The sequence below is a fragment of the Musa acuminata genome, chromosome BXJ2-6 (assembly GCF_036884655.1).
Source record: "Musa acuminata AAA Group cultivar baxijiao chromosome BXJ2-6, Cavendish_Baxijiao_AAA, whole genome shotgun sequence".
In the NCBI taxonomy this organism is placed as follows: domain Eukaryota; kingdom Viridiplantae; phylum Streptophyta; class Magnoliopsida; order Zingiberales; family Musaceae; genus Musa; species Musa acuminata.
In genome coordinates this window covers 4,563,671-4,695,607 of record NC_088343.1, presented here as the reverse complement: position 1 = coordinate 4,695,607, position 131,937 = coordinate 4,563,671, and the positions used below count along the sequence as shown (strand labels likewise).

Sequence of the window (131,937 nt, the reverse complement as noted above, 5' to 3'; positions counted from 1 at the left end):
AGCACAACCGTAAGATAAATAATATCTCAGGACGCGAATTTCACAAAAGAAAAGGTATCAATTTATGCTTTTCTGCAAGAAGAAAGCCAATTTCAAGCAGATCCACCATGGAAGTAAAGCTAAAGAAAGAAAGGAGCTCACTTGAGGACGCGGAGGTCGGAGAGGTTGCGCGGCACCCTGAGGATCTTATCGTACTCGGCCTCGGGCATGGTGAGGAAGATACAGAACAATCCAACGGCGAAGATCAAGAACACAGCGGCCGCGGCAGCCGCCTCCCACCTGGCGAGCGGGACTCTGGACTCGGCCCTGAGCGTCTTCTTGGCCGTTGGCGTGTCGTCGGCGGCGGTCTCCTCGTCGCGGACGATCGAGATCCTCAGCGGCGGCGCCATGGAGACGAGAGTTACCGGCAGCGGCGCGCGGGATCGATCCAAGAACCTGCTGCTGCTTCATGAAAGGTCGCAAGATCGCATCATGTCACTGGAGCAGGAGTAGGAGATTCCGCGACAGAATCGAGGGGGAGATGCGGATTAAATCAAACAAGAATTTGGGATTTCCCCTAGGGAAAGCCCTAGAAAATGGAACGAGAGGGGAGAGGAAGGAGGAGGAGAACGAGACACAGCGGGATATGTTTGAAGGGCGACGGTGTTCGAACTCCAACGCACATCCACAATCCATATACTCAAACCAATAAAAAGTAAACATGAGTTGAAATAATACATCAAACTAAGTTTCAAATGTATAGTATAATATCATCACACAAATCACATATTCTATAATCTACATGGCATCTAAATCATATGTATAGATTTAGACTGTTGTTATGAAACTTGAACTAAAATTCCAACCGGTTTAGTTCACTAATCAGATCGTTTGGAGTTTAAAAGATTTTTTTTTAAAAAAATAAAATCTATGACTCAAAAGATCTTGTCTATTTGAGTTTCTTTATTATGGATTAATCTATATCTCAAATCTAATATTATTTTACTTTTATTCATTTAATTCTTTATAAAATTTATATTTATGTTATTAAAAATATTATATATTAATCTTTATTTCAAATATATTTATGAAAATAAAAATACAAACTCTAAACTAGTATCGATATAGAGCTTCAAAGTCGATGTGGCGGACCACGTCGATGCGACTCGGAGTTAGATGACATGACCATCATCTAGTGCTGTACAAGGCCATGCTAGGTATGCTGCACGATACAGAGTTGCTCCTGGAAAGTTCGGGACGGTGCCATCTAGTACGAAGTTGCCTCGGAAAGGTTAGGATGACGTCGCTCGACATCGATTCATGCAGGTCAATCGATATTCATATGGAAGATATGGGATAACTGCTTAAGGGTCAATGGTCATTAACGAACCAGGTATAACCAACCCTGTGTGCAGGTATAAAAACCCACCACCTAGCCAACACTAGGAGGGGGATCAACATCAATACTAATTTAAGCTTCGGAGAGATCGGGTCGAGAAATCTCTCTCCCGATCATGACCTGTGTGCAGGAATCTGGTGAGCATGCAACAAACCTCTCATCAAGAGAAAAGATCACACTCGGGAGGTGAGTCTCCAACTTAACCCGGCTCGACATTTGCTTTCACCACAGTATATGCTAAGGAAACCTTATGCATTCGGAGTCAGACTAAACCGTGACGACCCCTCGACCCTACAGTGTTAAGGGTTCGCTAACACTCGAGTTTGTTGATATGTCACGACTAAACCAAACCTAAATATTAATTTAGGTTTTGCATCAGTCAAGTTTCATTAAAGCCTAAATCAAGTTGGCTGTGAGAGAGACTTCCACTCCCCACGTCAAGCTGCTTTTGACAAGGTCGCAAATCATTTTGTCTTGTTTCATGGCCAATACTTGTCATCGATGGCCTTCTACACTTCAACTTGCCTACTAAAATCTTCTGGACTTGCCAAATATTTCATAGCCTCCCTGTCATTGATTTTGAGGGACTGATCTTCTCTGTTCTTAAACAAGCATCGAAGACAAACTTGACGAGATCAACAAAGTACAGGAAGATTACTGCATCTATTTGATATATAACACAGCCTTTCTGATATCTGATGGAGTACTGCTCTTTATTACAGTTCTCATGCGTGTTTGGCATATGTAGCAGAACTGAGCTATGGAAATTGTTTATTACAGTTCTCACACATACTGGCAGACCTCGTGACTGCATCTGAGCTATGGAAATTGTTAATTTGGCAATCCCCACATAGTCTTTTTTTTAATTAAGTTTGATATCTCCTGTTTAAATTATAAATAAGGATTTAAGCTTTAAAGTCAGATGCACCATAAGAAAAACCTAAATGTTTGCTTTCAATTTTAAGTTCACACTTGATTAAATAGTTTGGACTTATAGTTTGAGTTTTTCTTGTTTAGTATTTTTTGGGTGTTTTATGGCCTAGGAACATTTGCTCGTCTTTCGTCCGTGGATGTAGGTCAATTGACTGAACCACGTAAATTTGGTGTTCTTGTCTCTTTTTATATTTCTGCTTTATTATCTTTATTTGGTTGTCAAAATTATCCTTTGGTAAATTTCTTGGGGCCAGCTCTAACAAACTGGTATCAGAGCCTGGTTTCGGGATCTTTTGGCAACGATGACAATAACAAAGATCGTTGTCGAGAAATTCGATAGAAATATCAACTTCGGCATGTGACAACTCAAGATGGAGGCCATTCTGGTTCAAGACTGAGTTGATTTGGCACTACAAGGAGCTTAGAACATTTCAGATAGTATGACAAAGGAAGATCTTGCGGGTATGGATAAGAAAGCCCGATCAAGCGTTATTCTAAATCTCTCTGATGAGGTTTTACGAGAGGTAGCTACGGAGACTACGGCTAAGAGCATGTGGGACAAGCATAAAGCCTTGTATACGAAGAGGACAATGGAGAATCGTCTATACTTGAAGTAGAGTTTGTATATGCTTCAGATGACTGAAGGTATATCTATACTCTCATATCTTGATAAATTTGATTCCTTAGTTATGGATTTGGAGAATATAGATATAAAAATTAATGACGAGGATAAGACCCTGTTACTTTTGTGTTTTCTTCCCCAATCCTTTAAGTATACTATGATTTATGAAAAAGAAACAATTTTGTATCAGGAAATTAAATCTGCACTAAAATCTAAGGAGCAAATAGAGAGAGATATCACTAGGGAAAGTAGAGGGAATCAAGCTGAGGGTCTAGTTGTTAGGGATAGAACGGATAAAAGGGAATTTGACAGTAGTAGATCTAAATCTAGATCTAAATCCAGACATAGAAATTTAGAGTGCAGATATTGTCATAAAATGGGGCACATTAATGTTGATTGCTTTAAATTGAAAAATAAATTAAAGCAAAAGGGAAAAATTATTGAGAAAACTACTGAGTCCGTTGAAGCTAGTGTAGCAGTTGATGAGAATGTTGGAGATATTTTCTTTGCTACTGAAGAAAAGAAAACTAATGAATGAATTTTAGATTCGGGTTATTCTTATCACATATGTCCCAATAGAGATTTGTTTTCCACATATGAATCTTGTAATGATAGAATTATTTTGATGGGCAATAATGCCACATGTGATGTTGTTGGTAGAGGCACAATCCGAATTAAAATGCATGATGGTATTGTGAGGACGCTCACTAATGTTAGACATATTCCTGATTTAAAAAAGAATCTCATCTCTTTAGGCACCCTAGTGGCTCTTGGGTGTAAATACATATACGAAGGTGGAGTTATGAAAATTTCTAGAAGTACCCTTGTTGTTATGAAAGCTTGTAGGTCTGGTAGTTTGTATATTATGCAGGGAACTATTGTCATAGGCTCGGTTGCAGTCTTGTCATCATCATTGTCTGATTCTAATATCACCAAATTATAACATATACGTTTGGGTCGCGAAAAATGATTAAGCATATTAAGCAAAAGGGGTCTTCTTTGTGGACAGAGTACTAAGCCACTAGATTTCTGTGAACACTGCATTTTTGGAAAGCAAAAAAGAGTCAGCTTCAACTCTCCAGTAGTTCATAAAACGAAAGGTACTCTTTACTAAATTCATTCAAACTTTTGGAGTTCAGCTCGTGTTGAGTCTAAGGGTGGTGTCAGGTATATGTTGACTTTCATTGACGATTATTCCAGGAAAGTTTGGATTTATTTTTTAAAGCATAAAAATAGTATTTTTCTAACCTTTAAACAATAGAAGACTTTGATTGAGAAGCAAACATGTAAACAAATTAAGCGGTTTCGAACAGATAATGACATGGAATTTTGTGAAGGTAACTTTGATGAATTTTACAAAAATGAATGAATTGTTCGACATCGCACTGTTAGGATGACGCCTCAGCAAAATGGTGTGGCCGAACGTATGAACAAAAGACCATTGGAGAGAGCAAGGTGTATGATCTCAAATGCAGGATTGACAAAGGACTTTTGGGCAAAGGCGATTAATATGGTCTGTTACATTGTCAATCGCGCTCCTTCTGCAGCACTTGACTTTAAAACTCCAAAGGAAGTTTGGTCAGGTACTCCTGCTGATTACTCTAATTTAAAATTTTTTGGGTGTCCAGCATACATGCATGTAAATAAAGGAAAATTAGAGCCTCGAGCTAAAAAGTGTATTTTCCTTGGATATGCTTTTGGGGTGAAAGGATATAGATTATGGTGTTCTCATCCTAAATCCCCAAAATTTATAATCACTAGAGATGTTACTTTTAATGAATTGTCTATATTATCTTCCAAAGAGGAATCTACTAGTTGTACAAATGATAGTGCGCAGAAGCAAGTGGAGCTTGAGATTGGTAGTTTTGATTCTTTTCAATCGAACTCTTCTACTCAAAGAATGCTAGTAGATGCTCCTGAGTCTACTGACAAAGATGATCAAGAGGAAGAGCAATATTCCATAGCCAAGGATAGATCACGGAGAGATATTCGACCACCACAAAGATATGTAAATTTGGTTGCATATGCTTTATCTGTTGTAGAAGAAACAAGTGAAGTTGATGAACTTTCTACCTACTCAGATGTAGTTTCTTGTGATAATTTCGCTAAGTGGTTGATTGCGATGAATGAAGAAATTGAATCTCTCCATCAGAATAGAACTTGAGATCTTGTGAAGCCGCCTTCGGGTAAGAAAATTGTTGGATGCAAATGTGTCTTCAAAAGGAAGGAAGGTATTCCAAGGGTTGAAGATGCAAGGTATAAAGCACGATTGGTTGCAAAAGGCTATAGTCATGTACATGGTGTTGATTTTCATGACGTATTTTCACCTGTTGTTAAGCATAGCTCTATTCGTGTTTTGCTTACTTTAGTTGTCATGTATGATTTGAAATTGGAGCAACTTGATGTCAAGATAGCTTTCTTACATGGTGAACTTGAAGAACAAATTTATATAGAGCAACCTCATAGATTTAAAGTTGACGGTAAGGAAGACCATGTTTGCTTGTTAAAGAAATCCTTGTATGGATTGAAGCAGTCTCCAAGACAGTGGTATAAGAGGTTTGATTCTTTTATGTTGAGTCATAGTTACACGAGGAGCATGCATGATAGTTATGTCTACTTCCGGAATTTAACTGATGACTCTTTTGTGTATTTATTGCTTTATGTTGATGATATGCTTATTGCAGCTAAGAATTTGTTAGAAATTCACATTTTGAAAATGCAGCTAAGTAGTGAATTTGAAATGAAAGCTTTGGGAGCAACTAAGAAAATTCATGGCATGTAGATCAAAAGAGATCGAGGAGTTGAAAATTATTTCTGACTCAGAAAAATTATCTCAAGAAAGTCTTGGAAAGGTTTGACATGAAAAATGCTAAGCTAGTAAGTACTCCTCTTGCTAGCCATTTTCGGCTATCTGCTGCTCAGTCACCACAGTCAGTTGAAGAGGAAGAATATATGGTGCAAGTTCCATATTCCAGAGCCATCATCAGTATTATGTATGCAATGGTTTGTACTCGTTCAGATATTTCACAAGCAATCAGTGTGGTTAGTAGATATATGTCTCGCTCAGGTAAAACACATTGGCAGGCTGTGAAATGGATTTTCAGATGCTTGCAAGGGACTTCAGATATTTGTTTGGAGTTTGAAAAAAATCGTGACACTTTGGTTGATTTCGTTGACTCTGATTATGCTGCAGAGATAAACGAAGATTTTTAATAGGCTATGTTTTTTACGTTGGCGGTTGTGCAGTTAGTTAGAAAGTTTCCTTACAACCTGTCATGGCTTTATCTTCTACAGAGGCAAAATATATGGTAGTGACAGAGGCGATCAAAGAAGTTTTATGGTTAAGAGGTTTGTTCGACGAATTATGTCAGCAACAAGGTATTACTATAATTTACTATAATAGTCAAAGTGCTATTCATTTGACAAAAGACTAGAAGTAACATGAGAGGACGAAACACATCGATGTGAAATTTCATTTTATTCGGGATATCATTGCTGAGGGAAAGGCCCTTATTCAGAAAATTCATACAAAGGACAATCCAGCTGATATGTTTATGAAGCATATTCTGGTTTATAAGTTCAAGCAGTGCTTGGACTTGGTCAGTGTTCATTGTTGGTGATTGCCTGTTAGTTTGGCAAGTCTCATATAGTCCCACATCAGGAAAATCAAGTTTGGTATCTTCTGTTTAAACTATAAATAAGGGCCTATGCTTTGAAGTAAAATGCATCACAAGAAAAACCTAAGTGTTTGCTTTGGATTTTAAGTTCATACTCAGTTAAATAGTTTGGGCTTATAATTTAGATTTTTCTTGTTTAGTATTTTTTTTTTTTTTATGGCTTAGGAACATTTTCGTAAGGCATTTATAATTGTTCCTCTTTTATAATAGTAATTTGTTCCTCCTTCGTCCGTCGATATAGGTCAATTAATCAAATAACGTTCTTGTTTTTTTTATATTTCTGCTTTATTATCTTTATTTGATTGTCAAAATTACCCTTTGTTAAATGATGATTACAGCTAACATATGCCCATTTTTATGTCCAAGAGACGAGGAGAAGGACTACTGACTGCCACTGGACTCGCGCTCGACGAGCGACTTGACATGGATGAACTGCTCCACCGTGCAAGGAAGCTTCAGTGGACCTGGGGCACCGGAGCGGTAGCCGTAGACCTTCTTGGCCCTGTCGAGAAGACCAGCAAAGTAAGGATGATTAATATAAGTTACAGGCATCGTGAGCTTCTGCAAACCACCATCTCCTTCTTCGTTGTGGAGGCCAACTTCCACTGTTAGGTGTCCCTTCTCCATCTTCCTCCCCCTGTCCCAGACATGGAAACAGTACACATTAGATCGATCTTAGTCAAGGGATAGGAGAGGAAAAGAGATAGTTACGGAGCCGGAGTAGAACCAAGGAAAGGTCCAGGCTTGTTCTTGGGTTACCAAGAAGGTCAATTGAAGGGCTTGTAATAGGGAGAATGATCTGATGGTGGTTTCCATGTGGGTTGAATTTGATTTAATGTAGAATCGTAGGTGCAGAGTTACAAATCCTGAAGACACCCTCACTAAATCATTCTCAGTGCATGCAGCAGAAGATTGGCCGAAGTGAGCAGTGTTTGCCATTCAATGTCGGGTGTTGAATGAAAGGGATGCAAACCTGCAACAATGTAAACGGGAAACGCGCGCCTCTCAACGTGAGGTCACAAACCTTCTCCATGCACCCAAAGTAACGCAAACCTTCTCCATGGTTTAGTAGATCTTTCTTTCTCTGTTCAAACAAACAAAGCCTTAGTTTTAGACAGACTTGCAGACAGATGAACTAACTGCTTTTTCTCCCATATATCTATCTATCTATCTATCACTTAGACCTAGAGATAACAGATGAGTCTCACTACCAAGATATTGTTGATGAGGGATACTGTGCGGGTATTGATGGTTGCTTGGTACTATAGCTTCTCAGACCACCCTACATATCATAACACAAACTTAGTTGCTTTTTTATTTTGTTTTCTTTTGATCCCACAGAAACTGATCAAAAGGTTTACATCTTTATGGTTCTTATTATGTCAATGTCATATGATAGCCAATGCATTGGTATCATATGAATAAAATATATGGAGAAGGTTTGCGTTACTTTGGGTGCATGGAGAAGGTTTGTGACCTCACGTTGAGAGGCGCGCGTTTCCCGTTTACATTGTTGCAGGTTTGGTGATAGCTTAACTACCCATGCAAAGATCTATCACCAACTCTCCCGTCTGAACATTGCTGCTTGTAGGATTCCAAGAGCCAATGATGTCGTTGACTCCATACCTGTCTGTCACACGACACTGACACCATGTATTTTATTCACGTAGGCCATTGTAGCAGATGTATAGATAGATAGATAGATAGATAGATCACAATCAGATTTTTATGTAGCTTAGGGAAATGATAATATCGGGCTTAAAAGAAGGCCCATTGGGCAATCAAGTAAGAAGGCCCATTAGCCATAATTCCAACAGTACGTTGAATGATTTGCCGAGGACATGCGAAATGAATTGATTCCAACTCAAACCCCTATCATTCATTCAAAGTAGTATCATCCAAATATATATAACTAATAATAATTATTATTAGATGCTGGATGATGATGATTGACTACGACCCAATTGTATATTAATATATTAATTGACTTTCTAGAGCGAGAATGGTTAGATCGGTCTGATTTCTTAGTCAGACAAATTAGATTTAGTCTAACCGATCTATTCAACAGTTCTAATTGTCAATCTTAGTTGGCATGAGATGGCAAAACTTATTAACATGCTAAACATGTGTGTGCGATATTAAAAATGGTTTCTTTTCTTTGATTTCAAAGGAAACAAAGCCATAAGTTGGGCACTAAAGAAAGAAGCACTACTGCTTGATATAATAAAAATAAAGAGGTTAGGTAGCTTGCAGATCTTGCAAATGCTCCTCTCTAGACATGACATCAACTTCATAATCAAGCATAGCAGATAGGAATTCCCAGAGAGTTGGGCATATCAGTTGGGAAACCTGAGACAAGGGAAAGGGTTCTTTATTCCTAATTGTGTGTGGTTCTTATGCCATAGATTATCCTCCTTCCCCAAACAATCTAATAACATTAATTTAGGAAAACTTTCTTGATGTGTCATCTGAGATTGCAGTGTTTTCTTTTCTTTTCCTATTATGTCTTGGGAATTGTGTCTTGAACTATTATTAAGAGGTCTGCTTCTTTGTTTCCTTCTCAATCCTGTGATCAGAAAAGTCAATAGAATTTAGAGCAAGTGTTGAAACCCCAATGTTTATGTCATAATTAATAGGTCAACCATTTGATAACTTGGCTCTAATAGGCAGAGTCTCAACCACTAAGTTACTAAAGGTCAGCCTGTTTCTTTCTTTGAAACTGTATAGATTTGATGAAAGCAGTATTGCTAGTATCATAATTGATTACTTCTCGTATTTAAAGCGAGTCGTGTATCTACTCCAATAATATTATTATCAACGAAGATCCGAATTACAACTACACTTCTTGAAAAATAAAAAAATGATATATTTTTGTTTGGTATTTCGGACTAAATTCTTTTGATACTCGATCATGTTGTTCATATCTACATTAAAAAAAAAAAATCAGTCATTATTTTTGTTGAGATCAATTAGATGAATATTTCCTCTATCATCTTATTTTCCTTTTTGTTTTTCTGTAACAGTGGCAGCATCAGAAGGTTCTTCAGGAAGCAACCTTCATGGCATGCACAAGACACACTGCAAACCCTAGCTAGCTTGATGACTTGTTGCCGACACCAAATGATGCAAGCAAAGGAGAAAATGACCTTTGTTTCCCTTCTTCTGTCATCTTGCATTCACTCAAATCAGTGAAGCTGCCACCACCATTCTGTGACTTTTCTTCTTCATGGTTTAGTTGATCTTTCTTTCTCTGTTCAAACAAACAAGCCTTAGTTTTAGACAGACCTGCAGACAGATGAACTAACTACTTTGTCTCCCATATATCTACCTATCTATCACTTTGACCTAGAGATAACAGATGAGTCTCACTACCAACTTATTGTTGATGAGGGAGACTGTACGGGTATTGATGGCTGCTTGGTACTATAGCTTCTCAGACCACCCTACATATCATATTTGTATTTTGTTTTCTTTTGATCCCACAGAAACTGATCAAAAGGTTTACATCTTTTTGGTTCTTATTATGTCAATGTCATATGATAGCCAATGCATTGGTATTACGAAGAGATACGAGAGAGGCAAATCAGCTATAGGCATCAAAGTCTTTCGAGATTCACGAGTTCGGTTTTGGATTCTCAATTATTTCTTTCGTTTTACTACTTTAATCATTTACATGAGAGGCACTCTGATAAATAAATAAATAATAAATATTATTATTATCAAAGCGTCTCTCATGTAAATGATTAAAGTGGAAAAACGAAAAGAATAATTGAGAATTAAAAATCGTAACTCGTGAATCTCGAGAGGCTTTGATGTGCTTCGCATGAAAGAAACTGACGTTAAAAGGTGAGAAGAGTGGTTTGGTTTGAAGGTTTGTGACCTCACGTTGAGAGGCGCGCGTTTCCCGTTTACATTATTGCAGGTTTGGTGATGGCTTAACTACCCATGCAAAGATCTATCACCAACTCTCCCGTCTGAACATTGCTGCTTGTAGGATTCCAAGAGCCAATGATGTGGTTGACTCCATACCTGTCTGTCACACGACACTGACACTATGTATTTTATTCACGTAGGCCATTGTAGCAGATGTATAGATAGATAGATAGATAGATAGATAGATCACAATCAGATTTTTATGTAGCTTAGTGTATTCTTCTACTAAATCCTATCCATTCTCATAGACTATCTATCTTTGGTGGTGTCATTGGGCTTCACAAGTGTATAAAGAGAGGCAAGCCATCTTTTGGTGACAAGGTGGAGGAAGTCTTGGGAGTCAGGTACAGTTTCTTCCAGGAGTCCAATGGGGAGATCACCATGCTGTAATGAGAACGGGCTTAAGAAGGGTCCCTGGACACCTGAGGAAGACCACATGCTGGTCCAGTACATCCAGAAGCATGGCCATGGGAGCTGGAGAGCCCTCCCTAGACTTGCTGGTTGGTACTCTCTCTCTCTCTGTCCAGTGCTGTTCTTCTCTCTCATTTCGTACTTACAGACATGTCACAGCCTTCTCTCTCATTTCTCTCAGGGCTTAATAGATGCGGGAAGAGCTGCAGGCTGAGATGGACCAACTACTTGAGGCCAGATATCAAGAGAGGCAAATTCGCTCCAGAAGAAGAGCAAGCCATCCTCAACCTGCACTCCATCCTAGGCAACAAGTGCTCGTCTACTGATCTCTCGCACTAACTCCGATGATCGATCTGAGTTTGATCTAATCGAGCGTGGTCGACCTTTTGTCCATTTAGGTGGTCTGCGATCGCGGCGCACCTCCCCGGGCGTACCGACAACGAGATCAAGAACTTTTGGAACACCCACCTCAAGAAGAAGCTGATCCAAATGGGACTCGACCCCGTGACTCACCGCCCGAGGACCGACTTCTTCGATGCCCTCCCCCAGCTCTTCGCTCTCGCCCAGCTTGGCGAGCTCGTCGACGGCCAGCCACGGGACGACCTTGCCGCACTGCTCCAAGCGGAGGCACTCGACCAGGCTGCAAAGCTCCAGTTCCTGCAGTCCCTGCTGCAGTCGGCCTGCACCATGGCAAATACCTCAAACACCACCATTTCCACCAACACCCTCCTTAGCACTCGGATGACTTCATCTTTTCCTTCCATCCTCTCTCCCACACCTCCTCAAAATATCATCGATAGCCATAACCAAATTGACCAATTGCCGTCCTCCTTCTTCGAGCCACCCACACCCAATGAGACCACCCAATACTCCCACTCAACTGGTTTCGGCGAATCTCCTCTTCCTCCTCTCACCGATATCTCGGTTGCCAACCAGGGGAACGCTTGCAGCAGCAGTAGTAGTAGTATCTCTAGCTGTGGTGGGACTGAGACTCTCTTCTTCTGGCCTGATGTGTTGCTGGACGACCAATTCATGACTGAATCTGCCGAAATCTTTTAAGCGGAGGATACCTTCGCCTATAGATTCTGCTTTCCGCAGTCATGGGAAGTGTGGTTCTCGTGTGACAAGTCCTACCATGCATGCATTGCTGGTTTCCGATCGGAATTGATACGTCATAGAGATTCATGAGCACTTGTAAATACGTACAAACAAACATGGTTTCTATCTTTGTTTCTACAGACATGAACTCCGGTTCTGAATATTTATGAACTTGTAGTGCATTTCTACCCGTATCACAAAAGGCTTGAGGAGCTAATGGGAAACCACACTGTTTATCATGACTCCATACACACAAGCATGCTTGTAGATCTAAGACCATGCTGCTTATCTCCCACAATCTTCAAGACTTAATGAAGTAGAAAGCATGACATCTCAGGCAGGCAAGACTTCAACCACTGGGCTTTCATGTCAAAGTATGAGAGAACAAGTTAGTAGTGACGATAATGAGAGGTTTAAGGACCGAAAAGATGTGTTGGATAACACAGCAAGCTTCCTATGTCACTCGTTATGTCACCAATAAGATAGTGCCTGCCATACTCGACAAAGTTGGTCACCGTAATATATGAGGCCGTAGCAGAATGGCAACATCAGAAAGAGACATTATGTGTTATGTAATCGACCATTCGATGCAATTGATGATCCGATTGGAAGGAGTCCAAGTCTAGCAATCATTGCTATCTCGTGCATGAAAGATCTCAAGAATGAGTCCTCTTCGTTTTCCTTGCCTTCTCTCTATATGTTTGAGAGCAACCATTCAACCAAAAGTAGCTCAAATGACAAGGTTTTCTCTCTCTCTCTGTGTTGTGATGGTGTGAATATGATTTACTAATCGTATAAGGTTTTTAAATGCAACTCTCGTTGTTATACTAAGGAGATCATCTCATAGGCAAGGAAACATCAATCATGGAAATCTAGTTTGCTTTTAGGGACTTCAACTTATAACAAACATGACAATAACATCTTCCAATTTGATAATTGATTGAATATTTCAACCCAAAACTTCAATATTCTTGACATATGTAAACCATGGATATCTTTAATTATGTAAGACCAAAACAACAATAACTAAAGTACTGCCACAACCAACAGCAACATCAGTAGTCAATCACCAAAGATCAAGACTTGGTCAAGTAATATGTAAACCTCCATTCCTTGTATTATTATAGACCAGTAATCTAAAGTTAACTTAGCCTTTACAAGTCTTTGCTCCAAAGTCTGCAATTTGTAGAAGGGCCAAAAAATTTCATTTGGGTGAAGCCAAATAAACCTAAATTGGTGATTAGTCAGAATGGTCACTCTTTAAGCCACATATTATAAAAATGCATCACCAAAACTAAACCTAATTTGATTCTTATATCAAACAAAAAAGCACAAACAAAGACTAACATATCAGTAAAAAAAAGGATTTACCAGAACAAGTGAGTTCTGAAGAATGCTTATGGTTGAAGTAGCAGTCAAGAATTTGATAGGGAGTAAAGAAAAAGAAAGTAGAACATGTAGTGTGTCACTTGTCAATCAACTTTATGCTCTTCGCAGTTCCTCCTGAGCCTTACCAGTTTAATTTAAGCTGGTCTCTCCATCTCTCTTCCTGATAACTTCTCTGCCACAATGAGTCTTGGCAGATGCCACACCACTGTCACTGGTGGAAAGAAATGGAATGGTGGTCTCAAGAGACCACCAGTTCTTGACAGGTGCCGCACTTGCACTTGAAGCTAATCTTCACACCAGTCACACCTGAGACACGTATTCGGGTCTTGCTCCTCTTCTTTTCCTCCGCCAGCTTCTGCTCGGTCTTCTGCTCTTCATCTCCCTCCTGCCATAGTAGACATGCAGTTGATACAACAAAAGAATACACTAGATCGAGGTAACCAAGAAAGCTGCGTCACAACCAACGATCGAGATCGAATGTCGGACAAGACGACCAAAGAAAAGAAAGTGGAGAAGGCAAGAGAAGTGCGAAAGCCCTCAAACCTCCTCCTCCTTCTTCTTGTTGTTAGAATTGAGTTCCCATGCCGGACTTCGAGGAAGGTCCGGCGCGGTCGCCTCCGGAGGCGCCAGGGGTCCGGATGCCGTCGGTGGGACGATGGAGATGGACGGAGCGAACGGACTCTGCTGCCGGGGCGACGGAGTTCCGGCGTCGCTCTCATTCGGTTCAGGCACCCGGCCGGCGCCGAAAGAGATGGTCGGCGGAGAGGGGTTCGGCGGCTTCACTGCGGCGGTATCAGAGGCCTGATCGTTGGCGGCGGTGAGGGAGCAGTGGTCAATGCAGCCGGAGTTGGTGCGGGCGAGCTTGGCGGCTGGGGCGGGGATGGAGGAGCGGTCCATGGGCCAGGTGAACAGGCGGTCCAAGGAGGGCCGCCGGCGTTTGTAGCCGCAGTGGGGGCAGGGATCGGTGTAGCCCACCATCTCGTCTTCCTCTTGGAGAGGTCGAGTTCTTGGAAGGGAAGTAGGAGTTCTTGGAGCTCTGCGTCGTGTGAGATGGAGAACGGGGAGAGTCGTAAATGTTCTCAAGAGAAGCCTTTTATGGTGTGTACGGAACGGGACCGCGGTTGGGCGACCGTTGGGTTTTTCTGTTATCACCGAGCTTGATCAGATCAGGACCGTTCATTGGGGGCGATAGTGATGGTACGTCTCGTCCGCGTCATGTCTATCGCTGACCGGCTTACCCGGCCACGTCCCTGGGGGACCCACTGCGGGCTCCGCTGCAATCATCCAGATAAGCGCCTGCGGGGCCCACGACCTTCGTTGTAATTTCTTAATACTCAATGGCGACGGCAGTATTTTGGTTTCTATCTGCCAAGAAAACTGCAGTTTCATTCATATTCTCCCACAGATGCCGAGAAGTATGACCAAGGAAAGATGACAATTGGAGGCAAAGCAGTAGTCAACGGGAATACTACAAAAAGAGAACATCGGACAAAGGTTCCATCATCTCTCGTCACTCTCAATGAACAATGTCAAAGCCAAACAGTCTAAGATACATCAAGCACACGCAGCACATAATTAGTCCACAGAAACATGTTTCGGAAGTTGATTAGGAAGACAAACTGCAATAATACACAGACAACGTGGTCAGGATAGTTAAACCAATGCAATGCTGCTCTCACCACCGGGAGGCTTACGGACTCCGCCGAAGTAGTCTCGCGATGCCGCTTTCCCATCTGCAAAGATGTCGCTGCCGCTCATCTCCTTCAGTTTTGCCACACTCAGTGGCTTCTCAGCAGACCCTGGGGGTGCGTCTTCTTTGAATATGTCGTTGCCGGTCAGCTCTTGGAACTTTTGAGTGTGGATCTTCTTTGCAGTCTTGGCGACACTATCATCACTGAACATGATATTGCTAGGACCTCCAGCCGGCTAGAACACCAAACAAAAAGTGGAAGACGATTAGCAATTAAAGGGAAGACATAAAATGATAGTTTACTACAAAGTCGACCATCAAATAACAGAAAGAACAGCAAGCATTTAGACGAAAGACGCACTTTAAGTTAAGAATACAAAAATATTAAACCAAATGCTGGACATGAACCATTTGCGAAGGAAATGCCAGGAGAAATGTATGGTTATATAAATTATATGGTCTCTTGCAATCTAACAGATATGCATTGAAAGGATGACCCGAATGATAAATAATATGAACCATTCAGTATCATATGATTTATCATTCCTTCTTTATTCCTCTCTGAGCACAATTAACTTCGATTTAACAGATAAAGATAGCTATAAAATAAAATAAAAGTAAAAGCATATACAAGTAGATTCTCCATGTAAGCAACAATTAAAACATAAAAGAGCCATCATATAGCTCAGTCCATTAACATTATGAGTTTCAACTGAACAACCTGATCTCAAAGGAACATTTTTTTTAAATCAATTTCTCATCTTCGAAAAAAGACTGAATTTACTTGACCAACAAAAAATCATACAAGCAAGAGTTTCTGATGAAAAGTGTTAGCTATGCAATCAATAAGAGGTTTATAATCCAAATATAAATGTTCAACTTAGAAGCAGCCAATGGTCAACAATGATAATAAACACTAAGAGTTTGAAAATGATTGTCTATAAAACTCAGCAGAAAAAGCTAGTAATTTGAAAATGATTGTCTATAGAACATACTGCAGAGAAGTGATATGTTAAACTACCTATAAGCAAAATTCCTAAAATGCAAAAGGCCTTTAGGTATTATAAGATTGGAGGGAGTTAATTGAGTTGCTTTCTTGTACGGGTTATCACAAGAATAATGAATGGCCTCTTGTCCATGGTGGCTGTCACTTAAGAATGCCACGATGGGTGCATGGAGTAATTATAACGTTTTCCTCTAATATGCAACAGAATAAATTGATGTGAAGCAAATGCATAATGAAAGTTAAACTAATTTATGTCTAAGAAAACATAAAATATATAACACAGTGATGTTAACAAAAAATTGTTCAGAAACCAGGAATCCATGTTTGACTGATGAACTAACTCACATTAGATACTTTCACTGATGTATGTATGCTTCGAGGCTGTGGCAAGACGAAATCCAAATTCCCCCTTAGTTCCAAATTCCTTGCAGCTAAAGGCCTGGCCGGAACTTCAGGAGGAGGACCAAAGATGTCATGCCCACTAAGCTCTTTGCTCTTTGCTTCAGAGAGCTGCTTCTTGACTTTGGCATCAAGCTCACTCTCAGTGGTACCACTTAGCTCTCGCTGCTTTGCTACCTCAGCAATCGAAGTAGGCTTCTTTGGAGAAACTGCTTCGTCAGCACTAAATGATATTTGGCTAATTGCACTAACAGCTTGCTGATGGCAAAACATATAAATTAATTAATTTAGTTCCAGTATAATAATATCAACAACATATTCTAGATATTTGAGGATCATATACAAAGTCAACTCATCATAGGAGCATGCTTAGATTGACCAAAACCATTATTAAACAATGCCTAAAAAAAAGACAAAAATTAGGTACAACGGCATAAATATAGAACCAATAATTTGTTTGAACCATTCAAAATAGTTGATAACTTCTAGCCTAGAAAGTTGTCAAAGGAAAACAAACTGTATAGTTTCTAGGTTATAAATTTTGCTCTCATTAAATAAACTGTATTGTCATTCCATCAAATTTAAAAAAAGGATAAAAGCATCAATAAGTCACTATCAATGGCAAATTGAAAATAAAAAATTAGATCCAAACAAAGTCAGAGAAGTTACCTGGCAAATTCTAACACTTGTCTTAGTATTATGATTTGAGACAGCATTACCAGATTCCATTATCGCATTCTCATTATCTGCTGCAAAGATACCACTGCCAGTCATTTCTCGCAGTTTTGAGCTTGAACAGGGTTTCCTAGAAAATACGAGGGTTTTTAGCTCACATACTCACATAAGGTAAATCATGAAAATGAAAACCTAATCATCTTCAGGTATAAATTTACAACAATATCCGAAGTTTAATTAAATATTTTATTGCTGGTGTTATCAGGAAATGTAACACTCGTCCTACTTGCTAAAGCATAGCAATAACATACTTGCAGGGTAAGATACATTAATGTCTACACTTCCATTTTTTAAGAAAAGAACTGAACAAGACAAGAAAAAAGAAAGACAAAGGGATACATCTCAATACTAGAATGCAGGTCAGAAGACAAAAACAGGACAGTCGAAACCAGTTTCTATGTGAGCCTGCAGTATTAATCCCTTGGTTCACTGTGTTAACAACACCTTGATTTAGCCCCCGCATCGGAAATGGACTAAGATTTAGACTTACCAGGGTCTGATGGATGTATTATTATTGACTTCAGCCTAAGCATTTTGAGTCAACGATTTGAGCTCAACAAAGTCAAACATCCCATCAAGGCAGATTGTGATAGTGTTAAGGCTGTTAGCTGTAAGATTAACTGGTACAAGTGCTGTTAGCCACTTAGCTTGACTTCTGCTATGTGGATAGTGGGGTTCCAATGTTTAGTTGAGTTATGGCACACTTTGCATTTCTTACTTAAGGTGCTTACTACATTAGATTAGATAGTGTGCTCTTACAAATAAAATAACCATGTTAGTGGGCAAACAACAACTATAGTAGAGACTAGAAAAGAATTTCTTAGTTGTCAAGTGCTTTTGTTGTTTTGAGCTTGTTCCTACGAGGAATCAATTCTGAAATACCTCTGATGTGTTGTATTTAAAACCATTTATCTGCTGAGAATTTCTTTTTAAAATGTCAATTGGTAGCAATTCTTTTCAAAAAGACAGTCTACGGTCTTGTACTTGTCTTGATGTGTGATATTACAGACATATAGCATCTCATTTCCAAACAGAAAGATAGTAATCAACGAGACAATACTAGGATTTTCAATAGATAAAATATAAGTATGGCCTAAATAAAAATTGTTGCATAAACTCTCAAAGAAATATACCACTTCACAATAGCTATCATTCATACACTAAAAAAAAATTAAACTAACATCTAATATAGATCCATCAGAAGAGTTCAAAAAGAAATAAATCATAGGGAAAAAAAGGGAGAGGGGAAGGGGGAGAAACAAAAGAGAATCCGTGGATCAAAAACCAAGCAGATCATTAGCACGAAATATGGTAGTGTCAAATAAGAGATCGTTTCTTAAATATAGTAAATAGGCGTCGAGAAAAATCGAATCTTTCGAACAGATCAGGGAACCCGACAAACTAAAAGCAGATCTCTTCGACCGGTTAACCACATCCAAGAAAGCAATAGCAAAAGAGGGAAGTGGGCATTTCTTTCGTAAATAAGAGGCCGCCTCATCGAAAGCAAACTAGGATCAGCCAAAACCCTAGCCACCGGACCGGATCTCTCACCTCTTGTTCAAGCTTTCCGCTTCCTCCGCCGACATCTGCGCCCCGAACATCACCGGGCTAATCCCTCCCGCCGGCTGTGAGAAGACACGAGGATAAACCCCAAGCCGCCGGGTAAGAAGAAAAAGCAGAACAATAAAGCAGGCATTTTTGGGCCGGGGAGGGGCGTGCATTCACCTTGAGAGTCCGGCGGGAGGCCGACACAGCCTGATCGACAGCTGCCGGTGGCGGCGTTTCAGACCATGTGAGCAGATCAGCTGTGGAGGTGTGCGACTTCCTCACCGGCGGACTCCGATCCATTTCTCCTCCCGCTATTTTGAGAGGGAATGGGCTGTGGAGTCAAGACGAAGTAGTGATAGAAAGAAGAAACGAAGAGCAGAGAGAAAGCAACTCTCAATTCTTTCTTCCTTTATCGACAAGGATCGAATCACCGCGCCGTTTCATACCGCACCACTGCTCATGAATTAAAGACCTTAACATTGCGATTAATTAAGAAAAGCTTAGGGCGGTCGGGACACCGGAACCGGTGACTGGATCCCAAAGGACAACTCAGTGGACTTTACGCACGCGACGGCACGTGCGAAGTTGAATGGTGGATGTTATCATCCCAACGTCCTTTCTCACTTTGTGTTTCAAATATTGTGACTAGATTTGCAGTTTTGCCACCCCTGCCATTGATTGGTATCAGCATTCAACAGTGTCATTTAATAATCATTTATATCAGATGACAACAATTTATACTGTTATGAAACATAAATAAATATATTATGAAATTTAAGGGCTATGATTAAGAAGTACTTCACAAAGTGTACTTTTTGATTTTATGGAGCACATAAGGGAGAGAAAAAAAAAAGACAAATAGAGATAATGGAAAAGTCATTGGCAGTCTTCACTTCCAAGCTGCTACTGCTGATGACAGCAGGGTTGAAGCTGTGTGTGTGGAAGACACCTGACAGAGAGAATCCCTTTGAGATCAAGCAACTTAGAATTCAATAGAGTAGGTTCTGTACTGGCATAATCCTTGTGCAGGGAGATGGCTCAGGTTTTCTGGGTGTTGTTGGGATCAAAGCTAGCATGTGGTTCGTGTGATGTCTTCTTCTCCCCTCTGCCCTACAAAATGATACCAGGTCATAACCTAGACTTTACTGACAAGTTATTGTCTCAGGACCTCATTTAGCTTCTAAGTTAAGCAGCAACTTGAGACTGAATTCCACCAACTACAACAAGTCACATTATCCTTGCATGAAACAGTACCTTTGACCAAAAAATTGGAGCTTTCAGTGCAATTGAGGCAGCAGTAGCAAGTGATTTAAAGAAAGTTTATAGCTTTTGTACAGAGACATAAGATTGTATGATATGAAACAAAAAGTAAAAAATGGTTTGAACCTAACATCACATTCATTGACACTCTTTTGCAGACACTCTTTTTTTGAGACTTTATATTGACAGCACTGACCAATATCCATTTTTCAAATAAAAGTTGCAATAGAATAAAGAATAGAACACAAACAGATTGGAGCTATTGGAAAGAGCACACACTTTGAAGTTTGAAGTCCAAAAACAATATTTTACTTGTATCAGCTGAGTCCAGAGATTGTAAACTGAAATAACTGCTGCATTATTAATAAGATAAAAAAAGTCCTGCAACTGCAACAATGTCAAGGATCAGGAAAGGCCAACTAGAAGACACAAAAGGTTAAAGATCAGATATGTGGAGTCAAGAAGCACAAATAAAGACATCAAAAGTTCACACAGATCGAAGATTCCCATAGAGAAGAAGACGAGATTTAAGGACACAACAAAGGAAAATTTGACCTCACATGTATGACTAAAAGAACTTCTTGTGTAATCCAAACGAGTAGGGAAAAGATAAGATTGTTCATGTTTAGAGATTAAGGAGTTGGGTTGGATAAATTCATGTTGGTCTATGTTACATCAACCTAAGCTGTTGGATTATAACAGTGTCTGACCTACACCTGTATCCCTGTATTCATCAATGGGGAAGCTAATCATCAACCAGCAGCGTAGCACATGAAGCCAATCTGGAGTTAAGGAATCTGTAGAACAAGTTCTGCAAATGGAGGGCTGCACGCACCAAAGACAAAATTGTCATACAAGTAAGGAATTTTGTAGATAAGTAAATATGAAATGACTGAATACAATTAGTAACTCTCAACATATCATCATTTATGTGAATTTAGTTCGGGCATCCTCCCCATGCAATTACTATCGATGCTTGAGAATTAGGCCATTTGTCTCATAAAAATAATAGAATCGGCAAAAGAATTCTCTTCTTCATGAAGTCCTAATCAAGAACACGTGAATCGTGTTTTATTGAACTTTAAATTAGTAAGCAGAAAAATCCAAAGGAAAAAAATGATAATTTGGTTGTCAGGATTGATATGCAGTTTACGTTAGATTGTCATATTAACAATTTTGTTCATAATCTTCATGATTATGCTACTTCATTTAAATTCTAATAAATATATTTAAAAAAGCAGTATAAGACTAGATTGCCTAACATGCATATTGGTAGCTGGTCCATTCCAAAAGATGGCCATTTCCCATGATGAGAACAAGAAAGGGTGCACTATTTCAGTAGAGAGGTTATGATACAAGATCAATAACAAGAATGCTCACAGAGGATAGCAGGAGCCAGAAGTTACCCACGACAGATCTAAAGCTCGAAAAAGGATTTCTGAGAGGTCCCATATCTTTCGACCTAACTCTCCTCCAGGTGAAGTTGGAACAGAAGACATTACAAATCCAGTGAGAGGGCCTACAATGGCAATGATTCCATGGTCCCTGTGCAAGAATAAAAATGCGATTTTTCATGACAACGTTGCCAACTTGACCAGATCTTTCACTTGTGCTGGCATGCACTTCATTCAGATGGAACCATCATTGATTTAATCTATAACAACATTATTGGAGTATGTTTTATCTCCTAAGGTTTGCAGCTCAGTGCATCAGAAAACCCAGTGGAAAGTGATCAAAAGTATCATTATATGACCAAAGACTAAGAGCTACATAGTTCATGATATGATTCCATTGACCTTGTATTCATTATTTAATGACTGGTTCCACATAATTTGATGGTGCTACAAATACAACATATCTTTTATTGATCGCGGACAACTGAGTTTGTCATTCCATAAAATGAATCCTTTGCATATTTTTAACAAATAGGATTAGCTTTCTTCGGGAAAAACGTTATAACTCTCTTCCCATCCAACCGGTTGATTCATATAATTCCATCTATTAAATAGTTGACTGGATTTTTTGGTGGACATAATAATGATATGAAGGGAACTTTTAGTTATGTTAGATATTGGTTTAGGTAAATTTTCTTCGAGTTTAAAAATGCAGTAATAACAGTGATACAATCTTTTGTAGAAGTCGAAAATGTTTCAACATCGATTGCCACTTCTCAAGCAAGTTGGCTAAGGAAATTTTTGATGGTTTCGGAGAAAGTAAGTCGAAGGAATAAAGATCTGATGACAACAATTCCTGTTTATCATAGTCGTCAAGCCAGATTGCGTTTAGACATTTTTTTCCATAAGGCAAGCAATTGAAGAAGCCGACAACCAAGAAGAATGAAATGAAATAGTCTAAGTTCTTCCTATCCTCCAATTTGGATCCAATTCTATGTTTCCAGTCCTACAAACTACATAATATTCATCGGCAACTCTAACATTATGTTCAATTGTCAACCAAAACAGCTGCGTCCAAACTCTATTTTTTGGAAAATAGCTATAAGCAAGAAATGATTGAACAAAGGACTTCTATGTGTGTCATACATTATTTGTCAGATACACTGAACCCACATAGTGGAATTATGTTAGCATATGCCAAAACAGGAATTAATGCAAACTACAAGATCCAATTTTTTGGAGCCAAAATCACCTCCGCATTTCCAGATCTTAACGAAGCAAACCCACCGACATCAAGTCATACCGACTAAAATCTGACTTACAAATCAAGGTAAATCTTCAGGCACGCACCTGGAGGAAGGTGGCCGAGGGCCAGAGGAAGGCGCCGAGAGAAGCGGGTGGGCGTGTACCCGGGGTGTAGCAGGAGTACTGGACGAAGGAGCGGAAGAGAGTGAGGGAGCTGAGACCCTTGGGCGAGGCCTGAAGCGCCGTCCCCACCTCGTCGTCGCACCCCTCGACCGCCGCTAGTTTCGCCGGGACCAGACAGACCCTGTTGCTCTGCCGCCGCCAGTCTGTTTCTAGAAGCGGAATTATTCTACCCGCCACTATCTACCCTTATGCTGAGTGGTCGAACACTGTGGATCCCAATAGTTGCTCTTACACTGTGGATCGAACACTCTGTACCCTTTTTTGTGTGTGTAAAGATGGATTTAAAAGCTTCTCTTTGTGACTCTCCTAACTCAAATTGGATTACTCTTATAATTGCTTGTTTAATTTCCTATTAAATTTTGATGAGAGACTCAAATTATTTTTTTAATTAATAAAATAATTTAAAATAATAGTGTATTAATATCCTATTAATAAAGAGATGAGGATTTAAGGTTAAAATCGATTTTTAGTTGCCCAAATTTTAATTACCTATAATTGTTATGACAGTCATTTAAAAAAAAAATATATATATATTATTACATCAAATTATATACTCAAATGTAACTCCAACATGAGACATATCACTTGTATAACATCATACTAATGCACTCGATTATCTCAACAGAAATATTATGCTAATTAGGATATAGATTTTTATATCAAAATCATAATGTTAAAATGTTAGTTAATATGTTAGTAAATCAAAATCATGATGTTTAAGTGAAATATGGTTTTTACTTTACTACATATCTTGTTTGATTGATAGCAATTGTGATAAATATGAGTTGTTGCCCCCAAAAATAAGATGGCATTGATGAGAAGAGATTGAGGATTTTGGGGTTCAGATTACATTTGATATGCTAAAACTATTTTTAGAATTAATGGATAGTAACAAATTACTTTTTCCTAAACCAATAAAAAATAATTTGAGAATTAATTGATAATTTAATAAAAGAAAATTTCTTGGTAAATTATTGATTAATTTGATTTTGGACAAATAATAGGATACTTTGTTTGGCCTATAAGCTTAGTTTTGTTCATATGATTCAGAATTCCTCTCCTTTGTCTTTCTTCTTGTATTTCTTTTATCAAAAAATGCACATTCCTTGTAAGTATTAGTAAGAATTTAGTATATCTTATGTAGGAAAATCATCCCTAATAAATGTTGATTTAGTGAGAATAAATCCTGAAAATTATGGCTTGTTATTGTTGCATGATGAAACTAAGCTTGCTACTATGTAACTCTACCTTGATTTCTTACAGTAGAGTAGTAGAGATGAATTCAAGACTTAAAAACACCCATATACTTGCATTTGTAGTTTAGCATGCAATTCCAAATCATCAAGTGTACATTGATGAATTACTAGACAACTTCATAAAATAAAAATCAAAGGAGTGAAAAAGAAAGATCACTATGTACTTTCCTAAAACCTAGTAGATTCTACTCCCTTCATGTCTAAACAAAAAAAATTCCCTGCATCCTTTATCTATGTCACATCCTATGTACAAAGGACAAAGAAGGTTGTGAGCTAGTAGATAGGAGTCTCATCAACCAAATCAAAGGGAGATGTGAACTTATTGGAGAGCTTTTATTCTTTCTCATGCTTCTTAAAGATAAAAAATGAGCTTTTCATTTAATTAATTGTCCAAATTCTTTACCTTTTGTATAAAACTTTTAGTTTTCTTTGCCATGAGAAGTCATAACTGGACTGAAGCAAGACTTGAAAATTTATTTTGGACCTTTCATCACCAGGAATTTTGCTTAGGTTTTTATACAAGTTCTTTCTAAGTCTTGGTCAAAGTTGTGGTACATTGTCAAAAAGATAAGACAAATATGAATTAGGGCTAATGATTCAATTGTACTGATGGTCATGTATATGAGTGTCATGTGTTTTGATGATTTAATATGTAAAAGCAACTGAGTCACTTTTGTATATGTAATCATGGAATAAGGTGAGAGTGACTGATAGGCTACTAGCCATCATTGTAGAATAAAAGAGTTTATGAAGGTAAATCCAGGATATCTTCCTCAAATTTCTTATTGAAATCATCTACTTTTCATATAGAGTTTCTCTGTTATGTGGTTTTGTTCTTTGCATTTTTTTTTCACATTGTTAGAACTGTTTTTCACACCCAAAAAAGCCAAAATAACAATAAAAATCTCAGATAATCCAAACCATCAATCTTGCATTGCTGTAGTTTCTTGTGACTAGGGTGCCCCTTTTATTTTGTTCTGTCAAAGCATTTTTTATTTGGGTTTTCTCCTCTTGTTTTTTTCTCTCTTTCTTTCTGTACATTCAATTTCACAATCTTATGAAATCAATGGTTGGAGGTTTTCCCCATTCATTATGCACTGTGAAGCCTACCAATCTTTCCAACATAATTATTTGTTCACATGAGGATCCCACAACCATGGTGAGCTACTAATCTCAGTTTGAACTATCTTGTAATTGGCATTATGTGATCAAGCAGCCCACTACTAAGACTCTGCTACCAATGTGTCTTAACTGGAATGACTGTGATACATGCCTTCTCCATCAGCAGTTTCAAGTTTCTTTCAATTGGCTTTTTGTCATTGAGGAGTCCACTGATAGACTCTGCTACCAGTCTGCATTTTATCAGAGATAACCAATTCACATCCTTTCTCCATCTTGTCAGGCAAATTTGACTATTATTCTGCAGGGAAATAGCCATCTAACTGCCCAGAAAAGATCATTTGACAAGCTTCATGGTGATTTTACCTTTCTGAGTTCTAGTAAGTAGGGTATAGCTTTGAGACATAATATGTATGTAGAAGAAGCTAAAACAAAAAGAAAATCTAGAAAAAAATTTGTGAATTATCCATCTCAGTTGACCAGTCAAGCAATGTCTCTAGACTTGTCTCTGGTCTGGTCAAACCAGGCATTGTTAGTCTAAGCTACAAGTCAAATGCTAGGATCTTATTCACTGGCCTGCTCTGGTCAGCTTGCAGTCTGCTTTCATTTTGGGGTTTGTCATAGAGTACATTTGCTAGTTCATAAAGTAAATATCCTCAGCAAAATTCATGATTGTTATGCCCTCCAAAATTATTACATGTCATATCAGGTGGACTGCAAATTGAAGTAAAGATAAATTTATGGTTCTATCAGTTCAGATCTATAAGCTAAACTGATGAATAAGAAGGTGAGAGAAATGGATGGCAGGAGCTGCCCATTCACATCTTTCCAGTAATTCTTGTTTGCTGTATCACACCAAATGCTGGTGCATGAGTAAATGCTTTTCTTAGAGGGTGGAGTGTGGCTTCCACTTCTTGTCAGCCTTTTCAGCAAGAACTGAAAAGCTTTGTATCTTTTAGGTTGGCTCTAACTTGTAGGACTTCTGAGGAGGGAGGGCCGGTGTTTGGCTGGGGGAGTTGGGAGAGCCCCCACACCCTGCCTTGAGCAAAGACTCAACAGTCTGCCTCACAAGACCCACAAGGGGAGGGGGGGAAGTGAGACATCATTGCGAGAGAACAGATTATTCCCTGCCATGGCCACTATGATTTCATGTGACACCCATTATTATTCCCACTTTTGTTAAATCAATCAACTTTGTGCTTGAAAGGTATGCACATCTCCCTCTCACCTCATTGCTCAATCTTCCCATAACCCCATGGCTAATCAGCTGTCCAGATCATTCTGAAAAGAAGTGCGAGAAGGATACTTGGTATCATGCCTACGGTACACATCTCCCTCGTTCTCAGAGAAGAAAACATGATCAGAGATTGACATATCTTGGAACAAGGGAAACAGTGTTGGATTTTATTCTCAAGGGGACAGTGACCCGTGTGGTCTCAATTCATCCTTCTTTTCTAACTTTTGGTCCCTTCAGAAATATGATGTAAGAAGTCGCGTTTGTGGATATATTACTGATCTGATGATCCATACGCTTCCAAGCATGATGTATCTGATACCCAAGACACAGGTATGCTGGTGATGGAATGGGAACGGGAATGGGGTTCTGACTGAGCTCAGTGAGATCTTCGACTCGCATAGGGGAAGAATGCTATGTTGGATACTAGTCTCCGGAAACGCTACCAATGAACAGCAGTAGCAGAAGTTGACTTTGGTCGCTCTCTCTCTCTCTCTCTCTCTCTCTCTCTCTCTCCAGAGAAGTTATACCATTAAGCTAATGCATGGCCTTCTCTTGATTCATTGTTTCCGATAGACAGATGGTGGTTGGGACTGCTGTTGTTTATTGGGTGGAGTGCGTTCTTGGGGAACACTTCATGTGGAGCAGTTCCAAAGGAAGTTTCCCTTCGCTCATTTCTTTAAGCCTGGAGGTATTCCTGTTCTAACACCTAGAGATTCTGCTCATGATTCCCCAAATCTCGCCACCAATCACTCCCACAACATGATCCAAACTCACATATATTATAACAGTCGTTGAAACCAAGGAACGACATGATGCAACACAAATCTTTCCTACTCGACCAAGCATGACACAGTTGCACTACTGCACCACAGTGTCTTTCTCTCTCTTCCATCTGAAAGAGCATTGTCTTTTACCCTCCACCACTGTTCTCAGACATGTCTTCCTTGGATACAAAAATGGCCATCAAGATATCTCACAAGAGAAATCCTATATTCATATACACAATCTATGAAAGATAAAACGAGTCATGGATGCAAAGTGCCTTAGCAGTTGAATAACAGATGCAGTCAAGAGCTCTAATCTGCTTCCTCTTTGCCTCCACGACAAAGTCTTCTCTATCTGCTAATCTGAAGAAAAAATCCAGGAGTCCATCGCACCTTCACTCCTCGACGCTGTGGCGCGCTCCGACCCTTGCTCCGCACTGCACTCCGATGAACCCGGCGCCAAGTAGTTCAGCTTGCAACTGCTCATTCCTTGCTGCGAGCCACTGGAGTTTCCTGCAGAGATCGGACTCGACCGAGCACGATCGCCGGCCTCTGTTGGGTACCCGTTGGTCCATCTCGATTGCTCGGCTGACGGCATAGGAATTTGAGGCTTTGTGCACTTTGCGTGGAGAAGGGATTGCAAGGTAAGCATGTGGTTTTGGGTGCTCAGAAGTGGTTGGTTTTTGCTGCCATATGCAAGAGTAGGTGAAGGCAATTGGTAGTTGTTGTTGTTATTAGATGGATTAGCACTACTACTAGTAGTAGAAATTCGAGCTGAGGCACTGAGACTGGAATCGAAGATAGTACTGTTAGTAGCAGCAAAACTTGTGCTAGCGTTAGAACCAGTGGTAGTAGAAGAAGAACAGATGGCGGGGGCAGTGGTAACAGTAGTGGTAGTTGTAGTTAAGGTAGAACCTTGGACCTTAGGCTGGAAGGGCCGGAGGAGGAAAGGCGGCGGCGGAGGGGCAGAGGTGGATCCAAAGGCAGCAGCGGAACGGAAGACGTTGAGGCGTGATCTGGCAAAGGGGGACGAAGACGTAGCGGTGGGGGCGATGTCGAACGGAGGAGATGGTATGCCGGTAAATTGTTGCACCATGGCGCGGAAGTTGGAGGTGTCGGTGGTCAGCACCGTCGTCTGCGCCCGGCGTGAGGCCCTCGACCGCTTCTTCGAGCTCCGTGGCGCGGCGGCGGACTGGTCGGGCGGTTGCACCGGCGTCGGGTAGTTGACGTCGGGCGAGGAGCAGGAGGGGGTGGTGGTGATGGAGGGAAAGACGCCGACATTATGGGAGGCGCGGAGGGCGCGAGGCGGCCAGGAGGGGGTGGTGGAGGTGATGGAGTCGAGGTAGGAGATGGGGTCGAAGAAGTGGTGGTTGTGGACCGAGGAGGAGGGCGGTAGCGGTTGCGGAGGCGGAAGCGCGGCGGCGGCGGTGGATCGGAAGAAGGCAGAAAGGGAGTCGGCACTGCTTGAGTTGAACTCATTGCCTTCGCCGCTGGAGGACTGAAGGCTCCCACTGTTAACCGAGTCCATGAGAGGTCAGGAAGAGAAGATAATATATAGCAGTAGCACTTAAGAGAGGGAGGCAAAGAGAGAGGAGGAAACCATGATTACAGAAAGAGCATAAAGCACTAGAAAGAAGAAGATATTTTGGATCTGTAGTGCTCTGGTAGGAGCCATGGATCTAAGAATGGGCTGTGGAAGAAGCTTTGAGGAGGAGGAGAAGGAGGAGAGTGGAGAGGGGAATAGTCAAAGAAATAAAGAGAGAGAATGAATGAAGTGGTGTGGCGTTGAGGAGAGATAAAGATTGAGGAAAGGTAAGGATGGCTTGCTATAGCTTCTTATTTAACCATCTCAGGAGGAAAGAGGGAGGGGAGACTTCTACTCAGCTTTACACTCAAAAAGGCCAACGCCCAAAGATTGAAACCATGGTGGTGGCAGAAATAGTCAGATGGTATACAGTCAAAGTAAGAGTGAGGATATATATATATATATATATATATATATATATATATATATATATATATATACACACACATAGAGAGAGAGAGAGAGAGAGAGAGTAGGGAGAAAAAGAAGTAACATTGAAAGGGTTGGAGGCAAGACATAAACAAATGAGGAGAGGGAGAAAGAAGACTGCAACATTGATGTGACGAGTTAGGGGAATTTGTAGAAGCTGCACTACCACTGAAGGGACTATAAAACAACTTAATTGTGCTAATTATCATCTCTCTATATGAACCTACATGCATTGGTATTACTAATACATCACACCTATGACCCCTACAGCACAACTACAAAAGAAGGACCAAATGCTTGACATGACCATTGATGGAATTGAACCTAACAAGAATAATCTTCACTTGCATCAAGTTGGGGGTATGATTCTGTCATCTATGAGCTAAATTCCATGGGAAATTGATCAGTCTGAGCTACCTGAGTGGACTCCATGAAAGGCCATTTCTCTCAGTATCAGATTCTGGATTTACACCTATACTAGCCCTACTTACTCTATGTATTATTGGATAGCATAGTTGAATTAAATACAAAAAGAAATGTGTTGGGCAAATTATGATTAATGTTCATAGTGATCAATGGTAGAGGACTTTGATAGGACTGTTTGGTGGCAACTTCACTCCCACCTCCACCCCTTTTGACCTAATCCTACCTCGACTCTGATGTGGGGATTATTCCTTGTCTATGTTGCATGTAGCACTCTCACTCCATCTTTTTCTCTTGCACATCCTTTGCAAAGACCCCATTTTTCTACTCTAATGACCAAAACTTTCCCACCATCTCTTTGGTTTGGAATTGGAAGGTCAGATTGGTTCAACTAAAGCCCAAATTTACTACAACCATTAGCAATTTTATATTCTCCCGATCTCGGACCTCTAAACATCTAAGCTTAGTATATCGACACATCGACACATCGATACGTATCGAGTTAAAGATAAATTAAAAAAATATTAATCAATAAAAATTCTATACCACATGATATAGACCTTATATATCGGACGATATAGGTCTTTATACCGAATATATCGGATAAATACATTGAACCTACTCAGACTGTATATTTGTATATGCTGCCTATTGAATGGTCAGCTTGTCTCATTGTATAATACATTGAACCTCCTCAGATTTCACTTGGAACATATTACATGTGGACTGTGGTGGTGGCCATATTGCATCCTGTGTTGGATCCATATGTCCAACAGAGACTAGTGACCAAATGTACTGCTGCCTTCCAAGTACCAGCAATCCATGGGGAGAATGGTTTGGTGGAAGGCTATGGTTGCCCCAATACCTGTTGGGCACAAACAAAGTCCACTATCTCCTCATGTTCAAAATTTGAAGATGTGAAGACAACTTGTATGACACAAAGCCTAATGTAAGACAAAATCATCTATCAAACTCCACAATTTGATCATAAAGCATGTTTTTTTTTTAATGCTTGTGTTATGGTTCTCAATCCCTTTTCTTCAGTTAATGGTTTTTTGAGTTTGTGCAGTGAGGATGTGTACCTTTCAATCTGAAAGAAGTATAATATATGCACAGAACATTTCACTGGGTGTGGTACTTTTGTATCCTGATATCAAAAACAAGTCAGGTTAGAGCACATATGTTTCTGCAGTTATGGTGTGCTTGTTGTATCAACTTGATTTCAAATCTTTGTGCATACAAGTAATGATCATAGTTTCCTTTTCCTCATTCAAAATTTCCAGAGAAAAAACCAGTGGTAAATTTAATTGCATGTATTCACATATATGCTTATCCATGATAGATCAGTTTACAGCATAATGTTTAATCTTCTTTGGGTCATATGGTACCATAAAATTTATAGTTCAGTAGATTTAAACTTCACATCTTATGGAATGAGCTAAAATTACTTTTCATGTATGACTTTTTAAAGTTTTGCTCTCATCATTTTCAGCCCTAACCTATTGCAGATTGTATCATTATTTCCAGCACAAGTTATTCTGCCTACTTATTTCTTTATTAGGTCAGTGTGAGAAGATACCTAAAGATTCATCATTCCAGGTTGATCTGTATAGCCAAAAAGTTCATGAGCTTCTTATATATCATTTACAGGATCTTTTCTAATGAAGAAGATGATCATTTTCAGCCCTACCTTAATGCAGGAGAAGACAACTAAGAGACTCTCTTTGTAGAATCTTTTCGAGTAGAGAAAACCAAAGACATAAGGTAAGAAAACAAGGCTCCTACAGGCACTTCCTAAAAGATTCAAAGCATCCGGTAACCTCTAAGGGTTTACGTCCATCGCTGCCTTCCCTCTGAGCTTGATGTCTTCAACAGTACCACTGTTTGACACTGTGCCATTACCTGTCTCGGAAAGTAAGGAGCAAATTTTGACCCACTGCCTACCTCCAACATTCAAAGATCTCGCAATCTTCTTAGAGAATTCCACAAGTCCTACACGGAACTATAAATGAAGTTACTGTCACGATATCACACATATTTATATACTGTATGTTACTGCAAGAAGGTTTCCCTTAAACTTGCTTGTTTCATTCCTCTCAACTTCACTCTCTGCATCAAAAAGAAGAATAAAAGATGGTGGATTCTGTCCTAAGTTTGATTAAGCTTAGCTTTAGTTTAAGGAAAGCTTTATAGCTATCTATATATACATATAATTATTTCATCTTTCTTAGGACAAAGTGATTATGTCATAGTGAGAATGTGACAATTTGTGCAACCAAAGAACTCTGTGTGTTCACTCAATTGCAACTCTTTCTTTTTTTGGGTCTTTTTGGTGGGATAGATGTTGGTAAAAACTGGATTTATAGTACAAAAGGTTTGATACACTTAATCTTGAAACTTTGGAGACATGCTTGGATCTGATCAATCCTTTCAGAAGTGATGGGATTGGATAGCTGAAGACCTTCCAAAGAGCACTATGTAGCAGAAAAAACAGAGCCAGAAAGATGGATCAGATCTTTTCTGTTAATATGTCTTCCAAATATGAACATAAAAGACTTTGGTGCAGCAGCTGAGGTAAAGGTCATGAGAGCAGGAACATCTGAGCTTGCACTCTTCTTCTGTTCCATTCTGTGCAGCTACATCCCATTCCAGACAAGAAGAATTCAGATAAAGTCTGCATTGCTATCCTAAAAGCATAGCTCAAACCCCACCAAAGGCAACATCTTGACCCCACCAACACTTTTATGATTCTCTCACTAGCATAAAACATATCCGACAATGAAGAGAAAACAAACACATTCTATTCATGCTACCTTCTAATAACACTGCGCATTACTAATGTGAGAGAGAGGAGACAGATAGTGTGTGAGCCACAAAAGATTCTGTACATCTAATTCAATTCCAAATCAAACCATCTCTATAGCTTGGCTTTACCAAAACAAAAGGGGGGGAAAAAGAAAAGAAAGAGAAAGAGAAAGACAAAACCACACTCAAACATATCACATATGCATATGTTCCATCTCAAGAGGCTCAGAATGAAGAAAGGAAGAATATGTCACCCTCTGCAAACATGATGTGAATCATCATCACCACCTTGCTCTTATCATCTATTGCCAGCTTCGACTCCTTACCAGAGATGCCAAAAACATAACTAGGCCAAAACAAGAATGCAGAATTCATGAGTTACATGCCATGAACAAGACAAGTAAGTTCATGCAAGCAGCTAAAGGCAATCTTTATTACTGTCCTCTCACAGGTATGAGAAGGTGGGTCTTCTTGCTAGCAAGCTGAATACCTCCTGGTCTTTGTTCTGATAGAGAGACCAAAAGAATAAACATAGAGCCAAGTGCAGGAAGTGGAAGCACATGATCCATGTTTGATGACTGCAATCTTGTTAAGTTGTAGAAGATACACAAGTTAGTGAATCAAGCAATCAAAGCAAGGCCAAGGAGAAATGTAGAAGATGTCAATGTCAACTATTTGGAAGTTCTACAGATTGTTGAAGATAGCAAATCAGGTCAAGCTGGCCAATTGCAAGGCTCAGCCCTTGAATTGTATAGTTCATGGACTGGACTTCCTTGCAGAGATCAAAATTATTTGGCATTCTTTGATCTATTACATGACTCTATTTCCAAGCCAAAATTCTAAGGGATGCAGAGACATCAAGCCCAACCCACCTAAGGTTTTTAGTTGGATGTGTTGTGCCAATCAATAAAAATTAGACCTTTAAATCTAAAGCTGAGTAACGCAAAAAGATATCCAAGAATCAGAAGTCACGATTGGCGCAAAAATTCGACATCACATCGATCAATTTCTATCAAGAAACAACATCAACTTTGACTGACATTTGTGTCATTTTCGGATCCAACATAGATTGGAGCAAGTCGAAGGAGAATTGTGTTTTCACCTAAATTTAGCTCGATAACCTTAATAGTATTGACGAACGATGATGATCACAAATTATATTAACAAGACGAGTTCTTCAGCTTTCGAACAAAAATCTCTTGAAATCCTCGTAGACTTCAGCAAATCTTATCAATCAATCAATACAAAGAAACGAACACTAAATTCGGTCACCTTTTGTGTACTTGGATGGTTAGTCTTCCAATCACAGACGTCCATTCCGCCTTACACCCAGCGTGCTGAATGGGTAGATGCGGCGGGTACGTAAGAGACTGGTGCGAATAAAAACATCGGTCGCCACCGCGCCGCCGCCACTAAGTTTGCTGGACATAGTAAAGTGACTAATTTACCCTCGTTATCAATGCAAACCCTAAGGGCGGTTTAGGTAATCGAGTCAGCTATAAGTTCCAAGTGGGTCGGGCTAGGGTTTCTGTCTCTCTTTGCAAATCGATCTCGAAGGAGCCCGGCGGCCGCCGATCTCTCCATCTCTCCTCGGCTCCCTCTTCCTTAGGGTTAGATTTCTTCTCATGCTTATTACATTCTCTTGTCAAGATCGTAAGGGGATCTCGTTAATCGCGATTTCCGAACGTTCCTCGTTCCTTTTTCATGATTTGGTTGTACTTTTCATTCGATCCAGGTAACTTAGATCTTTTTAATCGTATTTTTTTTCCTCTTTCGTGATTTGGTTGTATTTTTTGTTTGATTCGGGAAACTTAGATCTTATCGATCGCTCTCTTGTTCTTCCGTTGTGGTTTGGCGGTTTATTCTTCTGATCTGTAGCAATCTATGCGTTTCTGTAGAACTTAGATATTATCAATCGTTTTCTTGTTCCTACGTTGTGGTTTCGTAGTTTGTCCTTCAGATCTGTAGGAAGTTCTGCGTTTCATGGGGGGCTTAAGCTTGTTTGATTTAAAGTTGATCAATGGGATGATTGTTAAAGATTGTTCGATCTTGATGATTACCCTTTAATGATCCAACATGTATGATTCGTCGTAAAACTTAGATCTTATCACTCGTTTTCCTGTCCCTACGTTGTGGTTTGGTAGTTTATCCTTCAGATCTGTAGGAAGTTGTGTGTTTCTTTGATGGTTTAATCTTGTTGTTTGCTTGATTTAAGGTTGATCAACGGAACGAACTGTTAAAGATTGTCGGATCTTGATGATTGCCCTTTAATGACCCTATATGTATGATTCGTCATACTTTACAAGGTTCCAAAGCAACCACATCTTTGCATACTAACTAGAGACATCATTTTTAGATTTCGTTAGTTGAAGTTTCTTGATCCGCTCATCGTTCTCTTTTTCTCTAATAGTATATATATTTTTTGTTAAAGATAAAGTAATTAACTATTTATTATTATTATTGTTGTTGTTGTTGTTGTTAAGTAGTTGATAATGCTAAGGTATTAAAGATAAAAATTTTGTGCTTTTTAATATTTTTTATTGTTGTGTTGTTATTTTGTCTAGTATCAAAACCTATTACCAAGTATATTCATTGGATCTAACAATTTTATGGTGAATAAGTAACACAAGCATTAATAAAAAATTGTGATAAAGTAAGACAAAATACAACATGGAAATTACATTTCCTTTTATTTACAAAATATAGGAAGAAACTTCATAATTAAAAATGAGTTAGGGTATGCTTTCATAGGCTTGGTAAAACTTTCAATTACTCTTTACTAGTTTTTCCTCCCCTTCTCTATCTTGGTGCCTCATCTTGATCTTTTGTGGTCTGCTTGTATTTAGTTTGTGATCTCTTCTTTATCTTTTCTTGTAATTTCTTTCCTATTATGCATTTGACTATTAGGTATTGTACTGCTATATGAAAATTGTGGTTATGGTTGAATGTAATTTAGGCATTTGGTAATTTAAGATAAACATTGTTGGATGATACAATCTGTTGGTTGATATGTGCTCGTACATTTTTGTATTTATCATTTACCATTGACTTTGATAAACATATATAACCATCTTTAGGAGATGTTATAAGTTATTTTTTTGTATATATTGATTTTACATTCTTCTAATTTTTTTTATTTCTAGTGACATGTTACCCAATGTGATGGCGGTAGTGACTGCTTTGTTAAATTGATGCATGTAGATTCTAAAGGGTACCTGGTCTAAGATTTTAGATTTTGTGACACTTTGCAGTAGGCCACAGTGCTACCATCTATCTTAACTTACCAAATCTGCAATAATTGACCACTGTGCTACCATATTAATTTTTTATTGTCATGTAATTCAGTAAAAGCTAGTTTTGAGGCTGATATATTCTTGTTTGACATTTTACAGTCCTTAGTTCAACAAGAAATAAGCAATGGGAAAGGAGAAGGTTCACATTAACATTGTCGTCATTGGCCATGTCGACTCTGGAAAGTCTACAACAACTGGACATCTCATTTACAAACTTGGTGGCATTGACAAGCGTGTTATTGAGAGATTTGAGAAGGAAGCTGCTGAAATGAACAAGAGATCATTCAAGTATGCCTGGGTGCTTGACAAGTTGAAGGCTGAGCGAGAACGTGGCATCACCATTGATATTGCTCTGTGGAAATTTGAGACCACAAAGTACTATTGCACGGTCATTGATGCTCCTGGTCATCGGGATTTCATCAAGAACATGATTACAGGAACTTCTCAGGCTGACTGTGCAGTTCTCATCATTGATTCCACAACTGGTGGTTTTGAAGCAGGTATATCAAAGGATGGGCAGACTCGTGAACACGCTCTTCTTGCTTTTACTCTTGGTGTCAAACAGATGATTTGTTGCTGCAACAAGGTAATTTTGCAATGTGATTACATGTGGTACATGATGCTTTTGTTATTTAAATTTTGGTTTTTTAAAGGATTATGATATTGTTTTTTTCAGATGGATGCCACAACACCCAAATACTCCAAGGCACGATATGATGAAATTGTTAAGGAGGTCTCGTCCTACTTGAAGAAAGTCGGCTACAACCCTGATAAGATTCCTTTTGTGCCCATTTCTGGTTTTGAAGGTGATAACATGATTGAGAGATCCACCAACCTTGACTGGTACAAGGGCCCGACACTCCTTGAAGCCCTTGACTTGATTAATGAGCCCAAGCGTCCAACGGACAAGCCTCTTCGCCTTCCGCTTCAGGATGTTTACAAGATTGGAGGCATTGGAACTGTTCCTGTTGGTCGTGTTGAAACTGGAGTACTGAAGCCTGGTATGGTTGTCACCTTTGGTCCTACAGGACTCACTACAGAAGTCAAATCCGTGGAGATGCACCATGAGGCACTCCAGGAGGCTTTACCTGGTGACAATGTTGGCTTCAACGTAAAGAATGTTGCTGTGAAGGATTTGAAACGTGGTTTTGTTGCCTCAAACTCCAAGGATGACCCAGCGAAGGAGGCTGCTAACTTCACCTCTCAAGTTATCATCATGAACCACCCTGGCCAAATTGGGAATGGTTATGCTCCTGTCTTGGATTGCCACACCTCTCACATTGCAGTCAAATTCGCTGAGTTGTTAACCAAGATTGATAGGCGATCTGGCAAGGAGCTGGAGAAGGAGCCCAAGTTCCTTAAGAATGGTGATGCAGGTTTTGTGAAGATGATTCCTACGAAGCCTATGGTGGTGGAAACCTTCTCTGGCTACCCTCCACTAGGTAGGTTTGCTGTGAGAGACATGAGGCAGACTGTTGCTGTGGGTGTCATCAAGAGCGTGGAGAAGAAGGATCCCTCTGGCGCTAAGGTTACCAAAGCAGCTCAGAAGAAGAAATGAAATGAGGATTGGGGATCATTGGTGTCCGGAGTCATTAATAGTCTTGTTGTCATGTCTCTGTCCCGACGTGTTGACGAGCTCTCAGGTATGGTATCTGGTGGTGTCTGGAAGCAGAACTGGGTGCTCGACAGGCGGTGGCGGGGTTGATGGTTGGCTTCTATTTTATTATTGTTCTACGTTAAAACTTGAGACAATTGTCGTATGTCTGCTCTTTCCCAAGGAGTTTTGTGAGTCTGGTAGTCTTGTTTTCTGTATCGTCTTCTGCTATGCATGGATTTTGAGATCTAAATAATTTAGTATTTGAACTATATATCGTGGCCTTGCGTGTGTAGTGGATGGTCTTAGCCTAGAATAAATCGTTCTGTTTGTTGCCTGTTGTGGTGGTGCTATATCTTTGTGCCAGGTGCTCCGAAAGATGGTCTGAAGCACTTTGGTGGATGGCGAAAAGCTCAAAGAAACCAGCCGGCTCCGCCGGACAAGAACAAACCGGTAGTTCGAGCAAGAATATTTTAATATATTCTCACATATTTATGCGTGTGTTTCTTTTTAGGTTCCTCTCGTAATTGTATAACATAACCTATTTCTGCAATATATTTCTGTTATACTCTACAAATCCCGAAGAGAAGACGAACCCCCCAACGGTCAACATGCATTTAGTAAATGTTGCTAAATGCACGCAGCACACCAGTGAATATCTCTGTCATGAAATTTGCAACCGTTCAAAAGCGTGTATGTGGATCCAATTTGCACATCAGCTCGACGTAAGTATAATGCCGCACAGTAGATTTTATTAAAATGCACGTGAGAATCCCCACATACCAAAGTAACTAGTGTTGTGACCTCTCTTCCTCTCTTCTATGGCTTGTTATGCAACTTCTCCAACCTGCACAGCAACCAGAAGGAAACAGAATCATGCCATCAATCTACCTCACGAGCAAATGTACCACTAAACAGATACTAGTACCAATACTGGCCAAAAAGTACATAGACTGTGTTATTAACGAAAAAACCAGTAAAAAGATTCCTCATCCAAGTGCCTCTCGTATATGAGAGATTCATTACCTGTTGCCTCTGGATCCTTTTGTATCACATGACTGGTGACGATTGTGACACTGCTGCATATACTCTGGCTCTCTTCCTGTAACCATAGCTCTCTGGCTAGCCAGCTTACAAGTAAGTTCACAACCATCCCTTGTTATGAGATCATCATGCTCATCCATTGATTTTCTTTTCTGTCCCCCATTGTTCTGAAGCCTCCGCTGCTTCTCTAAGGCAGCTTTAGTTTTGCCTCTGTTGATGGAATCTGGTGGGAAGAAGATTTTTGCAGTTTCACCAAAGTCGGAGATCTGCCTGCTGATGCTCAATGATTTGGTAGATGAACCTGCATCCATCAGTTCCTTATCCACCTTCACCTTATCTCGTTCATTTACCACCACATTCCCCGGTGGTAGATCAGGCTTATTAGAACAACATGAAGTTTCTAGAGTATTTTCCCTGCAGTCTGAACTCTTATCAAATTCATTACTTGAACAATCATTGCCTTCAGCGCCCATATTATGGTCCCAAATCTCACTCTTACACCCAGCACTCTCCTTTCCATCACCTTGTCCTTGTTTGCAATGATTATCTATATGATTACTGTCAGCATATGACTGTGAACCAAATGACCAAGCAGGACCTGGAGTTTGTCCTCCTTGCTCGACATTAGTCAACACAGCATCCTGAGCATGCCCATTTGTTGACACTGAACTCCTACCAACACTTGAAGTTGTAACAATAGGCTCGTTATTACTACCACCAATGTTTCCTTCTACTTCAGTAGAATGAGAAGATTGACCTGATCGGTTTTGCTCATAAAGCTCCAACATTTGGTTGCTAACATCTGGAATATAGATATGAAAAAAAAAAAAAAATGAAACACAATATTCTCCATAATAACTGTATAATACCTGCCGAGTAGTAGTATTCTAATATGAAACATGAACCTTCCAACTGCCGAGGGGTGACATCAAATTCTTGCCACCAACCCTTTTCAACATCAGATGGCAGCTTCACTTTAAGAAACTTAGCAGCAAGACATACAGCACCAGCTGCTATATGATGGGGCTTATACTGCAAGCAAAGCGATGTTCGCAGCCTGCATTCCCCCCCTTTTGGATGTATAAATGATGGAAAAGAAACACAAATAGATTGACCTAGCCAACATGGGATCACTAATGATGAACACGAGGGTAAGGTCTGACATACCCATCATTCACAAAGTTCCATGCCGCTTGTGCAAGAGAATTCTGTGTGGAAACCTTGAACTTTTTTATTGCTTCAACTAGGGGTTTATAAGGATGGAGCACATTCAGGTCAAAACCCAGTGTAGCAAGTACAACCCGTTCCCCTAGTACAATGAGTTCCTTTTGCTGTTCATATACTTCCTGCACATTACCAAGCAAACATATCACATGACGCATTCAAAACTGTTAAGAAAAGCCACAGAGTAAATTTACATTTTCCTTCTCTACGGAAGGAATTCAAAAGAGTTGAAAACAGAAATGCGCACAAGAAAAGGAATTCAGAATTTCAATATTTAGACAAAAGGTGGATTCAAAACTTAAGTAGAAAACAAGATAAATGGTAAAGTAATAGCAGCAATATTTCTTTCATTAATATGAATACAAAAGGCCAAATGAAAAATAAAAATTTATGAAAAGAGATCACAGGATACCTTCTGTTTGATCTTCTGGACAGCTGAAGGTTCCTTTTTGTATATAATTTCACATGAAACAAGAATGACATCCTTTAGTGGGCGAGAAGTATCTTCAACCTTTCCAGCAAGGAACAAGCAAGCAATTGCAATTATCTGCAGAAAACATATACAGATGAGATAAGAATGGGCAAACTTTACCAGGTGATCAAAACAGAAATTGTTGATTATATCACACATTACTGTAGCTTATTAGGACCCACTTAGACAGTTTTCAGAGATTAGATACTATCGCATCAACAAAGTTAAGATTCCAACCACCACCATGACAGCAACAAAAAGCTGTATTGTCCCAACTGTTTGGGGCTGCCAAAATGGGGCTTCTCTTGTCATTGAGCTTAATATATGGCATATCTTTAGTTAAAAAAGAGAGATGCATCTCTTTTTGTTGCTTTTAGAAAAGCTTTCTTATGTCTCCATATAACCCTTTTAACACCACTAATATTAATCAATGTACCTCATATGGTATTGCCTATCTTAGCTTTTTCTTCTGGTATGTTCTTTCAATCTACCTATTTTTCTCAATTAATATTTCCTACTGGAACCTTCACTTCATAGCGTGTGCTGCTACAGCAACCCACAGCAATTTATTAAGTTGCTACGTGATCAAACAGGAATTTTGCTGCTGTTTCCAGCTTCAGGTCAGGTGATAGCCTTTATTTTATTCAGATTAATACTTGGACCATTTCATATAGTCTTTTACAAGTTTTCGCTTTGTATGTTTAACTATAGCAATCTACAATAGTTATTTGATTACTTCTTAATCCAACAAAAGTTTTTCTGCTCTTTCCAGCTTTTGATCAGGTGAACAGTATATATATATTCAGATCTGATATTTGGCCCATTTCATGTTGTCTTTTACATTCAACCTTTCACTCCATAATGTGTCATTACAGGCTTACACCAACCTACAACAGTTTCTTCAGTTGCTCTCTGATTAAAGAAGTGGTTTTACTGTTTACAGTTTTGATAAGACCCTATATATTTTTCAAATCCAGTAGTCGATTGCATTGTGCATAACGATGCTCTTTCGGCAAACATAAGGCCTAAATTTATGATAGATAACCATACAAAGGTTGCTGGAACTAACTAAGGCTGCTTTGCAAAAATAATATCTTTGTAACAAATCACACCATCCCAAGGGTAACACCTTTAAGCTACAATTGATTTTTGCAACACCAACCAATCTGTTGCATGTAAATACTGAAATTATAGAAAACTGTTGTTTGAAATGCATGAAATACATAAAACTAACAGGTCCTTTTGTATACTTATCATGTAAAATCCCATTCATTTAATTTTGGACCAAATGTGTGATAAATTCTTTTTCTCACTTTTTCCTGAATAACATTCATCAGGACTGTCATAGCTATTACACCAGAATGCATGCAAATTAAAGATGTGATAGTTGTAACAAAGAATCATACCAGAGTATAAACATCACATGTGAGAATAGAATGCACTAAATGCTTGCGTGTCATAAATAAGAACCACCATATACTTACCCTTCTGTCATTCTTTGCATGGGATTGGCGAAGGAAAAAGCGATGACAAAACACAATAGCAGTAGCTATTGTCACTTGAGGCCTGCAGTATTACTTTTCATCCAAGTTCAAGCCATAAATGGAGAAAGCAACTTTTCATACTTTAGAATATGATCAATATAAATCTTCAAGGTTAGTGAGATGTAATTGCAACGTAGTCCAAGAAGGGCCAAGATGAGCACCAAAAGAAAAGAACAATTGGGCTTAACACCTATGCTGTAAAAAGTAGTTTGCATAGAAATTGCCATAGATCTATAAAGATAACAATGATGAAACATAATGGTAACATGATCGAAGGAGTCATGAATGAGCACCAAAAGTTACTAACAGTTGGGCTAAAATCTTATACTGTAAATAATATTATGCATAGAAATTGCCATAGATCAATAAAGATAAATAAGCTACATCTGCATTTCTATGCCTTCAAAAACAATATCACATTCCATAGAAAACTATTACTGCAAACACTTTTTGGATGGCCTAAAACCAAAACTTGATGTGCAGTAAATAATCTTTTTCTTTCTTTTTTGTTTGCAATGGTAACCATCTTAAATTTGTCATGTAGATGAGCTGCCAATTCTCTGTTTCATCTAATTAGATATGGATATATATTTTCATATATACAGTATCTACATGCCAAAAAAGTAGTTACACAAAATAAAGCATCATAGAGCACTCACAACTTAAGCCTCATGCCCAAATCCTGCAAGAAACTGCAGTATGAATTCCGAAGATTTTTCTCTTTCTTCAATTCAATTCCATCTCTTCTGGATGGAGAATTTTCTTCAATTTCCTTGCGAGAAAAATACCATCTAGAACCAAAACAATTAGGTTCATTCAGCTTATCATATGAACTATGCCCCCTTTTAACCATTCCATAATCAGAGGTGTTGCCTTGTAGAGAACCAGCCAATAACGACCTGTCAGACATGTATCATTATTTGTTATGCTATCATATACAGCAGAATAAAGATGAATTTCAGTAGTCCCTGCAGAAGAAAAACAAATGTTAATAATGTCTGACAGGCATAACATTGAAAGGCATTTAACAAAATTAAAAGCACATGGCTGCAACGTTTTAAGATTGGTATTACCATTTGTTAATACTCTATTCCATGAATCCAGTAAACTGTTCAGATGATATATGCTATAAAAACATGATAAAAATATTTATCATGGATCCAAGATGTCCTTGGTTAAGTAATCACTTAAAAAATATTTAAATGATCAGTATTTATCATTATGAAAGCTCCTCATCTTATAGAAACTTACAATATGACCTAGAATTTTCTATTTAGTTCCAAAAAATAGTAAACAAAACACAACTTCAATCAGTGCAAGTAACTTCAGTCAGGCTTCTGTAAACTTGAATGGTCTAATGACCAAAACGTCCATCGGTTAAACTCGAACACTTTCTCCATACTCAAAAACCGTAAAATCTAAGGCTTATCAAACTCCTCTGTTGTTTGAATGACACCATCAGCAAGACCACCTTGAAGCCTCATTGCTCCTAAGTGTTTGGATCTACCGCTAGTCCATTCAGTCAACCCATCTACTGTTTCACGTAGGTGAGACACCCTGGCTCAGTCCGTTACCTTGAACTCCCAATCAGCCACTCAAGAGATACAATCAGCCACGGTATTGGCCAACACTGTTTTACATAAAACACCCTATTTAACAAGAAACAATAAAAAACATATTCCAAAAACCTCTCATGCTTGAGCATGATGGAAGCCACTTCACCAATGCAAAATAGCTTCTTCCACGTAGGTATTGCAATGTCAAAGAGGGTTTAAACTTTGACATACTAAATTGAAATGTAGTTTCCTATAAGATGAGGTCTTTTCATAATAAAGCAATGATGGACATTTGAAACTTTTTTATCTAATCATCATTTATTAAAGAAAAATATGAAAGAATCATTAATGAAATGAGAAAAAAGGATTTTTTTCTCAAAGAGCTATATTTAAATATAGTAATGCTATGTTAGTGTCTTAGTGATTCAACATTTTGGATAACCAATATCCTGTAACCAAAAGAACACTCACCATCCTTGTCATTGTTTTGCTAATTAGATGTCTATATCATTGAATTAAATAATTGTTTGGGACAAGATATGCAATACTACGAATGCCTCAACAAGTTTTGACTAGCCAATTGTGACCTGGAAGAACTTATTATAGTTTTATAAGGCTTTGGCCTGAGAAGCTTTGATTCTACTAAGGCCTTCAATAATGTACAATGTTCTTCTAAGACAATGTCTTCCAAGTTCAGATTATCGAAGATCAGGACAAAGTGGGCACAACTGAAGCCTTTTCTTTTTATTAAACACTTACGCAAGACCTTCTGCCATAATTCTAATGGCTTAAGGGTTATTTAGAAGTTAGGACAATTCTTCTTTATCCCGAGTATTCATCAAAGTCCAAGTAACAGATAAGTTGGACACAATCAATGAATCACGTATTCTAGTTTAGTTCCGACTTCTAAAACTTCTAAAGTTTCCAAGAGGCCTAACAATTAGCGATAGGGTCACCATATGTAACTTATGAATTTGAATGAAAAGCAAGATTAGCAAGACCAGAATTAGGATGATATCAATGTGATGGAGAAAATAAAAAAAAGAAAATACCATATGTACTTTTATGAAATACCATCATACCCTATCCTAGATTCCTCTTTAAATCTTAGAAACCCAGTGTTCGTGATTCTTATGGTTGTAAACAGTCAGCCATGTGAGGCATGGTTCTTAATTTCAGCTAGACTGATATATATTGGTTGGTATTTACTAGTCTGAACCTGATATACACATGTAATATCCCATTTCAAGCGGTCTGGGTTTGATACAGTGCTTACTGTATGATAACTTGATAAGCCTGTTGAACGGGGTTTACTGCATGGTTTTGACTTGTTACAGAGCCTATACCAGAATGTAAGTCCATTTTCTTCTAAATTTAGGGTTACTCCTGCCCTTCTCTCTCATGAATTCTCTTGTTTCTCTCATGTCGCCCACTCGTTGCTTGCATTGTCTGTCATTTCCCAACCGTTGTCGCTCGCTTCGTACTCCTCTTATTCTTATTCTTCTCCTCCTCCTCTTCCTCCTCCTCCACTGTTGCTGCCTTCCCCTCCTCTGTTGCCACCTCCTCCTCTTCTTCTAGTTTGTGATATACACCAATGTGTCCATACAAGTCTGCCCATGGACTGCTTCAAGTATAGTACTTAGAACTTTGCATCTGATGTCAAGTAGCATTTTGGCCATCTAACGTGTACTAAAATGATCTCATCACAGTCCCACTAATATTTAACAACTGAAGACAGTAGGATCTAATAAATCTGATGGTATCGAACATCAGTTATGTTCCAGATGATATTATGATATATAGTTAAGTCACTACCAATCGGATGGTGAGAGTGTATCTACATTGTACTCATTTTATTTAAAATAAATAAGGGAACAGTGAGAGCCGGGAAAGAGGAAAGGACTTCTAGATCTTATCCCCACCATTAACGAAATTAGGAGCCCCATGACTCTCTCTCCTACTATCACTGCACTCCTCTCTCTCTCCATTTATGAAGGTGAATTGCAGTAGCTTGTTTTTTCACCTCTCCTTGTGATCCTTCCTTCATCTCCCTTCCGCTCTTTAAAATAACAATCACCACTGTCAACCACCTTCTTCTTCCTCTTATTGTGGCCTACCTTCTCCTACAGCCACTATAGGGTAGCCTATGAAACACGACTGCTTCAAATTGCTTGTCACATCCATATCAACTATATGTGGGGTAAGATCAAGATATTTCTTTGATACATGCTGAACACCTCCTTCAAGAATCTTTTTTTAATAAATACTAAAAAGAAAGAGGTTCTTAATGTATTGTGTCTACAATTTTGATGGTTACAGATATAATGGTACACCAGCATGTACCTCATTGTATTGCTGAATAAAATAATAAAAAATGTAGCAGCCTATCAGACTGTAACAAGGTGTATGACCCATATGCTTAGTCAGCCTGGAAAATACTGATCAGTACATCTTGATCCAACTGGTATTTTAGATCATGGTCCATATTTTGTTTGTAAAGCTAAATATGTAAGTTAATTACTTGTTATCGACTACGATAGGTTCTTGCTTGTTATAATTCATCATGAAAAAGTTAAGAATGCAAGTTATTACTGGTCATCACAGTATGCAACTAAGTAGTCTAACTAACGTAAATTAGATCGTGCTTTGTTAAATATACTATTGTACTACTAAAATACATTGTATCATCATGTCCCTTGCATATTATACATACTTTTTTAAGGACTTGATATATATGTCAGGTTGAACCTATTATTTTTTACTAACAATACATAATGATATCTCTCTTCTCATTTTCATGAAGCAACCTAATGCTGGATGACATATATATAATATGAAGGTCCCAGGCAGCCAGCCAATATGAGAGCTGCAACAAAAAATTGCCAATGCTATCCTTTCATGTGTATTAGCAAAGATAAACTGATGTAGGACGAGATCACACTGAATATAGGAATTCTTTCTTTGGTTTAAGGAATTCTCTCTTTCTTTGGAAGGCAAAGAGAGAGGAAATAAAGATGATAACAAAATAGGTAATAGGAAAATAAACATATGTTACCAAACTCAATCTGGTTTAAGGAGAAAACTCCCAGGAATATCAAGTAAATCTCCTTTTATTATTAAATTCCTTTCATAAAAAATTATGTACTCCCACAGAGTTGAAATTTGAGTCTCATGTATGACCTATTTAAATCATGTTTCTTCCGTGGCTCCCCATATTTCCAATCACCTTAAAATATAAGAATCATAGATGACCTATTTAAATTGTTTTATCTCCTGCATTTCCCCTTTTTTTTTTCCTTTTTTACAAGCCACCTTGCTGCATCATACACAGATATACATCCAGATCTAACTACATTTAAAATGAAACCCAAGATGCCATCATAACATGATCAACCTTCCAGTGAACTCAAGCCAGAAGAAAACCATATGACCAAGCACAAAAGCCATAACCTAATGCACAAGATAGGAAGTATTAGAATGATCAAGAATGCAACGATGATGGTGTAACTTTTATATGGCTAACAAGGAGAGAAGAAATACCTAGAACACATAAATGCTGTGTGATAGTCCACAACGTTCTTACTGCCTCTAGATGGGCCAAGATTTCTCAAACACTTAGGTCGCTTCTCACACTCAGCAAACTAAAAGTTCAACGCCAATCATACATGTACGTCTCACACTCGCTTCTCACACTTAGGTACGCCTCTTTCCCCCCATCAATCCTAGAAAATCTAATCCAAAATTGAAAGAGAATATATGCTTTCCCTGAACCCTACAGTGGCATCTAAGATTCTCATACCTAATCCGACTCAAGAAGAAGGGGAAACAGAAGAGATTGAAGAGCAAGATCAAGAAAACCCTAGCCCAAACCCGTCAGACAGATCCAATGCCTCGATCGAACCGACCATATAAACTAGATTCCTGACACCAATCATTGCAGTTATGCGCGACTCCGATCGCCTTGTTCTTAACGCAGGGAACCTCAGAGGCATGCAAGGAGGTCCGATTTTGTGGACGGTGGCAGGAGCGCAGAACGTCTAGAAGAGCGGAAAATGAAGACAAAGGTCAATGGAGGGGGTACCTGCCGGCCTTCTGCGGCGGCGGCGAGCGAAGCGGAGAGCGACGGAGAAGACGGTGAGCTGAAAGGAGCGGGGAAGGGGGTGAGCCGATAGGGGCGGGCAGTTATGAAGGCTGCGGTGACGGGTCGGATCTTTTTTATAGGCGTAACGAAAAGGGTTAGCGTGTAAACGGGTCGGATTCAGAAAGTGAGATGGATACGCGCTCCATAACGGGTCCCTCGTTCATGCGCGCCTTCACAACATAAACAATATGAATCGAAGATAACGGAATTATAGGAGGGGGGGGGGTCTCATGCAGGATGACATGAATGCATAAAATAAATGATTAGTAGATGTGGCCATTAACATTATTGGGACCACTTCATGTCAAAAGCAAAGTCTTGAAGTCGACTCCATTATCAAATGGACACATCGATGCTCGACTTATGCTACCAAACAGTATTCCACGTCAGCCTCTTAGCTTCGCTTGTCACATACTACATTGATCAATCAACTGTACCAATGCATTACATTCTTACAAAGCAAGCTCTTATGATCGACAGAATTCATATTGCTTGGAGATTTCTGCATCCAACTTGGGCAATAATTAGTGCACTGTAAAATGGAATCTCTTCCAAGTCCTTCTCGTGTCACTGTTTCTATGTCTCCACTGCACTCCGATCTGTGCCCATCGCCACTGGTCACTAATTATGAGTAGGCCACATCCGAGGTGGTCCCACCGAAAGACAGCCAAAGGCTCCTGGCCACGTGGCCACCGCCTCGGCCCACGAGGAACTTATTCTTACTTTTTTTTTGTGTCCAATATTAAAGAAAGAAAAAAGTATATTGATGACTCACTGGATAAATATGAGAATTTAAATTTTTTGCCCTCTATTAATCGTGACCGTTGGATGAGGCTTGTCGCGGTCTGATCAATGGTACCGATTACTTAAGAAAGGTGGAGATTAAATTCGACGGCCCTGATCTATTCTTTCGTCTTTAAATCTCCCTGGCCGCGTTGAGTTTCCAAGCGTCTTCTCCCTCTGCAAGGATCTTCGGTCCCGTCACCTTCTTCTAATCTCACCTTCGCTCACCGCCCCCGCACTTCTCCGCGGAGCAAGAGAGGAGAAGACCGGGATGTTGCTGGGGAAGCGACCGAGGCCCCAGGTGAGGCGGACGCCGAGCTCCGCGGAGTTCTCCTCGGCCGTCGTCTTCGATGTAGAGGCCGCCCAGACGTCTAATCAGGACGCGATCGCTTGCCACTTTAATCCGAGGGAGACGCGGTGGGGCGCGGCGGAGGCTGCGCAGATCGGGGCCGCCGGGAGAGGAGGCTGTTGGGCGACGAGGCACGTGGGGTCCACGCTTTTCCTCCACAGCGGCGTGCACTGTGGGAACTCCGGCGACGGGACGGCGCCCTTCTTGAGGGCCTGCGGCCTCTGCAATCGCCGCCTCGGACCTGGCCGAGATACTTACATGTATAGGTACTGCTCTCTTGTGCCTGCTTCTCTCACTAAAAACTTCATCTTTTTTCTGGCTTTCACATGTTTCACGGATCAAAGATCGTTTTTTCACCTCAGGGCATGCAGACGCGCTGATCCAATTCAAATTAATTCGATGGGTTTTAGGAAAAATATGCTAATAACAGAGTGCACGCTATGTTAGATTTTGCTTGTAACCTTCAAAAGTTCAATTTTCTTATGATTATGGGAAGATTTTTGTGGAAATGTCTGGAGACGTTTTTCATTGAGTTCTGACCCTCTGTTAGTGTTACATATATTTGTAAATATGCATACATCATTCTGACTTTTTATTGATTTATATAGGAAGTCATTAGTTAAATCCAATAGGTAGTCTACTCATTTCTCTAAATTGGTATAAAATTTCTACACTCAAATATTAGAATTTTGTTCTTAATTTGTTAGTTATTGTTATCAATGCCATATTGATATGAAGCAGTACTAAGTTCTGCCTTTTTATACTCTTTTATGACATCATTTATCTCATCATGTTAAGTTATTTGATCACTGTCATTCCATCTAAAATTCTAAACCTGTACATGAGACAAGATCTATTGATTTATATTCTTAATCTATCTAAAAGCATAAGCTTACAGATGAAGATTTATTGATGTGTATTCATAGTACATTAAAATATAAATTCACATCAATCATATTAGTGTTAGATCCATAATACTCCAATTTCTGCAACTTTATTTTCTTCAGTGAATTCCTAAAAAAAAAACCATGTCTGTGTTTTTGCATGCATGTGAATACAATAATGTTATGAGTTGCATGTCTTGCATTTTTTACATAAAAAATGCTCAGTCTTCTGTGCGTTATATATGGTTCAAGACCTTCATTTTTCTTATGTAATGTGAAAGTTTGGAAATTTTAGATGTTATGCATTTATTTGTTATATTTCATTGTGCAGGGGTGACATTGCTTTCTGTAGCCTTGAGTGCCGCCAGCAACAAATGAATTCAGATGAGCAGAAAGAGAAGTGCTATCTAACTTCTATGAATGATAATCCTCTTGAAACTAGCTGCTCCAACCAATCCGACTGTGAGGCATCGATCACTGCTACCTGAGCTATCATTGATAACTGTTCATAGAATTTTCAGTGATTCCAAACAAGATATTTCAAATGCTATAATGCAAAGAGATACATGTAAGTTTCTATGGTTTTCCAGCATCAATTAACCTATTAGAAGAAAAGGAATGTAGATTTGATGCTATTGTGTTTTCCAAAATTTCTTGGTGCCCATGAGAAGCCCCCCATTGTCTTTAGATCTCTTTTGTAAAATATTATTCTCTTTTTTTTTTTTTTTTGTAATGGAATGTGATTTGTTTAGCTTCTGAGTAATGTCAACTTGTCAAGATCATATAAATTGATTGATTCCCTACCTCCTGATTTTTTTATGATATTATAGTTTAGTAGAATCAGCACAAGTTTAAACTGAAACTGAAGAAAAAATTGCTCAACTGTCTGCAATAATCACTACATTGATCTTCTAGATTGGTTGGCTGCTGGTTGTGTTATTAATGTGCCAATTATTGTATGGCCAGCAAGACAACTATTCAGCAACAATGATACAACTCCAAATAAATTGGAATGAAGTTAGAGACAACTTGGTGACTGCAAGTAAAACATGTACACTATTCCCATATATTAGAACATGAACTCATTGGAGTATTGGCAGTAACAGTAATTTTAATTTCATAAAGCCCGCAGCAGAATCTCTTGAAACAAATTATACATTAACTATCAGCCAAAAAGCATAAAATAGTAGTGTTATCTACGATCAAACAAGCATTGACCATAAGGAGTGTAAAGTGAATATTCATCTTCTATGTGCCTTGTACCAGAACTATGTTGCTGTCAACAATTGGAAAGGCCATCCAAGGGAAAATGTCAAGGCTCTGCTTCTTCACTAAGTTGTGATTTATCATGTAACAAAAGATTTTTGTCTCAACTACATTACCATATCCTGTGAGATACCGAAGTTTTTTCAATGATTTACACCATTGGAAACACCAATGAAAGTACCCAAACTATTATCTTATGATCAACAGGAATAGGGTGGTGGAGTCTTCTTTGAGAGAGAAGAAAGATCTAATTGTTGCTTTGGGACATCTGGATCCAATAGATAGATGCATTGATTGCAAATCCATGACCCTGATTTTATCACTATCTTGCACCATCATCCTTCAGTTCACATTGTCCACTGTGTCAACACAAGAAATGCCAATAAATGTCAGCTAGAGATACTGTTAGATGTGTCTATGCATTTTAGCAAGTTAGGTCAATTCAGATTCAACTTTTCTTAAATCGATTAAATAAATCATGCATATTAATGGTGTTTATGCTTTGATCAGTCAGGCATGGTGATAATTGTCTCTCTTTCACATCACAACTTGATGTTGATGAGGAAGTCATGCCATCTTTCTTAATGACTTAGTCACAATCTAGACTTCTTAACTTTGGCTTGTCTGGTACTCACAAAAACCAATTGTTTAAGCTGGGAGTTAGGTGACTGTGAATCTCCTTTTATATGATCTTTTTTGCTGATTTCTTTCACTGGACCCAAGAAAAAAATCAGGCTGTAGCTATTTAAAAGGAACATGCTCTCACTCAAAACTATTCTGTGAAGGTGGCAACAGAACTTTGATGATTTTTCTTATCCAATTTAAGAGATGATAATTTATCATCATAATATCTGCAATAATTATATGAAGCATTTGAGATACACTTATGATATCATTAGTTTGGTTAAATTAGGTTTTTGAAGCTTTTGTATTCTTAGCAGAACATACTGAGTTCGTTCATAATATCCACTTATATTGACATTAACATATCATATTCTAGTGCAATTTTTTGGTCAAAAAATTACGTACAAGATGAAGATGGATTATAACTTGATTCACCATTGATATATGACTAATTAAACATCTACATTTGGATAGAAGCAATAATGAAATGTTCCTTCCGTGAAGCCTTGGCACTAACAGTACTTTTTGCAGCAACAGCATGTAAGAAGTGATTTGGGAACCTTGACCTAAGAGCTACAACACATGCAAGTGACTGGAACTTCAAGATTGGCAGGATCTTTTGATGAACTTACTCTTATCAAGCACTAACAAACCACCAGATTTAAGGTTGCAAGCTGAAAACTCTACCTCGGTCCTTCAGCTAAGAATCAAGTCTTGACAAGATACAAGCTGCATGCGTTCCAGTCTGTTTCCTGAAGAACATTTGAAGGGTAAGCTTTGAAAATGATGTGACCTGCACAAAGCTGGCCAATGATACTTGTACAAGCAGTCTTTAGTGACACCTGGGTCTCTCTTGTACCATCATGGTGGGCTTTATCTCTGATGACTTGATAATAATGTGGCTCACTCCTGCAATGTAGACTGGTGACCAACTAAAAGTCTGATGACATTATGCCTCTTCTATCTCACCAACAGGCAGTGGCTCACATCAACTGAAAGCTTCAGGTGGATGCAAACGAAGCCCAAAGACAAGCCAATTACAATGACAGTAAGCCTTGATGTTCCAACAACTATTTGGGATTCAATTCATGAATCTTTTCTCACTATTAAGCATTGTGTAAGACCATGGTTTAGTTAAATCATCAAGAGCATTGAAATGTTGTTATACATTGTTTATAATAAAATCTTCTTAGATCTTTCTTTAACTCAATTCAGTCTGTTAATTACAAAAAATTTCTTTGTATATCTTTGTACCTACTTAAACTATTTTTTCTCCTTTTATTTCTCTACTGGGTTGTATTTACTTATTTGTGAATCAAAACTTTCCTATGCTATCTTTTCAAGTAATCCCATATATTCATATTAACATTTTCATTTCAACTTTACAAATTTTTTACATGTTTCTTAATCATCCAATATTTTGATCATGATTAGGCTTGAAACTATCTTAAGGAGCATCCAAGAAGTTAAGTTTATGTCATATAACTTATGATGCTTCTCTCCATTTTAATCATCTGATTTATTCCATGAGTAATTTCATTGTCATTCTTTATACCTAACACTTTAAGCATCCATCTTAACTTCATTTTCAAGACAAACCAACTGTTGATTTGAAATGCATGAACTCCTATCCACTCAAAAAAACCTCTCTTATTATTACCTTAATGACTGGTAGCCAAGCCTTTTCATGGTAGATAAATGGATGTTAAAGAGCATCTGAAGTTGCTTGATCAAACAAAACTAAGTAGCTTTTGGCCTACTGCTTTGTGATCCATTTGCAACATCATCTTTTCAAATGTCACTCCCATCCAATTGTCCAAAATTGTGATGCATAGGGATATTACAAGAATCTGAAATTTGCCAAACAATTGATTAATTGTATAAATTTAGTTCTTGTAGACTCCAGATTTGATTGTTTATGCTCACCTTTGCAAACAATAAGATCATCTTAACCAGTGAATACCTGTAAATATAAATTACAGAGAAATATATATTTACAAAACAAAGCCATCTTTCCTCTGTAACATCCATCTCTCTGTCATGTTTTGGCAAGATGGTTTTGTTTTGTGTGTGTGTGGCTGTATATACATACATATATATATACATATATATATATATACATATATATATATATATATATATATATATATATACATACATATGTGTATATATATATATATATGTATATATATATGTATACATATATGTATATATACATATGTATACATATATATATATATATATATACATGTTCAATGATTTCTTATATATATACATATACATATATATATATATATATACATATCTATATATTTATATATTTATATGTATATGTATATGTATATGTATGTATATGTATATATGTATGTATGTATGTATATATATGTATATACATGTACATGTATATGTATATGTATATGCATACGTATGTATGTATATATATTCTTCTATAATATATAATACAAAGGAATAAATATAAATTTACAAAACAAAACCATAGAGAAATGGATGTCAGAGGAAACAATTATTAAATATGTGGTCATTGATATGTCAAAATACTTAATACTCAACACATGAAAAATAGCTCAATTATGAACTTCTTTCCCTATTTGAATCTATTGGACTAAAATTATGATGAGGTTTTTTGCAATTAGAAACTAGGAATCAGTGCAATTTTTATATATTGAGAGTGAACATTATTGCAACTTAAAAACTTAGATTATTAAAAGGAAATATCTAGTATATGTTACCTAACCCTCTCAATTTATGTTAGTTGTTCCTAAATTTTGCTTGATTTATAGGAAAATATTCCCCAATTAAATGAGATAGGATAAGCTTTACATTAATCTATGTGTTTGATTCCATGGCCCAATGGTTTGTTTTGCCGACCCAGCTGTGGCAGAACCAAATATGGGCTCAATATAATGGGCCGGACTGGCCCAATTTTGATCGTAAACCGTAACGGCCCTGCCATGTAAGGAAGGTGCCGTCGTTTGAGCGGAGTCGAATACGAACGAGAAGAGGAACCAAGAGAATCTGTAAAGCGAAAAGGAGCATATCTAGGGTATCTTCTTCCGGATCTCTCTAGCCTGAAGGTAACCTGTCCTTCCTTGATCTTTTTCTTGTTTTTGTATCTGCTATTTTCGGTGAGAATCCATGTATTTTTGTTGCGTTTGAATAGTTTCTTCAGATTTGACGTTTAGGGTCTTGCTGAAAATCCATGCTTTTCTATTGCGTTTCAAGAGTTTCTTCAGATCTGGTGTTTGGGGTTCTAAAATTTTTGTAGAGTCGGAATTTTTTTCCTTCTGTTTTTTACTGTAAAATTAGAATTTTGAGGTCCGCTTGGAGGAGTTAAAAGTTCTTTCTTTGATCTTTTTGGATCGTGTCTTCTTTGATGAATTGATATGTATTTTTATAAAACCAGTTCTTTTGAAATCTATTAGGGATCGGGCTCAAGTAGCACATTACTTTTCCGCGAGGATCGGCTGGTTTTTAGAGGATTTTGATGGGATCATTCTTGAGTGTGCCTGCTGCTAAGTCTGGTGAAGGCGTGCATTGTGAAACATCCCGTGGTGATGCAAACAAAAAGATAAGAATATCGTCGTATTTTGATGACAACCCGAGGCTGATCCCTAGTCTTCCAGATGAAGTCTCGATTCAAATCCTAGCGAGATTGCCGAGAATTCACTACTTGAATGTGAAGTTGGTTTCCCGGCGATGGATGATTGCTGTCATGAGCGGTGAGCTGTTTCAGCTGAGAAGACAACTTGGGGTGACTGAAGAATGGTTATATGTAATGACGAAGACAGGAGGGGACAAGTACTTGTGGCAGGCATTGGACCCTCGTTCGGGAAAATGGCAACGGCTGCCGCCGATGCCCCATGTTGTGGATGAGGAAGAGCCAAAGAGGGGGTTGCCTGGATTTTGGATGTGGGGTGTGGTGGGCTCCAGCATCAAACTTGCTGATTTCATAAGAGGTTGGCTCGGGCGCAGGGATAACTTGGATCAGATGCCCTTTTGCGGATGTGCAGTTGGTGTTGTCAATGGCTGCCTCTATGTATTAGGTGGATTTTCTCGAGCCTCTGCCATCAATTGTGTTTGGCGGTATGACCCGTGTCTTAACTTGTGGCAGGAAGTGAGCTCTATGACCAGTGCTAGGGCTTTCTGTAAGACAGGCATATTAAACGACAAACTTTATGTTGTGGGGGGGGTCGTGAGGGGAAGAAATGGCTTAATTCCTTTACGGACTGCTGAAGTTTTTGATCCCCTAACAAGTCTTTGGACAGAGTTGCCAAGCATGCCTTTCGTGAAAACACAGGTGTTACCTACTGCTTTTTTAGCTGACATGCTGAAGCCTATTGCAACCGGATTGGTTTCATATAGGGGAAGGTTGTGTGTTCCACAGAGTTTATATTCTTGGCCCTTCTTTTTTGATATTGGAGGTGAAATTTTTGACCCAGAGACAAGTTCGTGGGTGGAAATGCCACATGGTATGGGTGATGGTTGGCCTGCTAGGCAAGCGGGAACAAAGTTGGGTACTGTAGTCAATGGAGATCTATATGCCTTGGATCCTGCTAGTTGTTTGGACAATGGCAAGATAAAGAAGTATGATAATCAGGAGGATGTTTGGAGAGTTGTTATAGAAAATGTACCAGTTCGTTATCTCACTGACTCTGAGTCTCCATTTCTGCTTGCTGGTTTACTTGGGAAGCTCCATGTTATCATGAAAGATGCCAATCATCATATTGTGATATTGGAAGCTGACTTACAGAGACGTACAGGCTCAAATGTTTCGACTTCATCAACTGCTCCAGCTGACTCTATGACTGACAACCCTGTTTCCTTGGTAGAGGAAGAGCCTGAATTTTGGAAGGTCATTGATGCTAAGGATTCTGGGGTAGCAGAGCTTGTAAGCTGTCAGGTCCTTGATATTTGACATACTAGGATTTGGGAATCATCCAACTATCATAAATACATCATGGCCTAACTACATGATGGAGCTTGCATTTATTGGTATTTAAGTACATATCAGCTATGCTTTATAGTGGATATACCTTTTTGGCCAGTACATAATAAAGGAAAATCGGGGGCCTTGTCGGAAGCATGACTTGATAAATCTATGAGGAGTCACCTGGAAGTTGAGAAGTTATTCTGACATTGCTATATATTACAGTTTTCTTGTCTATTTCAGCAGCCCCAGTGCAGGGATTTGAAAGTGATGCCAGACGGTACTGTGAACCCCTGATTCACTTAATACCAGTTGTGCTAGCTGGCACATTAGGTCTTATCTATTATATGTACAGTTACTCAGTTAATTCTACCTGTTCAGTTACTTTCAACTGTATAGTTTATTCTCCTTCTAGTGAATATTATTATATGAGATACTGGATAAAAAAGTTAGTGACAAGGAGTTTGTAATCTTTCTATAGGCTGTGGTGTCCAATTATAATTCTCTTCGTAAGTTGCATTTGTTCCTTAAATCTTTCCAGTTTTATCTACATCTTAAAGACATTCATCTTCTGTTTACAGTTTATTACTACATATTGGAAAATCCTACTCATTTCTCAAGGCACTTAATATTTGTAGAAAAGTTGTTATATGCAAAATTATAAAAAGAATCCAGGTGATAGTTCAAGCAAAATCCTTGTATAGGGCAAAAGCCAGAGGAACATTGACAAAGTTGGTGTTCTTAGTTTCGCTCAGAAATTGCAAATTTTGCATCTGATGTTAATGTACATGAGTATATACATGTATAATCTATAGGTCATGTACTGTCCAAGTGTGCAACCCAACTACCATGTCCAGATGGTTCTGCTTAATTTAATTTTGACTGGCATGGATTACTTCATGTAATTATGTTATTTTGATCATTTTAATTGGCAGTCCTGTGTGTAGGGACAGAAAAAGTGATTATGCTACTGCTATCATGTTATTTCATCATTTTTAGTTCCATCACTGTAATTGTTTATGTAGTTTCAGAAAAGGGAAAAGAAGAGATGGATTTGTTAATTTGATTAAACAATAAATTTATACCAGTATGCTTCGAATGCAGTCCATGGCCGAGGTGGTGATGGGCTTGTGCATTCATGAAGAAAGTATTTGAACCATTTTTAAATGGTTTCTCAGGGATACTTAAGGTTTCATGGTCCCAGAAGCTATCCATTGTGGAGGAACAATCTTAAAGTTGCAGAGAAATTAGATAACTTAAGAGAAGCAAGAAGATTTGCAGGCATCAACCCTGAACATCCGACAATCCAGTGGATTTGCAGAATGTCACAGGAACCGTCAGATTTGCAGGCATTTCCACCTACCATTTCTTGGCATATACCCCTCATCTAAATCTTCCAGTGTTGGTAATCCCAGAAAGCGAGCTTTTTGTGAACTCATTTTCAGTGTTCTTTGTAAAGATACTATATTCAGAGTGTTTTTTAACAATTCAGTGGACTGTTATACTTAAAGGCTATTATTTCTTGAAGTGCAATAAATTGAAATTATAATAACATTTACTTCCACTTGCCAAGGGAGTTTCTGACTGGACTTACAGGTAAATGATCATTTTTCGGAAGATTTTAGAAGTGGCTGGTCATCTCTATACTGGTTAAAAGAGTACTAGGAAGCCCAGTTTGCACCACAGATGGAGTCGTGGTTATGGTCAATTGCATGCATGAGGTTAGTGCAAGGTGATGTGAGGCTTCATAGTGTTCCACTTATGGTTATTTTGTGGTATTCTTAAATCTTTATATGGCATTATCTAAGTTATTTTACATTTTATTTTATTATTGTTTTACAGATTCATATGATTTTTCATGTATTTTTCTCTATCTTCATGAGGTCAGTGCAAGGTGATGTGAGGCTTCATAGCGTTCCACTTATGGTTATTTTGTGGTATTCTTAAATCTTTATATTGCATTATCTAAGTTACTATACATTTTATTTTATTATTGTTTTAAAGATTCATATGATTTTTCATGTATTTTTCTCTATCTTCATGCGAGTAGAACCGTGTTTTCCCATTTTACTGAGTGGTAAGTTGAACAATTATCTGCTAGGTAAAACAATGTGGTCATCATATTCCGAGCTTTGAACATGTGAAAAAGTCAAGAAATACAACCATAGTTCTACATTTTTCGGGCTTGATTTTGTCATATTGGTGGAAACTTTGCTTTCTACTGATTGGGCAAGATGTATAGTGTGAAATTTATTTATTTATTTACTTCAGATGATCATTTAAAAAAAAATGTTCATGCAACATTATGGTAATTAGTTGGCATATCTATTTCACATCAAACAAATTCAACTTACACCGACAACAATTAACAATGGATCAACACAACCCATTATGAGTAATCCACAGTACATATATTTCTTTTGCTTATTAAAAGTTTCTGCAGACAGTAGAAAAAATGATTGCACAAATGACAGGCTATCAGTCAAATTGGCCTTCTGACTCAATACCATGTTTTAGAATACTTGTCAGACAATTATATATACCTGCCAGTATTTCTTGTCCAATTAAACACCGATATTGGACCATATGTGAGTCCAGCTCAGTATTTCGTTTATCTTATTATTATTTTCTTCAGTGATATCGTGCACATATTGGTTTCGTCATTCGTGTCTAAAATGTTATCAAAATTGTTATCAGAATTGTATTTGAAACATTGTAATTTTTAGCTTTCTTTCAGTAGTTATAATTGGATTTGCATCTATCTCTATGAGTCGAATGTATTATCTGTAATTGGAGATTCTTTGTTTGTCATTTCAATCTGGTGATATGCTTCAAACCAGTTAACGATCCTTTCCGATCGAGTGCATCAACTATTCTAAAGTTGGATTTCAGACTGCAAAGCTGGCTCCGTTTTAATGCAACCACTAGAATTTCATGAAGTAATGCTATTTGGAAAGTCAACACAAGTTCCTTCACATTTTCTCTTTTAAGTCTCTCGTTAGTGTGTCATTCTTTGTGATTGAATTATTCCACCATGAATTATTTTCATAGATTGGAAGTTCTGATATAATTATTTGTTGTTATTTGACTAGAAGCATGGCTGCAGTTGGACTCTTTATGGATGACTTTGTCAATTCTCTTCCAGGCCATTTTCTTCAGTATATGAAGTGATTCTGAGAAGGTGATGTCTCCTTTTGGTTGTTTGTGATGAAAAGTGCTTCAGAATCTTAAATCTTTTGGAACTGCTGTTATATATACCTTTTCAGAGAGAGTTTTGGAACATCTACAAAGTTCACACATTGATGTTCCTGAACTAACCCATCCTGCCCTGCTCAGAGATGCAATTGCATGCTCAGGTAAACATTGCTCATCCATGGACAATAGCGTGCTCTTATAATATGATACCAGTGATCCAATACTAACATGATGCTTCTTTACAGAGAAACAACTAGCTAAAGCCCCAAAGCAATTACATGCTTGTGATGTAATTGCTTATTGATCTCTTTTGGTCAGTTCACTTGGAGCAAAGTTTAGCTTAAAATTAAGCTAGCCATCGAATGCAATTTAGAAGTTCTGATCAGCACCGTTGCCTGGAGGACCTACACATTGCTTTGACACTGTTTTTATGTCACCGGTCTAGACAGTGTGTGGAGGAATCTTGGTAACAATCTACTATAACATGCAAAGATTTGTGGTTGTATAAATTGGAGTCTCAAACAAGAACACCTGTTGCTTTTTGACAATGATGTTGGTAAGATTCTGTGATTCTTTTCACAGTTGATCTGTTCATGAAGTATAATTTTGCTGAACTTTATAAGGTTTTTTTAATGTAGGTTATCCTGATGCACAGAGTTCTTTTGATGCATGTGAAAAGTTAAATGAAAGATCTTTCAGAAAGAATACAATCAAACAAAAAATTTCAGCAAGAACATCATCATTAAATATTATATTTAACAAATGTACATAAATTTATGTTTCACTTTGCATGATAGAATATGGGCACTATGTATATCTTACTATGCTATAATCAAATTTGTGTTCAGGTCTACGTCTTAGTAACAAATTAGATCAAACCTGTCTAAGAAATTATTGGATTTGAGATGGTTCATCAATTTAGATAGAGCATTTTTTTTCTGATTTATTATATCAAACCACCCAACCACATCGACATGGACATGTTTGATGTTGGGCTCATTAGGGCTGGTTTTGAATGAGTAAACTTCATACAAGACATTGAATGTTCACATGGTCATGGGCATGTGGTCTCTCTCTCTCTCTCTCTCTCTCAAGTCAAGGAATGTTCATGGAGAAATAGGGGATTTTGTTGTGAGAGAGGAATGTGGACTTTCTAGTGTAAGATCTCTCCTTATCAAGTCAAGGAACATTGATGCAGAATTATTGCTGTCTATATTTTCAAGCTACTTCATAATATATAATTGATCCTCCTCTGAGAGCTTAATGCACCTAATTATCTTTATAGTAGGAAGAGTGTTTGAGCTATTTCATTCAAAGAATCTAATAGCGAGTGTCCATTAGTAGTGGTGTCACATTTATAAAGCAAGGAGGTATCAATTCTCCAACTTTACTCTAATTGATTTTGCTTTAACCACACATAAATCACTATGCATGTTTGTCTTTGATTCAGTATCTTCATACTTATCTGCTACAGGATCTCATTAAACTATGAACATGAGTCAAGAAAGTGAGTTTAGGCATCAGGAGAATACCTCAAAGAAGGCATTTGAGTGAGGAATTCAAGAGATGAGCATCTCAGGCTTGAGACTCAGAACAAAGCTAAATGAGAAAAGAAAACATCAGCTGTAGTTTCAGTGTAAATACTTGCCAAGATCAGAAGAAAATAGGAACAGATCAGTTCAGTCCAGTCCAGTCCAGATAATTTTACTGATCAAATACTGTATAGTCTCCAGTAATTTATCTGTTGATAGAAACACAAAGTTCTTTACAGGATTCAAAGAATTGCAGAAACATGATTGTCTTGGCCTGTATGATGATTGAATTCTACACCACATACCATGTTTGAGCTCATCTTCAAGCTGTGTTTCACCTGTTGCCACAAGCACCAGATTTCAACCACATAAAAGTTTAGATAAGAGACATGCATGCATATGGACCCAAACAAGGAGGGAAAAGTGAGCTGCATTTGACTACATTGTTAAAATCTGATACCAAATTGAAGCAGCATAGTTTAGAGTTTGTTAGCTTAAATAACTGAGAGACAAATCAAAATTTGACAAAGTTCTCTCTGATGCATTAGGAAATAGTACTCCTACATAGGCCAACACCACAACGGTCTGTCGTTATGAATCCTGAAATGAAACCAGGGTTAGGGCACACGGCGAGGTCGAACGGACTGAACTGCGAAAGAGCAAGAGAAGCTACAACTAAAACCGAGCCCGACTTCGACCACGCTCACTTCTTCCTCTTCTTAGGAGGTTGAAGCTCCTCTTCCTCGTCGTCTTCCTCTTCATCCTCATTCTCCTCGTCGTCTTCCACACCCTCGTCCTCGTCCTCTCCACCATCATCGTCATCCTCATCTTCTTCATCATCGTCGTCATCATCCCCGTCCTCTGGATCCTCGGCCTCTTCATCATCATCCTCTCCGTTTTCTTCACCACCAGCACCGTCGCCAGGGGCTTTCTTGCCACTGTTATTATTGGGGTTCTCGTATCCCTCCCCGTCATCCTCGGATGGTTCTTCGTCACCCTCCCCGACAGCACCGTCCTCTTCTCCGTCCCCATCTTCATTGCCATCTTCATCATCACCGTCGACAGGCTTGCTCGTTTCACTTTTCTCTCCAAACACTTGGATACTAGGCATGTCATGAATCAGATCCTGAGCAATATAAACAAATATGCATCCAGCATAAGAATCACAACAAAAACAATTTACATCACAGTAAATGATGTGAGAGAGATGGCTTCCAACAAATTGGGCAAAATATTCTAAGCTAATCTTGGCACTGAAAGACACGTAAAAGAGAACGATCCCAGCAAATATGCATCAGACAATCACCTCAGCAAGATGAAATGCAGCCTCAAGCATTTTACTAATACCTACAAACTTTACCTAATTGACATAAAAAATATTGTTCAGCATTTGGATTTCCGTCTCCAAGGACTTCATATCAAGGTTTATAAAAATCATATGAAATCCTCAAATGGAAAGGAAACTGCCCAATTAGTACCGAAGAAATTTGAGCTTAGAATCAATATATCCTTTGTAACCCATTCTATCACACACACATATAGATAGATATATATATATATTCTTGATTGAAGTATGAATATAGGAGGGCGTCTGAGAATATTGAGAGCTAATTTCCATCTAAATCCTGTCGAGGGAAATAAATTCCCACTCCACTCCACCTCACCCCACCCTAAGATATTTTGGGCTGTCTGACGTTCTAACGCTCGACACGTGGCGGCATCACCGATAAGATGTCGCAAGAGGAAATGTAACGTGAGTACAACGGAGGTAAGGAGTGAATATTCCGCGATAGATTCTCGCGGAATTCCGATACTGCACTCCGCAAATAAACAAACTCTAGCTTTAATAGCCAGCCTCCCGTAAGTGGGCCCCGCGGCGGACCCGAAAGCGGACTACAAACTGCGGTTGATAGATGCGGGGTCAGGTCCGGAAGGGAGGGCCCGCCGGCGCAGGATAGCACGGGGCGGCAAAGGTGCGACCTTATGGTGGTGGGAGGAGGTGGGGGAAGCGAGGAAGACCGAGGAGGAGGGTTTGCGGAGGGATTAGGGGCTTACCGGGAGGGGGAGGTGGACGGCGCGGGCGAGGGCGAGGGCGGTGGCGAGGAGGCTCGCGGCGAAGGCCTCGGCGGCGCAGGGTAGCGGGACCAGCGGGACCAGGGACGGCGTCGGCAGCACCGCGTCCATCTCTTGGGCGGCCGCGATCTGATCTCGCTGCGTGGGATGGCCTGAGAGGGGCGACAGAAGAGGAGGTGGTGGGAGATGGAAAAGGAGCCGTCAGATCTGATGGAAACCGTAAGATGCCGAACGCATAGTCACCCAAAAAAAAACAATCGAACAGAAAAGCCCGACGTTTGTCGGTAGTCAGTAAGAGATAAGAAAATAAAACTTCAAAAAAAGATAAAACATGTAGAACTGAAACACTAAATCTTTTCCATAAGAAACAAGAACACTTGCTTTTTCTAGTAGAGAGAGGCGGGACGAGAACAAGAAAGATTTTGAGATGCCAAGTCTCTTTTCATCGACGGTGAAAGGGTGAAACACTGGATTTTTGCGTCATCTTTTGGGATAAAAATCTAATTTTTATCCTATTCTCTCAGCATGCGTTTAGAAGAGGCAAAATCCCTCAAAATCTAGATTTGGACAAGAAAAAAAAAAAGACGAAGAACGCGAAAAATCCCATCTTTTTGGGCGAGAAACCTGGCCGGCGTCTCCAGAGACTCGAGATTCGGAGATGAGGGGTACCTGGGAGGCAGAGGGAAGCAGGAGAAGGGCGGATCTACCGATCCGGCGAGCTAAACCGAGGTCCAAGCGGCGGCGGTCATCGCCGACAGCGGGATCCCGTTCGTAGACGGCCGGAGGGGCAGGGCAGGGCAACAGAAGCAACAGAGGAGGAGGAGGAGGAGGAGGAGGAGGAGAAGGGAACGGGGGAAGAACGGGCAGCTCGGGCAGCGGTGGGTGGTTCTCTGGGGAGCTGCCCGTATAGAAATAGGAGGGCGGAGGATTAGTTGGTCATTATCTTAACCTTGGATTCGATAAACCCGCGGTTTGGGCCGCTCGCTTCCTCCCCAAACCTCACATTTTAATGCAAGTAGTTGAGCTGCGTTATGTCATGGCAGTACAGTGGAGGAGGTGGGAATTGGATTCCCCATCGTGCCACCACGGTTCCCTTGACCTAACCATGGTTACTGGATATGGTCGGGTGCTGTGGTGTGTTGTCGAGCATTAGATATCTAACCGAAACGACCACACCGATTCTCCCATTGGCCAATTCGGCGGGCCCCACCCCCCCCTCACTCGCTCACTCACTCCAGCAAAAGCTCAAAATTACATTCATATCCCTCCATATTTCCCTGAATTTAATTCATATTATAGTTTATTTTCATTAATGATATATTTGGTATTTGTATTTATTTATACATATTATTAGTTCACATAAAAACCTCGAAAAGTCAAGTCAGAGAAAAAAAACAAAAGATCTTATGTTGACCGATCTGAAAAAATCATTGACCTGAAGCACATATGTACGCCAACATATGCTCAATCATGTTGATGTGGATGCATAATTGAAAGGTCAACAAAGAATCAAAAACCTTTAAGGAGAAAAAATAAAACCCAACTTGAATGATAAGCATGTATTAAATAATAATAAAAAAGTGAGATATCAGTCATGCACACATGCTTTGCATTAAACTCCTTATTTATAATGGATTCAGTGAGATGAAGAAATGGATATATGAATCATCAAGCAAGCATTTGTGTATTAAGTAGAAGAGAGTAAGATAAGATAATATTGAATAGTAGGCATGTCTGACATGTTCAAAATTACAAGATAACCATATATCATTGACTTAGAGAGAAGTTAGATGGTCACGGGATGCTAATAACTACCCAAGCAATTATTCACCCATCTGCAAGTCAGTGAGTCTTTTTCGTCGGAATGAATTATGATATTAATAATTGATAATTTTTTAAATTAGCCTAAAAAAAATTATTATATTATATTTTATTGAATCTCGATGAAGTTAATTGTCATTTGTTATCTAATCCATATGTTGAGATAAGTGTATAGGATTAACTACGATGGTAGTAAGATATGCAATAGGAGTTGCGCCGGAGTCAAGACTATGATCACGTTAAGGGTTCGAGAGTTCGACGAAAGTCCGTACGGTCGTCGGAGGTTCTGCGGGAACAAATCCGAGAAGTCCAGGAGTTTGCCAAAGAAGCTCGTCGGAACTCGCCAAGTGAATTGTTACAAGTCCAAGAGTTTGTTGGAAGTTCGCCGGAGCATCGTCGAGGGTTCGTCGGATGTTCGCCGAAAGTTCGCTAGAAGCTCGCCGAAAGAAGCGATTGACGCATCGGAGCAGGTTGCAGTAAATGTCTTAAGAAATATCGTAATTAGCATGTAGATTAAGCTGGAAATGGAAGGTGATCCCATTACTTAATCTGGGGGCAATTGAGCCCTTGATAGACCCAAATTGGGCCGAATGGATCAGCCCATTAGAACCTAGATTTCTTGGTCGGCGATGGCACCGCCCAAGAGCTTAGGAAAGCTGGGCGGTGCAACTGCCCAAGTCAAGCAATGGTACCAGTTGGGCTCAGTCTTCGAGTGAGATTGGGCGGTGGTACCGTCTCTATCAAGCGGTGGTACCGTCTGAGCTCGGTCTCCGAGAGATAGTACCGCCCAGTTATAACGGTAGTACCGCAAGGACCTTGGAAATCCAGGAGATTGATATTTTTTAGCTCCAAATTCAAACCAGTTTGGAGTCTATATAAACCCCACCCTTTCTTGCATTAAAGGGCACCGAAAATCCAATCTTACTTTATGAGTTTTAGAGCTCAAAAGTGTTATATAAGTTAAAAGTTCTCCTCCCTCTTTTCTTCCAAGTTTCGATCATTCAAGAGATGAGTGAAAATTCTGTAAGGGTTGTCTCCTAAGCCCGTCAAAAGAAGTGAAACTGTAAAAGGGTGGTTTGCCTTCGCCTATTGAATGAAGGCCTCTAGTGGACATCGGTGATCTCGTCGGAGGAGGAAGCCAAAAGTGGACGTAGGTCAAGATTGACCGAACCACTCTAAAATTACGATGCTCTCTAGTTTGCATTTCTTCTTGCTACTTACCTCACTGCAAACCTCCATATGTGCTTTACTTCCTTATTACTTTTGTTGCACTCCCTTATGAACTCGCTTTCAAGTTAAGTTTCCGAAAACGGTTTTACGTCGGAAATAATTTCATCGTACAAACGTAGTTTTAATCGTTGTACTAATTCACTCTATAGTTTTTTTTTCGCTTTCAAGTTAACTCTCTATTTTTTTTGCTGCACTAATTCACACACCCCCCCCTCTTAGTACTCTTGATCCTAACATATTTATCCCCCTAATCTTTTTATTTGCATATAATTTCCAACAATCTAATTTTTTATTTTCTGGAATGGTTTATTTCATTTCAGTGATCTAAAAAATACTATTTTACATATTGAGTCCTTGTAAATATACTTAGGTTTATTGGAATATGGCTCCTACTCAATTCCTACGTGATGAAGTTAAGGATATTCCATTGAGACTAAAATGTTCTCTTTGTTTTTTCTTTTAGACTGTATATTTTGTGCAAAATCAATGAAATCATTTGTTGACTCAATTAGGGAGTTGTCACAGAAGCTCAAAATTTTGGAATCATCATAGAATTATCAATACAATAATTGTACTATTTGTACCTGTCTTTAATATCATGTGAACTACTTACCCATTTGTTATGTCATTTTAGTGGTTGGGTCGGCCTTCGCGATCATAATGATATCTTTTTATGGTTTAAAATAAAATCATTATAACTTAGATTGATACGGATTAGTACTGATTGATCCAAAATAAATTAGTTTTCAGAAGAGCATAAGATCCATCCGGACCTAACATTTTGTGAACCCACCTATAAAATCCAATAAACTCAATATTTGAAATATGTATTGAGAGCTCAATGTATATTTCAAATGTAAATTGATATTTGATAGAAATACTGATACTAATATTAGGATTTTAGCATTTGTAGGATGCTAATGTAATTTTTTTAATTTATCTAAAATTACAAGATAACTAAAATGTTTAGTGAGAAACTAATAAGAATTATATTTTTTATAAGATAAAAATTTAAATATTTATTTTTCTAAATATTATTGTTATATTTATTTATATGATTATATTTTTTATTTATTATATATTTGAGCCATACTATTTTTTATAGGATTTCATACATTCATTTTTTTTATTTACTTATTATTTAAATAAAAATTGAAAATATTAGAAGGATAAATTTGTTATAAATATTTAATAATTTTTTAAAATATAATTTTACCAAACAACATATCTAAAATATAATTGTTATCTATTATTTACCAAGCACTCGAAGAATTATATAATTACACATTTACACAAATATCTTTCTCTAATTGCACATTAAAAATATAAATATAAATATAAATATAAATCTCTTTCTTCAACTGTATAATAAAAATATAAATATATTCTCAAACGCAGTTAGAGACCTAAGCTTTTCATAACCTCGTAAAACTAAAAGCAACACAGAAAAGCCTAATTGTAAGCCCATAAAACTCAAGTCAAGCCTTAAGATCTTAACCTGAGACCCATAAACCCATTTCAACCCAATTCAACCTGAGACCAAGTGTTCGTCACCTATGAAACCCAATTCAACCCATAAAGCCCAAGTCAGACAAGAAAGAAAAAAATTTTAAATGGCCCATGCAGGTCTCGAACCTGCGACCTTCGCGTTATTAGCACGACGCTCTAACCAGCTGAGCTAATAGGCCTCGACAAGTATCAACACGTCGAAGCCTTATTCTGTAGTCCTTCATGTTTTCCTACTGCCCTCAATCTCAAGACTGAACAAGAAAGCCATGTATAAATCAACTTAGTAAACATAAGATGGAAAATGACCGACTTCAAGCAGCTTGCAGCTCTCACCGCCAAAAATCACCAGTATCCGATCGGTCATCCCCGCCAAAGCAGCTTACCTACAGGCAAAGCATACACAGCAAATCAGTAGGGATCGAAAAAAGTTGCAAAAAACACTATTATACCATACTTACAAGCACTACTTTGTGCACCCTCTAGGTTGTGAAAAATTACTTGAACAAGCAGCGTATGCAAAACAGCACTAGAATCCTAAACAAGCCTTTCTTGATCTCCTTATACAGCACTCACTTGGCATGCTTAACAATCATGTTTTGATGATCAATGAAACATCTAATGCACTAATTTCTGAAAAATCTCTAAGATCCATGTTCACTTCAGTTCTATGCCAAGAAACAACAGTTGCTCTCAGATTTTAAAATCTGTTTGTGCTCAAACAAAAGGCCAACCCCAGGCAAGTTGTTAATTGTGAGACTGCATCATATACCAGTAAGGCCTAAGGCTTTCAGCTGAATGACAGTTGCAGTCGTCCATGGGGCCAACACTATCAGCAAAGGATGTTAAATGAATCGACTTGGGACGTGGACGTGATTCCAATATGGATGTTTTGAGATGCAAATCTTATAGAAGTAAAATGAGGCATGACAATGATACAACAGTTCAATTTTACTGTATTGTCAAGAAGAAAAGTTTAAGCTAATCCAGAAAATAATGAATATCAAAGCAAGATATTGTAGAGTGAGATGAAGCTAGTGATTGCAAGCTAATGAGTCAGAAGGGAAAAGAAATTAACAACTAAAGATGTTACTTGATAGAATAAAGTTGAAAAATTAAAAGGATCAATTGCACATTGCTTGGTGGCTCTTGAAGCTTAGATTAAGGAAATTCAAGTATGAAATTAAGAGGCAATTGAATATAGGGGGAAGTTTTGAGTCTTACGACATTGCCTTTCTTTGATAGTCTAAAGTAATAACAAAAATGCTTAGTTAAAACTAAAGAAATGAAAACATATATAACCAGAAAATTGCTCAAAAAGGTCAAGGAAATGGAAGATCACATTTTATTTGGCAGGATAAAATTGCTCAAATTGCTCCAAATATAATTTAAAAGTGGCAGGATGGGATATCACATTTTATCTTGCAAAATGGAGAAACAGCGAAGAGAAATATTTTGTACAGAAAGTTCCATCCTGCCATGTACAAATTACCTTTTGTACAGAATATTCATCATCACACGGAAGCAAAAAAATGGACTAAACCCAATGGACGTGGCAGGATGGACTCATTTTAATAAGTGAGCAACATATAACTGCTGCTAGGTAATTTAGATAGCAGAGCAGAGAGAAGCAGCAGAAAGAGAGAAGAAGAAAGAATAAGAACAAAAAACTACAAAACAGAGGAACCAGATTGAGGGAAATCAGGAAGCCTAAAAGATATTCATTTTCTTTATTAAATTTCACATGCATCAAATGACATATGCTATATGTCAAAGGAGGAACAAATAACCATTTTAATTACGATGACATATCATCATGATCATAGAGTGGAAATGAATCACTGATTCAGCAGAAAAAGGACATAAAACCCTGATTTTAAGAAATTGCACAAGGAAATTCACTTGCAAAGATCCAACATTCTTCACAACAATAAGAGTAACTGAAGCAACCCTAAATCCTAGTTACTTCTTTGCTGCAATACAAGTGCAAAATTTAGACCTTTGTAAGAAATATTGTCTCTAACTAACATTGTTTCAAGCATTCCACCATAAAATGAGTATGATCCATGGTTTAAATTGCACTGCATGGTCCAAAACTGAGCTTTTACCATGGTAAGCTTACCATACCAGATAATACCGGGTCCACTTTTCTCTTTTCTACAAGTAGTTAACAGCTGTCTTATGTTTTTCCTCTCTCTCTCTCTCCCTCTCTCCTTCCACCACCACCACCTCCTCTCCTCCTCTGCAGTTGAGAATCCATCTACAAGTTGGATACGAGTTGTGTTTTGCAGTGAAAGTCAGGTGAGTAATGCATAAGAACCTACCTTGCAAGGGAACAACTCAAAATGGATGCTAGTATCCCAAAGCTTAAGTTGGAGGTAACAGGCATGTTTTAGCAGGTCAAAATATTGAGAACCAAACAGAATGGTTCCCTTGTCTGTATTCAAGAGGAGTCCCGCCTAACTATGTAGAGAAGTGGTGGTAAAAATTGCTGAAATTTTCACTAAAGCATAGATTATCAGCCATACAGGGATAGGTTATGCAACAAAACAGATGTACTAGACTGAAGTACATTTCAAGTGGGTTACATCCACAATTTGGATCCCCAAAAAAATTAAATTCCCAAGTAAAATTCCAAAATGCATTCACTTCTTAGCACTCAACTTCAATGGGTAGGATCCGAGATCAACTTCTAACAACTAAATATTTTTGTCATTCTTTCTTTTCTTATTAGAAGTAATGTGAAGCGACATAATTCCTTTCAGTAAGTTATAGTTTGGATCAAATTTTACCAGTAATGCTCATTCCATTTCTTGAGTTTGATCCCTCATTTCCTAGTAAAAACAATATGAACTGGAATACTTCATAATTCTTGAGTTCAGCAGAGTATAATCCTGCAGCAACAAGGAGAAACTTCAGGATTTCTATTATGATGAAGACTTCAAGAGAATGTCATTCACAAATAACAAATACAAGATGCTTGAGAACTTTCTGATAAATCAGAGAACTTCAATACTACTATAAGATATGCCAAAATTAGCAAGCATAACTAAGATGCACATGATTGGACAACTCATATTCCATGGCTTTCACTTTTTAACCTAAGCCTTGTGTATGTAGGCAATTTTCAGCTAAAGATCGCTCAGTTTTTTCATCCTATAGTCCACTACCTCTTGTGGGCAAAAAAGGGCTAAAACATGCTAATAAACAGACGGCATAAGGTTCTCATGGGAGATCACCCAACAACTATTGGAATCATCCACATCGGGAGATCCAGTGACCGACTGCTGCCCGCTCCCTGATCCATATGGCACATCGTGCGAGTGCAACCGGCACTTCGCCCTCTCGTGCATCAATTTGATAACAGACCCTAAAGTAATCTGCCCCAACAAAATGAACGAAGAAATTAGTGAAGCAAAATCAAGAAGCCATTATAGATATCGAGATATGGGGTTCGTCAGCAGAGACCTCGACGACATTGGCGGAGGCGGGATGGCAAGAGCCCTCGACGAGGCTGAGGAGGAGGAGGGCCAAGAGGGCGAAGAGCACGGAGAGCGCCATCGCGAGGAGGTAAACGAAGAACCAACTCCGTTGCCAAAACGGGAGGATGGGGGTTGCTTTTAGGGTAATTGAAAACGAATCAAAAACATTTGAGGAGAAAAAGAAAATCCAACTTAAATGATAAGCGTAGATTAAATTAAGAAAATAAGTGAGATATTAGTGATAGTGAAAGATCATGAAAATTCTACACATGCTGTAAAATTCCGGTTTAGTCCGTGTGAGAAGTGAACTAAGACCTAAATTAACTTATAATGAATACATTGAGTGTATTATTATTAATTTTTAATTTAATTATTTTTAATTTAATTATTTTTAATTAATGATTCAAACTCAATAAAATTAATAGGTCAATTATCCTATGGACCATGAGAATTGGTCTCATAGTCTAACCTAGTAGTGGATGGAGTTAGATGATACATTATAATGTGGAATCATCATCTCGCATACATCACCTTAGGAATATGCGCTTAAGACCATTGATGATAATGTTGCTCGGACTCGGGCAAGGGGAGGAAGAGACACTCTCTGACTTTGTCGTTCGGTTCACCAACGAAATCTGAGGTGTGCAAGAAGCCCATCCATCACTCGTGATTCAAGCTTTCATGATGGAGCTCAAGTCCTCTTGCCTTTTTTTGGCTATTGGTGGAGAGGTCATCGGTGACTATACTTGAGGTCCTCCGGAGGACCAACCAATACATAAGCAACTGAGGCGATGGTCTCAAGTAAACGCAAGGAGACGCGCAAGAGGCTACGATAGGAGTGATCACCGTTGGTTCCGACCATGAGATCACCTCAATGAAGAAAGCAAGATTGACCCGAGCCACCTGCTCATCCTCACTAAGGTGTTCCTAAACCTCACATGATAGGTGCATACGCTAATGGGCATGATGGAAGTTGTTATTTCGCTCTTGCCCTAGCTAGTCTAACATACGACACTACGATCTTAGCTGCAGACAACAACTCAACTACCATCAACTCCAGCACCCACCGGCATCGACGACCAACAAGAGACCCCAACAAGATAAAAGGAGATTGTGAAGCGATACCATGCCCTGGTTCATGGATAAGATATCCTTGTTCGATTGATGATCATTCCCGATGGCAAAGGTCAAGGACATCGATCATGACAACCTGCTTGGCCACAATAGCCCTCGAGCTAATGTCAAGCAAGACTTCGGTAGCAACGACTAAAAGTTCATTAGCCTCGACCAGCTCTTCAAGTGCATCGACGATGAACACAACTGCGATGTCGACAAGAGCGATGGCTACACCTCCCCGAAGCACCATGTCCTCAAGCTCGATGACTCACTACCAGAGGTGGCATTGACGACCACTTGGCCTTTCGCCTCCATCCCTTTCATCCTTGTCATCATCAATCTCTCGTACAATGTGAAGAAGCACCGGAAGCTATCGCTCTTACGCAAGAACGACTTCGCCAATGACCTCATTGCCAGCCTTCGATTACCGAAGGCGATCTCTAGGATCGAGATGATGTTGAATTCCATCTCTTGAGCGAATATTCTTTTAGTAAGCAACATTTAAACTGCGATCTACCTCATTAACCGCATACTCATCCCAATCCTACAACACTAGTTACTATTTGAAAAACTATTTCACAAAACCCAAAATTTTTAAAAACTTAAAATATTTGGTTATTTATGTTATCTTTGACTATGCCCATATGTTTCTTACAAGTCAACACAAAGATATAAACCTTATATTTTCATCAAACACTCCATTGAACATAATATTTTCCACAAATGATGTCTTTGTCTTCTCCTCGGCCAAGTGACACCAAAGTGCATCATCCTGATTATGTACGTGTCACTAACTCTTCATCAATTCGTATATCATCAACACAACCCAATAACACCATTGAGCCCAGACATTACATGCCAATACACTTCTAAAATGACATCTTCAAACTACACCAAATCTTTGATCTTTATGCTACCACAATTTCTCCATCTGACCCTATTAAACCCACAAGCATTACCTAAGCCTAAAAATCTCCACACTAGTGCAAGGATGTGTGAGAAAGACAATATCTTGTTTCAATGTCATATGAACCATTGTACCATCTCACTTCACATAAAATGTCATCAGGTGTAAATGAATCTTTCAAATTAAATGAAACTCAGATTGATATATTACTAGATACAAAATATATCTAATGGCCAAATAGTTTCATCAATGACCAGGTGTTGATTTCATAAAGACCTTTAGTTTAGTTGTAAAATCGATGACAATTCGACTCATCCTGAGTTTGTTTATGACTTAAGGCTAGCATGTATGTTAACTAAATATTAACAATGCTTTCTTACATAAAACCTTAACTGAAAATGTTTTTATGCAGCAACCTCATAGCTTTATCTACACTTAATATCCAAACCATATTTGTAAATTATAAAAAACTATTTATGAACTTTACCAAGTTCCAAGAGCTAAATATATCAAACTTGGCTCATTTTTTATGTTAACCGACTCCATCAACTCCAAATTTGACACTTCTTTATTTCTACGACAACAAAAATATACTATATATCTACTGGTTTATGTGGGTAACATTATTATCACAAGTGATACTTTCGTAAAAATTAAAAGATTCCTTAAGCAGTTGATAGATTAATTCTTCAAAGGCTTAGGAATCTTAAGATATTTTCTTAGAGTAGAAACAATATTTCCATCTTTTAGATTTTTTTATCTCAAAAGAAATACATTTAACATCTATTATCAAAGACGAACATGCAGACTATCACATAAATCACCATCCCACTCTCTATTATTAAATTACTCAAATTATATGATGATCGCTCTACTACAGAACCTATATAGCACCGACAAGTACTTGGTTCCATGTAGTATTTATCTCTAATATGTATAGATATTTCATTTACAGTCAATAAATTATCATAATTCATGCATCGATCGTCCACTGTCCATTGGTTTGCATTAAAATGTATCTTGTGATATCATAAAAGAACTCAATTATGGATTTCTTCGTAAACACTCATCACTTCATCTTTATGTCTTTGTCGATGTTAATTAGGCAAGTAACATTGATAATAGAATATCTACATTAGTTTATATTATTTTTCTTAGAGCAAATTTGATTAGTTGGAGTTTCAAAAAATAGAACACAATCACAAGATCCACCACTGAAGTTGAATACCGAGCTATCATCACCACTACTTCAAAACTCAATTAGGTCATCAATCTGCTACATGAATTTGGCATCATCTCTCAATCCACTCATATAATGTACTACAATAATGTCGATGCCACCTACCTATGCTCTAACCTGGTATTCTACTCTCGCATGAAACACATTACCGACTTTCACTTTGTTAGAGATCAAGTTATGAGACATCAACTATGTGTTTCGCATGTTTATACTTCTAACAAACTAACTGAGTCTCTCACAAAGCATCTTACTCGTAGGATATTTCAATTGTATCGATTTAAGATTAGCATCCTTAACGAAAACTAAATCTTATAAGGGCAACAAATATGAAATGATAACTTTATATTCTTTACCTACTCTAATCCTTAATTGATATATGATTTGAGAATCAATCACTAATATATATGTGCATGATTTGAGCACATGATTAAAAAAAATCTCTCGATCAAACCCTTATAAATATACATTTAGCTCGATGAATAAAATTATCCTTTCACGATAAAGTCTCTACAAATCTGTCCACGATCCTTCTGCTGTGATAAAACCTGAGCAGCGTATACAAAGTTCAACAAGTTTCAAGTTGTAGTGTATACAGGGAATTTATGGCGCATGTCCACACGTCAGGGTAGGGTAACAGAGAAGAGAACTGGCACAGATAAGGAAGGACAATATCCATGCAACGAGACACGTTGAGTTCAAGTTTACCGATCATATGGTTGTATCCCATATGTGTGTGTGATCGAGAGTTTGAGATAAACTCCATCGACATTAACCATTTTCCTTTGCAGTTAATGTCTAATGACTGATCACTTCTTCTCCTTTGATAAAACAACTAATGTTTTATTTATATACAAACTTCAAAATATTCTTCCCAGCTGTAGAGATGAATCGATAGTAAGTGACATTAAAAAGTTGTAAACCTCACAAATGGCTAAAAAAACGAAAATGATCATAAGATATTAACCTCAAATTCATTTCAGTTAAAAGAACCCAAAGCAAACTCAAGATGTGTATGATAAAGTGCAACAGCCAAAGTATAAGATGCAAACTAATTAATGAGTTTTTGTTTGGAGCTCAAATGATCAGCTGAGTAAACAGGCCATTCAACGCGTGAAACCATTCGAGATTAAACCAGCAATCAAACTCATAAAAATGGTAAGAAAAGATAACTGATGAACATATAGCTACATCTAAGTATAGTTAGGAGATGAGAGGAGAGAGAGAGCATAAAACTCCAAGGATGAATGAGAGCAGTAGCTATGGATCCAGTCATAAATACCCGAGTAAGATCTGAAGCAAAGAACTCGAATCCATGCCAAGAATATATAGAGAAAGAAGAGATTCATGAACTAACAAGTAAGAGAAGCCAAAGGAATCTAGCCTGAGATGGAATGTAGATCTGGGTATCCAGTTCTTGCTACGCATTCTGGAAGAGAACAAAAAGCTTAGCTAGAAACAAGAGATCGATCTTCCGCCATGAAGCTGCACTTGTGTCGAACAACATACGGAGATCTCACTGACCAGCAAAAATTCAAGATGCGGAACATGGATGTCTGCCAAAGGTTGGAAGAGGGAAAGTGAGAACAATGGAGAGAAGTGATAGAATGATTTCCGTTAAACATATCGGTTCCCTAAGAACGAGTGCATCTCTCAAAAGTCACGCTTCCTCCACCACGCCTTATCATTATTATTATTATGATCGCTTCCCTCAGATTTCCCATCTCGATTCAATGGACAGGAATCCCACAGATGAATTGTGCCGAAATCAGAAGCAAACCGGATCTAAAAGCATCCGTAGTCTGAGAGCAGGAAACAAAGTACCATTACCAAACCATAATAGTTCATTCACCGAGGGCCTCCTCACTACCCACGGCAACCCACCCCTTCTCTCCATGGGTACCCGGGCCAGATGGGACAGAGAACATAAGATAGAAGTGACAAATGGATCACAGAGAAAGAGAAGAGACGAACCTTCACACGCGTGGTCGCCTCCCCAGATGCACCTGCACACCTTTCCCATCAACGCTCGTCTTACTTCAACTCCTGTGCATGTTACAGACGCGGGTCAAAGAGGTGGAGAGAGCCGACAGAAAGAGGAGCGAGCACGCAACAGAAACAGCATCAAATCGGTGCAATTGCCGCCGTGTGCTCGCTCTCTTCTGTCAACCTACATACCTTTCATGCCATAAACAACGATAGATTGAACCAGAACAGAGACTGATGATTTCTAAGATAAGGATGAGGAGAGGAAAGGAGAGGAGGACAGCAACTCAAATCTAATCCTCCCCTTTTTTTGCTTTGCTCCTCTATCTTCGTCTTTATATAAAGGAGCTTCCACCTAGGGTTTCCAGTTCTTGCCTCGCACGTGTCACCAAGCTCCCCACCGGGAGATAAGAACGCGCACGATGAGAGGCAGAAAGACCAACATGGTCTCTCGCTCTAACCTTATTGGTGAGCCGGGAGAAATTAAGGAGAGGGAAAAGCATGGTAAGATTCTGTTGACTGTTAACCACTGTTCCTGATTGGACTACGAAAAGAGAGAGAGGCTAGAGGATCAAGATGATCGATCATCTTGTTATATCCAGGTGAAAAACAAATAAAATTCAGCATAAAATATAAAATCCTTTTCTATGAATGGAGAAAAAAATCATCAAACATAGTGGAAAAAGACACGAGAAACAAGAAAATTGAATATTTATGTTGACCAATCTTAAATGTGTGATTTTTGACATATATATATATATATATATAATATTTAAAAAGTCAAAATACAACAAAAAATAAAATACGAAAAATGACTGGTTATTCATTAGAGAGCAAATAGAAAAGCGATGAAAAAATATTAACGTGCGGAAACTAGAAAAAGGAAGATCCTCACCGTTCATCTGTGATGTGAGCTGTGGACCCGCCTGATGATTGAAGGCGTAGTGGAGCCCATCGAACTCCTTCATCATTTTCCAATAACCGCGCAGGTACAACGTTAAGTGTAGCGAGCCTAGGAAGGATGAAAGCTTCACTTGGACCGATGTGTCCATCTTTAGTTGGCGGAAAGATGATGTCTCGTACGGGAACCGTTCACTGGATCCCGATGCACATGGCAACCCAAAGGACCCGTCGAGCTAAGACACAGACCAGACTAGCTCGACGCGGAGAGCGGTGAGCACACCGCAACCCCTGCCATTCCGGTCCTCCGCGCCGAAGAGCCATGGAATAGAATCCCGTCACCGCCTGGACCGCTTAGAAACAACGGAGTTGGATCTTCGTTTACTTCCTCGCCATGGCGCTCCCCGTCCTCTTTGCCCTCTCGGCCCTCCTCCTCCTCGGCCTCGACGAGGTCTCTGTTCGCCCTGCCTCCGCCGCCGCCGCCGATGTCGTCGAAGTCTCTGCTGACAAACCCCATTTCTCCAGATCTGTAATGGTTTCTTGATTCTTCTTCACTAATTTCTTTGTTCTTTTTGTTGGGGCAGATTACTTATGGGTCCGTTATCAAATTGATGCACGAGAAGACGAAGTACCGGTTGCACTCGCACGATGTGCCATATGGATCAGGGAGCGGGCAGCAGTCGGTCACTGGATCTCCCGACGTGGACGATTCCAATAGTTACTGGGTGCGTCTATGATGATCTCCTCTGTAAACCTTATGCCATCTGTTTGCTTTAGCCCTTTTTCCCTACAAGTGGAACTCCTATTAACTAATCTCTTGGATCACGCAGAGGTAGGATGAAAAAACTGATTGATTTTTAGCTGAAAATTGCCTGCATAGATAAGGTGTAGGTTAAAAACTGAAAGCCATGGAAAATGAGATGTCCAATCGTGTGCATCTTAGTTATACTTGCTAATTTTGACATATCTTATAGTAGTTTTGAAGTTCTCTGATCCATCAAAAAGTTCTCAAGCATTTTGTATTTGTTATTTGTGGATGACATCCTCTTAAAGTCTTCAGAATAATTAAGTAATCCTGAAGATTCTCTTTGTTGTCGTGGTTGGTTGTGCAAATATGTTAGGAAGTGCGGAATTATAAGTCTGCTGAACGCAAGATTCATGAAGTACTCCAATTCATATTGTTTTTACCAGGAAATGAGGGATCAAAATCAAGAAATGGAATGAGTATTACTGTTAAGCTTTGATCCAAACTATTACTTACTTGAAGAAATTATATCACTTCACATTACTCCTAATAAGAAAATAAAAAATGACAACATTTAGTTGGTAGAAGTTGATCTTGGATCCTACCCATTGAAGTTGAGTGCTAAGAAGTGAATGCATTTTGGAATTTTAATTGGGAATTTATTTTCTTTGGGGATCCAAATTGTGGATGTAACCCACTTGAAATGTACTTCAGTCTCTGCAGTTACAGCTTCCTAGCACATCTGTTTTGTTGCATAACCTATCTTTGTATGCCTGATAATATATGCTTTAGATAAAATTTCAGCAATTTTTATCACCACTTCTATACATAGTATTACCCATATGGTTTCACCAAAACTTTTAACCTTTTCACTTGCATCCATCTTGATATGGGTTAATGTAAGTTTTGTACTAGCCTGAACACTGAAGCTATATTTACTTTTATGACACCATTGTGGAGTCAAGTTTGCCCTGGTTGGCACATGCAATTCAACATATTGACTTGAACAGTGCTTGATGATTTTTCTGTTGTTTTGATAGTCGGTGTGCATCTTCAGTGTCTTTTCTTCTAAATTTCATGACAAGTGGTTTGTTCTTTTGGGCAAACACCTAGGTGCTTTGCTACTACCTCGTGATAAAAAAACCTTTTGAATGCTCAGGTCTTTCTGGTTTGGACCATCTTCTCTATATAACCAACATCATATATATTTATATATTCATCATTAGTTATATATTTGACTATGTAGCAGAACAGACATTAGTTATATGTCTATCATAATGTATGCCCAATGATCAGGCTCTCTTGGGAAATTTGACAACTATGATTGGTAGTTCCTTGCTGTCTGTCCCATTTCTTTGCTGGCATAATTTAGTTCTATTTTGTCAGAAAACGAAAAAGAAAAGGAAAACAACCAAATAGCATAGTATTAGGTGGACTCCTCTTGTATATGGACAAGGGAACTGTTCTGTTTGGTTCTCCATATTTTGACCTGCTAAAACTTCCCTGTTACTCCCAACTTAAGCTATGGGATGCTAGCATCCCTTCCGAGTTGTTCCCTTGCAAGGTTAGGTTCTTATGCATTACTCACCCGACTTTCAGTGCAAAACACACTTTATATCCAACTTGCAGATGGAATTCTCAATTGCAAACAAGGAGGAGGAGGAGGAGGTGGTGCTGGTGGTGGAAGGAGACAAAGAGGAGCAGGCAGAGGAAAGGGAGGAGGAGGAGGAGGACGAGGGGACAGAGAGAGAGAGAGAGATTAGACAGCTGTTGACTACTTGTAAAAAAGAGAAAAGTGGACCTGGTATTATCTGGTATGGTAAGCTTACCATGGTAAAAGCCCAGTTTTGGACCATACAATACAAATTAAACCATCGATCATACTCATTTTATGGTGGAATTCTTGAAATAATGTTAGGTAGGCACAATATTTCTTACAAAGGTCTAATTTTTGCACTTGTATTCAACTAGGATTTAGGGCTGCTTCAGTTACTCTTATTGTTGTAAAGAATGTTGGATCTTTTCAAGTGAATATTCCTTGTGCAATTTCTCACAATCAGGGTTGTATGTCCTTTCTTCTGCTGAATCAGTGATTCAATTCCACTCTCTTATGATATGTCATTGTAATTAAAATGGTTATTTGTTCCTCCTTTGACATACAGCATGCGTCATTTGATGCATGTGATATTTAATAAAGAAAATGAATAACTTTTAGGCTTCCTGATTTCCCTCAATTTGGTTCCTCTGTTTTGCAGTTTTTCTTTCTTATTCTTTCTTCTTGTCTCTTTCTGCTGCTTCTCTCCGTTATGCTATCTAAATTACCTAGCAGCAGATATATGTTTCTCACTTATTAAAATGAGTCCATTCTGCCATTGAGATTGGGTTTAGTCAATTTTTTTGGTTGTGTGATGATGAATATTCTGTACAAAAGGTAATTTATACATGGCTGGATGGAACTTTCTGTACAAAATATTTCTCTTAGCTGATTCTCCATTTTGCAAGATAAAATGTGATCTGCCATCCTGCCACATTTAAATTATCTTTTGTATGTGGCTAAGTTGGAATCAGCTATGAGAAATAAAAAAGGTGTGTTTAGCTTAACTTTGTTCTTTTGACAGTGTTTGAGGATTAAAATTAATACCTGGCTAGTTTATTTATATGGCTGCTAGTCTAAAGGAAGATGGGTTATTCTTGATACCTTTAGTTGGCCCTTGAACTTTAGTTTCATCCATAATCTCTATTGTGTTTTTTGATTAATTTGGATAAAATTATATTTATCTGGTTTTGCATTGGTGTGAATGCACAGCCTTGAAGAAAAAATGTCTCTAATGGTCATAGACTTTAACACTCATTTGACCAACTAGACATTTGCTCTAAGAACAAAGGGGCCCAAGTTCTTAAAAGGAAGTTACGGTGATTTAGCATCATTTCTGTCTTGACTGACATTTTGGTTTTTAGGAAATTGCAGCTCCTTTTGTTTTTGCATTGGACATTTTTTTCTCATGTAGATAATTACTTACAGATTGTGAGGCCTCAACCAGATTCATCTGCCAGACAAGGTGACATCATCGAGACTGGAGCTATTATCCGATTACAACACATGAAAACTCGTAGATGGCTTCATAGCCATTTGCATGCTTCTCCATTATCTGGTAACCTTGAGGTCAGTGAGGTTTTAGTTTTTACTTGGATCCTAATATTTGACAAGGGTTTTGAACTTCTGGGTTTTATGTCTGTTGCATCAAATGACAGCTGATGAAGTTTTAGTTTGTTCAGATTTTTGACAAGATTAGTCATGTTTGTTCCTTTTCTTTTGTTGGCTGAAATACATGAGAATGGCATCTTTCAGTTTTTCAGCATACACTGAAAACTCTGGACCAAATTGTCATATAGTCAATTTTGAAGCATGTTGGACCTCTGAGTAAGAGGCCAGAGCAATCACTTGGTTCCATAGGCTTAGTAAGTATCTAAGTTGTTTTGCCAGCATGATTAGTAATTTAATATTAGAAATCTTCTAAAACCCTCTTCCACTAATGGCCTTGACTTAAAAGTCTCATTTACTTCTGTAAATTTGTATCTCAGCATGTCCATATTGAATCATGTCCATGTCCCAGGTCCATTTATTTAACAACCTTTGCTGATAGTGTTGGCCCCATGGATGACTGCGACTGTCATTCAGCTAACAGTGTTAGACTTTACTTGCATATTATGCGGTCTCACAATTGACAACTTGCCTGGGATTTGCCTTTTGTTTGAGCACTAACAGATTTTAAAATCTGAGAGCAACTGTTGTTTCTTGGCATAGAACTGAAGTGAACATGGATCTTAGAGATTTTTCAGAAATTAGTGCATTAGATGTTTCATTGATCATGAAAACATGCTGTATAAAGAGATCTTGATGAGGAAGAGGCATGAAAGCCTTGTTTAGGGTTCTAGTGCTGTTTTGCATATGCTGCTTGTTCAAGTAAATTTTCCACAACCTAGATGGTGCACAAAGTTGTGCTTGTAAGTATGGAATAGTGTTTTTTGCAAAAAAAATTTCGATCCCTACTGATTTGCTGTGTATGCTTTGCCTGTAGGTAAGCTGCTATGGGGGGGATGACCGATCAGATACGGGTGATTTTTGGCGGTGAGAGCTGCAAGCTGCTTGAAGTCAGTCATATTTTCCATCTTATGTCTAATAAGTTGATTTATGCATGGCTTCCTTGTTCAGTCTTGAGATTGAGGGCAGTGGGAAAACATGGAGGAAGGACCAGAGAGTAAGGCTTCGACATGTTGATACCGGTGGTTACCTACACAGCCATGACAAAAAGTACAATAGGATAGCAGGAGGGCAGCAAGAGGTACTATATTAACCTACTAGAGTCTTCGTTCGTCTTTGGTTCTTCATAGAATCTTTTGATCGAGTAGGCTTTCTCTGAACCAACTTCGACATTGTGGAATCTAATTTTTTTCTTTCTTTCTTGATGCTTTCGATCAATCGTATCCATTGTTTCCGTTGTCCTTTGATTGTCAAGTTCACTTCTGAATTCTCCTACAGGTATGTGGTGTTCGGGACAAACGGGCCGATAACGTCTGGCTGGCAGCAGAGGGTGTGTACCTCCCAGTTATTGCAAGCAAGTGATCAACGCATTCTGGTGATAGCTGACGAGCCAATGCTGCATTAATCTCATCGAGGTCTCTTTGATGTCTTGTGTCACAAATTCTGCTCCATAACTTGCATCCTTGTTTGTTTTTGGCTTATGATGATATAGTAGTGGAAACTGGCCATAAGAACAACTTGGCTAATCCTCCCATCTTCATCAGTCTACTGAATCAATCATGATATAGTCTTTTTGATATTTAGCATTGCAAAGTAGAAGTTTCAACTTTTTCATAGTGAGGAGTATGTCTTTCTCGTCCAAAGATAATTTAAATTATAACAAGAAGCTAACCTGTGTCGCAGGTGAGAAGAACACTTTCATGGGAAAGCAAAGAAAACTCAGAGGCCTCACCGATCTAACAAACTATATTTTGATCATCCGTGGAATCATCTGAGACCCTTTTGTCTCGAACATCAATGTCAGAGGCTTCAAAAAACACGTTAGGAGGACACTCAACCTCTTCTGATGACCTCCTCCTCCTCCTCCCTTGTGTTGCAGCCTCCTCTTCATCCTCTATCGCTGCAACCTTCCTGCCCCTTAGCTCCTCCTGCAGCAATGATGATAACTATGATGTCGAGAGAGGTAGAGTGGTAATAGCAATAAAAATTAATGAATTAGTGAACATGATTGCATAGAATAAAAAGCAAGAGAGAGCTTCCAATGAATATACTTCCTTTGAATTATTTGGATTACTCGTAAGTTGGGATCGGTACTTTTGGTCCATACCTCTGCTTGCGTACACCTTTAGGGAATGCAAGATGATGAGGTAGCAGTAGTAGCACATCCTTCCTTCAATCTAACCCCCCTAATACGTTCCTATGAAGGCAGGAAACATTGGTAGCTCCCACTCCCTTGCTTTACTTGATTTTTGGTCCATTTCCACATCATCCGTAGCAATTCTTCTACTCTCTCTGTTCCTGCAGCATTATTGACCTTCTTCGTCTGTGTGTTTGCTTGATGTCTGCTCATCCTCCTCACATCATTCGTAATAGTTCTTCTTCTCTCTGTTCCTGCAGCCGCAACCTTCATCTCAGTACTCGCTTTCTGGACTTTGCTTCCCCATCTTCCTGAAACCCAACGAAGGAGTTTGTAAAAGTGTGACGATCGTGTGGATGTGCTCTGGCGGTATTCTAGTGGAGATCAACCACGGGTGGATGGAGGATTCTCAAGTAAGCAAATTTCTACCCTAACCTTTTTTTTTTTTTCCTTATTTCAGAAAAAAAAAGTATAATTATTAGTTATCGTAATTAATTTAGTGAGGTCTATTAGTTGAGTTGATTAGAGCGTAATTAATTATTAGATATTAAGAAGTATATATATTTTAAGTTATATCTTTATCATAATTAATTTAGTGAGGTTTATTGGGTATTTAAAGTTATATATTTAAACTTTAGATATTTATAAATATCGAGGCCTATTAGCTCAGTTGGTTAGAGCGTCGTGCTAATAACGCGAAGGTCGCAGGTTCGAGACCTGCATGGGCCATTTTTATAAACCATTCTAGAAAATCAAATTTTAGATTGTTGGGAATTGTATGCAAATAAAAAGATTAGGGTGATAATACAATATAAGGAAGATTTTTTAGACTATTATGAAAAAAATAAAAATGTGCCAATTATTAACATCATAATTCAGACCAAGAAAGACTAATTGACTTGCAATGGACGAACAATTTCTTTGGGTGATTATAAGCATCCCGTGACCACCTAACTTCTCTCATAGTCAATGATGTATGGTTGGTTGTTGTTGTCTCCCTTTGGTCTAATGAAACAATTGAGCATATCAGACATGCCTACTAATCATAAAGCAATGTGGCAGACATCAATGCAAAAAACACTACTGGCATTAATATAGATAGATAAATCGGATTACATTAAAGCGTTTGAGACGAAAGATTGAAGGGATGTTATGGTGTGATGAGAGAGAGAGAGAGAGAGAGAGAGCTTTAATGTTACAATAGTTAATTTGGTATAAGAACAGCAAGAGAGAGTTGTTCACGCAATATTAGCTCAGATGATTAAGAACAAAATGTTCCATTTCCCATCAAATACAAGTGGAAAGAGAGATGGTTAAGCTGGATATTGTGTTGTTCTGTACATAATTAAGCTGGACATCTACACAATACAAAACATTTAACATACATGTAAAAGTGTATAAATATTTTGTCAAGAAAACGTCAAAGTTGTCATCTTTTTAGTCGTATTATGCATACTTCATTGTCATATGTTTCCTAAATATAAATATAAATATATATATATATCTCATTGTATACATACATACATATATAATTAATATTATTATCGATCAAAGTACTTACCAACTAAGCTCGCTAATATTTTCTATTGTCAAATGTGAACTCCAAGTTCAATCCTTGAAATATAACTGCGATACAAATATTTTAGATGCTTTGTCAACTTGTAAGTTCTCCTTTTTAGTCTCTTTGTGATGAAAACTAGCCCCTTCTCAATCCATATACTTCAAAAAATTATATTAAAATATAAGTAGTTATGAAAGTGAAACATCTAACTCAATTTACCCTAACACCGTTAATTTTATCGACGAAAGCACGAAAACAATAGACAAAATGATACTTTCAACATACTTATTATGTTTGTGGTGATGGTAGATGACAACATTGTTGAGTCACAAGTGACTATTATAGGTAAGGAGGGAGAGCGATGACGAAAGATAATGCGACGATGCAGATGTCGACGCTCTGTATCTGTGTCAGCATTGCTCAACAACTGCATCAATACCGATGTAGAAGCAGAGATGCGTCGACATAGATGCAGAGCGACAAAAATACCACTTGCCATCTTCATTGACGTCGATGCATATGCAAAGGAATATTGCTTTGCATTTGCATTAACATCGGCACCAATACATATGCAAAGTGACGTTCTGCATCGATGCTTTCTGCATCTGCATCAATGCCGAGGCAGATGATGAGCGACACCGATGCAATGCAATGTTATTCGACATCTACATCGACGCCACTCTACATCTGTGTCGATGCAGTTGCCGAGCATAGACATTTACATTGCCACCTCACCTTTCGTCACTGTTCTCCCTCCTCATCTACATCCACAGTAGTCACCAACGACCCCCAACGACATCATCGTCCATCCTCGTCGAAAACATAATTTAAACGTTAAAATTATCTTTTGCTTATCGTTTTTGTACTTCCATCGATAAAACTAACGACATTAGGATAAATGAAGCTAAATATTTTATTTTTATAATTATAAAAATTTTAATATAAATTTTTTAAGTTTAAAGACTCTGAAATGCTAAAAAGATCTAAGTTGGATAGCATTCTCTTTTTAGACTCTATGGTTCTCTGTTGCTGAGAACCGATCCCCTAAAAAAGCCTATCCTCCTCATCCATCATAGAGCAGTAACTCCAAAAGAATTCAGAACATAAGGAAAGATTGCGAAACAAGCTACTATGATTTTTGGGTTGTACTTCAAACAATGTATCACCAGCTTCTCTACTGCATAACTTCCTACACAATAAGCATAAGAGAAAATGATAAGCATGAAATGTAATTTTGATTTGGAGAGCAAGTTCCACAACATTATTATGGTAGCCCAAAATACAGTATAAATCACCACAAAGGAACATATATTTTCATATACCAAGACATTAAAAGGTAATAAATAACAGGAAAAAGATTTAGAAAAACAATAGAATGGCTAACTGTAACTACTGCATGAGATACAACCCAACAAAACGGGATAAAAAATTCAAGCATTAATCATAAAACAATAATTTAAACAACGTGCAATGTTTCCAATACAAAACAAAAAAATGCCTAAGGCATTTTTGTTGATGATGTTGACAGTGAAGAGAGCCGAAGGCATTCGCTCTGGCATCTTTTAAGGCAGATGTCATTCCAATTGGGAACTTGGTGTTGGTTAACACAAACAGTCCTTGCGCAAGCATCAGTACAAGCATCGAGCTCAGAAACACCGCACACAGTGACGCATGTATCAAGAATTGGATCCTTTGAAAATGCACCAACCTTGTTCAGCATTCTCTTCGAAGTACACACTCTCTCACAAACAAATATCTCATCCGAGTTCTTTTCACGCCCTTGAGCACTTCTGAGCCTTTGTTCCTCGGCATGTCTTCCTTTTACCCTAATCCTATGACCTGCTATGATGACTGGAACTGCAGCTCCTAATAAGGACCACCACATATCCACCATTGCGATACAACTATTGAGCTGTAGACTCTGTTCCTTCCCATTTGATGGATAACAAATAAACAACAAACACAAGTACTACCCATTTCAAATTAGTTTAATGAAACAAAATGGAGCTAAATATCCAAGCAAGTTGATGCGAATCAATGCTAAGTAGATATTCATCAAATAAAAGACACTAAATTAGCAGGACAGCATGAAATCATTTCTTATTTTGGAACAACTTGGAAAGGAAAGACTAATTCAAATGCATTATGCTAAGAGATTTCAACCTATTTGTGACGAAATGCTTACAGTAGCATGACATAACAAAAATAAGTGGCAAACCATCAGAGATATTCATCAAATAAAAGACAAAAAATTAGCAGGACAGCATGAAATCATTTCTTATTTTGGAATAACTTGGAAAAGAAAGACTAATTCAAATGCTAAGAGATTTCAACCTATTTGTGGCGAAACATCATTAGGAACAAAGGGGGAAATGAATATGATCAAACAATTCAAGCCAAAAAGGAACGCACGCGCACAACAGAAGGATATCTGTGTGAATGGGTGCAGCGAATAGCAGTAATTTCTCTTATTTCGAGGAGTAAGACTGACATACAATAACTACCAATTTCTTGATGAATATCGAATCGAGAACAACAAACGAGAATAATGTTTTACAATTCGTTGCCAAAGGAAGGACAAAATAGGATGCTTACTACGACCCTCTAAAGTTCAATATGTGTTATCACGTCACAAAAATTCTGGTTTAAACGAAAGATCCAATAACAAAAATCCCACCATTAAACAAACTTTAAAGATCCTCATATCAACCCCTTGACAAAGGCGGGGAATCCCTATTACCCCATCCAAAATCCTGGAGACCAGCAAAACGCAGGAAGCATCGAACAGAACGAGAAGAAGAAATTAATGGCAGAGCGTCGGGAATTTCTAACAACATTTCCACTAAAGTAGGCGAGATCGATAGCAGAAAGATATAAAAGAACCAATCTTCGACGGAAACTCACCTCACAATTGAGGAATTTCTCGATCCGAAGCCAGCACAACAGGACTCGTCGATGACGGAAACGGATTAGGGTTTTAGCACTCGCCCCTGTTTGGGCCGGTCAGGAAAGGGCCGCAGCCGTCGCAACTCACTTTGTAACGGTCCTCGTCGCTTCGCCTGGTATTTATGTATGTAGCGTGAACGCTTTATACCACTATGACGGCTATATACCAAGTTACAATGTATGAGTTGCATTGATTATTTTCACCCACCCGACTCAGGTACCCGCCGCACGTACATGTTCGTGATTGGTGGTCGCACTGCGATCAGCTGGGGCCCATGTGTACCTTCAATCAGAAGGAAAGTAGGCTACCGACATGTGTAATTGCTATTGCTCATATTTCTTTCATAAAACATAGATACATCTTAGGTGGTGTTTTAAGAAGCATCAGAAAAGAGCAGCAAACGAAGAATAATTTTGTATACTTTAGGACTGCCCTTGCATGTGTGAGGATACGTATAATGAAAAGAGTTACCAGTGAACATATTATAATATTAAAAAAATAATTCCACATCTAATGTGTGGTAAGGTTTGTGATTGCATTTATTTTAAGGTCTTGAGAATCAAGTCTTCCTCACTAAGGTTGCATTTGAAAGAAAAGAAGATATCTGACTTTTGTGTCCACAAAAACCAGCCCACTAATCTCTAGAAAGTCAACACATGGTCAGGCAATTTAAGAAAATACACATCATGCGATTCTATCCATAGGTCATGTCATATGAGAAGAGTAAAGTCAACCATTTAGTTCTAAGGCACTCCATAAACCAAATGAATACTGCTTTATACATTCGATACTAACTATCGGGTTAAGGATGGCAACTTTGGGATCGCCCACAACTAATTCAGTGCCATATGATGATTTTGTCCAAATGTATACGCTGTAACCTTCAAGAGGATATATTGCTATGTACAACACACTTCAAATCTACAGCAGGATCACTTGGAGCTTCAGTCTCACCCCTGCATCATCATTTTTATGGATGAGGAGCATCAGGTCTGATAGGCTTATTAAATTGCACCAGTATCATCGTCATGTTGTCCAATCCGTCTCCACTAATGGTGGATGGTGCCAGACACCGGTCCAACACTCTTTCACAGACTGCAGACAGGCAGCTCTCCTGCAGTTAGCAACATAGGCACCAGAAAAAGTATTATGATAAATAAAACAAAATATACTTCTGGCAAATAAAACTGCTTTATTCCATTATATATAAAGCCTAAGATACAATCTTTGGCAAAAAAAAAAAAAAATCCATTTCATGAGCTCAGTTACTGAGACCATCAAGTGTTGAAGTTAGCTTCAAGGTCACTGACGTTACAGCTTCGGATAATTGGTTTATGTTGGACATAAGGTTCCGAGAAAGATACTCTCAAAGTGATAAAAAATAACATAGAATAAGGTCCTCACCGTTTTTATATGCTCATTGATGAAATCCACCAGTTGCTGGCTTGTCATGCAATCCCTGGTAAAAAGTATCAGAATAGACACCTATAAGTACACAAGTATTTCAAATGGACACATACTATGGCAAGCATGAGTTCTCAATCTGATTCTATTAGAAGCTCTAAGCAAGGAGCACTCAATTATGTAGAAACACACCTTATGGTTATAAATGTTATAAGCCACAATGAAGGATAATTCTTGAACTAGTAGATCATGATGATAACGGCACAACAGGTAATGACCAAACATGAGAAATTTATTACGGTCCACTGAAGTACATAGACAAAATAATGCTAAATGTTCAAACACAAACACTTGACAGACTCTATCCAATGAATCTTTTGCCGCTATTGAGCTCTAATTTAATATACATCAACTGTTCTATTTGTAAGAGAAGAGAATTCATAGGCACACAAATAGCTGAGAAATTTATTATGAATTATAAACATATAATTTAGTGTGAGTAGTTTGATACTTTGATGTGCTAGAAACATGAAAGACAATAGTATTTCTATCTTCTTAAAATTGTAGATGGACACTAGAGTATTGATAACATTATGACTGTGGCTTATGGTCTATCAACTATTTAAATGAAGGAATGTCAATGTTGCAATTGAAACACGATATATATGATTGTTGGAAATCTCATTATAAGAATAGTTATAGTAGATTTAGTTGTCTTGGATTTACAATTGCTAAAGAGGTGCTGAAAAGGCATACCAGACTCCATCACAGGCTAAAATGAGAAATTCATCGTCATCGCATAGCTCCACCTACAGCGAAGGCCAACAAATGACATACCGAGATTTATAATAGAACTCATGATAATATGGTGGATCATAGTTCAAATGGCTCTAAATTTAATCACTATTGTAAGCGGAACTGTGGTATACTCACAATGTTTATGTCTGGATTGCATGTCACAACTTGCTTCTCAGCAGGTAAAAACTTGTTTTGCTTGAATTCCATGTCGCCTGCCACAAGTTCGCTTCTCAAGAGTAAAACATATGATAAGGCAGCTTACAAATTTTATTAAAAAACACTGAGGAAGTACCAATTGCTCTAGTGAGGTTTAAGCTTCCATTTATTCGTCCTGCTTGAATAAAACCACCTGCTTTTACGATCCTTTCCTTCTCCTCAACAAGATATGGTTTGTGGTCTGTTGACAAACTAATTGCCTATAGAGAACAAACAGAAGTAATACTACACAATTGAGGCATATTTTTTGTCTATGATGTAATCTTGAAGCATATGAAAACACAAATCAGTAGAAAGAGATTCTCTTAGTGACAAACCTGACCCTTCCTCGAGAGTACACAACGAGAATCACCAGCATTTGCAACAATGAGTTGGTTGTTTCTAATGACTGCCACACAAGCTGTGCTTCCAGATGTCGGTCCAGAGAAATCAGAATGTGGTCCCTGACAAAGATTTCTATTGAGTGACAAGATTCCCAATGGATCCACTTAACTTGCAAATAGTACTTTACGCCTTTTCAAGATTCAGTCTAACAACTAGCACTGACAAGAACAAGATCTTGAGTATGAAACATGCACAAGGACAATGGACACAGAAAAAAAGGAACCAAAATGACAAAACTTTAGAAACTAGGACAAGGTAATTAATACTAATACATTTTCTACCACTCTAATTTATATTCAGCATGTATGTAATATTTAGAAAATTTATGGTGGGAACATATGAAAATTAGAAAAACAACAAACAATCACTTGCCAAATTCTTCTACCATTTTTGCCAAATATTGAGTGTACATACCATAGTAAATTAGTAGTGCAAGATAACATACAAATTGCCTCAGTCTGTATAGAAGCCTTGTGTACATAAGTATAAGCCTTCTAACAAAATTTAGGAATATAATACAAAGATGATACACGATTTAAGTTCTGCACCTGCCAATAAGAATCAGTCTCCTTTGTCCTCTATTATGCATCATATACTCCTAACTTTGAATAATAATTTTGGTTCCATGAAACCCGAATTGAAGTGACATACCTGGCACACACCAAAAACTAGTACGTCTTAAGTTAACATAAGTATACACATGTAGTATATTATAAACATCACACTGTTCTGGTAATTACCCGACAAATCTGGGTTTGCAATACAGACATAGACCTTTTTTCTAAAATGTATGTTCTACGAAGCATCTCATTTCTACATCTTTACTGTCACAATATTTTAGCTTTATAAAATCTCTGTCCAAACGAAATTCAGAAATTTCATGTGAAATAAGTAAATGCATAATCTTGTGCTTCTCACTTATACTGGACATATAAAAGCAACCAACTTCCAAACAGGGAAATATGATGAACAAGGACTCATCAGACACTTAGACCAAGTGAATCATAGGCCAAAGGCACAACTTTAATGGACATGTTCAATTTTAGGAGAGGCCAAACCCAGACAAGTGACCTACAGCAATATCACAAACCACAGAAGTCAGTTTGAGGTGTGACATATCGTGGGAAAATTAGAGCTCAATTGTCTCTCAATCTCTTTCTCCGTTCTTTCACTCCTTTTATCTCTCTTCCCAATGTACTGCCCCTCCTTTCTCAAAGTTTGTATTTCTATCTTCAACAACAGCACAACATTTTAAATTTTCATCCGAAAAACATGTTATACAATTCCTTGACAACCAAGACCCTAAACATTGTAAAACACTTAGTCAACTGCTGAGACAGCTCAAACAAATCAAACTACTGTTGAAAAGTTGGCTTCAGCCAAAATCTCCTAAAATACTTTCCCATCCTTTTATAGCTTCAACAGCTCATTTCGGGATTAAAAAAAAATTCTTGAAACTTTGGCTTCCCTGAGAACAATTCAACCATTATATAAAATACAACTAAGATGGATGACAAAGAAAAATGCCTTCACAAACTCCACAGCTGTACTTTTTTTGGATTCTTCATTCGACACATATATTACAGCACAAAAGGAACTTCAGACCCACATAATTAAAAGACATTCCTTCAAAAAACAAAACAAGCAAAGCATTCAAGATATGGCATCCCCAGCATATTAAATGAAACAATATAACATCTTGAACAAACTTAAAGAAGATCATCAGAGTAATATATCACCTCCTCATATGCCCATTCATCTAAATGTTCACTGGAATAACCACCCCTTGGGGACCATATCAATCCTTCAATTAAACCTGTGAACTTGTCCATTTTGTCCCCCAGTACAGCTAATTCCCTCCATCCTCTCTGTCCTTTCATCATCTCATCCATCCTGAATCAAAACAAGAATCATATGTATGACAAATTAATACATTAATTAATCTATTCAGTTCTCTTGTCACATTACATGCTTTATGACATACCATGTGTGGCCTAAAACTGAATTTTTGATCTCAACTCAAAAGTCAAAACTACAGATATTGGAAGACATAGCATTATATGTTACCTTAAAAATGCTTTTTGTACTGAAGCAGATAAATCACCACCCAACTGAGGCTCACACTTGAGAATTTCAGCGTGCAGGTATTTTGCACAGAATTTGGCTACTACTTTTCCTGAAACAACATATTACCTCAGTAAGAATTGGTTAATAGTTGCAATATTAGTACATCTGAGATAAAAAAGACAAGGAAAACAAGTGGTGAAGCAGAGTCACTGTACAAATCAACTCTAGTATAGAAAATCATTTCTTGTAGTGAGGAAAATACAACAACACGCACCAAGTAACAGGACAATATGAGTCTGATAATCACAACCTTAACATAGAAGGAACTGTTTGTGTAGACAAATTCTATTAGTTTTCAGGTCATCTAGGCTCTTGTATAGAGGATTCAATTATGTCAGAAAATGTCACCAGTGTCTCAAATGTAAAGAAAAGTGAAGCAATAATAGTGAAATGGATTACAGATGTGCATTTTCAGTCAAGTTTGAGCTCTCTAAAGTAAATATAAGCAATTATTCTGATAAAGTTGTAAGTAATAACAATTTAGTTTAGCAAATTTTCAATACAAGCAGTACCATGATTACTAATCCTTGTAACTACAATTTATTGATCTATAGACCATATTTGTCAAGCATTTCTACTATAGCTATGTTAAATGCCCAAAATTAATTTTGTATGACATTGCGTTCCTTTCACCAGACGTAGTGGACAATACAGAAAATACAATCTATGATATGGACAACAGCATCACATACCGATGTTCACAAAATTGTAGAGATGGCAAATCATTGGTGTTCATATGCACGGAGAACAAATACTATACTTATCTATCAGTGAAAGCTTTCTTGCCTATAATAGGGAACTAAAAAAAGCATGAATATTCAGACTTCGTTAATTGTAAAGGTGGCAATTCATCCCTATTTAGAAATTAATAGACACGAAGGACCAGTCGGGTAGAGCACGATAAAATTATATATTGTTTTATATATATTTCATTTTATTTCTGAGAACGAGCTAGGAAGTCTTTGTTTCATTGAAGTATGAAACACAGAGGCAGGGGTGGCAATTTTTGACACAACCTGAAAATCAACAAGAGATTAGAAACTCAAGTTTGGCTTATATGGTTTTGGGTCATCGAAAGGTGGAGATAAACAACCCCATTCATAAATCAGTTTATATGGGATTCAGGAACATGAAACCATTAAACCAATTTAACCCAATTAATAATCAGGTTCAAGATGACTAAACCCAATTCTCAAAGAAAACTATGGCAAAGACAACAATGACAATGCCAACATAACAACAACAAGAAACCATAAGGTCCCGACCAAAGATAAAACTCTCACCCTTAAAAAGATGGAGCATATGAACCCATGTATCTTTCCAAAAAGAATTGGAAATAATATATTCACCAAGCTTAGCCTGGGGGCAGGGCATATGATAAGCCAAGTTCTCCTTGACGTGTCAGGGCAATAAAAGAAATCCTTTTATAACTGGATGGGAGAAACCAGCCACGTTTTCCATCTTTCATGTCATTAATAGTACCAGCTGGACTATTTGAGTTGTACAAAACTTTCACCAGAAAAACAAAAATTCATCCTCTCATTTAGCAGCCAAGGAAACACATTATATTATCAGATATTCATGATTTCACCATATACAAGGCATTTTCATTTTTGTGGCCATCTACATCATGGTTTTTTCTTCCTTTCATTTATGTATGTGTTCAAGCACATTATGTATGTGTTCAAGCACATTTCTCAACCAAATCAGGCTTGGAGACCAAAGACATATACTGGATGCAGTAATGGTAAAACAAACAAACATTAAGAAAATTGATAAGAGCATAATTGAAATCAGTACCTCCATGACCATCATAAACGCCAAAGAATGATGTGCAATTGTCAAGATCCGGCACAGCAGCATGCTGGGACATGCAGTGTTAGAGAAATAAGTGTGCAACATAGCATATCAAAATATGAACTGATGTCTCACCGATGGTGTGAAGATAGGGGGAGACACACATTCTTACCAATCAAGTGAGCAAAATACTCTATAATTGCATCAACAAAAACTCATGAACTTATTATCCTTCTCATGCACACAACCAGGCGAGCTAGTTTCAAACAATTTCTTACCAAGTTTGTTAAGTTTCTCGTACTTTTTATATGAAGTATAGTTATAAAATACATGTTGGTTTAGACTCTAGCACCAAAATTCCATACTTTTTGAAGGGCACATTTAACTGTAAGTTTCCGCTGGCACACAGAAACTATTTGTGATATTTGATAATTACTACGATATAAATGTAAGAAAGAGTTAATATAAACTTACCTATGGAAACCACCAAAACTAATGTAAATGACACTTTGGTTAATATTTGCAAAGGTTGATTTCCAAAATATGAAAAGCTGAAAACAATGAACATTTTGCATAGGACAAGAAACAGATAGAACGAAACTGAACGTTTGATAAAAAACATTCTGAAGTGGAACATCATACAATTAATTGACCGATATCTGCACATGCAAAGAAGTAATGCAGAAAATATAACTCAATATTTAAATTGGCATGTTAGAATACATAGCTCATAATGGTGGCTATTGCAAATAAACTCCTAACATAACCCTAAATAACTTACCGCATCTTCCATAGTTGCACGCCATCCTTGCATAGATGACAAACCAAACCTAAGCCTGGCATTGGCACCATCTTCAGAAAATTTCTCAGTTTTTGGACTGCTTAGGTAGATACCCATGCTGCATGACAGGTAAGTCCAATAAAAGTTAATTTCAGTAGAGCATCACAGAAAAAACAATATAAAAGAATCCCACCATGCCAATATTTTTACCTGATTCCAGGGTGACTTCTCTCAAGACAATTTCTAGCTACTGCAAAAAAAGATAAAAAAGAAATCATCAATGGCAGTGAAGATCAAGTCAGCATAGATAAGACAATAATTCAACAAACAGTGAACTTTCAGGTATATTGACACTTAGGAGATGTGTAGTACAATCCCATATAGAGGTCAAGAACACATATCAGGCCTACAACCTCAATAAACAGGGTAGCCACGCGCCAAACACAGAGGACTAAACAAAGCATTGCTTAAGGTATTGACTTACTATACATTCTACAGTCTTTTCTTAAAACAGAATTGCATATTTCATGTGTGCTTAATCGTCATACAGGATAGCAATGATCTCTCATGGATAAATATAGACTTCGATCGGTTGATGTTTACGAGTGTTTTTCCTTCTGCTATCTGTTTCGCCTTACCTTTCTATTTATGTGATACAAAAGAACAAGTTTGAATATACAATCAAAGACATTAATATCAACCTTACAGAAACAAAGGACACTAAGATTCGCGACCATTCATGTTAGTCAGCTCAAAAATGTCGCAGTAGAAGGCTAGTTCTATAGATAACTAATTACAGGTAAATGACACAAAAGCCGACATTTTTCTTTACTTTTATCTAAATAAACCATCAGAAACACAAACTCCAATATGCACCATTGCAAAAGACCATTCAATCAACCACATTTGATAGCCACAGAAACATTACTTGTGCAAAAAATTTTTAGCCACAGCGCCACCACATACAACAACATCAAGAAAAACTTCATCATGAAGTCCCGTTGGTACAGCTCAGCGGCAGTAGCTACCTACACCAAGAATATCCAGAAGAGACATACAACCGACAAGAAATAGGTAGGAGCAGAATATACCTAACCAGTTGCATACACTTAACGGAAGGAGGAGATCTGGCGGAGGAGTGCGACCGCGGCGACCAGCGAAGAACCGATTCCCAGAACAACCGAGGGAAGTAAAGCTAAGGAGATGCGATCGAGATGTACTCACGAAAAGTGGTAGCGGTGGGGATGAGAACGGCGAAGAGGGTTTTGGAGACCCAAACGATACGGCGCGGAAAGGGGAGGAAAAGGGTAGAGGAAATAGAGCAGCGGACAAATTGAGGAATGTGAAGTCCACCGACGAATTATATATTATATTATTTATATTATATTATATTATATTATATTAGGATAATTGCGCATAAGGACTTTTTTATGGTCTGAACTGATTTAATTATAATGTTTTTAGTAATATATAAAAATATTATAATTTAATGTTAAAAAATAATATAGGGTACTATTGAAAATATTATAATTAGATCGATTCATGAATCGATCCATAAAAAAAAAGAAAAAATAATAGGTGGTTTTAGCTATCAAATTAAAGATATTTAGGTACCATATAAGTTATTAGAGAATTATGAAAATAATAGATTTTTTTGTATTTTTTTTGGAAATTCGCCACATTATTTTTTCTCTCTTCCGGTTGACTTGTGCGGACAGCCGTCGGAATTCTTTATGTTTCTCCTACTTTCAACTCGGCGAGCACGCAAGGCTTATCGCGACAAGAGAAACACGAGACGAAGTCACCCGTGATAACTTTACGGATGATGTGGCAGCTGCGCATTTGGCGAGGTGTGAGTAACCCCTGAGACACAATTTGTATCGGTCAGATTGGGCTTCATTGCTGACGTGGGTTGCGATGCACTTCTAGTTCACTAAAGGTGTATTTATTTATTTATTTATTTTGGTGCAGTCTAAGTGTAGCAAATCACTTGGAAATAATTTGTTTATGTATAATATATAATATCTGATTTAGTATCATTAATTTATATAATTTAATAGACTTATAAGGATTAGAGGAATCTACTAAACTCGGTCAATGGTTCGATCTAATTAGTAAATTATTTCATCAAATCAAATCATGATAGGCAATCGATCAAATGGATATAATAAAAGACTCAGAAAAGAAGACGTGTACACGCCATACGCAAGTTCTTGTTTGAATGATAATTGGCAGAATTAATGAATGAGCTCTGAACACGTATCGATATTTTACGTGGATGGAGATGATAAGGTTCCTGATTTAGGAACATGGATCGAGACGTGTGTTTGAGTCGATTGGGATGATGCACGGATCTCAACATAGTTTTCCTGCAAGAAGGTTGAATAAATGTCACCCTTTGGTGAGGACAAATCTCGTAAGAGAAGTAAGTGCTTCACGTCACGAGTAGTCTTTGAAGTGTTTTGTATTTGTCTCGATCCCACACTTTTCTCTGCCCCTTCGTGTCGAGCGCTCGTCTCTGTCGGCATCAAATCGCGGCTCAAGTGAGACATGAACGGTGAGCGGGTCATGACACCTTATTCCCAACCTTTTCTTCTTGTTTTCGTCCTTTTCCTACCTGACGTATATTTGATTTGAACATTATGTTCATGAAAGTTCTTCCTTTCTTTTTTTTTGTCCTTCTTCTACCTAATATATATTTAATTTGATTTGATTTGAACATTATAGAAATTAATATTAAAAGTAGGAGGAAAAAAAATGAAAAAGAACATAATTAAAAAAATCAGAATATTGCATTATCGATCTGAAATAAGTAGGAAAGTACGACAAGCTTTTGTTATGTAGAAGCAAATAATAGATAAAAATATTTCTTGAAATTATGTAAAAACATTTTTGAGTTGAAGGAAAGAGATGTGCTTCTTTAAACACCAAAAACAGTTATAACTGATGCTATGACTCCTCAAGAACAAAAGTATCTCAACATTTGAGAAGAAGACCTATAAAAGAGAACACAGAGCTGCATGACATCCTTTTAGAAGCCTACAATACACTTGTCTTTAAGTTTGCTACATTTCTTTCTAATCTCAGATTCATTTCATATCCATCTTTTTCTGCCTAAACTTTAGAAACTTACATTTGATTAACCATTGACAGCAACTTCTAATGCTGCAAAATGAGATTGGATATCACTACATGATTAAGCTATGTCAATGAACAATGCAAATATTGTCACCGATTTCCATAAGAGAAAAAAATGGTGAACTAAGTTAAAATGAAGGGCAGCACCGAATAGATTTTAAAATTCTAGGGAATATAAATATTTTTTTATCAGTATACATGAGCTTTGAACTCGACCAAATCTTTACTTCAGCAACTGTAATATAATATCCTCAATACCTAGTAGTGATTAAAAGAAAAGAAAAAAAAAACTTCAATTTTTATATTGATGATATCATCACAACAGGAAATAAACAATTTACCTGCTGAATTTGGGCATTGATGAAAGATCATATCCAAATAAAGAATCATAAGCTTGTGATTAATGTGAAGGAAAAGCATGTAGAGTATCAAAGCAAAGAGTTCAATGTAAAAACAAAGCCTTTACAAAAGAATAGGAAGAATGAGTGTGAAATCCAATTTCATTATCATCATCAATTTCTCACTACAAAGAATGTTTCAGTAGGAACATCAGCCTGAAAAGGAGTATAGACTTCTCTTTAACATAGTGAGGATTTGCTGTAGTAATTACAAGGGTCATAAAACAATACCTGCACTATGAGTCTGGCCTGAGTCATGCTAAGATGAGAAATCTGTAACTGCAAATTCTTGATCTGTGCCAGAGCTCATCAAATATGAGTATTGTCGAGACGAGATGATAATATGCACAAGTTTCGAAGATGGGCTAAAGGTATCCACCCTCTGCATCTTCTTGGATACTGAACAAGAACTGGGGCATCGACGCTATGCGATGAAGAATTAGAAGCTCGCCAAATGAGTCATTCCTTGGCATAAGTGGCTTTCTTTCAACTGATTCATCATATGGTGAATAATCAGGTTCATCTTCCTTCTACCCCCTTGAAAGCATTTTCTTCCATTGTCCAAGACTCAAATACTGAAACAGCAAAGTTCAGTAAAAAACATAAACTCAAGAATTAACTTTAAATATCGCATCTGTCTCATGCAGTAGACCAAATTATATCCTGCATTACCTGGTCCTGTATGCTGAAGTAATGCCTAGTGTACTTTATTGCAAATGGAAGCCTCGTTGTAGCAAGTATTTACAGAAACTCATAGGACCTACAGGACGGTTCACATCTTGGTTGCCCGTCGAACTGGTATGTACCGCCCATACTATACCGACTCGGGCGGTACAGAAAAGCCTGCCTCAGATATAAAGTATTGAGGTTTAACATGAGGAGGTTCCAGAATTATGTTTGATTGTTCACTCAAGGAATTTAGACGTGGATCACATTGGATAATCTTCTCAAAAATTTTGCTTCATGAGCCATGAGAACATTGAACAAAATGCGTCGTGCAGGAAAATTTTCAAAACTTTAGAAAACAAGCTCTGTTAATAATTGCATTCTGATCCACATAATATATCATGAAACTTCAACATTACAAAAAATAGAAAAGCTTGTAAGTCAGCAAAAGAAATTTTAAGTTACACCTATGTATGCTTGCTTGCCCACTGGTGAAATCTTGAGTTGGCTGCCACAATGTATGCTTCCTAGGTTGGGGATCAATCTCCCTGAAGAATAGAGGTGGTCTTGCCAACTGAATGATAACTCCATATGCTTGTTAATAGACAACATGTCAGAAATTAAACACTTCTCGGAGCAATAAATTTTATCACTATATCCAAACTTCCAAGCCCATTTTCAAGGCATGTTGCCTTAAGATCAGTAATGTCTGACCACTGGAATTCCATCTTGCTCTTGAGACCGCCTTCAGAAATTCCCAAACATGATTTTGTCTGACGAAGTAGCATTTTGCCACTAAATCACCTTTCATATTTTTGATATATGCTGTTCACAACAGCCATCAAATTAGTCATGCCACAAATCTACCCAATGCAATGAAGAGTAACTTTGATATTGTGCAGTTGATGCACAGAATCTGCTGACAATCTAGAAGAAAGTTCCTTCTGCTATCCTTAACAGCTAAATCCAAGTTACCATCGAAGATACGATTGTGAATCTAAAGTATTCAGTTTACATCAAAACTCATAAACAATAATACAAAGATTAGCAAACATACACTGATTCTTAGCCCTCAGATCAATTATCACATGGAAATAAATTAGAGCAAGCATTCACCATGTGGTGTAGTCAGACTACATGGGACAACCAAGAACAATCAATCACATCAATCAGATGACGAGAAGCAGTGACAGAAATTTGTCTTCGCATTATTGACATATGATACCTTTCCAAACGGCATCAAACATGAAAAGGAAATTGAAAGACAAATAGAACAATAATTACATGAGCAACATAATTTCTCACCTCCCATGTAGCAATCCTCAAAAGTGATAAAGGAAAATTTGAGGCTTTCATCTTTTCGGTTGTGCTAGAAACAGGTGCTGACATCAGTTCTTCTTCCTTCCACCTCCCAAGCTCTCAAAGTTGAGCCACAAGATGCAGCAGAAGAATTTGTTTGAGAAAGCCTCATCTGAATCAAATCAACCAAAGATGGGCTCTTCCTAAGATGTATGCCCAAAGGACTAAGTTCATCAAGCAAGTTACACATCGCGTCCTGCAAGAAACAAACATCAGAAACCTACGCTACCAACTTTACAAACTCTGCACAGTACAAAGCAAAAATAACAATTGCAACAAAGAGAGTTTCTTCTACAATATGTGCTCATCAATAAATAAAATGAATAGAAAAAAATTAATAAAGCCTAACTCTCATAATTAGAACAACAACAACAACTAGTAGTAATATCCCAACTATTAGCTACATGATTCTCTTTCTGCCATTGAGCTCTATCCAAATAGTTCCTAGTTTGCAATTAGAACACCAAACCAAATATAACCAACTATTGTGACAAAAAAAAAAGTCCTTTTGCCCTTCTAGTTGGTTAGAGAACGTGAGGTCGAACCATAAAACGATGAAGTCAAACAAAGATTGATCGGTGCTTCCTGTTGATGAGGGGCCACGGTCTTAACCTTCTTGTTCAGACGGCCGAGCTCATCATCCAAAGGATCCTCGGTCTCCAACTTCACCGCCGCCGACGCCGCACCTGAGCGGCCGGAACAAGTCCGGAGCTCGTCTTGATTCGGCAACTGAGCCATCACGATCCCCCACTCTCTCTATCTCTCTCCTAACCCTAATCCTCCCACCAGGAATCGACGACACGAGAGGGAGAACCCGCGCAGTGGAAAGACCGAAACGTAGAGAAGGTGTGCTTATCGCACGTGAGTCCGCGATAAGTCTTCTTTGCGCGCACTTGACGGATGACTGCACCGCTACTTAGCTCGACCGACCCACCCCGACACATTTCCAGGGTGACGTAGCCCCCGCAAAGTGGATCCCACAAGACCTAAAACTTGCAGCTTGTAGTACTCATTATTCCTTTGATTTTTGAGTTTGTTGATTACACTTTAAAATACAAAAAAAAGGGTTTTGTGTAGAATATTTCATTAATGCAAAGTGTAGAAAGGACCAATGTATATGATTTAGTCCTAAAGGAGAGAAATTATATGATCCCACAAGAAATTATTATGTATTTGAACACATTTTATGCTAAGGAAGTAGATCAAGGAGAAGGAATCAGAAGAATTTACAAGACCTTGCTTAAACAAATGTAAAAAGGAGAAGCAAATCATGCATGACCTTGCTTGCACTTGGAGAGAGAAACCCAAGCTACTGATCTAAACTTACCTTCAAAGAAGAACCTGACAAAATCTTCTTGCGTTCTTTTCAACCATGAAAACCAGCAGGCTCACACAGTAAACAATAACCAAGAAGTCTACAGAACTGCTTTTTATAAGGGAAAGCCTCCTGAAGTCAGGCACAGGCTTTGCCAAGTATCTCTTGCAAGTCTACACTGGAGTATCAGATGAGCAGCTGTTTCCACTTCCTCATCACAAGTAAACACTGCAGCAAACAATTTTTCACAAACACCACCAAATTTACAATCTTTAGAGAGAAGGAATTTGGAAGATCCCTTTCTGGTTGAGGCACCATACAGACCTGTGTCTTCTATTTGGACATAGAAAATTTTGCTCGAAGTTGTAAATCTGATAAATCTGGCTTTTGCTGATGGTTCTCATTAATAGAGGCTTATTTAAATCTTTAAGGTTTCAAGTATCAGGAACTGAACAGTTATAACATAATGGATTCAGTGACTTATGAAAAAGACGCAAAGAGACCAAAGACCAATCAAATAAAAGGTTCATCTGCATGAAAATAGAAAAAAGAGCCATGATTTATCAGATAAAGAGACATCGAGAGAATGGATTATATCCATCGAAACAAAGCATCACATTCATTTTAACAATCCATGTGGCGAAGACCATACTTAAAAATGACAAGTATCATCCAAAACAGAGAATTAAAGCTTTAGAGATGGAAAGCATCTAAAACAGAGTACATTGACAAAAAAACTAAAAGGAATATGTCATGTTTAAGTAGTCTGATTAAAACAATACTTTAACAAAAGGTAGGAAAACATATTATATTTAAATAATTAAAGCATTTTAAATTTCAACAGCCACTTCTAACACAGTAACCGAATGAAATATAATTCCAAAAAAGATTCTTTTAGAATGAATGACAACTTTATATGAAAAGCTATTATTCATGTCAGACAGATACAATGGTATGCCCCGAACTCTATTCCTACAAATCCATCTAAGAGTTCTTTTGAGCTTTTAGAAGCTACCATAGGACATGTAGCTGAGTAGAGTATGCTTTTCTTGGCAAGCAGTAACAAGACAATTCTGAAACAACCATGAAAAATATAACAGTCAATGCCGAATCCATGATCTCGGAAGGACTTCCGAACAACCTACTTTTGACAGACATAAATCCAGAAAAATCAAATGAAAATTGATCGGAAAGCTGAAAGATAAAATTCAGACTTAATTACCTCCTTATGATTCCATTAGCAACCAACAAAGCAAGAGGAAAGAAAAAAAATTAAGGTAGAAGAGCTTAATCATCAACAAGAACGATGACAAGTACATATTCTGAACCAGAACTAATGGTATCTAATAATAACTCATTAAATATAAGAACCTTCATTTCAGTTATAAAGTTTGCTTATGTAGTCATCTGTTAGTTTTGCCAAAAAAACAATTAGGCAAAACATGTAGTTAGACAAAGAATGTCAATTAGTATTGTTGATGCAAGAACATGTAGAAGAGGTAAAACAGCTAAGAGAATTTTACAAAAACTTCAAATAATGATTTACATACTTCCTGATTTAACCAAGATTGTCAGTAAATACAAAACTCAATGGCCGAAAAAGATCAATGTGGCAACCTCAAATACTTACGACATCTTGTAGTTGTTATCGTTGAATCATAGACTAGTAGAATTGGCAAGCATATAACAACAAAACCACAGAACACATTTATTTGTTTCATAACAAATCCAGTGAAAATTGTGCACGAGGGCTCCAGTCAAAACTTGGTTCTGATGTTTTACTCAGGAACAAAGAAGCATGGTAAGGTCTAGCTAAGTTCAATGACTCTTCACCCATTAACTTGATTACACTGAACCTGACAGCCACATATAGCCGCACAAATCAAGCTCAATTATCATTAGGTGTTTTCATTTTCTAGTGCATACAGTGATGTACCTGAGGGATTGAAGAGGCAAATCTTAGTAAATCCTCACAACTTGGTTGAATTTATGGATTAGAGTGGTTTGTTTTTAAAGTGGCATGACACCATCTAGATAATTAAGCATTTTACCTACTTCACGCACAAACAAACACAGTTCAATAAGCATAAAATTTCCATTTTTAGTGCACGCGTAGATAAACTTGAGGGATTCAAGAAGCAATCATAGCATCTAACCACACCCTCAGACAATCAACACTTATTTAGTTGGATTCACAGAGGACCCAACAGATCTAACCTGTAAACGGCATAAAGTTCAGATTTTTTACGACAAGCGACAGAGAGGGAAGGGGAGGGTTGGGTTGGGTTGGTTATCTAAGAGGCGAGGCGGCCGACGACCGGGTACTTGGCTTGGAACTTGTTCTCCCAGTCGGCGAGGACACCGAGCTCCTTGTCAGAGAGGCCGTCGAGGTCGCCGCAGACGTCTTCCTCGCTCTTGCTCATCTTGGCGAGGGCACGGCTGGCCTCGCGGCCGGCAAAGACCGCGTAGGGGCCGCCGGGACCGTAGAAGCCCTTGCCGGAGGAGACATCGTAGATGGCGCCGCGGATGGCGACGTAGATGGGCTTGCTCTCGTCCGAGCCATCAAAACCCCTCAGCTGCTGCGCCGTTAGCTCCATTTCTGTGCGAAGAAATGAGCTCGTGGACCTGCGCGAGAGTGGAAGAGAAGAAAGAGGCTGCTTGTTTTCTTTTCCTTTTCCTCCTCTTTTTTGTTTATTGTGAGACGCGGATTGGATGCGACGGCGGGTGGCGACGCGAACGCACGTGGTTCGGATGGTTGGTGGGAATCCATCTGTTCTAGGGTTTCCTTTGGTACCCAACAATCACGTGATGTGCACGTGGTATAACACCATATATATATATATATATATATATATATATATATATATATTCAGCAATGAATTCATTGTATGGCTACCAAATTTATCTTTACAACCTGCAATACATTAGCAACTGGTTGTGGAGAGCAACAATAAACGCCTATGATCACAAGATATTGGTCGGTCATAATTGGGTTGGAAAACACATCAAAATCCTTACAACCACAGCAATCCTACCAGTCATCAGGATCAGAATTAGGTGTATGGAAGAAGGCAAAGATTGGATTCAAGAAGAAGAATCCATCCATCTTCAACATCCATTTCATTTCAATATCAGCAACGCAGCCATTTATTTCAGGACCGTAGAACACACGCAGAGAGAGAAGATTCCATCCTCGTGGATTTCCATCGCATTTATGTCAAAGTCATTGCCACTTTCGGTGAGAATTCAGCCATGCGCATGTCTGTCTTATCTATGTATGTAATAAAAAGCAAACGTATACATACAGACAGAGTCTAAACACATTCAGGAAGGAGAGTCAACCCAACGCTGTCTTTGGTCACTTTTATTGGGTGGGGGAATGCCTGATGGCAACTTCTCCAGGGAGCAGTGTTCGATAAAACATACTGTAGCAGCGGATGAGGTTGCCGAAGGAAGCATGGAGCGAGTGGCACATCAGTCCAACGTCAAATGGCGACATCCAGAATCTATGGCTCGGCCTAATCGCCTGTTCCACGGACGCCACCCTTGTCGTTGAACGTGGATTCACAAGCAGCTCCCCATCTCAAATGCCACAGAAAAAAAAAGTTATTCCACAGCACACAAACAAGTAAACATCACACATCAGAATTCCAAGTTCGAAAGCTTTTTATCAGAATTTCCAACACCCAAGATAGCATAGCACTGCTCATTGTGGCAGACACAGCAAGCCACGTAGAACATTTATTCTGAGCTAAAACAAAAGCATATAACACAAGCAAATATTACTAATAGCCTGGCAGGCTGCTTTGCTTTAAAAGCCATTGTCAACTGACCAAAGATCGGCGAGATTTCTCGTAATCATCCCCACGTTCTCATCTTCTCCTCAGTCGTCCATCACCACCTCACCCTCCGATGAGAACCCATTGTCGTCTTTTCCTTGCCAGTCATTCAGGATGGACCTAGGTGACATTGGAGTCGCAGAGGACGCAGCAAAGGTCTGGTACACCAACAGCCCACCACCTGGCAGCTCCTGCTCCACCATGTTATCACAGCTGTAGCCATAGATATCGACCTTGTTCGCCCAAAAGGAGCCTCCTCCTAGAACAGTGGTTGCGACAGAGAACTCAGATGGGCCGAAGCAACTGAGGACCCTTTCGATCAGGTCATGATACGACAAGGAGTCGGGGTTGAACCCCATGGCTTCGTAGCTGGCGTAGCTGAAGCCGTCCTCCGGTGTCACATGGACAGTAGAGAATGCTGGGCCGTGCATCCCGTTCATCGAGTACCCACAGGGCTCGAAATCAAAGTCGCATATCTCCATCTCCGGGATAATATCAGAGATTCCGGAGAGCTTTGTCATCTCCTTGGCAGAAGAAACGTGGCCGTCGACCGAGTTCTTGAAGAAGATTGATGCTCGCTCAGGGTCCAGTCCGGTCATGCACATCTCCAGAGTAATCATAGGCGCCTCGGGCTTCTCCGTAGCATGGTATACGTGCCATTTCCGGCTCGGCATCGCTGCATCACCAATCACAAAAGCATTACCCCCTGACTGGAGGCTGCCAAAGAAGCCATTCAGGACAGAGACTTCCTCCGAGAAGCTGCGGTGTGGAGATGGCTGAGCGCCCGGGAAAATGAACGTCCCGCGCGAGTACTTTGCAGAGTGAACAGAAAGAGATAGCTCTGCTGCAAGCTCAAGGATCCTAGGAATAGAAAGAAGGAGCTTTGTTGTCCCACACGTCTTTAGAATGATCTTGTAGGGGTACACAAAAAGACTCGACTCAGAGAGGACATAGGAATCGAAATCCTTGTTCGAGAGCTGAGATACGATGGTGCACAGTGCCAGATCCAGAATGGAATCTAACTGCGCCCGAGAGAGGGCACGCAGTCCCCGGCCACGGGGATCCAAAAAGACAGAAGCATCAGAGAAGGTAATCTCTAGTCGTTTCTCGTACCCCTCGAACCCAATTGGCGAAACCAGGGGAGGGGCCGCCGAATCATCCATCAAGAATGCCATTGAGTGAGTGCAAGAACAACGGTGAGGGTTGATTGCAGTGGGAGACAAGAAGAGAGAACGAGAGAGCTTCGGTTATCAGAAAGCAGCTAGCCAAAGACTGGTAAACGCAAGAGAAACAACACAGAATGCACGGAAATCCTACTCTACGGAAGAGGGCATGAAGGGCTATCAGGATGGCTTCCTCACGCACTGCAAAAGATCAAAGTGATGCAACAAATCAGAAAAATGTAACAAAGACAACACGAAAAAACATCTGAATTGACATGAAAACAGCCGAAACAACGCAAAGATTCAATCTTTTTTTCATTCTGGTTGTTGTTCTTACGTTGGAGTACGCAGCGGACTGAAACTTCTTGATTCCACCGTGCGGTCGAACGTCTTCGATGCTGTAGCCGAGGGGAGCTTCGTAGTGTAATGAACTACTACTACTGCTAGACTTCTTCTTCCCGCCTTTAGACTCCATTAATTCATCCACACCTTCTGCAGCAAGAGAAACAAAACCACAATTTCTTATGAGCGACAGGAAATAAAGCTCCAAAAGGAGATTTTTCGGCCCAAAAAAGATGAAAGAAATCAGAGCATAAACTAACAAAACATTATACAAACAAAATAAAATAAAATAAAATGGCGAACGAACGGAAGATAAACCAGAGGAAAAATAGAATCCCGAAATAAGAAAAATAACATTAAAGATATATAGAAACGAACGAGAACTCATTCCGAGATTAGAATCTGGTAAACAACAGCGGACGGCAATCCAGAGAACGAAGAATCTCTCCAATGAACCTGTTTCAAACACAAATAAAGCAAAATAGAATCCAAAAGAGGGGAACCATCCCACAAAATTCTCGATATCCATATACAAATAACAAAAGAATCAAGCCGTGCCAAACCACGTTCAAAGAAACACCAGCAAGAAAGCGTTGCAGCATAGGAAACAACGACGGTCATATTTGTTTCCATGAATAAAGAACAAGATCTAAAGCGAAAAAAAGGTTGTCTCTTCTATTGCAAGAAAACGTACGATTTGAAGGCAAGAAGAGGCTGCGGCAGCGGCGAGCGATCTGTTCTGTATTCTCCGTTAAAAGGCAAGACTAGTATTCTTGTTGCAGGAAACCAGGGAAGGTATGTGGAGATGTAGAGAACAGGGGAACCCAAAGGAAGCGGCGCCGAGCAGATGCGTGGAGGAAGAAGCGCACGGGCTTTAAATAGGAGAGCGGTGGAAGACGGACGGGTGGAAGCGCCCTCTTCCTTGTGTGGGGTGATTTTGGAATGCAGCCGCGTGTTACGGGAATTAGGGCCAGCTGTGATCTCCCGTCCCCTAATTCTAATCGGTTACCTACACTACTCTTTCGTACCATTTTCGGATTACCCGATTTCCTTTTCCGCCACGATTCCAAAATGTTTTGGGTCCCGCTGTGGCAACATACATCGGTCTACTGAACGTGAAGGTATGTTATCGGGTGAAATGGAATTGGATGCCGAGTACGATCTTTCTCCGCGTCAGCTCCGGCTCACGTGAAAAAGAGCTAAACAGAACGACGCTTTCAGCACTCTTAATTCTACCGCTAACAAGTACTCGTTCGACCAATGGAAAGAAAACAGGGTCCCACAATAAGGGGCCCGGTTTTTGTGAGGGTAACGTATGTGGAAGTTGCCGTGTACAACTTCCGGGAAAAGCAACGGCAATTAGTTCACATGCGGTTTTGCGATGTTGATAGAGTCCACTAATGATAATTTCTGTTAATTTATGATTATTAAAGAATGAATTATGTTAATTTACGATTTAAATATTTGTTAGCGAATCTTTTAATAGGAGAGGAGAGTCTATTGGGGAATTGCTTGGAACCGTCGATGGGTATTAATTATTGGTCTTAAATTTGACCCAAAGGATTTCATTCGCATTGGGTTGTGCTGATTCGATTCATCAAATATAATCAATTATTATGGTAGTATGAGACCGGTGGAAGGCGATCGAATTAGAAGTAGTATTTTAGGTAAATCTCAAAGATAAAAAAACGTTGGATGTGGTATATCGTCGCTGATTAGTCAAGATGGCTTGGGATTCTCGGGACGAGATGTGTCGAACAACGTCTTGATACAGATTCTGACTTGATATGTGATATTGACTATGACGTGTCTTGGACCTAAAATATATTTTATCATGATTAACCAAATATTATTAAGAAATTATAAGTTTACTTATGTAAAACTTGATAGCAAATATATTATGTTAGTGTTAAAATCGATGTTGAGTTGATCCAGCAAACTTCTTGAAGATCCTCGCAGAATCAAATCTTGATTCATGTCACGTGTTCAAGTTGATTAAGCAAACCTTTTGAATGTCTTCTCATTTTGAGAATCGAATCTTTGGGTGGATGCTCCTTTGGGATGATTTTTGAGTCTCTTGCATCATAAGTCGTCACTTATAAAATTAATAGTGGGAACATATTTGGCACAATCACTTTGGTATTAAGTTTGTTCGAGATTTTATGCAAGGATTGAAATTATAAAAAAAAAAATTATCCTGAATCATACATGAGAAGCTCTTGTTTATATATTGGCGAGAGAATAATACTGTATATCAAGTCTCAATTTGTCTCAAAAAAAAACTTTGAACAAAAGATGACTTAAGAGATATGTTCGTTTAAAGACGGAGAGTACCCTCAATCATCTGTATGTATCATAGTGATTGATCCTCAAATTATGGAATGCTTAAGAATCATGACATATTAGGAATAAAAGCTTGCTAGTCAAATTTTTTATTATTAATTCGCTTTCATGATCCTCTATCACACCTCATAAAATTGTGATTTTGTCATGGATGCTAATTATAAAATGATGTTAGTGGAACAACTTACAAGCAACTAGTATTGTGAAGGAGTATGAATGTGGTATTGGTCAAATATATGGGCTGAGATACACATAGCTTACATCTTATAGCTTGATCTTTGAGAAAGTATAAATCAATGGCAATAAGTGAAACATCGGGTTGGGGGAATAGACAAGTTTCATCGAGATTATCATAATATATGTTGGAGTAGATTATGAGGTAATACTAAATTAATGATCCAATTGAGTTTTATAATAATAATGATGATAACTTAGTACTCAACTTTTATGGTCGATCTATGATTTGTGTTTTGCTTATTGAAATTCCAACATATCAAGTTTGTTCGAAGAAAGACAATATATGTCAAAATAGATGCTCTATCATTAGTATTGCTAGCCCGATAAATATAAGCAAAATCATAAAAATAATGTGATGTGTATTTACAAAGAATAAGTTTATGATTTAGAGTCGTTTTAAGATATCATATAATATATTTTAGAGCGTAAACTAATAAATGATGGAGTGTCGATGCATGAATTATGATAATTTATTGACTACAAATTAAATATCTGAGCAAGTAAAATGTAAGTACTATAGAGAATCAAGTGTTTAACGACATCGTGCAAGATTCATAATAAAGTTATCAACATAAAATTCCAAGTGGGGTGATAACTTTTTTTACATTTTACATATTTATCTTTGATAATAAATGTTGAATGTATTTTTTTAAGATGTGATTACTGCCTCTACACTTAGAAAATTGTTTACCTAGTTCTTCATTAGAGAATCAGCCTATCATAATTACTTGATAAAGTGCTTAATCTCTTGGGAATTATGGCATGAGATGATGATAACATCCACATTATCAATAAGTATATATTATATCTCTTTTATCGTTATTGGAATAAATGATCATAACATTTAGAGTTAATAAAATTGATTAACATAAAAAAGAGAAGCAAAGTTTAGTATACTAACTCTCGGAAGCCTAGTAAAATCTATAAATAATTTTTCAAAGTTTATAGACATAATTAAAATATTAAAAATGAATGAAATCAAGGGCTGCTATATAAAAAAATATTTTTAGTTAAAATTTCTTAAAAGAAAACATTATTAACACTCAATTGTCATACGTGATGATCTTGAGTGAAAGCAAGACTGAAGATAAGTAAAATTGTCATCCGTTTAACAATTAAACCGTAAGTTTCTATAAAATCAACACCTGATCATTAATGAAATCTTTTAACCATTAGACGTGCTTTATATTTAGTGATAGATCTATCTAAGTTTTATTTAATTTGAAACACTTATTATACATAATAATATTTTGTGTAAGGGTAGATGGTATAAGAGTCTATATGGTATTGTAAAATAGAATATCCCCCATGTATGATTGTATATCTATCATTAGATTTCTAAACAAAATTTATCGTTAGAGAAGGCACAAAGAGGTCATAAGATCTAGAGAAGGGGTTTTAGTTTATATATCTTGCTCTATTTAGATCCATCGTCGGAATTTCAAACTGTGCCATCGACATCAATCAGAGAGGACACACAAATCTAAGGATTAGTGTACATGTGTTACTGAGAGTCGGTAAGGAGATGCAAAGTCACTTATCGTAAAGAGATTACCAATCATAGAGCGACAAAAGGAGGAGAGTGAGGAAGTCTTAGCTTTCGGCCAGAGATATATTATGAAAAGTTAATTATTTCATTCAAATGAGGAACTATATATTTCATTCAAATAAATTAGTCTTGTTTATTTATTTATTACGAGCATAAAATGCTTGTGAGAAGCTTAGCATTCATTTTATAAGTTCAGAACCAAAATATATTTGGAGAGACTGCTTTATGTGATATTAGTTTTGTAATTATTAATTTGATGCAAAAACTCCCTTGCGTTGTGTCCTCTCATAAAATATTCTTTTTCCTTCTTTTAGTTAATAAATTAGTTTTATCACGGCTCGGGAGTGAGTGTGCTCGATCGAGATGCAGGTCTTGGGCCATTCCTCTAGCGCCAATATGATAAGGGATCATTTAGTCGATCGGCTATTAGTGCAGTCCGTTGGCTCGCGAGGAATTATCCATTTTAAACGATGGGCGTACTTGTACGGTTTTATCCCCTCGGAGCATGTAAGTTCTAAAAGATGCCTATGAGGATAAAGAAGACCTGATCGAATTTATGGCCTTATACTCCTCAATTAATATGAGACTAAATAATCTTATTTAAGACCTTCTGAATTTATTTTGGTGGTATCCAAAGTTTATAACGACAATAGCTGATCTAATCATATGGATTGAGACCGATTAGAGCTCAAATCCTGAGCATGATGTTGATGAGATATATGCTGAAAAGGATGTTAGCGTCCCGAAATCAGGTGATGTCCACTGCTGCTAGTTAAAGACAACAAAGCCATCATCTCCATAAACTATGTGACGTTCTCTTGTAAAAAATATAGAAAATGAATATATATATATATATATATATATATATATATATATAATATGTATATAGTATGGATATTTATAAAGATATTGATATGACTATTATTTTCGATCAATCAAAATTTGAAATCTAATCGGTATCTATTTATTCCACATGACAACCATCAAAATGAGAAAGAGTTTGTTAGACATTAATAAAGTATATTTTCTCATAAAATTGATGATTATATAAATAATCTTATTGGTATATTTTTATCTCAAACTGACTAGACAAATTATTGACAGACTTTTGATGTCTAACATGAACTTCAGATTTTGCGGATAAACCTTAATGCAATCTTTTTGTAATAAACAAGATATGAAATAAGAAAAAAAATTTACCGTTGAACTAAAGTGAGATAAGAAATATGAGATACGTATATTTTTTATTTTTCGATTTTTTTTTTTTTTGGTCTAATCTTTGAATCCTTAACGATCTTTTCATTTCGAACATTATCCTAAGGTCAACGCGAACCAATTTTATGACGTTGAGTTAATGATGTAATTTTACTATATTATATATATAATAATATTAAATTTTAAAGAGACAAACGTGTGTATATATATTTAATAAGGATAAATATGAAAAGCCTCTTATGTTATTCTACGGAGCCTATTTTTCAATTGATTTAAATCAGAATGTAAAGCAGCTCTTTTTCTTATTCTTCGTTTTTTGGTTAGCTGCCACGTTGGCAGTAAGTAAGTGAGCCCGACCATGAGGTACGGGCGTTGGCATCTGTGGGGGAGGCAATATAGCGAGCACCTTGTCTGCACGTCACGGAGATGCGCGAAACCTCCTCAGCACGGAGAAAGAAGGCATCACGCACTGAGTCGTGTTGGTGGGATCGATGGAGAGCAGAAACGAGACGATGGAAGACAGCTAAGCCAGCAGGAGGAGTACACGGGCGGCTTCAAAGAAGCAAACAAGAGAGAGAGAAAGAGAGAGAGGGGCTTCGCTCTTCTTCTTCGTCCTTGATTGGGACGGAGAGGGAGAGAGGGGTGAGGGTTCCGAGGTCTTACCTTCTCGCGCGGGTCGCATCACAGCTCACCCCGAAAAGGATCGGATTCTGCGCCCTCGTGAACCCGAATCTTTGCAGCCTTTTGCAGCAGGTAAAAGGATGTGTCTCATACGTGCGCGTCCTTCGGCGACTTCCCCGCCCCACCCCGCAATTATTTGGTTCTAAGGAGACGCTCCTCCGCACGTGCTGACAATTGCCATGTTTTGCGTCTAATATTGCATGCCAATAATAACTAAACAATTCCTCAATTATTTATCATTAAATTTGGTTTAATTACAAACTATCCTTTTCTAAATAAAAATATACTTTCAAAAAACCCTTTCATATTAATTTCCATCTAATCTATCCCATATAAAATTCTATTAGCTCACATAAATAATATTTAAATAATAAAAATTTATTTGTCATTTTGTAAGGTTATAAGTTGTTCTTTTCCTATTTTTTGTATTGGTATATTAATGTAAAATTTTATATTTGAAGGTTGAGGTGCCATTTTGCTTTTGATATATATCTTCCGATATCTATGTTGGTAAGACAACATTAGGGTTATAAAAATGAGGTACGATATTAAATTCTTGAATCTTTTGTTAGTTTATATTGTATCGACGAGGTGACGAAAGGAGAGCTTGACATTGTCTCTTAAGGAGGATGGCTATATTAATTGCATCAATATATATATATATATATGTCTCCCTCCTACTTCATAGATCGAGACCATCATATACAGCAACTACCTTTGACCTAATGTATTTGCCAATGTCTTATTAGGTGTATGCTTTGTCGCATTGCAGACATAATCTAGTTTCGAGATATGATTCGATTAGTTTAAGTATTTTATGCAATAAAAGAAAACTAGCAATAGAACTTTCTATTAGTTATCAAACAATTTTTGGTTGGGTGATTACTAATGAGATGATACAACCAAGTATTTAGCTTTGATGTGGCCAAATGATTATGTAACACAAAGAAAGGATTAAGCTTTTATGTTCTTCTCCTTGTCTTCGTTTTTAGTTTTTCCATAGAAGACAAGTGTTAAAGATCACATCGAATACAATAATCTTGCAATTAATTTGTCAAAACACACTCCAAAAATATCACTTTCCCTATACTATCTATGCGTAGATCCTTTGACACTAGCAACAAGGAAGGAAACATGGGCATGTGGTCCTCTGGTTGACTCAATGTACAGAAGCCAAATTTACATCTTCTGATCATGATGATTATAATATTGATCTGAAAACATGTGAAGTGAGAGAGTTGGATCCATTTGGATGGATCTACATGGATGTCCACCACCCAAGAAAACAAAGAAAAGAGTGAATTCTTCTCTCTGGTTCTCATTCAACCATGGCAGCAAGAAGCACTGAAGAGAAGCCTCCATTTGTTTATAGCATGAACCATTGTTCTTATCTGAATGCTGCTTGCACTAAAAGCTACCTCTATTTGTTGACCCTGATGTTTGGGCTTTGTCCCCATTGTGTGCATCTGTTTGCTTGCACCTTTGTCAGCTATTCATAATTAGATTTTGTCAGTGTGCATTGCCTTCCATGATCAATAATATATGATGCTCTTTCCATCTATTCACAAGTTGCAGGTGGAATATGCTGAGGGAAGGTTGGAGAAACCATGGGCTGATTAGTCCAGAAACCTAAACTAAATCACAAATGATAAATCCATGTTTAACCTTTGGTCTGTCATAAAACACACTGATTCATGTTCTTAAATTATCATGACAGCAAGGGATGAAGATAAGATGTGTTCTTTCCCTTCAAAGCATATGGAGATTCTGATATATTTATGATGTCATTGCGACTGTCATCGAGAGAATTCAGACAAGCATGATTCGATCTATTCTTCCTGCAACTTGCACTCTTAATCAGATTGTTTTTTCAGGTGGTGGTGGTGGTGTGTAAAATACAGCAGTGTGTGATGGATATACAAGCTTTCCAACCTTCCTTATCTTCACTAGTTCACATATACATCTTCTCCGAGGTAGCTTTCTTTCCCAAACCAGAGTTAAGATCGAACGATGGATGAGAAGCAAGCAACTCAGCCTCTCACAGCCGTAGGCTCCACAAAACCTGGTATAAGAAAGAAGAGATGGAATGGGGACTTCATATGGAAGCATTCAAGAGCAACTTGGAAGCTTGCACCAACTTTCAAAGGCTTTGGCACCACCCAAATGAGTCTGCTTCTCCTATTCTATCACATGATATGAACCAGAAATATTCATGATAGATTGAGACTGACACAGTGGCGGATGGTGTTCATAGCAACCCTGCGATGCCGTGGGCTGATGGGCATCACTGATATGAGCAATTCGAGCCCAACATCTTATGATTAAGTATTAAGATCTTTATTGATATTTATAATTTTCGAGATAATATTTATTGCAGAATCATTTGTGTTCGGTTTCTCATTTTTATATCAGAATTAGGTTTCTCCATGTAGTTCTCCATAGATGAGATTATTGCACATTCTGAAGCAAGACGAAGGAAAATATCTAAATCAACACGAGAAGTAGTACTATATCCGTTATTGAGGAAGATATCAGTAGCTACAGCTCGATCAACTTCTTAGAGGACCAAAGGCAAACTAAGAGACAACACCTAAGACTAACCAGCACAAGTTTCATGGAAGTGGGGAAGCAAGCGAAAGAGCCTCCAACACCTACTACGATCACAGCGTCTAAGATTTGTACCTCTCCAACAGCAAGACGATGAAGCGCATGACATGGACGACAAGAAATAGCATGGACATGACGATGAGAAACGCACCAACTTTCCTCCACCTGGAGGTGATCACCTTCAAGAACGCAACCTTGCATGATTGGCAGTCGTAGCAAAGCACGTTGGGTTGATTGTTCCAAGCACGGCAGTCATTGAAGGAGGCAAATGATGCGGTTGGATTTGTCAGTGGTGTGCTCTCCCTCGTGCGGTTCCTCACCACTCTCCAGTTGGTGGCGTTCACGTACTCCATTCCGCACACAGCCGATGGCTTGCAGCATCCCGACTTTTCAGCCAGCAAGAACCGATGAACATGAGTTGGAATAATTGTGCGATCCAAGATGTCCGAGATTGAAAGATTACCTCGATGGTGGATAATTTCATCATGTTGAAATCGTTCGAAGTCATTTGGATGGTTCGATATGTCAGGTCTTGGCAGATCATGTCGTCGTAGAGGCAGGTCTTGACGTCGTTCCAGGTGTCAACGTCGAGAAGTCGGTTGCGGAGCCACAGCGGCGTCTCGGGCAGGCCTCGGGCCTCCATCTTGTACAAGCCGACGAGGGACAGCCCCGCGGTGAGCATCATGACGAGCACCACCGAGAGCACCATGTGGCCGGGCATCAGCACCTTGGCGCCATAGTACACCACGAAGTTGCTGATGAGCAGGATGAGCAGCAGGCCGACGCCGACGGCGACGCGCACGTTGGGCGCACGGAGGAGGTCCTCGCAGTCGTAGTCGTGGGTGCTGACGAGCCAGATGCCGAAGGCGAGCAGCGGGAGGGTGAGGAGGTAGGCGACGATGGCGAGGGGCCCGAGAGCTCTCTTCATGCTGCTCGAGGGAGGAGGAGGAGGAGGAGGAGGAGGAGGCGGCAAGGGAGGAGGCGGAGCAGGGGGTGGTGGATCAGGGAGCGACTTGGGAGCTGCAGGCGGAGGAGGGGCGTCGCTGGGAGCCTCGGAGGCCATGAAGTAGTAGGAGAAGGAGAGAGGAGTGCAAGTCGAGAGGAGGAAGACAAAGTGGGATATAAGTAGGTGGAGATGGATTCAGTGCTGGAGTTGGTTACCTAATATTCTTCCTGAGATCTCTAAGGATTTCTAACAGACAGGGAGGAGTCGAGTGTTTCTTGTGCGTTCTCTTGTAGATTTCACGTACGTCGCAGCATGCATGCGCAGTCCGCTAACTCTCTCTCCCTCGATCGAGCAGAAACAGTCTCCGTGAAGCCGTCGCTCATTCAAATTGGACGGCCCAGATCTTGACCTCCCTCAGTTTCCAGACGTCTCTCTCTCTCTCTCCCCATATGAAGACAACGAGTGCAAAAGAACCTGTGAGGACGAAGACAACGTGTGCGAAACAAATATTACGCTTACAACACAAAATGATAATATCATTTTATTAAGCATAAGATATTTTTTTAATTAAGCATATATATATATATATATATATATATATATATATATATATATATATGCATATAAGATAAATTAAGCATATAATTTTGATATTTATAGTCAAAAAATACGAGCAGTCGAATAATTATTCAAAAAGAAACATAGAAACAAATTGGTTTAAGGGACTAAAATGAGTTCTTTGTAAGATCAATGAAATAAAGAACCATGTCGTCAAGGTTTTTTGGAGTTGTGAATCTATATTTTCTTCCTTATCTGAGAACAAGGAAAGATCGTCACCACCCGAATTGGATTGCTTCCAATAAGTTGTCGAAGAACATGCACACCATTCAACTTGGGAAGCATCGACCTCCAAGAATTTGCTCAGACCATAAAAATCATGGTTTCATCTATAATGAGATGCAGACAGCCATACAAGGATTGAAATGACATTTTGAATGCAACAAGAGCTAAGATGCCCAACTCAGTTAAAAGGTGGTAGAAAGTACACCATGGCAGCATACCCTTCTTCAGTAACTTCACAAATTTCACAAAATAAGAAACCAAAAGCTGGATTAGAGCAAGGATCAACAAGGAGAAACTTGAGCACCTCAGGAACCATATCTATCACCTTATAAGTAACACATACTGCCTTCTCAAATTTAAGACAACAGCAAGCAAGGAAATATGAAACCCATATGCTGCATTGCCAGGGTAATATTTTGTTACAGTATTCTAATAATGATTTCCTTTTTTCAATACAGCTGCAGATTGAAGATTTATGGAAAATAAAGGATCCATAGCAGTGAAGGAAAAAATCATATCACAGAATGGCTACAATGTTTTTTGAGACAAATGATAGTGCTTACATTTAACTGTTATTTTCAGCACTGATGCAGTTCATGTTGTCTGCCTGGGGAACAACTGAAAATACTGTTGGAAATAAAAACTTCTTTCTGTGATGTTAAAGAAAGCAATACTTGAAATAATTAGAAAGACCATTCTGGTCCCTCCTATTAAAATCAAATAATAATTTGGATGGTCCTCCATCAGCCTATTTCATCGGAGTGTGCAATCATCATTTTCTTTTGGATGTGTTTCTGGCTGCAAAGTTTCTTTACAGCAGGTACCGAGTGGCACAGAAGATTGATAAACATTCAATGGATCTATTTCAATTTGTGTTTTTTAATTGTTCCTCTTCAGATAGAACTTTCCGTGGTATTTTCTTCTTTTGCTGATACTTGGCATATGAATACCACACACCACCAGCTGTATTGATGACCAACCCAGTCACGTTCAAAGCATGTACTTGCACACCACCCAACAGGACGAAACCAAGGGTCTGGAAGGAGATATACAGAGAGTAAACCTCAAACTAGTGTAGTATTTACTCATCCAGAAATAGAAGATAAGAAATTGAGAAAGTATACTTACTGTGGACCCAACACCCTTAAGAACTCCAACGATTGTAGTTGTTAGAGCAGAGTTAACGATAGTGCACAAGAACATTGTGTAGTTCAAGACAATGCCCATTATCAATGATATGACAAGAATCACTAAGAATGCAAAAGAATATGCCTGTCATGTTAAAATTGCATCAGTTTCCCAACACGTAAAGAATGAAAGCAAACATGAATAATGATTATTTGATAAAATACTGGATTATAAAAGAGCCACATATATCACCGATATTTAATTCAGGACATTTGATTTTGAAGAACCATCTGAAAAGTCATTTGGCTAAGTAAAAAACTCATAAATGATCCATGGTTCTATAATTACATCACAAACTGATACTTGTTTGAAGTGTTCACTGCAAGGTTTTTATATTACTTTAGAAGCCAGATATTTTAGATGCCAATGAGGGACCTGGAAGGATCAATGTATGCATCCTAACTAGCAATGCAAAGGTTGTTTACGTGAATCTAACTGTGGATACCAAAGTTGTAAAAGAGTACTCTGACATTCGTGCCAAACTTCAGTTACAAAAGGAGCAATTATGTCACTAAAGGATTGAAAAATCTTATTGTAAAGTCTACCCATGTCCTGATAAGTCTCTCTTAAATTTATCTACTATATCCCATGATTATCAATCAATTTATGAAATAGTCTGTAAAATATCTTGTTATGAATACTCCTCAACTTTATTTCTTTATGAAGCTTTTGTGCTTATTGTGCTTTAAATTCTATTGACTACACTCATCATATAGTCTAGTTTATGATTCCACATTCCCAACATTAATGTTTCTTTTTCTTATGATACCTCATAGTGGCATTTTATAAGTTGTAGTGCATTTTTAGACACCTGTTGCATTTAAAACTATATATTGCATCGAATTCTACACAGCACTACCTATGTGAATATTTCCTATGAGGTCTACACAGATCACAAAATTGGATCATGCATTTTATTTTTGTTCTAATTTTATGCACCAGATATCAATTTTTTCAATATTTTACCATTATGAGTTATTATTATATCCATTATGCTCTAGGAGCATCTACATCATTTCAGCATATAAAATAGATCATCTTGTGTGCATTATTAATTTAACTTTGGTTGCATCTTAGATTAAGTTCATTTATTTTGTATCGTACAAACTTTACCACGTCATGCACTTTAATTTGTTCTAGTTTTACTCACCAATTATTAATTTTTCAGTTTTTATCAGATTGGTTATTAACTTATTATTATATACATCATGCTCATTAAACATCAGTCTATAAATTCATGACTTCGTGTGTATTATTCATAAGTTAAGGCTTACCTTCTATTTTAGTGTTATGAACACAATATGCATATTCTGGCCAGAATGCAGTGAAGCATAGTCTATGCATAAAGTCACCATATGCAGATAAAAGTTGATTAGTAGAAGCAACACATGCATAAGTATAACTTACAAAATCCCAACAGATAAATATTGTTACATGTCAAAAACAATAGGGGAAAGCAACATAAGCAAAAGTATAATTTACAAAAACCCTAATAAGTAGGGTGCTGATCCTGACCTTTCCGGACAAAACTGCAACAGAGTGTGGAAATTCTCCTGTTGCTATGATGAGAAACAACAGAAAAGGTAGGGACAGCAAAGAATTATAGAACATTATCTCAACTGAAGAAAGTCCCTCCTCGGCACCAGATTTCTCCACAAGCACTAGATACATAGTCTACAATTATAACTATATGTTAATTTCACAAAACTGGGGCAAAAAGCTAGGACAGCTAAAAACAAGTATGTGACATCAGCAATAGTTTCAAGTGAACTCCAATGATTAAACTTTCCCAAATATGGTAAGGAGAACATGGAATATGTTTGTTTACCTGGAAGAAAACGGAGGTAAGTGCCATGGTGTATCCATGGAGATCAAACGAGAAATCTCCAAGTGCTGCAATGACGACTCCTATGGCTGTAAATATGACAGAAAGTGATACCTGAAAATTGCTTAAAAACATCAATAGTAAGAAACTTAAGTAATACTGAATTGCTAATTTGCAGAAGAGTTCCATATTCTGCAAACAGACAATTATATTGAACTCAATGAAATTAATTTGAAACAGTCTGAATACATTATTTTTCTTCAGAAAAAATGGTATTTATCACTATCTTTCTGTAAATATAACTCTAGCATTCCTTCAACTGAAACAGAAACATGAAAGCATGCTTGTTTCCATTAATTTTAGTATCATCGGCAAATTAACCAGTACAAAGGCTAGACTATCTTTGCCCGTGAACCATAACTAATTTGCTCTCTCCTCTTTGGCATAATTCTCATACAGATAAAAGTTTAACACCACAAGTTACGCAATGAAGTACAAAAAAAAATTAGTGGTAAAAAGAAGAATGGGATTTTTGGATTAAAGAACATAAAAAAGCACTTCTCAGGAAGAAGCAGAAAGAAAGAGATTGGTATTAAGAAAAAAGGTAACTATTTTGTGTCAAAAGATGCTCCCTCTTCATCATTTATTTACAATTGAATCGATGCCTTCACTCTCTGACCAGTCACCAATTTGAAATATAGGATCACTATCACACAGTTCCATATTCAAATTTGTCTCCTTTTGCAAGAGAGGGAGAGAGACACACGGAGGGGGGAGAGAGAGAGAGAGTAGTGTGTATTTAAGCAAATGACTTATAGCACAACAAAATGTGAAAACAGAGAGACACAAAGAAAGACCCATTTTATCATCTTTCATTGAAAAAGATAATATATAAAAAAAACTCAGAAGAAAACATTTGAAAGAAGGTGATCTAAAAAGAATGAAAAAACGAACAAAGAAGCTCTGGAACCAAGACAAACTACCAGGTAATGTATTAAAGTAAAATAATATATGCACAGATATTTTGAGATATTCATCATAATGAATGTGCGGCTGATCCCCGGTAACTTATTAGTTTAACTATTATTTGACTATTATATAGTTCACATCCTGTACCTTGGGTATTAAATTTCTCAATCAATAAATTAATTTCAACCAAATCAATTCCAGAGAAGTTGGATTACCTGATCACAATGATAAGCTTTAGATTCAAGTCAAAATACTCTTTAACTTAGACTAGTCAGTTAATTAAAGTTTGATTCAATAATAAGCAAGCATAAACTAGAGCCAACGAAATAAGCAAGGCATACACCAAGTTACGAAAGAGATTCTACCACTAAGCCTGAACGAGACAAACCCATAGTAGGGAATACTAGCATACTTCATCATGACTAAAATTTGCTAGATATGCACTATGATTGTTGCCAAAATTAAGAGAAACATACATCATAGAATAATAGTAACAAAAAGACATCCAACTTAACCTCCAAGGTCAATCAATCATAGACTTGTTACCTGAGTTGAGGGCCTACTCTTTCCTCTGAAAAATCCAAACACCAATACTGCAAGTGGTGTCAGCCTCTTCAATGCAATGTACATTGGTATATTGACTCCCTTCAAGCTTGCCAAAGCAAATGCCACATTTGCATTGTAGAACACTGACACTGGAAGAAGTTTCTTAGCTGTTGGCATGTTCACTGCTTTGGCTTTTGTATACCCCATAACTTTGCCAAAGTGTATGAGAAGGGTTGTAGCCAATTGCTAATACAGTGTATAAATAAATATAAGCAAGAGAAAACACCAGAGCCTTACCACAATAAAAATATAACATATGCTCAAGATCTATAACATACCTGTAAAGTAAGAAGAGTCATAGAGTATGCATACTGCATTAAAACTGCCTTATTGATGAAAACCATAGCCATGGATGCTATTCCATAGGAAAAGGCAGCAAACAAGCTGCAGCGTAAATAGCAAAATAAGAAAGAAAGCTATAAGGAATTACATCACATTCATCTATTATTAGCAGTTATGCTAAAATATTAAAGAAAGATGTAAATCCAAGAGGAGCGGGACAGTTTGTGCTCAGGTTAAGTACATCGACTTTACATAGAAATACTCTCTCAACCAAACTTATCCCTTAGTGTGATGCTAGATTCTGGGTTGCTGATTAAGAAACTTCACTCATTAAAGCTTCTTCAGGCTATAATAACAATCAACAGGTAGTTTTCGCGTCTCACATATTTGCAGCAGTTAGTCTATATCTCATAACCAGGTGCGCAAAATAACACCTTTAGGAACGTAATAAAGCTCGCTTTACATCTTTCTCGCGTTTGCAATAAGTTCGGTACGATGGACACATTTATTAGCATTACCATGCTAAACGTTCCACTAAATTTAATTCGTTGCCCAACCGACACAAAGCCACCAGCTTGGCGTAATTCATGACACAGAGGTGCAATTTTCTGTTCCTAATCGTCACCGAGACTTTAATCTATGCTAATTCACTCATAAAAACAGAAAATCCATTTCCTTTGTGTTTCCCGGACCGTAGTGTCCCAGATCTCGCTTAAATTCTTCAACTATGCGGTATAAGAATCAAACTAAGAGGTGAGTCAGATTACCTCAAGAAGGGAGTGGGTTCCAGGTCAACCCTGCCTTCCATGGCGATCCCAATTGAGGAGACCTTGAAGAGTGAAACACGAGATCGTTGATTGCGCCCTTGGTTGTGCACGGTTAGGGTTAGGGCTGGAAAAGGAGAATAAGAGGAGGGGAGAAGCCAGTCGGTGAAGAAGAGGAGGAGCGGAGGCGAACAGGGACGGAACAAATGGCGTGGTCTCTGGATCCACCCGTCGGTTCCACGATGCGAACCCATAAATAGGCCCTTTTACATATCCATCCTTCGAGTTAAATGAAATAACCTATTTACCCCTAATGATATCAATATTCCACATACATCCCTCATGTGCTTCTCTGGATAATACTTGATTATATATATATATATATATATCGACTGTAATATGCATCGATGTGCTTCGATTTTACAGGATATATGTTAAATTCAATTTTATTTCCCCAACTCGGGAGGGACATATGCGTAATTTTATCAGAATAAAGGTATAATAATTCAGGGACTTGTTTGACGGCGGCGGCGCAGTAAGATCTTATTCCTGGGTCCCTATTTCGTTGCCGGAAATCTCCGGTGTTACCCGCCTCGTCGACCCTCAGCAAAGTGATTTGTGTGGGTCGAGTTTATCAGCGCCGGTGAGGCAAAGAGGAGTGGGCCGGTGGCCGAGAAAGAATCAGCCGTTCCATAGCAGTCGTCCATACTTCAAGCAAGTCAGCGGAGTCGCCGCGGATGAATTGCTACGTCGTCTTTTGACTTTTGACCTCGAAGTCAAATATATCTACATGCGAGTCGATGAGCTCACCATAGTACTCCGGTTTGATATTATATATAAAAATACAGGGATATATTATTAATAATTTAAGATCAATAAAATTAATTGGCCAATCGGATCATGATAAATTATATTAAAGTATGTAATTATAGTATTTCCTAATATGATGCATGTGATAACCCTTTTAGAATCCCTAAAAATATATATATCCTTTTATTTTCTATAGACTTCAAAATACAACGAATCATTATCTCTTCGAAGGTGTAGGAGATGAGGATTACTACTGATTCCATAGTTAGTAGGCCATCCAGGAGGGTAGCGAAGCTCGAGAGGAGGATAAGGATTGTCATTGACATGATCGTTAGATAAGGATCGTTATTAGGTATAAGAGATAAGTATCGTCATTGACATCATCAGTAGATAAGTTATTTAGGAGGATAGCGAAACTGAATGAGAGGACGAAGTTGAATGGAGGATAGCGAATCTTTTTTACTCTTTTATGAAATTAATATTTTTGGATTGTGAGAATAAAAAATATAATTTTATCTAATTTTTAGCACTATTTTTATATGTGACTACATGTGATATATTTTGTAGTTATGACCCGTTCTGTAAGAGATCGATCTTATCTTATTTGGTGCGGCTTAAGAGGGGATAAGTTGTTACATTTATCATGTCTTGATCTCTAAAAAGTAAAAAGATATATGAATTCTAGGATGAACTAATAATTTTTATATGTGTTATGCAACAATCACCAAACTATTTCTTAGCATATTCAAGGTGGGAACTATTAAATTATAAATACCCTTAGTATTCATATCTAATTATTAATAGTTAGCATATCATGAAAAAATCACTGATATTAGTTTTAATCTACGGTCCAAATTGTAAATTCATTTAAATTCAATATGTATTTAAACCAAACTCAAATATTTTCAAATAAAAAATAGTAAAAAAAAAAAGATTTGTCACTTATATTAGTCTTAGCGATAACAATAATAATGATCGTCGATTAAAATATCATTTATCACAATAATAAGTTATCATCACAAAATATAAAATATTCGTGATAATATTATTATCAAATTCATACACTTAAATATTTGTTATTATTAAAAAAATTAATGATAATATCCTCGATAAATCATATTTTGATGACAAGTTTTAATATTTACGACTAAAATTTTATGATTAATGAGAAGCTCTATTTAGTGTGTCTTCATAATTCGAATTGACGAACAATTTAGAAACTAACACTAATGTGATTTACACGATATTAGAGTTCCACAATATCTCATTTTGAAATATACTTGTCCTTCCTTAAGTTTAAAAGTATGATGAACTTTATTCTTTAATTTAAAGTTTAAAACTCAATTGTGATGGCCATTAAAGAAAGTAAGCAATAAACAAAAGTAAAATTCCACAGATGCAATCTCCACTTTATTACTTTCGATCGATTATTGCCTCGAGACAGCACGTATAGAATCACAAGCCTTGCCACAATAATTTCTCACATAGGCTGATATGGATGACAACTTAAATAATAATAATTAAAATTTTGATTATTGTATATTATAACTATTGAAAGTGAGCATTCCTCTATTGATTATACTCTCGCCAAATCGATTCTTAAAGTACGCTTAAGATTTATGTAATTCAAATCAACAATCAAAGATCAGATTAAGATTTCAAAACATAGTATTTTTGATTATTTTGATGATCCACAATAAAAGCAATTCAAAAATTGTTAAACATAGGACCATAAAAATCAACCCAATCGATGATCAAAAGAATTTAGTTTGAAATACTAAAGTAGATTGATTATGTTTTTTAATTTTATTTTCCAAAATAAAAATACATATTTATTTGATAATATGGATGAATATGTTAAACAATTATATCTTTGTATTATAAAATATTTTTTAAATACAAACAGTTATGTTAAAATAAATATTTATATAAAAAAATAAAAATAGAGCTGAATGACGTGGATAATATATATAGTTTGGTCCCCCAATAATTTCCACCTATATTAGATTACTAATTTATGAAAGGAAAAGAAATTAACTATAAGCTTTTAGGGTTTATAATTGATTTCGAGGGATAATTTTGTTTTTCCTAATTTTATAATAATTCGGCGATTAATAGCTGTATATATTTCTCACTCTACATCGAGGAGTCAAATGTGGGGTCCGCAGCTTCAAAGAGTCAAATGTGGGGTCCATCCACTACGGTGGTAAACGTTCGGGTAGGTTGCGCAGGGTAACGTAAATAGTGCTTTGTTTGTCAACGGCTGCGGTCTGCGAAATATATTTAATTCAAATAAGGCAATTAATATATTTAATTCCTCCCCTTCCCGCGCTCGTCGCAGTTGTCGTGTCATATATTTAATTCAAATAAAGCAAATGGGAAGACAAAATAAAAAGGGGAAGAATAAATAAACTATTATGAATTCGAAAAAGAAGGATGCCGAAGGCTCGGTCTGTCGACCCTTTTGCCAGAGTTATTCCTTCCTCTTCCCCTCGGCTTCGTGTGCTTCGCTTTCTCGGGGAAGACGGGACGCGAGTGCGTAAATAGTGGCATGGAGCGAGCGAAAGGTAGCGATGTCGAAATCGAAGGTGGGGATGGCGCCGGAGGACGAAGCGGAGGCGACGGCGAAGTCGTCACGGTGGGACTCGATCCAGAGGTGCGGGATCCCCAGAAAAATCAAGATCGACGAGGAGAAGCTGAGGCGGGACATCTTGATTCCTGAGTACCTCTGCAAGGCGATGGAAGACGCCATCGATAAAAGGGACGCCACCGTCGTGGGCCCCTCCTCAGGCGCAGAGCCCAGTGGCGGTTCGGAGGTGCCCAAGGCGCCGCTGGTGGTGTTCGTGGACTTCTGCAGTTGCGAACACCGCGGCCAGCAGATGATGCGCCAGCTTCAACAATTCATAAGCAAGGGACAGGTCAAGATAGAAACCGCCTCCCTCTCTCTCCTCCTGTACTTTCTACTGCATTTCTTCAAATATTTAGATTCTTGAAGTCTTATATCGAAGCCAGCTTAGTGTTTTTTCGGTTCACGTAGTGAGTTTCTGAAGTGACCTTTCGTTTTTTTAAATTCCTTCTGATGCACAATAAAATTCCTGATGTTAGTCTGTGGGTTGCGTTTCTTGATCGAGCTGTAAGCATTACTTTGAAGGTTTAAAAATCTTTCTTTTTTGGTGACAATTTTGGCTCGTCTTGCTTTTGTTGAACATTATATTTCGCAATGTTTGTATAGCAGCAAACTATCTGTGGGAGACGCACTTTGCATTTCTGGAGGTCGAAAACATAAATTATAATGGCTAAAAATGGGAAATTTAAATTCAGGTAAAGGCTGTTATACTCAAAGTTTGTTTGGTGCTTTCGTCACAGAAAAGATCTCGAAAGTTACGTGGTTGTTTTGATTTTTTGCTGCTTACATTCTTCAGGAGAATTTTGTCTCCTATCTAAGAGAAGGCATCTACTACCACCTAGATGATCAGCCTGTCTTATAAGATAGCTCCCTTTTCCTTTATTCTTCCTGCTTTGTATAAGATAGCTTTTTTCCTTGACTCATCCAGATCTCTATGTTCTGTTGAATATTCAGTATGATGTCCTTTCTTGACCTGTCAATTTCGAGAAAAAAAGAAGGAAAAAACGAACTATGAAATTAGATTTGTGAACTTGTGATGCTAATTGTGATGACTTTAAGAGTATTATGTTATTCTTTTGTTTAATCTGGTATTTAGAGATCTAAGATAGTTTGTGATTTGTGATTTGACTAGCAATAAGGTTCTTTGCTTGTAATTTGTGGTTCTTTGTTTAATATCATCCAAGTCAAGGAAAACGGACCTTCCAATAGGTTCCTACTAGGATATTGCTTTACTGCTGTGCTTTGCTGGAAGGAGGTTTGTGCCAGTTTATAATAGACCATGAAAAATCTGTAGTTGACATGAGTGCATGAAATATATTCTGATTCTCATTTGTTCTAGTGGTGGAAGTTGGATGACACTATTGTTGCAGTATGCAGCACAGGGTGGTTTATTCCAGAGTAGGTTTTGGAAAATTGTTCCAGTCAATTCAGGATTAATTCGGAGTATCTAATCAGGATCTTTCTTGATAGTTACATATTTTTCATGAACTTCCTGTAGTTATAGGAAAATTTTTATCTGGAAATGGACCTTAGCTAATTGAATTACGTTGGCTCTAATTCGTTCTCTCATTTATTTCAGGTCTTTGATCTTTTAGCTACAAAGCCTTCTCACTTTGTTCAGCATGGTTTGACTTGCTTAGAAAACTTGGCTAGCCAAGGTGACAAGTGTGCAGAGGCCATTCGTCAAAACTTAAAAATCATGGTATGTTTAGTGGAACTGATAACATTATAGTATTTTTATGCTTTCTAGTGTGGGCCATCTTGTCCATTCATGCTTGCTTTGAGTTCTTACCATCATAAATCTTTGTGAAGAATATCCTTTGCTACTGACGCTAATTTAGTTTAGACTTATGTGGTAGTCAACCATTCTTTTCGCTTGTCTGGTTTCATAATATTTTCTCCATTTGGTGGGTTATTGTTAATAGTTACATGTTCTTATGAATTAATTATTTTGTTTTACAGGTTGCAGGAGGTGATGATACCGTAAGTTTGGTATTGAAAAGCTTGGTAGAACTTTCTGTACATAATAAAAAGCCAATTCCTCCAACTGGCATTATTCCACTTGGAACAGGAAATGATCTTTCAAGGAGTTTTGGTTGGGTAAAGAGCTTAATTTGATTGTTGCAGTTTCATAGAGATAACAGTAATTTATATGGATATATTTGTAGGGTGGTTCAATTCCTTTTGCATGGAGGTCAGCATTCAAACAGTTTCTTCATAAGGCGGTTTCAAATGGTGTTAAACACCTTGATAGGTGAGCATGAGCTCTATCTTAATCATAATATTGTTAATATGAGCTATCTCATTGACACCTAAGCTTGTCATTTAGTAACATAGCCGCATTTGCCTGATCTCTTGATTTCTTTACTTAAAAGTATCATTATATGGTTGACCCATCATAAAAAGGAGCTAGAAATTATGCATAGAATTTGGCTGATGATTGATATTGAAATCATTTTTATTCTTCAATATAAGTTGACATTACGGATAATAGGGACCATAACTGGATAAAACATTTCCCCTTGGTCACTAGAGTAGGGTTCAAGTCACTAGAACAATATCTCTACTTGCGAGAGAAAGTTTGTGTACATTGACTTTTCGCAGCATTGGTGGGATCATCATTTACCGAGTCATCTTCTATTATGCTTGTCAAAAAGAGTATTTCTTGAGAGCCATTTGTTGTGATACGTGTTGGTTGTTCTTTTTCCCTTGCTGTTAAAAGATGAACCAACTTGTGTTTGGTGCTTCAGAACTTTAATGAATTTGGTTCCTAAACAACCAACATTTGTAGTACGAGTTCCTGAGTCGAATAAAAAAGTTGGAGGGTTGTGTTAGCTCACTACCAACTAGGATAAAATTAAGATTTCATAAACATGAATCTTAACCACCTTTAATATAGGTACAAGTGAAGTGACGTGAGACACCTTTACCACTTAGGTGCATTGAAGTGTGAAAAAAGGGCTAGGAAGTCCTTCGGAAGAGCCCCATCACATTGACAGTTGGATGTGGTGCAAGATAGATAAGGGTTCTTGTATTGTTTTAGGCTGATGCAAGTAAAGAAGTTAGCTCAAGAATAAAGGATTAGGTTAGCACTAGGAATAGAGGCACTTTAAGGATAAAGACTAGAATTGGTAGATACAACGATTAGAAGATGAGCTAACACTATTTACCTTAGGGTGACTAAGTGACTAGGGAAATAATTTAAAGAAATTGATAGCACTGGATTTAAAATTTAGTATATTAGAAAATTTAAATGTAAACATTTTATAGGTATCATTGTAAATAAGGATCTTAAGGTCAGCACTATAATAATGAAGAGATATATGGATAGAATTATACCTTCAAAATTTGTACTAAGAGAAGAGATTCTGAATGTTATAAATGTTTATGCCCCTCAAATTGAATTGAATGGTTAAACCAAAATAGAATTTTGAAAACATTTAGACGAAGTTATTTATCTTTAACTAGAAAAACTTATAGTTGAAGAGGATTTGAATGATCTTATAGGAAAAAGATATGGTACATTTAAAAGATATGACAACGGTGGTATGATCTTAATCTCGCTACTTTGTATAATCTCATAATTATTAATGCTTATTTCATAAAAATAAATAAATATTTTATCGGTTATAAGAGTGGTCTTAAAATATATATTTTTTTCACTAGAAGATATATATTGTTTTGTATAATGATTGTAAAATTATAGACAAATCAACGTAGATATATTTTTTTTTATAAGAAGAAGAAACTAAACTTTCTTTAAGCAATACGAGTACAATTGGTTCCATTCGTATTATCACGAATTCAAAAATCAAAACCATGTTACCAATCACCTCATAAAACAGTGGCTTTAAAAATCATTTGAGACTTCAAAAATTACTATTATGACCCAATTTGATGGGATAATTGACTTGTCAATTTAGTTTGGCCTAAACTACTGGTCAAAATGCTTAAGTTGAAGTTGACAATAGTATGCCCATTAGACCCTTATAAGTTAATCTTAGTCTTGTCCACTTCACCCAAACCACTAGTTAAAACACTTAAGCTAAAGTTGATAATAGTACACTCATTAGACTCTTATAAGTTAATCTTACTCTTGTCTATTTCTGATGTGGGACTAATCAGGGTATTATAATCTCCCTCACTCAAGGTCTTGACGAGAACATCATAGCCTAGATGAAACCCAAGCATGATGCATGCGAGCTATAACTAAGTGGTGGCTCCACGTCATGACGAGCCCTCTAACTCAGTCGATGGGTAGCCCTTTCCTACTCAAGCCCTCCACTATGCCTAAATACTAGGTTGACTCTGGTATCAATTGTTACGACCCAACCTGATGGGATAACTGACCTATCAATTTCGTTTGGCCTAAACTACTGGAATTCCCTAGTGAAGTCGATGAGGGTGTAGGAGATTAGCTGTAGATCTTTTGCGATCATACTGATATTCTGAAAGGCATCGTAGTATAAGATATCGATTGAACACCCTATGTCAATTAAGATCTTTTCACTAACGCATTGACGATCCTAAGGGAGACGACAAGCGTGTTGTCATGTTCGGGATCTAAATGCTTTGCCTCTTTGTCCTTGAATACAACAGGTGGGTCACTCGAACGGGGGAACCTCTTGGCTTGGGGCTCTCTTGTATAGGTTTCGTGGGCGGAGGTGCTGGTTCCTCATGATGTTGGTCCTTCAACTATCACGTTAACCTGTCACTCGATGGGCCCCTGAGTTCTTATGGATGTTTCCCAAACCCTATTGAGATAGCGATGCAGATGTCCCCTCAAAATGAGCTCCTTAAATTTTTGTTTCAAGTCGTAGCAATCCTCTATGGTTTCGATG

General features: G+C 38.0%; 18 protein-coding genes, 1 long non-coding RNA gene, 2 other non-coding genes and 1 pseudogene across 37 annotated transcripts in view; 7 read left to right on the top strand and 15 right to left on the bottom strand.

Annotated features, from left to right (window-relative positions):
- Window positions 1-673, bottom strand: part of LOC135614340 (uncharacterized membrane protein At4g09580-like) — a 6,098-nt gene extending 5,425 nt beyond the window's left edge. The window contains exon 1 of one of the 2 annotated variants that reach the window (XM_065111608.1): window positions 142-673. In XM_065111608.1, coding sequence (XP_064967680.1) covers window positions 142-389 — 248 coding nt within the window. In that variant the 5' untranslated portion in view covers window positions 390-673. The remainder of the gene's footprint in view (window positions 1-141) is intronic. The other variant, XM_065111607.1, reaches the window with a different exon arrangement.
- A 10,173-nt stretch (window positions 674-10,846) lies between these two features.
- On the top strand, window positions 10,847-12,143 carry LOC103986920 (transcription factor MYB93). Its single transcript, XM_009405069.3, has 3 exons — window positions 10,847-11,043; window positions 11,136-11,265; window positions 11,353-12,143. Exons 1-3 carry the CDS (start codon window positions 10,911-10,913, stop codon window positions 12,011-12,013), a joined length of 924 nt encoding a protein of 307 aa, XP_009403344.2. The 5' UTR covers window positions 10,847-10,910; the 3' UTR covers window positions 12,014-12,143.
- Window positions 12,144-14,894: 2,751 nt separating this feature from the next.
- LOC103986919 (uncharacterized) lies at window positions 14,895-19,209 on the bottom strand. The gene is made up of 5 exons (XM_009405068.3): window positions 18,997-19,209; window positions 18,823-18,896; window positions 17,206-17,341; window positions 16,483-16,794; window positions 14,895-15,367 (listed from the first exon to the last, which is right to left on the bottom strand). Exons 1-5 carry the CDS (start codon window positions 19,117-19,119, stop codon window positions 15,095-15,097), a joined length of 918 nt encoding a protein of 305 aa, XP_009403343.2. The 5' UTR covers window positions 19,120-19,209; the 3' UTR covers window positions 14,895-15,094.
- A 397-nt stretch (window positions 19,210-19,606) lies between these two features.
- Window positions 19,607-26,525, bottom strand: LOC135613614 (uncharacterized). Its single transcript, XM_065110640.1, has 4 exons — window positions 26,505-26,525; window positions 22,824-23,081; window positions 21,486-21,624; window positions 19,607-20,904 (listed from the first exon to the last, which is right to left on the bottom strand). The coding sequence occupies exons 1-4, from the start codon at window positions 26,523-26,525 to the stop codon at window positions 20,825-20,827; spliced, it is 498 nt and encodes a 165-aa protein (XP_064966712.1). The 3' UTR covers window positions 19,607-20,824.
- A 748-nt stretch (window positions 26,526-27,273) lies between these two features.
- Window positions 27,274-29,093, bottom strand: LOC103986918 (uncharacterized). Its single transcript, XM_009405067.3, has one exon. The coding sequence runs from the start codon at window positions 28,803-28,805 to the stop codon at window positions 27,636-27,638; it is 1,170 nt and encodes a 389-aa protein (XP_009403342.2). The 5' UTR covers window positions 28,806-29,093; the 3' UTR covers window positions 27,274-27,635.
- A 4,912-nt stretch (window positions 29,094-34,005) lies between these two features.
- LOC135614339 (elongation factor 1-alpha-like) lies at window positions 34,006-37,680 on the top strand. 2 transcript variants are annotated; one of them, XM_065111604.1, is made up of 3 exons: window positions 34,006-34,129; window positions 35,912-36,398; window positions 36,489-37,680. In XM_065111604.1, exons 2-3 carry the CDS (start codon window positions 35,937-35,939, stop codon window positions 37,368-37,370), a joined length of 1,344 nt encoding a protein of 447 aa, XP_064967676.1. In that variant the 5' UTR covers window positions 34,006-34,129; window positions 35,912-35,936; the 3' UTR covers window positions 37,371-37,680. The 2 variants fall into 2 exon arrangements, with proteins under 2 accessions (XP_064967676.1, XP_064967677.1); XM_065111605.1 differs by lacking the exon at window positions 34,006-34,129 and adding an exon at window positions 34,740-34,825.
- Window positions 37,681-37,863: 183 nt separating this feature from the next.
- On the bottom strand, window positions 37,864-47,423 carry LOC135614338 (cyclin-T1-3-like). 3 transcript variants are annotated; one of them, XM_065111601.1, is made up of 8 exons: window positions 47,328-47,423; window positions 42,350-42,658; window positions 41,631-41,712; window positions 40,087-40,221; window positions 39,618-39,796; window positions 39,356-39,507; window positions 38,433-39,252; window positions 37,864-38,253 (listed from the first exon to the last, which is right to left on the bottom strand). In XM_065111601.1, exons 2-8 carry the CDS (start codon window positions 42,598-42,600, stop codon window positions 38,226-38,228), a joined length of 1,647 nt encoding a protein of 548 aa, XP_064967673.1. In that variant the 5' UTR covers window positions 42,601-42,658; window positions 47,328-47,423; the 3' UTR covers window positions 37,864-38,225. The 3 variants fall into 3 exon arrangements, with proteins under 3 accessions (XP_064967673.1, XP_064967674.1, XP_064967675.1); XM_065111602.1 differs by having other exon boundaries at window positions 42,350-42,589; window positions 47,328-47,415; XM_065111603.1 differs by lacking the exon at window positions 47,328-47,423 and having other exon boundaries at window positions 40,087-41,723; window positions 42,350-42,490.
- Window positions 47,424-48,346: 923 nt separating this feature from the next.
- LOC135614337 (F-box/kelch-repeat protein At1g22040-like) lies at window positions 48,347-60,006 on the top strand. 4 transcript variants are annotated; one of them, XR_010487495.1, is made up of 8 exons: window positions 48,347-48,785; window positions 49,735-49,971; window positions 51,825-52,341; window positions 54,187-54,388; window positions 54,737-56,521; window positions 57,420-59,422; window positions 59,508-59,597; window positions 59,682-60,006. XR_010487495.1 is itself a non-coding variant. In XM_065111599.1 (5 exons), exon 5 carries the CDS (start codon window positions 54,799-54,801, stop codon window positions 56,227-56,229), a length of 1,431 nt encoding a protein of 476 aa, XP_064967671.1. In that variant the 5' UTR covers window positions 48,347-48,785; window positions 49,735-49,971; window positions 51,825-52,341; window positions 54,187-54,388; window positions 54,737-54,798; the 3' UTR covers window positions 56,230-56,721. The 4 variants fall into 4 exon arrangements, 1 of the variants encoding a protein (XP_064967671.1); XR_010487496.1 differs by having other exon boundaries at window positions 51,831-52,341; window positions 57,420-59,597; XR_010487494.1 differs by having other exon boundaries at window positions 57,420-59,597.
- LOC135613612 (FCS-Like Zinc finger 7-like) lies at window positions 48,442-49,891 on the top strand. Its single transcript, XM_065110639.1, has 2 exons — window positions 48,442-48,785; window positions 49,735-49,891. Exons 1-2 carry the CDS (start codon window positions 48,442-48,444, stop codon window positions 49,889-49,891), a joined length of 501 nt encoding a protein of 166 aa, XP_064966711.1.
- A 7,452-nt stretch (window positions 60,007-67,458) lies between the features above and the next one.
- Window positions 67,459-76,147, bottom strand: LOC135614336 (stromal cell-derived factor 2-like protein). 4 transcript variants are annotated; one of them, XR_010487492.1, is made up of 6 exons: window positions 75,865-76,147; window positions 75,698-75,769; window positions 71,067-71,215; window positions 70,838-70,978; window positions 70,391-70,492; window positions 67,459-67,984 (listed from the first exon to the last, which is right to left on the bottom strand). XR_010487492.1 is itself a non-coding variant. In XM_065111598.1 (5 exons), the coding sequence occupies exons 2-4, from the start codon at window positions 71,157-71,159 to the stop codon at window positions 70,433-70,435; spliced, it is 294 nt and encodes a 97-aa protein (XP_064967670.1). In that variant the 5' UTR covers window positions 71,160-71,215; window positions 75,698-76,144; the 3' UTR covers window positions 67,459-67,984; window positions 70,391-70,432. The 4 variants fall into 4 exon arrangements, 1 of the variants encoding a protein (XP_064967670.1); XR_010487491.1 differs by having other exon boundaries at window positions 67,459-67,852; window positions 67,935-67,984; window positions 75,698-76,145; XM_065111598.1 differs by having other exon boundaries at window positions 75,698-76,144.
- On the bottom strand, window positions 67,707-67,780 carry TRNAI-AAU (transfer RNA isoleucine (anticodon AAU)). Its single transcript has one exon. It is a non-coding gene; the product is annotated as a tRNA-Ile (tRNA).
- A 1,333-nt stretch (window positions 76,148-77,480) lies between the features above and the next one.
- On the top strand, window positions 77,481-83,297 carry LOC103986913 (stromal cell-derived factor 2-like protein). 2 transcript variants are annotated; one of them, XR_010487489.1, is made up of 7 exons: window positions 77,481-77,722; window positions 77,811-77,951; window positions 80,994-81,134; window positions 82,051-82,100; window positions 82,185-82,314; window positions 82,512-82,648; window positions 82,917-83,297. XR_010487489.1 is itself a non-coding variant. In XM_009405060.3 (6 exons), the coding sequence occupies exons 1-6, from the start codon at window positions 77,621-77,623 to the stop codon at window positions 82,593-82,595; spliced, it is 648 nt and encodes a 215-aa protein (XP_009403335.2). In that variant the 5' UTR covers window positions 77,481-77,620; the 3' UTR covers window positions 82,596-82,812. The 2 variants fall into 2 exon arrangements, 1 of the variants encoding a protein (XP_009403335.2); XM_009405060.3 differs by lacking the exon at window positions 82,917-83,297 and having other exon boundaries at window positions 82,512-82,812.
- On the bottom strand, window positions 82,783-83,853 carry LOC135614335 (uncharacterized). The gene is made up of 2 exons (XR_010487490.1): window positions 83,341-83,853; window positions 82,783-83,161 (listed from the first exon to the last, which is right to left on the bottom strand). It is a non-coding gene; the product is annotated as an uncharacterized LOC135614335 (long non-coding RNA).
- A 172-nt stretch (window positions 83,854-84,025) lies between these two features.
- Window positions 84,026-84,099, top strand: TRNAI-AAU (transfer RNA isoleucine (anticodon AAU)). Its single transcript has one exon. It is a non-coding gene; the product is annotated as a tRNA-Ile (tRNA).
- Window positions 84,100-86,353: 2,254 nt separating this feature from the next.
- On the bottom strand, window positions 86,354-87,993 carry LOC103986911 (uncharacterized protein At5g64816). Of its 3 annotated transcripts, none has more exons than XM_009405058.3 (2): window positions 87,836-87,993; window positions 86,354-86,852 (listed from the first exon to the last, which is right to left on the bottom strand). In XM_009405058.3, the coding sequence occupies exon 2, from the start codon at window positions 86,823-86,825 to the stop codon at window positions 86,430-86,432; it is 396 nt and encodes a 131-aa protein (XP_009403333.1). In that variant the 5' UTR covers window positions 86,826-86,852; window positions 87,836-87,993; the 3' UTR covers window positions 86,354-86,429. The 3 variants fall into 3 exon arrangements, with proteins under 3 accessions (XP_009403333.1, XP_009403334.1, XP_018682751.1); XM_009405059.3 differs by having other exon boundaries at window positions 86,354-86,858; window positions 87,836-87,989; XM_018827206.2 differs by having other exon boundaries at window positions 86,354-86,900; window positions 87,836-87,965.
- A 600-nt stretch (window positions 87,994-88,593) lies between these two features.
- Window positions 88,594-96,717, bottom strand: LOC135614334 (probable protein phosphatase 2C 11). 3 transcript variants are annotated; one of them, XM_065111594.1, is made up of 13 exons: window positions 96,477-96,717; window positions 96,314-96,413; window positions 95,596-95,635; window positions 95,386-95,503; window positions 94,608-94,671; window positions 92,748-92,856; window positions 92,420-92,573; window positions 90,614-90,739; window positions 90,373-90,496; window positions 90,216-90,292; window positions 90,039-90,091; window positions 89,283-89,337; window positions 88,594-88,992 (listed from the first exon to the last, which is right to left on the bottom strand). In XM_065111594.1, the coding sequence occupies exons 2-13, from the start codon at window positions 96,375-96,377 to the stop codon at window positions 88,849-88,851; spliced, it is 1,128 nt and encodes a 375-aa protein (XP_064967666.1). In that variant the 5' UTR covers window positions 96,378-96,413; window positions 96,477-96,717; the 3' UTR covers window positions 88,594-88,848. The 3 variants fall into 3 exon arrangements, with proteins under 3 accessions (XP_064967666.1, XP_064967667.1, XP_064967668.1); XM_065111595.1 differs by lacking the exon at window positions 96,314-96,413 and having other exon boundaries at window positions 88,635-88,992; XM_065111596.1 differs by lacking the exon at window positions 96,314-96,413 and having other exon boundaries at window positions 88,635-88,992; window positions 96,482-96,717.
- A 2,288-nt stretch (window positions 96,718-99,005) lies between these two features.
- On the bottom strand, window positions 99,006-102,254 carry LOC135613609 (uncharacterized; annotated as a pseudogene).
- Window positions 102,255-104,337: 2,083 nt separating this feature from the next.
- LOC135614333 (probable steroid-binding protein 3) lies at window positions 104,338-104,942 on the bottom strand. The gene has a single exon (XM_065111593.1). It carries the CDS (start codon window positions 104,856-104,858, stop codon window positions 104,556-104,558), a length of 303 nt encoding a protein of 100 aa, XP_064967665.1. The 5' UTR covers window positions 104,859-104,942; the 3' UTR covers window positions 104,338-104,555.
- A 964-nt stretch (window positions 104,943-105,906) lies between these two features.
- Window positions 105,907-108,508, bottom strand: LOC103986906 (S-adenosylmethionine decarboxylase proenzyme). Its single transcript, XM_009405053.3, has 3 exons — window positions 108,300-108,508; window positions 107,601-107,755; window positions 105,907-107,464 (listed from the first exon to the last, which is right to left on the bottom strand). Exon 3 carries the CDS (start codon window positions 107,273-107,275, stop codon window positions 106,145-106,147), a length of 1,131 nt encoding a protein of 376 aa, XP_009403328.2. The 5' UTR covers window positions 107,276-107,464; window positions 107,601-107,755; window positions 108,300-108,508; the 3' UTR covers window positions 105,907-106,144.
- A 7,791-nt stretch (window positions 108,509-116,299) lies between these two features.
- On the bottom strand, window positions 116,300-117,300 carry LOC135613608 (tetraspanin-15-like). Its single transcript, XM_065110635.1, has 2 exons — window positions 116,701-117,300; window positions 116,300-116,623 (listed from the first exon to the last, which is right to left on the bottom strand). The coding sequence occupies exons 1-2, from the start codon at window positions 117,298-117,300 to the stop codon at window positions 116,300-116,302; spliced, it is 924 nt and encodes a 307-aa protein (XP_064966707.1).
- A 1,106-nt stretch (window positions 117,301-118,406) lies between these two features.
- On the bottom strand, window positions 118,407-123,878 carry LOC135614332 (UDP-galactose/UDP-glucose transporter 7-like). Its single transcript, XM_065111591.1, has 7 exons — window positions 123,664-123,878; window positions 122,893-122,998; window positions 122,555-122,800; window positions 121,043-121,153; window positions 120,730-120,888; window positions 119,155-119,298; window positions 118,407-119,062 (listed from the first exon to the last, which is right to left on the bottom strand). Exons 1-7 carry the CDS (start codon window positions 123,702-123,704, stop codon window positions 118,892-118,894), a joined length of 978 nt encoding a protein of 325 aa, XP_064967663.1. The 5' UTR covers window positions 123,705-123,878; the 3' UTR covers window positions 118,407-118,891.
- Window positions 123,879-126,948: 3,070 nt separating this feature from the next.
- The window catches only part of LOC103986904 (diacylglycerol kinase 7-like), a 29,009-nt gene continuing 24,020 nt past the window's right edge, over window positions 126,949-131,937 (top strand). For both annotated transcript variants that reach the window (XM_009405050.3, XM_065111590.1), the window contains exons 1-4: window positions 126,949-127,388; window positions 128,676-128,798; window positions 129,059-129,196; window positions 129,265-129,350. In XM_009405050.3, the coding sequence (XP_009403325.2) occupies window positions 127,044-127,388; window positions 128,676-128,798; window positions 129,059-129,196; window positions 129,265-129,350 (692 nt within the window). In that variant the 5' untranslated portion in view covers window positions 126,949-127,043. The remainder of the gene's footprint in view (window positions 127,389-128,675; window positions 128,799-129,058; window positions 129,197-129,264; window positions 129,351-131,937) is intronic.

Bases quoted from the DNA above. Each gene is read 5' to 3' on its own strand.
- LOC135614332 (XM_065111591.1), bottom strand. From the start codon at position 123,704: ATGGAAGGCAGGGTTGACCTGGAACCCACTCCCTTCTTGAG. The intron at 122,801-122,892 runs GTATGTTATAGA...ACACTGTATTAG, and splicing joins TGACTCTTCTTACTTTACAG to CAATTGGCTACAACCCTTCT. The intron at 121,154-122,554 runs GTAACAAGTCTA...AGCAATTTTCAG, and splicing joins AGAGTAGGCCCTCAACTCAG to GTATCACTTTCTGTCATATT.
- LOC135613612 (XM_065110639.1), top strand. From the start codon at position 48,442: ATGTTGCTGGGGAAGCGACCGAGGCCCCAGGTGAGGCGGACGCCGAGC. The intron at 48,786-49,734 runs GTACTGCTCTCT...TTCATTGTGCAG, and splicing joins CGAGATACTTACATGTATAG to GGGTGACATTGCTTTCTGTA.
- LOC103986919 (XM_009405068.3), bottom strand. From the start codon at position 19,119: ATGGATCGGAGTCCGCCGGTGAGGAAGTCGCACACCTCCACAGCTGAT. The intron at 18,897-18,996 runs GTGAATGCACGC...GTCTTCTCACAG, and splicing joins CCTCCCGCCGGACTCTCAAG to CCGGCGGGAGGGATTAGCCC. The intron at 16,795-17,205 runs GTAACTTCTCTG...TTTTGCCATCAG, and splicing joins CAAGTGTTAGAATTTGCCAG to CAAGCTGTTAGTGCAATTAG.
- LOC103986920 (XM_009405069.3), top strand. From the start codon at position 10,911: ATGGGGAGATCACCATGCTGTAATGAGAACGGGCTTAAGAAGGGTCCC. The intron at 11,044-11,135 runs GTTGGTACTCTC...CATTTCTCTCAG, and splicing joins AGCCCTCCCTAGACTTGCTG to GGCTTAATAGATGCGGGAAG. The intron at 11,266-11,352 runs GTGCTCGTCTAC...TTGTCCATTTAG, and splicing joins CACTCCATCCTAGGCAACAA to GTGGTCTGCGATCGCGGCGC.
- LOC135614333 (XM_065111593.1), bottom strand. From the start codon at position 104,858: ATGGAGCTAACGGCGCAGCAGCTGAGGGGTTTTGATGGCTCGGACGAG.
- LOC103986913 (XM_009405060.3), top strand. From the start codon at position 77,621: ATGGCGCTCCCCGTCCTCTTTGCCCTCTCGGCCCTCCTCCTCCTCGGC. The intron at 77,723-77,810 runs GTCTCTGCTGAC...TTGTTGGGGCAG, and splicing joins CCGCCGCCGATGTCGTCGAA to ATTACTTATGGGTCCGTTAT. The intron at 77,952-80,993 runs GTGCGTCTATGA...AATTACTTACAG, and splicing joins ACGATTCCAATAGTTACTGG to ATTGTGAGGCCTCAACCAGA.
- LOC103986918 (XM_009405067.3), bottom strand. From the start codon at position 28,805: ATGGACTCGGTTAACAGTGGGAGCCTTCAGTCCTCCAGCGGCGAAGGC.
- LOC135614338 (XM_065111601.1), bottom strand. From the start codon at position 42,600: ATGTCTGACAGGTCGTTATTGGCTGGTTCTCTACAAGGCAACACCTCT. The intron at 41,713-42,349 runs GTGAGTGCTCTA...GTAATACTGCAG, and splicing joins TTGGGCATGAGGCTTAAGTT to GCCTCAAGTGACAATAGCTA. The intron at 38,254-38,432 runs GTAATGAATCTC...GTTGCTGTGCAG, and splicing joins AAAGGATCCAGAGGCAACAG to GTTGGAGAAGTTGCATAACA.
- LOC135614334 (XM_065111594.1), bottom strand. From the start codon at position 96,377: ATGATGAAGTTTTTCTTGATGTTGTTGTATGTGGTGGCGCTGTGGCTA. The intron at 95,636-96,313 runs GTAATGTTTCTG...CTTTTTTTGCAG, and splicing joins GCTAAAAATTTTTTGCACAA to TAGCTAGAAATTGTCTTGAG. The intron at 95,504-95,595 runs GTAAAAATATTG...CCTGTCATGCAG, and splicing joins AGAAGTCACCCTGGAATCAG to CATGGGTATCTACCTAAGCA.
- LOC103986911 (XM_009405058.3), bottom strand. From the start codon at position 86,825: ATGGTGGATATGTGGTGGTCCTTATTAGGAGCTGCAGTTCCAGTCATC.
- LOC135614339 (XM_065111604.1), top strand. From the start codon at position 35,937: ATGGGAAAGGAGAAGGTTCACATTAACATTGTCGTCATTGGCCATGTC. The intron at 36,399-36,488 runs GTAATTTTGCAA...TGTTTTTTTCAG, and splicing joins TGATTTGTTGCTGCAACAAG to ATGGATGCCACAACACCCAA.
- LOC135613614 (XM_065110640.1), bottom strand. From the start codon at position 26,525: ATGGGAAGATTGAGCAATGAG. The intron at 21,625-22,823 runs GTGCGTGCCTGA...ATTCTTGCACAG, and splicing joins CCTCGGCCACCTTCCTCCAG to GGACCATGGAATCATTGCCA. The intron at 20,905-21,485 runs GTAACTTCTGGC...TGGTGCGTGCAG, and splicing joins GAGCTTTAGATCTGTCGTGG to CCCTCCATTTGCAGAACTTG.
- LOC135613608 (XM_065110635.1), bottom strand. From the start codon at position 117,300: ATGGCCTCCGAGGCTCCCAGCGACGCCCCTCCTCCGCCTGCAGCTCCC. The intron at 116,624-116,700 runs GTAATCTTTCAA...CTGGCTGAAAAG, and splicing joins TGAAATTATCCACCATCGAG to TCGGGATGCTGCAAGCCATC.
- LOC135614337 (XM_065111599.1), top strand. From the start codon at position 54,799: ATGGGATCATTCTTGAGTGTGCCTGCTGCTAAGTCTGGTGAAGGCGTG.
- LOC135614336 (XM_065111598.1), bottom strand. From the start codon at position 71,159: ATGGCGCTCTCCGTGCTCTTCGCCCTCTTGGCCCTCCTCCTCCTCAGC. The intron at 70,979-71,066 runs GTCTCTGCTGAC...TTGTTGGGGCAG, and splicing joins CCTCCGCCAATGTCGTCGAG to ATTACTTTAGGGTCTGTTAT. The intron at 70,493-70,837 runs GTGATCTCCCAT...TTGTTGCTGCAG, and splicing joins ATGATTCCAATAGTTGTTGG to GATTATACTCTGCTGAACTC.
- LOC103986906 (XM_009405053.3), bottom strand. From the start codon at position 107,275: ATGGCATTCTTGATGGATGATTCGGCGGCCCCTCCCCTGGTTTCGCCA.